This window comes from Loxodonta africana, chromosome 19 (assembly GCF_030014295.1).
Source record: "Loxodonta africana isolate mLoxAfr1 chromosome 19, mLoxAfr1.hap2, whole genome shotgun sequence".
In the NCBI taxonomy this organism is placed as follows: domain Eukaryota; kingdom Metazoa; phylum Chordata; class Mammalia; order Proboscidea; family Elephantidae; genus Loxodonta; species Loxodonta africana.
This window is the reverse complement of record NC_087360.1, coordinates 59,375,256-59,519,434: the sequence shown is the minus strand read 5'-3', so window position 1 is coordinate 59,519,434 and position 144,179 is coordinate 59,375,256. Positions and strand designations below refer to the sequence as shown.

The window sequence follows — 144,179 nt, the reverse complement described above, 5'->3', positions numbered from 1 at the left end:
GCAGGAACCAGAGAGGAAAAAAGCCAGAACATCCGCTTATATTTAGAAGCAGACCACACGCCCAAGGAAACTTCCTTTCTACTAATTGGCCACTCACAGCAGATCCTATCATGGAGGTGATCACATATAAACATTGAGGATCATGGCACAGCCAAGTTGACAGAGAATCTTAACCATCACAGGTAGCTAACAGACACACGAGTAAACACTCAAGATCATTATCCATTAGAGAAATGCAAATCAAAACTACAATGAGATACCATCTCACCCTGACATTACTGGCACAAATCAAAAAAAAAAACAGAAAATAACAAATATTGGAGGGGTTGCGGGGAGACTGGAACTTTTACGCACTGCTGGTGGGAATGTAAAATTGTACAACAACTATGGAAAATGATATAGCACCTCTTTAAAAAGTTAGAAGTAGAAATACAATCCAGCAATCCCACTAGGAATATAGCTGAGAGAAATAAGAACAATCACATGAATAGACTTATGCATACTCATGTTCACTGCAACATTATTCACAATTGCAAAAAGATTGAAATAACCTAAGTGTCCATCAACAGGTGAATGGATAAACATACATACAGTGGAATATTATGCGAAGATACATAACAACAATGAATCTTTGAAACATCTCACAACATGGATGAATCTGTAAGGCATTATGTTGAGTGAAATAATTCAATCAGAAAAGGACAAATGTTGTATGAGACCATTATTATAAAAATTCAAGAAAAGATTTACACACAGAAAAGAAGAATCTTTCATGGTTATGGGGGAGGAGAAGTGTGCAGAGGGGAAATCACTAACTAGATAGTAGACAAGTGTTTACTTTGGTGAAGGGAAAGAAAACACACAAGATAGGGGAAGTCAGCACAACTTGACCAAGAAAAAGTCATAGAAGCTTCCTTGATACATTCAAAAATCTTGAGGCACCTAGTTACTGGGGCTGAGGGTTGGGGACCATGGTCTCAGGGGACATCTAAGTCAATTAGCATAAGGTAGTTCATAAAGAAAATGTTCTACATCCTACTTTGGTGAGTAGCATCTGGGGTCCTAAAAGCTTGCAAACACCCATCTAAGAAAGATACATCTATTGGTCCCATCCCATCTGGAACAAAGTAGAATGAAAAAAACTAAAGATGCTGGAAAATACTAGTCCAAAGGACTAATGGACCACATGAACTACAGCCTCCACCAGCCTGAGCCAGAAAAGCTAGATGGTACCTGGCTACCACCACCAACCACTCTGACAGGGATCAAAATAAAGGTTCCTGGGCAGAGAGGGAGAAAAATGTAGAACAAAATTCAAATTCACACACACACACAAAAAGACCAGACTTACTGGTCTGACAGAGACCAGAGGAACCCCCAAGACTATGACCCTCGGACACTCTACTAACTCAGAACTGAAGTCACTCCCAAAGTCTACCTTTTAGCCAAAGATTAGACAGGCCTATATAACAAAGGGAAACCCTGGTGGCACAGTGGTTAAGTGCTACGGCTGCTAACCAAATGGTCAGCAGTTTGAAACTGCCAGGCACTCCTTGGAAACTCTATGGGGCAGTTCTACTCTGTCCTATAGGGTCACTATGAGTTGGAATCAACTCGACAGCACTGGGTTTGGTGGGGGTTTTTTTGTTTGTTTGTTTATATAACAAAGGGAAACCCTGGTGGCGTAGTGGTTAACCGCAATGTCTGCTAACCAAAAGGTTGTCAGTTCAAATCTACCAGGTGCTCCTTGGAAACTCTATGGAGCAGATCTACTCTGTCCTATAGGGTCGCCATGAGTCAGAATCGACTCAATGGCAATGGGTTCAGTGTTTCGGTTTTTATATAACAAACAATAAAACATGTGAGGAACATGCTTTTTAGTTCAATCAAGTGTATGATACCAAATGGACAATACCTGCCCAAAAGCAAAGACCAGAGGCAGGAAGGGACAGGAAAACCAGACAAATGGACACAGGGACCCTGGGGTGGAAAGGGGGACAGCGCTGACACATTGCAGGGATTGTAACCTATGTCACAAAAAAATTCATGTATAAATTTTTGAGTGAGAAACTAATTTGCACTGTAAACTTCCACCTAAAGCACAGTCAAATTAAAAAAAAAAAAAAAGAATATATTGTTAGGTGAAAAGGCAAAGTACAGGACAATGTGTATTATACATTGTTGTCATCTGCACAGTAAAAGAGTTGGGGAGAAAAGAGTATTGTATTCATTACTTAGTGCTGCTGTAACAAAGTACCACAAAGTGAATGGCTTCAAACAACAGAAGTTTACTGTCTTACAGTTTTGGAGGCTATTAGTCTGAATTCGGAGTGTGGGCAGAGCCTTGCTCTCTCCGGAGCCTCTAAGGGAAAGATCCTTTCTTGTCTCACCTGGCTTCAGGTAGTTCCAGGCGTTCATTGGCTTGTAGATATATCTTCACATGGCTGTCCTCCTTCTCTGACTCTCTGTGTCTTTTCGCGTCTTTTATAGGACAGCATTCTGATTGGATTAGCACCCAACCTACTCCAGTATGACCTCATAGAATATCTCTAAGGATACACAAAAAAATTAACACTGCTTGCCTCCAGGAGGAAAAATTGGATGTCTGGAGTGTAGGAACTGGATACAGACTTTTCATAGTGTACCTTTCATGCCTTTTGAATTTTGACCATCAAAAGAAATGAGACCTTTTAATCGAGTGCCCCAATTGTTGGCAGTAAGTGTTGTTTCTAATGTGCCACTGAGCCTCGCCAAATGCCTTTGGGAAGTAAGATAGCACCTAAACATTTGCCAGTTCCCCAGCTACCAACCAAGCAGTAGCAGGGACTCAGTGCCCTATAACATCCCTGTCATTTCTGAGACAGCCTTCAAGGGATGCCTCTCACATGCCTTCCAACCAGTCTGGATCCATGCAACCTCCCACTCATCCTCCCACCTGCCCATGCCACCCCCAGGAAAGCCTCTTGGAGTAGCATTGCCTCAACCCCTCCTGTTGCCTCTGCCAGGGCTGTCTCCAGATGCTCCCAGCACTTTCATTCCCAGAGGGCTAGGTTCCTGACAAGGCAAGAGAAGAGTAAAACGCAGGCTAAATGTTGTCTTCTTGCCCTGAAACCTCTGCCTAAACACAGAGTCTCATAATCTATTGCTGTCGATTCCAACTCATAGTCTCATGGCATCTCACTAATATTTCTATCAGCAATTAGTACTAACCTTCCCATCCCTGATCTGTAAAGAACAAATTGATTCCATGGAAAACAAATTCCATACATCCATACACCTTCTACTTTTTTGGAGGGGGGTGTTGGTTCACTTCCTTCTCCATAAATTCCTCTCTGGTCCCTCAGAAGCAAAGCAAATAGGGATGGTGGGGGATAGTGGGGAAGAGGTGTTATCTATAACAGTAGCAGTCAACCAACAATTACTGATAGCTGCTACAGTTATAAAAACAATTTTGGACAAGTCCTTTCTCTCAAGGATTATCATATTAAGTTCTTTCTTGTTGCTTTCCACTGCACAAACTCTATCCTTACTAACCTAAATCTCTGATAGCTACTGTCCTTCAATTGTCATCAGCCCATCCTGGTTCCAACCTGTACATTGAGGCTATATTAAACCAAAAAAAAAAAACCCAAATCCAGTGCCGTCGAGTCGATTCCGACTCATAGCGACCCTATAGGACAGATTAGCCTTCCTAAAAGACAGTTGGAATCAAACCACTTCTGTGGGGCTGCATTCAGTCCTGAGCACTACCTTATTTTACAAAGGGTCCTTAAAAGTTGGAGTCCACGCAAAGGAGGCTGGCTGGGTTGATCAGTCTAGAATATGTATTATACATTGAACACGGTGTTGTTCAAATGCCCCATGGAAGACACTGGGCTAAGCAATGTGTGGGAAGGAGAGACCTATCAGATAGTGTCCCAGCCCTCAAGGAGCCTACGTATCAGCAGAGAGTATAAAGTTGTCACCCAAAATTGTTGTCATAGAAGGCATAACACGGCGCGTGACATGAAATATGTACAGATAACGTGCTATGGAAATTCAGAGGAGGGAGAGGTTTCAACTAGCTGAAGGTCTATCAAAATTTTTCATAAAAGCAATAAGATATTAATTGGGTACTGCAAGAAAGGTAAAATTTGGATATACAGAGAAGGAAAAGCAGAGAGGTACAACAGACCATTTGACTTGACTAGAAAACAGAACCAGTGAAGAGTATGATGGGAAAAGAGCCTGGGATAAGACAGAAGGAAGCACCCAATAATAACGACTCCTACCACTTGCATGGCCCTTTATAATCTAGAAAGCTCTTTCGTGTGAATTATCATTTGACCTTCTCAGTGACCCCATGTCTCAGAATCTAGATCAAAAAACTAAGGCTCAAAGAGAGTTTGAAGTAAATTACCCACGGTTACTCAGTGGCAAAAGTTAGTTTTAAATTGAAAACTGCACAGTACTTTGCATGTGGAAGGCACTATAATACCATAAATACATTTTGATTGACCTCCAGTTGCCGGAGGCTAACCTTAAAAAATTCCTTCTCTTACATAGTTTTAACATTCCCCGTGAGTAAATGATTTTCCAATATTGCTTTGCATTGTAAGTCATTTCTTTAGGTTAAATTTCTTCAGGAAAGTTCAGACTAAACCTTAGCCTCAACTCTCTAAGAATTACTCAAATTCTGAATTACTGATAGGTTAGCAAACGCGGTTTTATTGTATATTCTTTTAATAAGCCAGGTCACTGCACCCACGTTTCCAGCCTTATAATTTTCACAGCTACTTTTTAACTTACTTTGTTAAGCCCTTAGACTAATATAGTACAGTGAGTAGGGAGATCCTCCATTCAGATTTCTGGGTTTTGTTATTGCTGTTTTGTTGTGTTTTGGCTTTAATGAGAATTAGAAGAATGAGCCCTCAACTCCTAGCTGAAAGGTTGGCAGTTTGAACCCACTCAGAGATGCCTCGGAAGACAGACCCAGCAATCTGTTTCCAAAAGGTCACAGCCTTGAAAACCCTATGAAGCACAGTTCTATTTGGCACACACAGGGTCACCGTGAGATGGAATCAATTCGACAGCAACTAACAACACCACTCACATCAAGAATGAAAGGGACCCGGATAGGCCTTTAAGACAGAAGCTAATGGATTTCTTTATCCTGGCATTTCTCCCAAATATCCACTGGCTATCACAACTGGACCAATATGCAACATCATGATAAATGGAGAAAATATTGAAGTTGTCAATGATTTCATTTTATTTGAATCCATAATCAACATCCAGGGATGCAGCAGCCAAGAAATCAAATGACTATTGCATTGGGCAAATTTGCTACAAAAGACCTCTTTGAAGTGTTAAAAAGCAAACATGTCACTCTGAGGACTAAGGTGCTCCTGACCCGAGCCATGGCATTTTCAATCACCTCATATGCATGCAAACCTGGACAATGAATCAAGAGTAAAGAAGAATTGATCCATTTGAGTTATGGAGTTGGCAAAGAATGTTGAATATACCATGGACTGCCAGAAGAACAAACAAATCTGTCTTGGAAGAAGTATACCAGAATGCTCCTTAGAAGCAAGAATGTGAGACTACATCTCACATAATTTAGATATGTTATCAGAACGGACCAATCCCTGGAGAAGGACATCATGCTTGGTAAAGTAGAAGGTCAGCAACAAAGAGGAAGACACTCAATGAGATGGATTTACACAGTAGCTGCAACAATGGGCTCAAGCATAATAATGATTGTGAAGATGGTACAGGACCGGGCAGCACTTCCTTCTGTTGTACACAGGGTCGCCATCAGTTGGAAACAACTCGAAAGCACCTAACAGCAACGCACCATCCACTTGGGTTGATATAATTGAACTGGGTCAACAGCAAGTAATCACCTTCTGTGACATGCATGTTGTTAGGCAGAGGTTTGCTTTTATTGTTTTTGTTTTCTGATTTGTAAGTTTTATTTTTTGTTTTGTTTTGTTTGTTTAGGGTTTGCTTTGCTTTGTTTGGGCCAGGGAGAGGTGCTAAGTTAAATCACTGCTGCAGAGAAAGTGTTTGCTGTCTCTCAACTCTTAAGGTAAAGCCCTGCCTCATGCTGGCATCACCTCTCCCTCCCATGCCATGGGGGTTCTGAATATGTTTGCTAAATGAGAGCAGTGATCTTCACAGACTAGAACCTAGAATTTTCTAGAGCTCCCATTCTCTAGAGCTTTCTTCCTTCTGTTACAGACAGAGAGGCACTCAAACACAGGGACACTACCCAAGTCATCTTCATTACCCTCCTGGTGCTGAGCTGAGGGCTTGCATGCAGATCTTCAATATATGCTTCTGTGGCTGGGGTAATGTCAGGGCTTGTGCACAGCCAGATCAGAGCCACGGCTAGCCTGCATGATGCTTTCTTGTTAATTTGCTCATAGTACCCTCTCTGGACAGCCTCAACCCCGCAGCACATAGCTTAAGGAACCCATGGAACAGTTAGAACCTTCAAGTGAAGAAAGGGAAACCCCTTCCTCTAGGGAAATGGGGCTTTGCATGAGGGCTTGAGGCTTGGCTGGTAAAGCAGAGACCAGATTCCTGTGCCTTCTCACCTCTCAGCTGTATGGTTTTGTGCAATGTACCAAGTTCAGAGCTGAAGGTGGTGGCCAACATTGTCTTGCAGAAGAAATTAATCTTTCAAATAGATCCTGTCAAGGAACCTCTAAGGGGTCTCTATCTCAGCATTTCCATTTTTTGACCCGTGTTTTGCTCTGGGCATTAGATTTTTTTTTTTCTTTTTTTAAGCCCCTGTATTTGTTTTTAGGAGTGCTGTAATAAAGGGTCACAAATTGGGTGGCTTAAAACAACTGAAATTTATTCTCTCACAGTTCTAGAGGCTAGAAGTTCAAAATCAAGGTGTCAGTAGGGCCATGTTCCCTCTGAAAGCCCTAGGACTAGTTTTTGCTTCTTCCTAGCTTATGAAGGACCCCAGCAAACATTGGTGTCCCATGGCTTGTAGCTGCATTGCTCCAATCTCTGCCTCTGTCTTCACCTGGTCTTCATCCCTGTGTGTGTCTCTGTGCGTCCCCTCCTCTTCTTGTTAGGACACCGTTCACTGGACTTAGGGTCCACCCTAATTCAGTATGACCTCCTCTTAATTCATTGTATCTGCAAAGACCCTATTTCCAAATAAGGTCATGCTCCAAGGTTCCAGGTGGACATAAATCTCATGAGGACAATATGCAAACCACTACAATCCTAAAAAATGAAGACTTGGGAATAAAATAATGGGGAGCTTGACAGTTACCTGATATCCTTTGGGCAGAGTTCTAGATCACACTCGAGGTCTCTACTGCTGCATTTTCCCCAGGTTTAGGGTTATTTTGTTCCCAGATCTTCTCTAGGATTAAGAGATTTGAATCACTGGTAGTAAATGGAAGGAAAGAGAGAGAAAGACAAATGGCAGCCACAAGATAAACACTAAAAATATTTCACCTTGAGAATTTATGCAAATATGTACAACCTCCTCAACAATATCTTAAAATTTACGGTGACCTAAGGGCAAATTCCAGGGGACACCAATGGTCCAGGCTTTAGAATAACAGCCAGAATAAAGCAGGAAGTTAGGCATTAAATGACCCCTTTATTTTTTTAGTCACAACAGTTCCCATGGACTCAGGAAAAGGATACTACAAAGTAGGCTTTCATCACACACTGCATGTCCACATGCAATTCCATAAGAGAGAGAGCATCAGGATCTGGGCCATGATAATGAGATAAGTCAACCTGGTTTCAGGTAGATACGTATCTACAATATATCTAACAGTACCTGAAGGGATTCTTGAACCTAAGTACCTTTGAGGACAATAAAGTAATTTTTTGAGAATGATTCACTCTGCTGCCCTGTATAAAAATAACCAAATGTAGTTTACTCTACAAGCAGAGTTGACCTTGATTATTTTTGACTGCTTAGCATTCTTTTTCACTCCTCCATTAGTCCGTGGGTTGCAGGTGTAATTAACTTCACCTCTGACTTCAGGGTGGGCACGGGAACCAGGCCTGATCAGTTTGAGCACTGAATTGTCCTGGCTGCAGTGACTGGATGAGGAAAAAGTGCCAGACACAATCAGAGCCAATGAAAGGGCTATTTTCGGGCCTTTGGGAAAAACGGCATAAGCTATGTCCTGTGGGGTTTGTATAGCTGCTGGCAGACATGTTGTCACCATGTAGTTACTTGAGAATGAAGGCAAGATGAAGAACAGCAGAGGTAAGAGAATAATTTAGACTAAGACTTGAAGACATTATTCGAACCCTGGATCTAGCTATAGCTGAAGCTGGAATAGAATAAATGAAACAATAAACTCCCTTTTTGCCTAAGCTAGCTTGGGTTGGGTTTTCTGTCACTTGTAACAAAAAGATTCTCAAATAATGCCGTATCACAGGGGAGCATTCTCCAACAAACAAGGTAAGCACTGGCTTACTTGTGCTTACTTACTAATCTGTAGTGAAAAACTCATCTATTAGTTTGTCATACTGTGGTTGCTTGCTTGTTGCTGTGATGCTACAAGCTATGTGACCGGTATTTCAAATACCAGCAGGGTTACCCATGGTGGACAGGTTTCAGCAGAGCTTCCAGGAAAAGACAGTCTAGGAAGAAGGACATGGAGGCCTACTTCTGAAAAAATTGGCCAGTGAAAACTTTATGAATAGTGACAGAACACTGTCTGATATAGTGCTGGAAGATGAGCCCCTCAGGTTGGAAGGCACTCAAAATATGTCTGGGGAAGAACTACCTCCTCTAAGTAGTGTCAACCTTAATTACATGAATGGAGTAAAGTTTTGGGGACCTTCATTTGCTGATGTGGCATAACTCAAAATGAGAAGAAACAGCTGCAAACATCCATTAATAGTCAGAACATGGAATGTATGAAGTCTGAATCTATGAAAATTGGAAGTTGTCAAAAATGAAATGGAATACATAAAGACCAATATCCTAGGCATTAGTGAGCTGAAATGGACTAGTATTGGTCATTTGAATCAGGCAATAATATACTCTACTGTGCTGGGAATGACAAACTGAAGAGGAATGGCATCACATTCATTGTCAAAAGAACATTTTGAGATCTATCCTGAAGTACAATGCTGTCAGTGATAACCAAAAAACCAAACCCAGTGCCTTCGAGTCAATTCTGACTCATAGCAACCCTATAGGACAGAGTAAAGCTGCCCCATAGAGTTTCCAAGGAGCGCCTGGTGGATTCGAACTGCTGACCCTTTGGTTAGCAGCCGTACCACTTAACCACTACACCACCAGGGTTTCCTGTCAGTGATAGGATAATAAATATATTCCTACAAGGAAGACCAGTTAATACAACTATTATTCAAATTTAGGCACCAACCACTAATGCCAAAGATGAGGAAATGGAAGATTTTTACCAACTTCTGCAGTCTGAAATTAATCAAACATGCAACCAAGATGCATTGATAATTACTGGTGATTGAAATGTGAAAGTTGGAAACAAAAAAGGATCGATACTTGGAAAATATAGCCTTGGTGAGAGAAATGATGCCAGAGATAACATGATTGACTTCTGCAAGACTAATGTCTTATTCATTGCACACAACTTTTTTCAACAACATAAGCGGCGACTATACATGTAGACCTCACCTGACGGAAAACAGAAATCAAATCGACTACATCTGTGGAAAGAAACGATGGCAAAGCTCTATCAGTCAGAACAAGGCCAGGAGCCAACTGCAGAACAGACCATCAATTGCTCATATGCAAGTTCAAGTTGAAGCTGAAGAAAATTAAAACAAGTCCTCAAGAGCCAAAATACAACTTTGAGTATATCCTACCTGAATTTGGAGACCGCCTCACGAATAGATTTGATTCATTGAACACTAATGACTGAAGACCAGACAAGTTGTGGGATGGCATCAAGGACATCATCATACATGAAGAAAGCAAGAGGTCATTAAAAAGACAGGAAAGAAAGAAAAGACCAAAATGGGCTTCAGAAGAGACTCTGAAGCTTTCTCTTGAACGCCGAGTAGCTAAAAGGAATGAAGAAATGATCATGTAAAACAGCTGAACAAAAGATTTCGAAGGGCAGCTTGAGAAGACAAAGAATTACAATGAAATGTGCAAAGATCTGGAGTTAGAAAACCAAAAAGGAAGAACACGCTTGGCATTTCTCAAGATGAATGAAATGAAGAGAAAATTCAGTAAAATTCGAAATGCAATTTTGAAGGATCATATGGACAAAATATTGAACAACACAGGGAGCATCAAAAGAATATGGAAGGAATATATACAGTCACAGTAACAAAAAGAATTGGTTGATGTTCAGCCATCTCAGGAGGTAGCAAATGATCAAGAACCAATGGTACTGAAGGAAGAGCTCCAAGCTGTACCGACAGCACTGGCAAAAAACAAGGCTCCAGGAATCGTCAGAACACCAATTAAGATGTTTTAACAAACTGATGCAGCACTGGAAGTGCTCACTCATCTATGCCAAGAGATTTGGAAGACAACTACCTGGCCAACCAACTGGAAGAGATCCATATTTGTGCCCATTTCAAAGAAAGGTGATCCAACTGAATGTGGAAATTATCGAACAATATCATTAATATCACACGCAAGTAAAATTTTGCTGAAGATAACTCAAAAATGGTTACAGCAGTACATTAACAGAGAACTGCCAGAGATTCAAGCCAGATTCAAAAGAGGATGTGGAACAAGGGATATCATTGTTGACGTCAGATGGATCTTCGCTGAAAGCAGAGAATACCAGAAAGGTGTTTACCTGTGTTTTATTGACTAAGTGAAGGCATTCGACTGTGTAGATCATAATAAATTATGGATAACATTGTGAAGAATGGAAATTTCAGAACATTTAATTGTGGTCATGTGGAACCTGTAAATAGACCAAGAGGCAGTCGTTCCAACAGAACAAAGGAATACTGCATGATTTAAAGTCAGGAAAGGTGTGTTGGGGTTGTATCCTTTCACCATACGTATTCAATCTGTATGCTAGCTGAATATTCTGAGAAGCTGGATGATGTGAAGACGAACATGGCATCAGGATTGGAGGAAGACTTATTAACAACCTATAATATGCAGATGACACAAACTTGCTTGCTGAAAGTAAAGAGGACTCGAAGCATTTGCTGATGATGATCAAAGACTACATACAGCATTCAGCATGAATTACATCTCAAGGTAAAAAAAAAAAAAAAAAGAAAAAAAAATTTTTTTTTTTAATAAAAATCCTCTCAACTGGATCAATAAGCAACATCATGATAAATGGAGAAAATACCAAAGTTGTCAAGGATTTTATTTTACTTGGATCCACAATCAACACCCATGGAAGCAGCAGTCAAGAAATCAAATGACCTGTTGTATTAGACAAACCCACTGCAAAAGACCTCTTTAAAGTGTTAAAAAGCAAAGATGTCACTTTGAGGGCTGAGGTGCACTTTACTCTAGCCATGGTATTTTCACTTGCCTCGTATGTATATGAAAGCTGGATAATAAATAAGGAAGACTGAGGAAGAATTGATGCCTTTGAATTATGGTGCTGGCGAAGAATACTGAATATATCATGAACTGCCAGAAAAACAAACAAATCCATCTCAGAAAAAGTACAGCCAGAGTGCTCCTTGGAAGCGAGGATGGCAAGACTTCGTTTCACATACTTTGGACATGTTATCAAAAGGGACCAGTCCCTGGAGAATAACATCATGCTTGGTTAGGTAAAGGGTCAGTGAAAAAGAGAAAGACCTCCAAGGAGGTAGATTAACACAGTGGCTGCAACAATGGGCTCAAACATAGCAATGATTGTGAGGATGGCACAGGACCAGGTGATATTAGTTCCCTTGTATGTAGGGTCACTATGAGTCGGAACTGACTTGAGGGTAGCTAACAACAACAACAGTGAAAATTTTCACATTTTTTTTTCCACATCAAAAATTCTACTTGTAGGTATGGCTGGCATCTCTTTCCAGACCCTGATACAGAGTCCCCACAGTGCTGTATTCTTTACCTGGCTTCCTCCCCTACAGTGTTGTATTGAAAAATCGTTTCCTTTGCTGGGCTCCCCTCCCGCTCCCCAACCCAGCTTTGCATTTGAATCCTGCTTTTGCTTGGAGGTTATATGGAAACCCCATTGCACCTACATGGTATGATTGAGAATGTTGCTGACATAACTTGTACGAACTCCCTACTTGTAAACCCCTTTAAAAGTAAGTTGCCTGCCCACCCTTGGTGAGCAGTCTTGGCGGCAGCAGCTCCAACTGATTTCATTTCCTTGTACAACGAAATAAATATGCCTTTCCTGCTCTCCCACCTAGGTCTCTCATTTATTGGCCAATACAAGTCATGCCGAGGAAGAACCTGGAGTGTCCACCATGTAACAACCCCACAGCACCTTCTTTCAGAATCAAAGCCTCTTTTCAAATTTACATGCTGATGTGGTACAGTGAAACCAATTACAGATTAGTAAGTAAGCACAAGTAAGCCAATGCTTACCTTGCTTTTTGGATACTTGACCCCGATCACAGGATACAACCAACTGTGAAGTATATGTGTGATGACTTACCCAGCAAGTCTGACATCAGGCCCCATTTCCTCCTCTCTAGAACAAAGGAGGTAACTCTGAACCTGTCTGGGTACAGTCTCTGTGATTATCCTTTCCTCTGGATTTCGGATTGCTCTTGCACTACATGGTCTGATCTTCCTTTGGGGCCTTGATTCTCGATCATCAAGAGTTGTCAGCATTTGCTTATATGTCAGGGACTCTAAATTCAACTCCAATCATAACCTAGATGTGCGAGAAAATGCAATGCTTTTATTGTGCTAATAGCTAATCTGGCCATTCTCCAGAGCCCCCACCCACTGGTTAGCAAGAAAATATTAACTAAATGCAATTTAAACTTACTCTGATCCATTTATGTAAACAGCCTTTGTAGGAAATACACAGACTGTCATTTTGATAGAAATTCTCAGAAATGAAATAGCCTTCCCCTCTTCCTGCTTCTCTCCATAACATGGTCTCTGGGCGCTTAAAAGGAACGGGGCTTGCTCATCCTTGTGTCAGGGAGAAGGGATCAGAGGCCTTGGATTCAATATTCTCAGCTTCCTCTGATGTCGTCTGGATATTATCTCTTGTCCACCAGGCGATGTTTGCTTTGCTGTCTTTCTATGCTGAAGCCTGCAGTGTGGATCTTTCCCAGGCTGGTCTCCCTTATCTTGGTCAGGATCCAGTAGCCACTTCAGATTGCCTTGGCCCTATCTCAACCACCATTAGCGGCAGACCCTGATGGTTGCTCAACCACCATCTAGTTCACTCCCCAAGAAGCCCAGCCCCAGCCTCTGTGGTAGAGTCATCTCTGCCTGCCATAGTGGACCCCATGGCAGGTTACTGGCTGCCAGCTCCATGTTTACACCACGTGGTGGCCAAAGGCAGCTTGAGAAAGCAAGCCGTAAGGGTTTCCCCGGGCCACCCTGTGCTGAGCCACAGGTTGACATTGATTTAATGGTCCCCCAGGCTGATGTGTGGCAAACTCTGCCTGCAGTGTGGCCCTCCTCTTGTCTGACACCCCCGTCCCTCACCAGCCTAAACTGTGGAAATTATGTAGAAACCACAATTCAGCAAACAAGCCCAGCTGCTCCCCAGGCCTCATTCTTTCTCTTCCTTCTTCTGCCTACATTCTTCAAGCTGGAAAGGGACCTGACTTCTGTTTTACTTTCCAACTTCATATCCTCCTTCCCCCTTACTCCAGCTAAGTCTGGCTCTCCTCTATGCTGTGGGAGAAATCTTTTAGCAGAGTCTTCCAGGCTCCATTGTTGAAATGATAAAGGAGGTAAAGAAATGTGGAAATGTGTTTCTCAAAGACAATAGTCTGACTTACAAAGCTATCCTGTCGCTGAAAGACCAGACTTTGAATGTCAAAGACTGAATGTTAAGTTGTTTTTCCTCTTTGCATTTTTAAAATAATGTTTCTCATCTCCTCTGTGGTCTTCCACCCCCAAAACCGAAGAATGTTTTGAGCAGACAACAACAGCTCCTGTCCAAAAGAACTTTCTGTGATGATGGGAAAGCTCTGTATCTCTGCTCTTCGATCCAATAACCACATGTGGCTACTGAGCACTTGAAATGTGGCTACTGGGACTGAGGAACTGACTTTTCAGTTTTACAGAATTCCAACTAAAATAGCCACATACGGGTACCAGTTGTGGTTGAGTTGATTCCGACTCATGGTGACCCATGGGTTACAGAGTAGAACGGCTCCAAAGAGTTTTCTTGGCTGTAATCTTTATGGAAGTAGGTTGCCAGGCCTTTCTTTCGTGGCACCACTAGGTGGGTTCAAACCACCAACTTTTACATAAGTAGTTGAGCGCAAACCATTTACGCAACCGAAGGACCTTTATACCTGTTGGCAGGGTCTACAATATTGGGCAGTGCAGAACCAGAGTACAGGTCTCATAATCAGCAAAGCAAAAGAAAAAGGCACAATCGTTATTTTAAAACCTGGTACCCACCCCCTTTCCACTTAAGAATGGTTGTGTAATTCTGCCGTCCTTATCCTAGCGTGAGTCCTTAGTCTGAACAGTTACTTCATACCTAATACTTTCGTATCTTTTCCCAAAGACCCAGTTGCTGATGTCTGTTTTTGTAGCATCAGACACTTCACCATCACCTAAAAGCTCTTGCAAGAGGTACATGCTGTTTCTAAGAAACAGATCCTTTACCACGGACCACTGATTTTCCATTACAGAAATGTTCTTCATTTTCCTTTGAGAGTGTTTTTCCTTAGTGTCAGGGGTGACCAACGTCTCAGGAACTTTGAGGAGGAAGGTCAGTGAACAGCTCTATAAAAGCTGTCCTCCCGGGTTCCAGGAGGTTATAGGAGAAGGGCGACCTCCAGGGTTGGCTTATTTTCTTTGGGAAGTGTCTGTCATCCAGGCCTCTTCTGAGAGTCTGCCTGGCTGAACCCCGCTGAGTGCTGGGGGCTCCTGTGCATAGTCAGGGAGGCTGTGTTTACAAGATAACCCAGAGGAGCTAGGAAGGCCTCACAAAGCAGGGGAAACCCCCGCCTTTTGCCCCCAGCTCTCAGTTATAAAACAATGAAGTCACTGTGTTGTGCCTCTAGACTTGCCCGGGGTAAAGGCAAAGGAAGGAAAAGGAAGAAAGGAGGAAGACAGGGAGAAAGGTGGATATACCACACAGGCTGGAGGCTTGCAAAAATGTCACACTGCTAATGCCACACGGGTACTGAGGAATTGTCACTAGCAATAGCAGAAACTTACATCGATAACAGCTTTCGAGCATTTTCTCATACAGTATCGCACTGAAATCCTCTAAGGGAGACGCCATTCTTAAAGTCCTCGATTGTAAGAAGAGAAAGCTGAGCTTCCAAAGGGGTTTGTGCCCTGTTTGAAGTCACATGCCAGGAAGTGATGGGGCAGCTGGGACTAGGGACAAGTACAGCCACAGAGAGGGGAGGCTTCCAGGCAAAAATATGGCAGAGGGAAGGAAGAAACTATTTACCTGGAAAAACTCTGGAGAGAATATAAAAACCAAACTCATTGCCCTCGAGTCAATTCCGACTCACAGAAGCCCTACAGGACCAAGTAGAACTGCCCATAGGGTTTCCAAGGAATAGCTGGTGGATACAAACTGCCGACCTTCCAGTTAGCAGCCGAGCTCTTAACAACTGCGCCACCAGGGCTATCCTAACCTGACACAGCACTGAACTTGACAGTGTGACAAGTCCCCTGGCCTGCACCCTGCCTGCCACCAGCTCTTTGGTGGAACACAAAGCCCATTGTGTTCATACAAGGTTTTTCAGTTTGTCAAATTAGTTATATGCATATTATCTCATTTGATCCTCATAGTGACCCTCTGAGGTAGGAACTAAAGTCAGTGATGTTATATCTACAATGGTGGTACAAATGGTTAACATGCTGGCTGCTAATCAAAGGTTGGAGGTTCGAGTCCACCTAGAGGCACCTTGGAAAAAAGGCCTGAAGGTCTTCTTCTGAAAAATCAGCCATGGAAAAACTCATGAAGCACGGGTCCACCCTGACACACATGGGGTCGTCATGAGTGGGAGTGAACTCCATGGCAAACAGGTTTTTCTGTGGGTGAGAATACGCTGCAGTTAGAAGGATTAAGGGACTTGCTTGAGATCAAACAGCTTTCAAGTGACAGAGCAAGAATTTGAACTTGTCTTTTGACTCGAGGTCTGATGCTCTTTCCACTACACTGCACGTCCTTGGCCAACCATGGTGCTGCTGCAAACCCTGCAGGGGCTGGCTTTTCGCCCTGCTTGCTCAGCACTGCTATGGCTTAGCTTTATGCGTTGCCTCCTCCTCAGCGATGGCATCAGGAAGGGGTAGGTGCCTGTATGCTCCTTTGAATACCTCCCCCACATCTGATCAGTTCTCAACAAGAAGTCCTTCTTCTGAATGAGTCCAAAGAAACCCCAGAGAGCGCCCACCTAGAACGCGCCTGCTCCACCCTTCTCCCAGGGGCTGGAGCCAGCCCCAGCTGGGAGCCTGTTGTGTCAGCAAGAAGCCCAGCCTGAGCCAGGCCCGCCCATCTGCCCAGACATGTCTCCATTAGTCATCACATTCTCTTCCCTCAGGACTGCTCTGCAGAGCTTCACACAAACAGACTGCTGGGCCAGGCAACTCTGCAGCCGACCACTTGTCCAGGAGCCTCCCCTGTCTGCAGGAAGCTCAGTGCGTGTCAATTTATCGTCCCCTGAAGATGCACACCTTCCAAGATGCACCCTCACTCCTCTGCCAAGTGCCCCCAAAGGCCTACGGGCCTGGAAAGGAGGACAGTAGCCACTTCCCTCAACCCCTTTGGGACTGCCATCAAGAGGAAAGCAAACCCAGGTGGCTGAGAACCTGCCAACCTGTTGCTTCCCCCAGGAAGGCAGCTATAGCCTGGGATGCACTCCCTGGGACTGGGATGTTCTGGGAAGAGGCTCTGAGTACCCAGAAGCTTCCTCAGTACACTGTATGTTGGCTTCTGCCACACATGTGCTTCAGCCCCACTTCGCTGGAGCTGCTCATGGGAGACACAGCACTTCCTACCCCAGGCCCATCCTTCTTGCAGGCTGCTGACAGGACGCTTGTAAGGTAGTGATGGGAGCAGGGATGGGGCCCACAGGGCTTGAAGGCAAGAAGACCTCAATCAGAGTCTTTTCAAAGTCTACTCTGTCCTAGTTGGTGGCAAGCCATTCCAGTCTGCTCCTCAAGTCACTTGCCTTCTCTGCCCCTCAATTCTTTGTACAAAGAGAATGGAAATGCTTATCTCACAGCTCTCGTTTGTCCGTCTATTCATTGAGCACCACCTGTGTTCCAGGCACTCTGTGAAAACAAAAACCCAACCAAACCCATCACGATCAAGTCGATTCCAACTCATAGAGACCCTACAGGACAGAGTAGAACTGCCCCATAGAGCTTCCAAGGAGTGCCTGGTGGATTTGAACTGCCAACATTTTGGTTAGCAGCCATAGCACTTAACCACTACATCACCAGGGTCTCCACTCTGCTAGGAGCTGGGAAAATGCTCATGAGCAAACCACCAGGGTCCCTGCTTACCTAGCGCTTACTATCTCGCTCTCAAGGAAATAACTCATTTACATGTGTCTGACACAGGGCCTGGCACACACACATTCCAGTCTGTTGATTGTTTGCTGGTTCTGCTCAGGGCTGCTGTGAGGAGCTAAGGAGATACTGCAGCATAAGCACTATGTGAACTAAAAAGGGATTATACAAATGTAGGGGATGATTTGATTGCGGCCAGGACAGATCCAATGTTCTTCCAGGCAGCTCCCAAATGGAAGGGAGAGATATGCCCCCTTGCCCATAGGGAGGACTCTGCCTGTCTGAGGGAAGGCACTCAGTGAGGATGAGCCCAGATGACGGGCCAGAATCATCACAGGCACACATCATTAAAGGTGCTCTGGGAGCCTGGGTTGCACAGTGGTTAAGAGCTATGACAGCTAACCAAAAGATCAGCAGTTAGAATCCGCCAGCTACTTCTAGGAAACTGTGTGGCAGTTCTACTCTGTCCTATAGGGTCACTGTGAGTTGGAACTCAACGGTTTGGTTTTGGGTTTTTTGGACCTTCAGACAGAGAATTTGCCTGTGGCAAGATTTCTATGGCTGACTGCAATGTCCTTGCTTACAAGGGAATTCCCTAGGCTCTGGGTGGGGGTTTGGGCCTTTCAGAAAGAAAATACACTGAACAGGCACACTGGAGACAGTTAAGGCTTTGTTGTTGTTGTTAGTTGCTGTCAAGTTGATTCTGACTCATGGTGACCAGAATTCATCTCTTATGATGAATTCCTTCCATTTCAGTGAGTCACCTGTTTGAGAACTTAAGTACTTTCCCATTGTCTCTGCCCTAGGCAAGTATTAGTGACATATTGATCAATTGACTGATTTTTGGTCAGAGTCACCTCTTTGTTCTACAGAGTCATTCCTATTCAATGATGAGCTCATCACCCTGAAAAGGCCAAGAAAAGTGAATGAGAGCTCTAAGGCTGCTTAAGAAAGTACTTTGCCAAACACACACATAGGCTACATACACACATGCACACACTTAGACCTACATGATTGTTTTTTTCCTAATTTAGCCATTTGAGAACAGCTCAGACTTGGATTTGCTATTATGATTCAGCCCTATATCCCAGGAGCCCGTTCTTCAATCATATGCCTTACTGACTGAGTGAGGCCTTTCCCTGTCCAAAGTGGCAGGACTTGGGAGCAGGGTTCACAGCTAACCCAGGTATGTATGGCCCTTAGCATCTGGACTGCACTTGGCAGAGGGTCCATGATCATCAGCTGAAATGAGTTAAATCAACTGGGATTGAGTGGACAACATTCATAAAGCAGGCTGGAGACTTACCTTGCTGCGCTAGGCACAGCCTCTAGCATTATCATCATTTCATTTGACAAATATTCATAGAGGCTGATACAGGCCTGGCACTGTGCTAGGGCTGAGCATACTAAGGATTTTCTGTCCTCAAAGAACGTAGATTCTAATGGCACCAGGTTCAAATGGTTCTTTCCCTATCAGCAGCCATCTTCCCTCAAAAGACTTGAAAAGCAGAGGTTTTCCTCACAAGCACCCTGCAAAAGTCACCAGAGTTGCCCCTTAGCTTCACCAGGTGACAAAATCATTTTGATTCTCCTGGAATCTAGGTTTCTGGGTTCATGGAATTGGGGTGGCTCACATAAGCCATCTGCCCTTAAAACACCCATTGCCATCAAGTCAATTCCAACTCATAGTGACCGTATAGGACAGAATAGAACTGCCCCATAGGGTTTCCAAAGAGTGGCTGGTGGATTTGAACTGCTGACTTTTTGGTTAGTAGCTGAGCTCTTAACTACTATGCCACAAGGGCTCCCATCTGCCTTTACCAAACCAAAGACCAAACCCATTGCCATCCAGTCGATTCTGACTCACAGTGATCCATCTGCCCTTAGGTGTCTCTTTTTGAACCTTGTAGGAACTGGTTCCCTGGAGTCACCTTCAGGTGGAACAATAGCTTAGTAAGCAGTTTAGTGGAGACGTTTGCCTTAGGCATTGAGTTCCTCTGGAAAATTATATATGTGCGGCCAACTTCAAGAAGGAGGAACTCCAGGGTCTGACCAGAGACTGTTTTAAGATGTATGGTGTGTCCTTGGTGATTTTGTTTCTGTAACCAAAGGATCCTGCTCAGCCCTGCTCCTGTTTCAGGTTATCTTCTGAGAAATTAACATAACAATGACCTATATAACCTGCTTTCACTGTCCCCTCTTCCAAAGAGCCTTCTTGACTTGTTAAGGTGATGGTGCCAGATTCGAATCGGATCTACTCATAATAAATATATTTTATTACATTAATTTTTGGTGCTTCTCTATAGGGTCACTATGAGTCGGAATTGACTCAACTGCACTGGGTTTGGTTTTTTCTGGTTTTCTAAGAAATTTAGGTTTTTCACACAGATCAACACTGCAGTCCAGGCTGCCCCTCATGGGGCATTAACTGGGCCATGGTTCTCAAATCTATTTGTCGTTCAGGATTACCTGCAGAGTTTTTAAAACATACATGTCCCACTTGAGACATTTTGATGTACTAGGTCAGGGCTGGGACCAGGTATCTGCCCTAGAATTTTTTGTTTTCAACCCCCACCACACACCAGAATCAGCCCAAGTGAGTTTGCGTATGGGGGAGGATGATAGATTTCAAATACCTTCGCAGGGCCCAACAGGTGGAATCTCCACCCCTTTCCTAGCCCTGATCAAGGTACAGTAAAACCTGTGAGAGCCAGAACTCAATGGTACCACCTTGATTTTCCAGATCTCTCAAGTTTTCTGCCTTTGTCAGGGTGTAGACTCACCACTTTTCTATCACTCCTTTTAGTGGAAAATAGTTGAGTTTTCTTTCTCCGACAGGTTTCTGCCTTACACAGGTTCCAGCTTTCAAAGATTTTACTATATAAACCTGCAGCAAGTGGAGGCGGTTTGGTGGGATGGAAGGAACACTGGGGTGGAAGTCAAGAGACCAGGCTCTCAAAGTCTAACTCTTCATTCACTATGTGACCTGAAATGTAACCCTCCACCTCTTGGGCCTTGGTTACTTCAGATGTAAGTCCAGGGGTAGATAAGGAGAGATCTTAGATCTCTTCCAACTCTGAAAGTCCAGGATTCTTCAATATAACAAACAATGACTCAGCCTTCTCCAATGGAAAGGAAAGAGAATTGCTCACAGGCCCATGATCTGATTGAAGGCCAAACCAGAAAACCAAACCCACAGCCATCAAGTTGATTTCAACTTACAGCAACCCTATAGGACAGGGTAGAACTGCCCTATAGGGTTTCCAAGGCTGTAAATCTTTACAGAAGCAGACTGCCACATCTTTCTTCTGTGGAGCAGGCTGTTGGGTTTGAACCACTAACCTATCAGTTAGCAGCCAAGTGCTTGACCACTGTACCACCAGGGCTCCTGATTGAAGACCACAAGGGGAGAAATTCAAATACCATTCTGCAGGGTAAGTAAAATGTGAGAGGCCTCCTAACTCAAAGAGGAAAGAAAAGGCTGTCCCTCGCAGGACTTCCCACACACACTAGGGGCTCAGTCACTCTCAGCCCCAGCTAGACAGTATTGTAAGGCTGTAACACCTCGGAGTGCCTTTCTTTGCTCCTGAAATCTTGGCTTCACTATAGTTTCATAGAATCCCTATTATATGCCAAAGTCACAAGAAAAATGGGATTGGCTCTGCTGACCTGTATCCCTATTGTTTTGAATACCAAATCCTTGCCAGTTTTAGAATTAGGCTTCTGATTCAGAATCGAGAACTGCTGGAATGGAAATGATATTTCTCCTCTTGCTTTGCAAGGCCTAAGTCCACCAGTTGACAGTCACCGTCCAAGATCAGTGGGGGCTGAAGAGCTCCCCCAGGCTGATAAGGAGTTGAGTGGTGGTTTTCTGAGGAAGTTACGGATCGATGGGGTTTTCCTATCAGCTTAGGAAGTCAGCCCTGCCAACCCATTGTTCAACCTGAAGAGCCATAATTGTGAGCAGATGGCTTTGCTCACTGACAGGCTGAATAGAAGCAAGACGGGCCCATTGCTCTTGTCTATCATCAATTTGCTCTTGGATTGGGAAAAGGAGCATGACAGGAAAGATTCAAAGCAGAAAGAAGTCCAAGGGTCAGTTAATTCCCAGAAGAACCCTAACCTGGCCAAGAGGGTAGGCAAGCGCTCCAAAGGCTCAAACTGGGGAGGAAGGGCCTCAAGAGCCAAGCTAACTGGTGAGAAGGCCCTGCTCCCAAAACTAGCTGAGGTCTTTGGGGCTGAGGTAGCCATGCTGCCTGCAGCTATCTCATATGACATCATCTCAAATACATGTTTTCTCTGATAAATATGGCCTAAGTGAATGTGCCTTTGGACACGGGCAACCTGGAGAGGGATAGCAGTGTGGCAGTGGCCTCTGATTAGCTGAGCTCTTTTCCTAGGATTTGTTGAGGTTGTTCCTGCCCTGGTTCCCTGCCCCTACAGTGGTCAGGAAAGGGCCTTTGCAGAACACAGGAAATAAATGCCAGGATTTACCAGCCATTCAGAAGCAGCCAGCCATTAACAATGAGAAGCAGCAGGGTGGAATTTGGACGCTCTCACCCATTGTGCATTGGTCATGCTGGAGACTGGCTATGCTTCAGGGAAGGACACCACCCACTGTCCCTGAGGATGGGGCTACCAAAGCCAGAAGGAAAGGAACTTGCCTAGGGGAAGGGCAGAGGTAGAGGTCTAAGCCAACTCTCCTTAGTTGGGCTTCCAAAGCCCTTTCTAAGCTTGGAGGTACCTAGGTGGAAAAGGTGGAGGTAGGACCCACTCTGCAGCACCATTTTAATTTCATATGCATGCCGCACTCAGAATCTTTCAGTGACTCCCCAAGAGAATATATTCCAGACTGCTCCCTCAAATCAAAGTCTCTCAAATCTGGCCCCACTTGGCCATACCGACAAGCCTTCCATTAAGCATGGTCTCAGCTAGCATGCTTCCTTATCCCCTACTCATTCCCAATCCAGGCCAATGTTCACATGCTTCCCAGCCTTCTGGCTCTCACCCCAATTCATTACACAGGAGAACTCTGCTCTCTTCATCCTCGAACTCATCCAATCCAACCCATTCTAGAAGTAGCATATGATGATCCATCTCTTCTGAAAAGTGTTCCCTAATCACTCCAGCTGACACTGATCTCTCTCTGCTCTGAGATATTCTAGTTCTTGCTGTTCTTTCTTTACTAGAAAATCTTAAGGTCCTGATATAGCCTATGATTAGCATTTTTATGACTTCTACTAGACTATAAACTTTGAAGGACAGAAATCTATAGTCCTTCTTACAGATGAAAGGGCTCCAGACTTAAATTCCAACAATCCAAGAATACTACACACCTCTGAGCATCTTTCTAATCTGGAATTGCTGTATTGGGGTAGGGTGCAGTTGGAGCTGGTCTAGAGCAGAGGTTCCTTCTTGGGAGTCCTTACCCTGACCTTTGCAGATCTTGTCTTTAGCTTTGCCCTGGTCCATTGACACAAAAGTGCCCAACTTATTTCTCAATTTATATCTAATCTTTGTCATTGTACAACTCCAGAGAGTGTCATTCACTTACAGTACAATGTGACTATTGCCCCCTAGAGTTGTCCAACACACAATCTTCACAGCCATACATGGCAGTACTATCTAATTCCCTATTGCCATAATGGTCAGAAGTCCATTTTTTGGTAGTTGTCCATCTATGGCCACCAGGAGAAAAGGAGATCACACAGAGGATGAGCTGAGCTTGGAGTTTGGTTGAACATTCAGCCTGTGGCTGGGAAAAGAGCCAGCTCTTGCTCTTTGGTATTCTGTAGCTCGTGTGCCAGGAGTCATGCTGAACCACCACCTGGCTTCTAGTCATGCTCGTCATTCCCTCGTCATGATGAAGAAACTCTGGACAATGTTTTGAGCCAAGTCAAGGGTCTAGGGGCCATCTAGGGATGAACAAGATTGCTGCTGTCTGGCATTCTGACAATTTTCACAATCCATTTGAAACTTTTGGTCAAAAGTCTTAGAAACTCCTGAATTCCAAGTGAGTTCCCAACTTCACAGTTCCTCTTCATTTTTCTCTGCCCCAGAGAGCACCCTGACCTCATGGGCTACCCACACACTTGTGGGGAACCCATTGTTGAGGGACTGAGCCTTTAGTCGTTCTATTAAGAGTTTCCAGATGGTGCGTAAGCATGAGCAATTTTGCAGCAAGCAGGAAATTATCAGTAGAAGTGGAAGTGACAGGGTGTTTTGCAAACATTAAACCAAGAAAGCTTAAAAGGTCTTTGAGCATCGTTAAATAAACATTTAGGATGACTGAGAGGGCAGAAATGGAAAGGAAAGTATAAACACTTTCCTGTGGGTGTGAGAGGGTTTCTTTTTTTTTTTCTTCCACCCTCTTCTGGTTACAAGGCTATGAGGGTACTATGAGTCTCCTGAATGAAGCTGTCTAATACTTAAAATCATCCTTTGAAAGATGGAGTCACAACCAGTAAACATTCAGAGGAAAGGAACCGGTTCTCTTTTGTTATCACAATATCCGATCACATTCTGATACTATGCCTTGATATGCTAGGCAGCATCCCAGGTATAAGATGGTCCCAAGAACACATTTGGCTCAGGACCTTACCCTCCAAGACACCCCAACTGGAAAAAGCAACAGGTAAACCATCATTGGGCCCAAAAAGCCCTTACCGAGTGCCAAAAAGCCCCCTACTACCTTATTGAAGCCTCAGAATAACCCCATGAGATAGGTTTCTTACCAGAAGGGCAAGCTGAGGCTTCGAGAGATTAAGGTCACATGGTGAGTGGAGAGTCAGAATTTAACCTCCAATCCCTGCAGTTCTAGAGCCCACTATCCCAGCACCCCTACCCTGTATTTCCATGAAGTACCTTGAAAGGCTCACTCCAAGCTTCTCCCAGTTGTACCTAAGGAAGAGTGAAGACTGGAAGAGAGAGAGGGACCATTGGGAGGCCAAGCCCAAAGTGACAGAAACAACCACTAGAGCAACAAGGACATTTATGGTAGAGATTACAGACCTCTACAGCATCACAAAACACAGCATCTGCTAGCCCCTCTTTGTCTCTCAAAAAGCTCTCAGCTGCTAATTTGCAGGGGACTAATTTTCCTTGGTACTAGCTGAAAATTTGGCAATTTGAACCCACCCAGAGGCTCCTCAAAAGACAGACCTAGCAATCTGCTTCCAAAAGGTCACAGCCTTGAAAACCTTGTGGAGCAGTTCTACTCTGCACACATGGCGTCGCCATGAGTAGGAATCAACTCGATGGCAACTAAAAACAACAATTCCTCACACGGCTCTCATCAGTTCAGGGAAAGACCAGCGGGGCGCAATCCTGAGTCAGAGGACAAGCAGCCAGCCCAGGCAGCTGCAGAGGCTGAGTTGTGGCAATGTCACCAATAACAAAATTTGGAGGCCCTTCTTCATTTTCTGTCATGGGGGCTCCCACTGACTAACAACCTTCTCAGTGCATTGTTTATTCCTAGTTTCCTACAGACACAGAACATATGGGCATAAAGTGGGTGGGCACATCTCCTTAGGGTAACTCCCCCCTAAAACACACACACTATACTATCCCTCTGCCCCAAACAACAAGGATGGCCAGACACCAGGGACTTCCACAGGCCCACCTCCCAGATAGGCCCTTCAGCTGCACCTTCTGGCTCTGGCAACCAGAGTACTTAAGAACTTAACAAGGCAAACCAAAGCAAAGCAAGACAAGTAAATAACTAATAATTAAATATATGCAAGAAAAACAACAACAGAGCCAGGCCCACAAGCCCATTGCATCTAGCAACATCCTCCCCAGAGCCTCAGTGCCAGGCTATGCCATTGTCTATGTTTATAGACTCACTCCATAACCCTGGCTCGTTTGTTGTTGTTGTTAGTTGCCAAAGTCAAGTAGATTCCAATCCATGGCAACCCCTTGAGTGCAGACTAGAACTACTCCACAAAGTTTTCAAGCAGTAACTTTTCAGAAGAAAAATTGCCAGGCCTGTCTTCCAAGGCGTCTCTGGGTAGATACGAACCACCAACCATCTGGCTAGTAGTTAAGCACTTAACTGTTTGAGCCACTCCAGGACTCCTTCCTGGATCTTTGACAGTCTCCATTCCCGAAATCATCCCAAGGCTCTTTATTAGGCCTCTATATTTTTTTTTTTTTTTAGGATAAAGTAGCTGCCCCCTCCACCTGACTTTCAAAATCTGCCAGCATCTTGCCCTCAGTCTTGTCTCCCCCTGACCTTCAGTATCCCCAGAGACAGTGTCACCTCAGGGAGTCTGTACCCCTATCTTTCTCCTCTGGCTTTCCCAGTTACTTCCGTCCTTCAAGGCCCTACTCCACCCTCCTTCTTTAGGAAGGTGTCCTTGCCATTCCACTCGACAGGGACTCCTTCCCCTGAACCCTTCTAGCATTTTCAACCCTAGAGCTTGGTTGCCTCCCTTTCTTTCCAGTAAATTAGTCCTGACTCCTTACTTAGATACTAAGATCCTTTGAATCAGAGACCATAGCTGCTATTTCTTTACCAACTGTCATATAACGAGGGCTTGTCAGTTGGCCAGGAAATGAACATCTGTCCTTTCTGTGATAAAGTCAGGCCAGCAGCAATCACTGCACTTGGCTGGCAGCTGCTGGCACTCATAGGATGGGCCCTTCCAAGACATAAGTGAACATACTCCAGAGACCCCAGGAAGTTTCATGAAACCTTGGCATCCGCTCAGATCTGTAACAGCTTCAACTTTTACCACGGAAATCAAACTTTGACCTAATCCTTGTTGTGTTGAACTAAATCCCAGTGACACAAAGAAAAGGGGAAAGAAAGAATTAAAAAATAGCCTTCACGGTTACATATTGAATCAGTTATGGACATTCACAAACAAGGCCCAATCTTCTCCAAATTCAAGTTATTTTTATACTATAGTACAATGACTCAAAAGAACATTTGTGTGACTGCAGTTGTTGGCAAGGCCTATTTGAAACCTCAGACATATGTATTTGCTAACATGAGCTGGGATTTTTAACTCTCTTTTTTGTTTTAACATAATTATACACCGTACATGTGAGGCTTTCTACACATGGATATTCTTCAAAATATTGTCAGAGTGCCCATGTTGAGAAATGAGTTCCCCCAAGGCATCAGAAAGAGGGAGGAGTGGGAGAACAACAGACTGTGTTAACATTGGAGTTTGTCATGTGCAAAGATGTGGGTGTCAGGCCCACCAGCTGTGATCTGCAGGAGTGAGCACAGGTTTTAGAATAAGATGTCGGATTAAACTACAGCTCTACCGTTCAGACCTAGGTGTGCTCAGGCAAGTTACTAACTCTCTCAGAGAGAGAGTTCGTATCTATTTTTTTAAACCCAATAGTTACCATCGAGTTGATTCCAACTCATGAGACAATCTTATGGGTGTCAGAGTAGGGCTTGTTCCATTGGGGTTTCAGTGGCTGATTTTTTGGAAAAAGATCACCAGACTTTTCTTCCAAAGAGCCTCTGGGTGGACTCGAACCTCCAACCTTTTGGTTAGCAGCCAAGCGAGTTAACCATTTGTGCCACCCAGGGAGTCCTATCTCTAAAAAGGGGATAATAATTTATGCCTTCCAGATTGTTTTTTGAGGAAAACCAGAATCATAGAGTGCACAGTGGGTGGCCCATACGTGAGCAATAATCAAGGACCCACTGAAACATGGTAAACTTGTCCTGCACAAGGACTGGGATGGTCCCCCCAGCTGGGACCCCAGGAAGTGTTGGGCAAGGGGGCAGGTTAATAGCTATAGTGTGCTTCCTGGTAGTTCCCGTGGTTTAAAGCAGATGCCCACCAGCACCTGAAGTTACAGGCAACAGGACCTAGCATCCAGGTGCAGAGTGAAGGTGTTTGGGTCCTCAGCAAAAGAGTTAGACCATAAATTGGAGAATTAAAGCAACAACGCAGCCATAGAGACTGGCCAAGCACAGCAGGATGGGAGAGAAAAAACGCACTGGCTTAAGGACAGAAAGACCACCTGCTGGAAGAGACAGGTCACCAGATGTGGCTGCCCTGGTCAGGACTGACCCTGGTATGAAGTGGCCTGTTGCTTGGGGAAAAGCCAGAAATGAAAAGGAACTTCACAGTCTCAGCCATCACAGACTCATGCCTCTCCTCAAAGTGGTGAGCTACTATTGACCCCAACCAGCTCAGGAAACTCTCTGTCTCTCCCTCTCAGTCTCACTCTGTGTCTGTCTGTCTGTCTGTCTCCCTCTTCTTCATCAAGAGTAGACTATTTAACTCCTGCCCACTATTCAAGAACCTAGCCAGTACCCACCTGCCCTAAAAACTTTCTCTTACCACTCTAATCTTCCTCACTCACCTTATATTTTAACCACATCATTTGCTCCTTAATAGTTCACTATGATTCAATAGGTTAATTCCCTCCCCAAATAGACTATGAGTTCCTGGAAGGCACAAATCATGCCTTATATTCAGTATGCCCATGGGCTCAAGTATGATACTCAGGCTGTAGTAAGTGCTAATAATTTGCTTACTAATTTCTTATTTTCATTCATCCTCGTTTCCAGGATTGCATGGATAGCAACAGATAAATACTACGTGTCCAGGAAAACAAGTGTTCCAAGATGTGTATTAACCCTTGGGACAGTTGCCGTTTTTCAGAAATTGATTCTTCTAATATTACAGCCCGGCCCAGCCCATTGCCATCGAGTCAATTCCAACTCATAGGGACCCTACGGGACAGAGTAGAACTGCCCCATAGAGTTTCTGAGTAGCGCCTGGTGGATTCGAACTGCTGACCTTTTGGTTAGCAGCTGTAGCATTTAACCACTACCCAACCAGTGTAATATTACAAAAATAAGAGTCCAATAATGAAGTGTATTGTACTATTCCATGATTAGGCTAGCAGTCTTCTATCTGATGGGTTAAAGCCTTTTATCACTCTTAACCACAAATACTTATTGAGTATTTACTATGTGCTAGACATTATGGATTGACACGATTCAGTCTTAGAGGAGGTACAACCAGAATGTTCCTGAGAAGCAAGGATGGCAAGACTATGGCCGGCTACTTTGGACACATCGTATCAGGGAAGACTAATCTTTAGAAAAGGACATCATGAGGGTCAGTGAAAACCAGGGAAACCCTCAATGAGTTGAATTGACCCAATAGCCACAACAATGGACTCAAACATACCAACAGTCATGAAGGTGGCACAGCACCAGGCAACATTATGTTCTGTTACACATGGGTCACTATGAGTTAGAGCCTACTTTGATGGCAAGTAGCAACAACAAAAGCAACTATATGAATCAGAGGAGATGTCAAGAGGAAAAGATTTCTGTCCTTAGAAAACTAGAGCATACATTTGTTTTGTTACAACATTGCCAAACTAAAGACATTGCGCATGCTGCTGACCTATTTGGCAGGATTTGGACATGAAAAAGAGCTGAGTCCATCTGCTGGAAAACAGTTTTCTGGGTTCAAAAGATGACACAAGTAATGTGTATACCTACTACATTCCTTCTCCAAGATCTAGAATTTGAAAAACATTTCATTTTAGTGTTTTATTTGGGAGATTTGTTTGGTTGTTTGGCAGGTTAGTGGTCCAAAGGAATGCCCTAGTAGAGGATAAGGGCACAAGAGAAAGAAGCCCAGAAGACTTGGCAGCTTCCCCTCTCTTCCTCCCGCACACCCAAATTGCAAGTACCTCATCAGCATTTTCATTCTAGAAAATATTTGTTTCATGGAGAAGAACCAAGTTATTCCCTGAGGATAACTGACTATAAGATCAACAGCGTGGTATGCCTCTGGGTCATCTGATTGAATGTAGACGTCACTTTGCCGTACAGAGTTCAAAAGGACCTAACGCATAAATTGAGCACCTATATATACCACCTCCTGAATTAATGTCATCGTTTGATTAAAGTGTATTTTTTTTTTTTTTTTTAATCTTCAACTAGTATTTGCATATCACTTTAACTACTTAGGCCTATTGGTCAAGTAAAATATCTTATTAGGATAGTCATCTCCTGACATTATGCTGAGTATCAAGAATAGAATAGCCGTTCTCACCTGGAGGAGTATACCAGAAATCTCCACACCACCTCACAGGCCCCAATCCGTGCCTACAAAAATGTGATAACCCCCTAGCATGTGTATTTTCAAATTGTTCCTCAGGAGACCCAACTACTTGTGGAGGGCCTCCTGGATTTCTGTCAAAGCATGATTGGTTTCCAAGCTGCTAAAGTGATAAGTAATCACCATGATTGTTTCCTGGTTTTGCAAAGGCCTGTTCGAGTTGCCAAGAAGATAATTGATAACAGCATAATGGCGCTTAGCCCTGCACAAGAAAGTTCTCTGAAGATAAAAGTGACCCTGATCCCCCTACTCAAGGCTCTCATACTTCCTTGATCTTTTGGAGATAACTTAGACAAATCAAACTTCTCTTGGCTTCAGTTTCTGTGGGAACTTAATGAGAAAATACATGTAAAACACTTTTTAAAGTTCAAAGAAATATCAGAGATTTTTGTATGGGCGCCTGGAATCAGAGGACAGAGTCCCACAAGGACCTTGTTGGGATAGGATGATATAAGGCAAACAGGCCTGCGACCATTCCAGGCACTGAACCCAGAGCTCTATCTTACACTTGGGGTGGGGTCCCACTGGTCTATACCCTGGATGTCAGCATCAGCGCAGGCGGAAGGAACATGCTTTTATGCTCAGAGACACAGCTGCAAGAGTTCTCCTTAATTTCTGTCTCTCATGGGGTCAGCATTTGAAAGAGCAGTGGAATCTTGGAAAGAGCATTTTCTCAAGCTTTGAGACTGTGGTGGGTTTGTGTGGAGTTAATGCCGCTAACATGGAATGTTGTTTCCCAAATTCCCATGCATAGGCCCAGGTTAGTACAGGACACAAGAGACATTTTGTGTCATTTTGAAAGGCAAAAGTAAAACAAAAACAGAGTGATTTTGCACTCAGAAGGTCAGGACAGTGTACCAGGTGCTGTCACAGCTCCAGCATATTATCACTTACCTGCTGGCTCACCTCATTAGCCTGGGGAAGCAACCATTCCAGATCCTGCCAGACCTCCTGGTTAGCATCTTTGACTCCTGGATCAGGTGTTATTTGGCTCTGTGATAGAGGGCACCAGTCTTTCCTACAGATCCCACCCATCACCGAAGTTTCAGGGTCAGAGATGGTGAGAAACCTACATGGGTTCCAGTCCATCCTCATGGATTCTGGTTCATTTGTGTAGGTTCTAGTTTGTCCTTGCTCCCTGTACTTCATGGTCATCTTTCGGGGCTGCTTTCCTAGCTGGTTTGAGGGTCCAGCACTAGGACCAGAAGCAACAGCCTTTCCCAGAGCTCCCACAATTGCTTAAGGCCAAATTCCCATAATAAATTCCTTAGTGGTTCTACTTCTCTGACACAGAATTTGGTACTGGAGATGGTTCCAGAAAAACAGGCTTTAAGAATGGGATCTCTGAATTGGGCCTGGCTTTTCTGGAACTGGTGTCCTCATCTGACTAGATTTAAAGGCATTAGTGACCCTGCTTGCAGTGGTAGAATGGGCACCAGTAGTCCCTGGTATTTAGTCACAAAAGAGTTACCTAAATTATCACTTATAAATGCCTGTAATCAAGAACCTATAGAAGGCAAGGCTTTGGGTGAAAAAAATTATTTGCTACCCCGGAAATGGAGCCCAGGCCCTCTTCAGGAAGGATCCCACTTCACTACAAAAAAGTTATATTGCAGAGTCATTTTCCACGGTGACTGTGCATTGAAGAAAAGGAAATTATCAAAATTTGGGAAGACTACTAGTCAGCAACTCTGAACTGACACTAGTTCTTAGACACCACAATGGTACACCAGTCAGAGTAGGAGCTTGTGGGGTCAAAAATAAGCAATGAAGTTTTGGCTCAGGTCCATTTCATAGCGGACCCAGCAGGTCCTCAAAGCCCAACCCCATGCTGTAGTTATTCTCCCAGTATGAGAATACATAATTGGAATACATATATTCAAGAGCTGGCAAAATTTCCACATTCCTCCCTGACCCATGGAGTGAGGGCTATTATTGTGGGGAAAGACAAGTAGAAGCCACCAAAACTCCCTCTATCTACTAAAATATTAAACCAAAAGCAATACTACATTTCTAGCTGTTTTTAAGAGATTAGTACCACAACTAAGACCTTGAAAGGTGCAGGGGTGGTGATCCCTACTACATCACCTTTCAGCTCACCTGTTTGACCTCGCAGAAATGGAATAAACTTAATGAGGTGGTGATTCTAATTGCAGTTGTTGTTTCTGATGCCCTGGTGGTGCAGTGGTTAATGTGATCAACTGCTAACCAAACGATCAGCAGTTCAAAACCACCAGCAACTGTACTGGAGAAAGATGTGGCAGTCTGCTTCTGTAGCGATATACAGCTTTGGAAACCCTATAGGGTCACTACAAGTTGGAACTAACTTGATGGCAATGGGTTTGGTTTTTGTTTTGTATATGCGGCTATTGACCTGATGAATGCTTTTTTCTCTATACCTTTTACTGAGGACCATCAGAAGAAGTTGGCTTTCAGTTCACAGAACCAGCAATACACCTTCACTATCTTATCTTAGGGGTATATCAACCCTTCAGCCCTATGTCACTGTCTACTCAGTAAGGGCCTTCATTAGTCTTTCCACACCACCGAATATCATGTTGACCCATTACATTGATAATATGTTAATAGTACTTGATGAGCAAGAAGTAGCAACTACACCAGCCACACTGGCAAGCTGTATGAATGTCAGAGAGTGGAAAATAAATTTCCCACAAAAATTCTAGGGCTTTCCACCTTGGTAAAACTTCTTGAGGTCCAGTGGTCAGGGGCATGTTGAAATATCCCTTCCAAACTGAAGGGCAAATTGCTACATCTGACCCTTCCTACCACTAAGAAAGGGGTCTATGCTTAGCAGGTTTCTTTAGATTTTGAAGGCAACGTAAACCTCGTTTGAGTACTCTGATACATTGACAAAGGAAACCAAAAAATCTACCAGTTTTCAGTGGGATCCAAAACCAAAGAAATCTCTGAAGAAGGTCCAAACTATAATGAAAGTTGCTCTGCCACATGGACGATATGACTCAGCAAATCTGACTGTGCTTAAACTGTCTGTGGCAGATATGCACGTAATATGGAAACTTCGGCAGGCCTGTACAGAGGAATCATGGCCCAGGCCCGTGGGATTTTGAAGCAAAGCGATGTCATCCTCTACAGTTAAATATTATCTTTTTGAAGAACATCTTCTGGGTTGCTACTTGGCTTTAGAAGAGACTGAATATTTCACCATTGGCTACCAAACAGCCTGAGCTGTCCATCATGAACTGGGTGTTGTCTAACCCCCCAAACTCCATACAGTTGAGGAGGCACAGTAGCACTCCATCATCAAATGGAAGTGGTATGTATGATATCAGGCTTGAGCATATCCTAAAGGTACCAGTGAGTTACATGAACAGTGGTGCAGGTGCCCGTGGCCCATTCTTCTGCCATATTGCCTCTTCCCTCTCAACCTGGGCCTATGGCTTTGTGGGAAGATCCCTATGACCTGTTGTCTGAGAAAGAAAAGCTTTGGGCCTGGTAGCCCAAGTGGCTCTGTACAATATGCTGACAGTACTTGAAAATGGTTGGCTGAAGCACTACAGTTTAATTCTAAATGACCATAAAGAAGGGTGGTGATGGAAAATCCCAATAGTGGACAGAATGGTGAAAAGAGCACTGGTTGTTCATTTTGCCTGAAAAAAAAAAAAAAAAAAACAGCCAGAGGTATGGACTCATATGCAATAGCTAACCATTAGGCAGCAGGGTCAGGGATTTATAAGTATCAAGATTAGAAAATTGTTAACAAAGTGATTTGGGGAAGAGGTATTGGATAAAACTCGCTGAATGAGGCAGAGTGCAAAGACACGTGTCACTTGCGAAAGCTCTTCAAAGAGCAACCTCAGAAGAGAAGAATCTTAATAATCAGATGGATAAAATGACCTGTCCTATGACTATCAGTTATCCTCTTTCCCCAACCACCTCATCCTTCCTTAATGGGCTCATGAACAAATGGGGATCGAAACATGAATGAAAGCTTTACATGGGCTCAGCATGGACTTCTACTGACCAAGGCTGATCTGACTACACCCACAGCTGAGCATCCAATCTGCCAAAAACAGAAGCAAACAGTGAGCCCCAATATGGCGCCGTTCCCCAGAGAGAGCAGCCAGACACTGCTTTAATCATGGAAAGGGCAGCGCTTTGTTTTCACTGAAATAAACACTTAATCTGGACCCAGATTTGCCTCCCCTATCCACAGTTCTTTGTTCAACACCACCATCAGTGGGCTTTGCCTTATTCACTCTCAAGTATGCCACACAGCATAGTTTTGGTTTGTTTTTACCAAGAAACTCGTTTTATATGAAGTGTGGCAATGGGCTCATGCTCATGAAATTCACTGGTTTAACCATGTTCGCATAACCCTGAAGCAGTTCGCCTAATATGATGATTGAATGACCTGTTTGGAGCTCAGTTACAGCACCACTTGGGGGGCAACACCTTGCAGAGACAGAGTAATGTCCTCCAACATGCAAGATATTCTCTAAATATACGGTGCCACTTCTCCTGTAATTAGGATTCACAGACCCAGAAACCAAGGAAGGGAGATGAGAGTGGATCCTCTGCTGTCACCCAGCCACTTTGAGCTCCTCATGCCAGTAAATCAACAGGCTAAGTAAGGGTGACTGTACTGGCTGGAGTAACCGATCTTGATTATCCAGGAGAAACTGGGTTGTTACTACATAACTGGGGTAAGAAGGATTCTAATAGAATAGAGGAAATCCCTTGGGGTGCCTCTTAGTACTCTCATACCCTATAATTGAATTAATTATAGAACCCAATACAGATAGAACTGCTAATGGCCCAGACCCTTCAGGCATAAAGGTTTGGGTCACTCCACCAGGCAAGAAATTATGACCAACCACAGTGCTTGCTAAGAGCAAAAGAAATAAGTATGGAATCAGGAGCGCAAGAAGCGAGCTATAAGTAACAGCTGCAACCATGTGAACAATTACAGAAATGAGAACTGTAATAGTATTTTTTCTTATTTTGATATAAACGTATTTGTGTATATATTAACCAAATCTTTTCCCTCTTGACCTTCTAATCTCTTATCATCTAGTATAAGTTTTATCAGTAGTAGTTAACTTTATATCTCAATATTTAAGTTAGAGGATATTGGTGGGGGAATGTAATTCAGCTAGAACTGGAATATAACTCACATCCCCCCATCACTCACAGATAGATAAAGGGACTTTATAACTTTTTTTAAGGAAAGTGGTAAGCAAGCTTTTAGTTGCATTATGTTAGGTGAAGGTATGGTTTTTCTATTGTTTTTATGAGGAATTAAGTACAGCCAGAATGCTCCTTACAAGCAAGGATGGCAAGACTACATCTCACATACTTTGGACATGTTATCAGGAAGGACCAGTCCCTAGAGAAGGACATCATGCTTGGTAAAGTAGAGGGTCAGCAAAAAAGAAGACCCTCAACGAGATGGATGGACACAGTGGCTGCAACAATGGGCTCCAGCATAACAACGATTGTGAGGATGATGCAGGACCGGGCAGTGTTTTGTTCTGTTGAGTCAGAACTGACTTGACAGCATCTAACAACAAGAAGTATGTTAAAATAGGTGTGTTTGGATAAGACGTTTAAAAGGGGTGAACCGTGGTGAATTTGTATTGTGTCAACTTAGCTAAACTGGAACTATGTTTTCCAGAAGTCCTGGGTTAGTATCGGCCATAAGAGACATCTTACATGAGATCTGGAAGGCAAAAGTCAAGCAGAAGCCATATTCTTCTAATGCTCAAAAAATTGGTGCGGGGTACCAGGCGCTGTTGCAGCTCACACACACTGTCGCTTCTTAGCTGGCTCATCCTGTTAGTGGGGGGCTGCAGCAAGTCCAGCTCCTGCTGGAGATCTCTCTGAAGCATATTCAGCTCCCAGGCCAGGTGAGCTTTAGTTCTGTGACAGAGAGCACAGCTTCTCCTGCCCATCACCGCCCATCATCAAAGATGAAGACTTGGAAGCGCTAAGAGGTCAATGCAGGTTCTAGTCCATCCTTGTGGTTCAGAATCACCTGCATAGGTTTCAGTTTGTCTTTGCATCTCCCACTTCATAACTGTCTGTTCAGACTGCCTTCCCTGCTGGCAGACAAAGAAGCAACAACCTCTCAAAAAAACCTTTTAACTAACTCCCACAACTGTGTAAGGTCAAATTCCTATAATAAATCTTTATTACATATCCTAGTGGTTCTCTGATTGAACCTTGTCCTGTATACTGCTGTCCTAGGCCCTTGACCTGCCACCTTTAATAGGCACTGACAGGCTGTCTTAGCTATTGGTCGTGCCAGAAGCTGTTAACTGTGTCAAACCTACAAGACCTTATGCCTGTCAAGTACCTAGCGATTCAGGGTTGGGAGTTGTTCACAACATTTTCACCAAGACCCATTTATTAATGTTTACCCCCCAAAAATTATTTTTTATATATCTTCTTTTAAATGTGTCATCTACCAAAAAATGATGTTAAGTACCAAATAAATTGCTTTCTCATATTATATGACTAACAGATAATCAAAGCTGCTGGTCACCCCAAGAATGCCAACATTCTGGCCCTGCACTGATATAATTCCAGCCAAAGGCAAAGAAACTCAACATGTTAATCAGTTTTCCAAAAGCCACAGGGGAAGGGAAGTTATCACATCTTTAAGTATCCCTCAGAAATGCCTATGGGAAGAAAGGAAGTAGTGGTGGCCTTTTGCAGTTGGGAGAGCCACAATGAACCTTCCTAGCGATCTCATCAGTGTGGTTACCACTCAGTCTCTGTCTTATTTATCTACTGCTGCTATAACGGAAATACCACAAGTGGATGGCTTTAACAAAGGGAAGTTTATTCTAGTCTAGGAGGCTAGAAGGTCAAATTCAGGGTGCCAGCTACAAACTAAGGTTTTCTCTGTATGTCAACTCTGAGGGAAGGTCCTTGTCAATTTTCCCCTGGTCAAGGAGTTTCTCAGGACAGGGATCCCAGGTCCAAAGGATGCACTGTGCTCCTGGTGCTCCTTTTTTGGTGGTATGAGGTCCTCCTGTGTCTCTGCTCACTTCTCTCTTTTATATCTCAAAAGAGATTGGCTTAAAACACAACCTAATCTTGTAGATTGAGTCCTGCCTCATTAACATAACTAGTGCTAATCCCATCTCATTAATATCATAGAGATACGATTTACAACACATAGGAAAATCACATCAGATGATAAAATGGTAGACAGTCACACAATACTGGGAATCATGGCCTAGCCAAGTTGACAGACATTTTTGGAGGACACAATTCAACCCATGACACTCCTCAACAGAGCTGGGGATGCAGGAAAAAGGGGAAAGAGTGGATGAAGGTGGGAAGGAGATGGAGTTGCCTCTAGAGGGACAGGGGACATTCCTGTAGCACTCTGCTTGAGTCTGTAACTGGAAAGAGGCCACCTTTTCTGAAATAGCATGAAAGTGGAGCAAGTGCACACAGTTCAACAGAAAAGAAGGCTGCCCTAGAAGGCTTTCAATCAAAGTGACATCTGGGACAGATCCTGTCAGCCCCAACTCAGCTGGTTACGTCAGGAAAGTTTGGGCAACGTTATAGAAAACCAGAAGAAGACAGTCACCCCAGCCTTGTTTTTGCCAGGGCTCTATAGTGCGAGATGGGCAAAAAAGAGTTTATTGTGTGAATGACTTCCTAATATGATAATGATAAGAATAGTGACACTTGGCATAAGTCAGAAGACCTATGTTCAAGATCTTTCTCTGTTGTTAAGTTTTTGATCCTAGGCACATGGCTTCACCATTCTTGCCTAAGTTTTTATCTTCTAAAAGAAGGAGGCTGAACTGTAGGCCCTCTTTGGCAGAGAGGCTAAATGTCCATCAAAGATCTGCACTCCCCAGCCCCTAGACTTGCTGCTGGAAAGCAGCTGCCCAGCTAGGAACTACAGTTCCCAGACCTCTTTGTGATTAGTTCTCACCAATGGAAGGATGACTGGGAGTGACTGGGTCACTTCTGGACCAAAATGGACAAGAAACAGATGGGTCTTCTCCTCATTCTCTTCTCCTATCTCCTGGATGTTGGCATGCAGAGCCACCTTGGAAGCCACATGTCCAGAGCCTCCTTGGCCTGTGTCCCTGAATGCCCACATGGAGCAGAGCTCAGTCCGCACCACTAGGACTGTGCATGAGTGAGAAAGAACCCTGTATTGTGTTCAAGCTGTGAGAATACAGGGTTTATCTCTCAAAGCAGCTAGTATAAACCGATACAGCCTCTAAGCTCTAAGTTTATACCCAACTAATAATTTGTTTATACACAACTAACAACTAATAAGAGAGATGGAAGAATTGATGCCTTTAAATTATGGTGTTGGCAAAGAATACTGAATACACCATGAACTGCCAGAAGAACAAACTTGTCTAGAAAGAAGTACAGCCAGAATGCTCATTAGAAACAAGGATGGCACGACTACATCTCACATACTTTGGACTTGTTATCAGAAGGGATCTGTCCCTGGAGAAGGACATCATGCTTGGTAGAGCAAAGGGTCAGTGAAAAAGAGGAAGACCCTCAATGAGATGGACAGACACAGTGGCTGCAACAATGGACTCAACCATAACAGCGATTGTGAGGATGGCGAGGGACCTGGCAGTGTTTCATTCTTTTGTACATAGGGTCACTATGAGTCAGAACCAACTTGACAGCACCTAACAAAAACAACAATGAACAATTTACAAATAATATTTTTTCTTTTTAAATTTAACTTGAAGAACAATAACCCTATGAGGTAAGTTAGTTAAGATAGTTTTCTATTTTACAAATGAAACCTGAGGCTCACATTACTGAGAAGTCATAGGGCCAGGACTTCAGTGCAGGAGAAGCAGGTAGTACAGAGGGGAGAGCGCTGGGTGTGGTCATGGCCCTACCTGTGATTGGCTCAGTGACTGTAAGCAAGACTTTCCCTTCCCTGAGAACCAATTTCCTCAACAATAAAAAGGAGATAATGAGTAATATCAATCTTGCAAAATTTCTGTAAAAATAAAGTGAGGTCTTTACATGCGTAAGATAGTGTCTAACTCCTAATACCTGTTGCTGTCAAGTCCATTCCAACTCATGGTGAACTTATGTGTGCCAAGAGTAGAACTGTGAGCCATAGGGTTTTCAATAGCTATGATCTTAAAGAAGTAGGTCACCAGGCCATTCTTCTGTGGTACCACTGGACGGATTTGAACTGCCAACCTCTTGGCTAATAGCCGGTCATAAACCATTTGCACCACCCAGAGGCCTAATAGACAGCTAATAATAGCGGCTCACACATATTGAACACTTAATATGTGCCAAGCACTGTTTCACCATCTTACATCTAACCCAGTGCCGTCGAGTCGGTTCATCTATTGACTCATTTATTCACCCAAAACTGGAGCCCTGGTGGCAAAGTGGTTAAGAGCTCGGCTGCTAACCCAAAGGTCGGCAGTTTGAATCCACCAGCTGCTTCTTGAAAACCCTATGGGGCAGTTCTACTCTGTCCTATAGGGTTGCTGTGAGTCAAAATCGACTTGGTATCAATGGGTTACATTATGTATTGTTATATCACCCCTATCTTAAAGATGAAGATTCAGAAAAGTTAAGTAATTTCCCCAGGATTTCATCATAGCCTGGATTCCTCAGAAAAATTGAGTCTGAAACGAGGGCCTATATTACTATTGTATGAAGAGATTTTTTTCCCCTGGAAAAAAAAGGGAAGGAAGAAAGGAGGGCCTGATCATCAGCAAGTTGGCATCACTAAATGCAACTGACTGCTTGACCCCTGGAGACTGTCCAGGAAGCTTTGTGAAGTACAACTTGTGGAATTCCACTTGGGGCAGGAGGGTGCTTATGCATGAGCATGGAGGAGCATCCCAGGAAGGGCCCAGGGCAGAAGACAGGAGGAGCCCAAGGTGAGCATGAGGTGGGCATGTCAGCTTTATCTGCATGGAGTCCATGGGAGCCCTGCAGAGCTGGTTGCCACGGTGAAGGCTGGAACAAGAGAGAGGTGAGTTGGAGAAAGCCTGAAATGGTGCATTCGAGGTGTGGATATGTTATAAACCTAGGCAATGGCAGAGGTAATGTGAGTCCACACTTTGTGTAAACCCACCACAGGTGGGGGTTGGGGACATGAACCGTGAATTAAGTAGCTATTTTCCCAGTGGGACTAGGAAGACACAGATCCATCCACATGCTCTCTTCCAGTCCATGACCAATACCTGCGTTTGAGGAATGGCTGGCCCAAAGATACAGCTGTTGGCTACACACAGGGACCCAGCCTTAACCTCACCAGCATCCCTTTCTAACCTTCTGCTCAGAACAGTCATGCATGGAGCCTCCGCATCCAGCAGCAGTGTGATGCTGCCCTGAGGGACCACATCTGGCTGGATAAGTGGAGATGTTAACAGTACCCAGGCCACATGGAGCTGCACCTGGCAAGTGACCCCTTGGGAGTGGGACACCCTGGCCCACCAGGAAGGATGAAGCTGCTGCCCACCCCACCCCACTGGCCCATCTATAGAGAAGCTCCCAGCCAGAATTGTGTCTTCAAATCAGTTTTTTTTAAATAAGATTTTATTTTGTTCATTGATTATAAAACTAATAATACTTTTTCATTAAAAAGAAATAAGTAAAAGTAATTTGTACTTACTGTAGAAATTTTGGAGATGTAAGTATCCTAAAAATTTAAAGAAAATTACTGCCATCCAGGGTCTCTTTTCCCCTCCCTCCACAACCACTGCTAACATTTTGGTGTATTCCTTTCTAGGCTTTTCTCTATGGATATATAAACACACACTGTATTTTTAAATTAAATTAAATTGCTTTGTTCTCTTACCACTTTAATATAATTGTGTCGTTGCCGTTATATAGTCTTTCAAAACCCTATATTCACAGCTGAACGATAGTTTTTGAACATGTAGGTTGTTTCTAATTTTTCACTAATATAAATAGTGCTATGATGAATATTCACGTGTAAGTGACCAAAAACCAAACCATACCCATTGCTGTCAAGTCGCTTCCAACTCATAGCAACCCTATAGGACAGAGTAGAACTGCCTCATAGCGTTTCCAAGGAGGAGCTGGTGGATTCGAACTGCTGACCTTTGGATTATCAGCCAAGCTCTTAACCACCACGCCACCAAGGCTCCTATGTGTAAATACTTACACATAAATATTTGATCATCTTTCTGATTATTTTCTTTAGGAGATTATGAAAAGTGAGGTTTTTATGACAGATAATGTAAACATTTTTAAAGAAAATTCTTATTGCCAATTTTTTTCCAGAAATGTTATACTAATTTACACTCCTTTCAGCAATGTGTTAATGCAAACACACTGCAAAAACAAGCCAGTATTTTAAGATGTTATTCAGTTTAATAGGAGGAAAGGATAGCTCATTGTTTTGATTCATATTTCTTTGATTAATGGTTCTATCGACATTTCCTAGGTTTATTCACCATTTGGATTTCTTCTTTTATAAATTGTCTGTTCATCTTCTTTGGTCATTTTTCACTTGCGGCATTAGTAGCTTTTTATTGACTTGATATAATTAAAACTGCTTATCCTTTGTCATAGTCACTGCAAATATTTTCTCCACTTTTTCTTTCACTTCTAATTTTATTCCAGAGAAGTTTATTTTTAGTATAGAAGGTTGTGTTTTGCTTGTTTGTTTCATGTGGTTAAATCTACCAGCAGTTACCTTTGTGATTTATCCCCTGGCTTTGATACTTATAAAGCTCTCCCCATCCCAAGAACGGTTAAATGGTCTCCTACATTTTCTTCTAGATGATCGAATCACAACATATCAGGATTAGAAGAGCTGTGAAAGCCCTCATTATATAAATGAGAAAATGTGGGCTTAGGAGGGAAAATAATTCAGCAACCAGCTCACAGAGATAATAAATGGCAAAGCCAAGATTTTATTTTTAATTAAGGTATGATTAAAAACCATAATCAAACCAGTTGCTGTCGATTCAATTGCTGAGTAGAACTGTATTCCATAGGGTTCTCGTGGCTGTGAACTTCGGGAAGCAGATCCCCAGGGCTTTCTTACTAGGCATTTCTGGGTGGGTTCAAACTACAGACCTTTTGATTAGTAGTCAAGCGTGTAGCCATTTGCGCCACTGTATGATTAGCACAAGGAGCCCTGGTGGCACAACGGTTAAAGCACTCTCGGATGAGAACCAAAAGGTTGGCGCTTCGAAACCACCAGCCGCTCCACAGGAAAAAAGACCTTTTTTAACCTGCTCTTTTTTTTTTTTTTTTAACCTACTCTTGTAAGGATTTCAGCCTAGGGAACCCTACGAGGCAGTTCTACTCTGTCATATAGGGTCACTGGGAGTTGGAATCGACTCATCAGCGCACAACAACATAATTAGCACACAATAAAATGGATAAATATTATGGTTCATTTTGATGAGTTTTTGCAATTGTATACACTCTTGTAATCACCACCCAAAACAAGATACAGAATATTTCCACCACTATCACCACCTGCAACCACTATCTGGTATCTTTTGTTATCGATTAGAGTTGCCAGTATTTGGATTTTATAAAAATGCAATCATAAAGTAAGTACTTTTTTGTGTCTGCCTTTTTTCACTTAACAGGATGCTTTTGAGATTTAACTGTGTTGTTGGGTCTGTAAGTAGTTATGAATTGAATTATGTCCTCAAAAAATATGTGTTGTAAATCCTGACCCTTATACCTGTAGAAATAATCCCATTCCCAAAAAAAAAAAAAAAATTTCTTTTTCTTTGGGAATAGGATTTTCTTTATTATGCTAATGAGATTTTCTTAGGCTGGGTTCTCTAGAAAAACAGTAAAGTATATAAATATACACAGAGACTTGTATCAAGGAAATGACTCATGAGGCTGTAGAAGCTAGAACACCCCAAGTCTATGGGTCAGGCTGGAGGCTTCTCCTGATCTACGCACCTGAAGGGGCTGTCGAACCCAAGAATAGCAGGTCAGACAGCAGGGCTCTAGCTCTGAGGCTGCAAAAACCAGTGAATCCCAAGATCAGCAGGCAAGGTGGTAGGTAAGCTGCTAGCTCAAGTCCCAAGAACCAGAGGTTAGGTGAACAGGAGCCAGCTGCAGGATCCAGAACAAGCAAATGCCCACCAACCTTGCCAGAATATCCACTTATATTCAATGCAGGCCATACACCCAAGGAAACTCCCCTTCAACTGACATGCTACTCACAGCAGATACCATCATGGAGGTGATTACATAATATCAAATCTCATCATGGAATCAAATCACACCAACGTACGACTATCAACACACTGAGAATCATGGCTCAGGCAAGTTGACACACAACCTTAACCATCACAACTGTAGTTATTCTTTTTTATTGCTGAGTAGTATTTCCTTATATAAATATACTACAATATGTTTATCCATTCTCCTGTCTATGGACATTTGCATGGTTCCCAGCTTGGGGCTTGTCTTAGTCATCTAGTGCTGCTATAACAGAAATACCACAACTGGATGGCTTTAACACAGAGAAGTTTATTTTCTCACAGTTAAGTTGGCTAAAAATCCAAATGCAGGGTGTCAGCTCCAGGGGAAGGCTTTCTTTCTCTATCGGCTCTGGAAGAAGGTCCTTGTCCTCAGTCTTCCCATGGTTGAGGAGATTCTCAGGCGCAGGCACCCCATGTCCAAAGGACCCGCTCTGCTCCCGGCACTGCTTTCTTGGTAGTATGAGGTCCCCAACTCTCTGCTTGCTTCCCTTTTATCTCTTGAGAGATAAAAGGTGATGTAGGCCACACCCCAGGGAAACTCACTTTACCTTGGATTAGGAAGGTGACCTGAGTAAGGGTGGTGTTACAACCCCACCCTAATCCTCTCAACATAAAATTACAATCACAAAATGGAGGACAACAACACAATACTGGGAGTCATGGCCTAACCAAGTTGATATACACATTTCTGGGGGACACAACTGACTCCATGACAGGACTATTATGAAAAAGATGGATGTGAATATTCTTGTAGAAGTATTGGTTTGAGCATAGGATTTCATTTCACTTGTAGGCGGAATTACTGGGTAATTGGGAAGGTGCATGTTTAACGTTACAAGAAAATAGAGCCAGGGTTTGATGTTTCACTCTAAAGACCATGTCTGTAACCACTGCACAAACTGTCTCTCACAGATCCAGTGTTTAGGTGGTCAGGCTCAAATCCTAGCTCTTCCATTTCCTTCCTGTGGAACGTTAACCTCTCTTGTTTCCTTATCTGTACCAAGCCTTCAGGGTTGTTGTAAAAGTAAAGTGAGTTAATACAAAGAAAGCACTTAGACTAGGACTGAGAACATGGTTAGTTACTATTATTATGTAAGAGACTGTGTCTGCATTTAGTCGGTCAGATACCAGACTCAGAGAGTGGTTCTCTTGAAAGCAGTCAGGAAAGGCACCCCTGCGAAGGTAGAATCACACTTGTAATGATTACTTATGGCAGAAGTCTGTTGTTTTTGTTAGGAGCCATCCAGTTGTTTTCGACCATAGAGTAGAACTGCCCCACAGGGTTTTCTCGGCTGTAGTCTTTATGGAAGCAGGTCACTATGTCTTTCTCCCATGGAGCTGCTGGATGGGTTTGAACTGCCAGCCTTTTGGTTAGCAGCCAAGCACTTAACCACTGTACCACTAAAACCAAACCAAACCAAACCAAACCTAGTGCCCTCGAGTCGATTCCGACTCATAGCGAACCTATAGGAAAGAGTAGAACTGCCCCATAGAGTTGCCAAGGAGCGCCTGGCAGATTTGAACTGCCAACCCTTTGGTTAAAAGCCATAGCACTTAACCAGTATGCTGCCAGGGTTTCAGTAGGGCTACTTAAAACTCCACTTAGAAAAAAAAAAAACAAACCCGTTGCTGTTAAGTCCAACTCATAGTAACTCTATAGGACAGGGTAGAACTGCCCCCATAGGGTTTCCAAGGCTGTAATCTTTATGGAAGCGGAACAGCTGGTAGGTTTAGACCATTGACCATTCAATAAGCACCTGAGAGCACTTAACCATTGTGCCGCCAGGGCTCCTTGAAAGACTCTACTAGCTATGGCTAATTAGAGATGTCCTAGCCCACAGTCAGTTTGGAGATAGGTCTTTAGAAGGAACACATTAGTGCCTGAGAGAGAGTTGTTGGAACTGAAGGCCACTTTCTAATCGTGAGTACAGGTAGTCCCCAGGCTTACGACGGGGTTCCACTCAGATGACTTCATTGCAAGTTGGCTCTGATGTAAGTCAAATACCTCATTTTTTTTTTTTTTTTTTAGTTTTCATTATTATTGCCTTTTATTATCAGTACCTTTATAAACCTAATCTTTACTTGTCTTTAGGGGCTGGCATGAGAATGATGGAAACCCTGGTGGCGTAGTGGGTAAGTGCTAGGACTGCTAACCAAGAGTTCGGCAGTTCAAATCCGCCAGGTGCTCCTTGGAAACTCTATGGGGCAGTTCTACCCTGACCTATAGAGTTGCTATGAGTCGAAATCGACTCGACAGCAGTGGGTTTGGTTTTTTGGTTTTGATGAAAATGATAACATCAGCAAACTGTGAGCTGCAACATTCTATGTAGTACATATTACTAATGATAAGAGGTTAAAAAAAAAGGCAGTCATAAGTGCAGTTGGTCATAACTAGAATATGTGTAAGTCAGGGACTATCTGTACTTCCTAATTCCTTCTGTAACACTATCTAGTTCTGCCCTTCTTCCACACCAGTCTCTCCCACCAAATGGTAATCTCCACAAGGGCAGAGTCTAAGGCTATTTAATATACCAGGGCACACCAAGTACCTGGCAGAGAACCTGGCACACAGTTATTATATATTGCTGAAATATTATGGAAACATATGTTTACATTTACATACAACTGTTCAAAGCCTCTCCTTGAGGTTCCTGCTTTCCCTCACAGTTCAACTTCTGAGCTTTTATTATAAAGATCAGAAACAGGTTGAAAAGAGCAAAAGAACCCATGGAGGCTTCTTAGATTTCTTTGGAAAATAGAAGCAAACTATTAATCCATCAACAGGAGCATTGATAAGTAAATTACGGCTATGGGTGTAACAGAGAAAAAAAAAATTTTTTTTTTTTTTGTGTAACAGAGTAGTTTAAATCATTCATATGCAGAATCTAAGGTAACATGTATCAACGTGGATAAATCACACAAAGTTCAGTTTAAAAGCTTTGCACAATGATAAACATATATATGTGATACCATTTAAATAAAATTTGAAAAATGCAAAATAATGCTATCATTGTTATGGACACATAGTCTGCAGAAATAATACAAAAACATGCATATAAAATAGTATAAGAAAGATGTCTTGTTATCTAGTGTGGCAATAACAGAAATTCAAGTGAGTGGCTTTAAGAAATAGAAATTTATTTTCTCACAATTAGGAGGCTAGAAGTACGAATTCAGGGTGTCAGCTCTAGGGGAAGGCTTTCTCTCTAAGCTAGCTCTGGAGGAAGGTCCTTGTCTCTTTTGAGCTTCTGTTCCTTGGCAGTCATGTGGTATGGCATCTATCTTCCCCCATCTCTGCTTGTTCCTTGTCATGGATTGAATTATGTCCCCCCAAAAATGTATATATCAATTTGGCTGGGCCGTAATTCCCAGTGTTGTGTGGCTGTCCTCCATTTTGTGATTTTAATTTTATGTTAAAGAGGATTAGGGTGGGTGGGATTGTTATACCCTTACTAAGGTCACATCCCTGATCCAATGTAAAGAGAGTTTTCCTGAGGTGTGGCCTGCACCACCTTTTATCTTACAAGAAATAAAAGGAAAGGGAAGCAAACAGAGAGTTGGGGACTTCATGCCACCAAGAAAGAAGCACTAGGAGCAGAGTGCATCCTTTGGACCCAGGATTCCTACATGGAGAAACTCCTAGTCCAGGGGAAGATTGACGAGAAGGACCTTCCTCCAGAGCCAACAGAGAAAGCAAGCGTTCCCCTGGAGCTGACACCCTGAATTTGGACTTCTAGCCTACTAGACTGTGAGAAAATTAATTTCTCTTTGTTAAACCCATCCACCTGTGGTATGACTGTTATAGCAGCACTAGATGACTAAAACACCCCTTTATGCCTAATCTGTTCTTTTTATATCTCGAAGGTGATTGGCATAAAACATACCCTACACTGACACTGCCTCTTAATATAACAAAGCAAACCCATTCCCAAATAGGATTATAACCACAGGTATATTGTTTTTGTTGTTAGGTGCCTTCAAGTCGGTTCCCACACATAGCTACCCTGTGTACAACAGAACAAAACACTGCCCAGTCCTGCGTCATCCTCACAATCGTTGCTATGCTTGAGTCCACTGTTGTAGCCACTGTGTCAATCCATCTGCTTGAGTCTTGCTTTTTCACTGACCCTCTACTTTACCAAGCATGATGTCCTTCTCCAGAGACTGATCCCTCCTGATAAGATGTCCAAAGTACATGAGATAAAGTCTCACCATCCTTGCTTCCAAGGAGCATTCTGGTTGTACTTCCTCCAAGACAGATTTGTTCATTCTTCTGGCAATCCATGGTATATTCAATATTCTTTGCCAACACCATAATTCAAAGGTGTCAATTCTTCTTTGGTCTCCCTTATTCATTGTCCAGCTGTCTCATGCATATGTGGCAATTGAAAATCCCATGGTATGGGTCAGGTGCACCTTAGTCCTCAAAGTGACATCTTTAGTTTTTAATACTCTAAAGAGGTCTTTTGCAGCAGATTTGCCCAACGCAATACGTCATCATTTGATTTCTTGACTGCTGTTTCCATGGGCTTTGATTGTAGATTCAAGTAAAATGAAATCTTCAACAACTTCAATGTTTTCTCCTTTTATCATGTTGTTGCTTATTGGTCCAGTTGTGAGGATTTTTGTTTTCTTTATGTTGAGATGTAATCCATACTGAAGGATGTAGTCTTTGATCTTCATCAATAAGTGCTTCAAGCCCTCTTCACTTTCAGCAAGCAAGGTTGTGTCATCTGCATATGGTAGGTTGTTAAAATGAGTCTTCCTCCAATCCTGATGCCTCATTCTTCTTCATATAGTCCAGCTTCTGGGACTATTTTCTCAGCATACAGATTAAGTAAGTATTGTGAAAGGACACAACCCTGACACACACCTTTCCTGACTTTAAGTCAGGCAGTAGCCCCTTGTTCTGTTCAAACAACTGTCTCTTGGTCTATGTACAGGTTCCGCGTGAGTACAATTCAGTGTTCTGGAATTCCCATTCTTTGCACTGTTACCCATAATTTGTAATGATTCATAGAATCAAATGCCTTTGCATAGTCAATAAAGCAAAAGTAAACATCTTTCTGGTATTCTCTGCTTTCAGCCAAGATCCCTCTGACATCAGCAATGATATCCCTCATTCCATGTCCTCTTCTGAATCTGGCTTGAATTTCTGGCAGTTTCCTGTCAATGTACTGCTGCAATCACTTTTGAATGATTTTCAGCATAATTTTACTTGCGTGTGATGTTAATGATATTGTTTGATAATTTCCTCATTCCATTGGATCACTTTTCTTTGCAACGTCTTCCAGTCATTCCACTTTTCTTGCGGATGTCTTCCAGTCAGTTGGCCAGGCAGCTGTCCTCCAAATATCTTGACATAGACAAATGAACACCTCTAGCACTGCATCCCTGTGTTGCAGCATCTCAATTGGTATTCCGTCAATTCCTGGAGCCTTGTTTTTTGCCAATGCCTTCAGCAGCTTGGACCTCTTCCTTCAGTACCATCGGTTCTTGATCATATGCTGCCTCCTGAAATGGACGTACATCAGCCAATTCTTTTTGGTACAATGACTCTGTATATTCCTTCCATCTTCTTTTTATGCTCCCAGCTTTCTTCAATATTTTCATCATAGAATCCTTCAATATTGTGACTTGAGGCTTGAAGTTTTTCTTCAGTTCTTTCAGCTTGAGAAGTGCTGAGCATGTTCTTCCCAGGTATAATCTGTTAATCTGTTGCCATTGAGTCAATTCTGACTCATAGCTACCCTATAGGACAGAGTAGGACTGCCTCACAGAGTTTCCAAGGAGCGCCTGGGGAATTTAAACTGTCAACCTTTTGGTTAGCAGCCATAGCACTTGACCAGTAAGCCACCAGGGTTTCCCTTCCCAGGTATAGGGGTTATGATTTACAACACACACTTTGGGGAACACAGTGCAATTCATAACAAATACCAAATACCAAATTCAAGGTTAAAAAAACAAAACAAAACAAAAACCAGTTACCATCAAGCTGATTCTGACTCATGGCGGCCCCATGTGTGCAGAGTAGAACTGTTCCATAGGGTATTCAAGGCTGTGACCTTTTGGAAGCAGACCACGAGGCCTTTCTTTTGAGGTTCTTCTGGGTGGATTAGAACAACCAACCTTTTGGATAATAGTGGAGAGCTCAACCATTTGCACTACCTAGGGACTCTTAAATTCAGGATAGGGGTTACCAAATTGGGGACCATATTATTTAGAAAAATACACTTTATTTGAAACCTCAAGCAGCTTGATCAGAGCTATAATTCAGGAAGATAAATCTTACAGTAGAAATGAGGTGGGGGGAGATTGATTCATTCACTATTTATTGAGTGTCCACGAAGTGTCAGGCACTGTTCAAGGCATTTGGAATTTATCAGTGAGCAAAGCAGTCAAAACACCCTGCCATCACTTGTACTCTTGCTGCATTCTAGCCTTGAGGCACAGGCGACAGTTTCACAGTCATCCAGGTGACAGCTGGTGAAAGCCTTAAGAGAGAGCACAAAGAAGAGGGACCGGAAGTTAGAGGTCACATAGAGTAACGTGTAGGCCTCGGTAGCTGGTTAAATATGCAGAGGACTAGGGGAGGAGAAGCAGGAGGAAGGTGCCAAGTATTAAAAGGAGGTTTTGCAACTGGATGATCAGAAGGACAGGGTGTCACTGACAGGATCAGGGAACACAGGACAAGAAAGAATGGGCTCCTGCTAGGTGCTCAGCCTGGTGGCAGGGCCTAGGCTCTACAAACATGGAAGGCAGGTTCCCCACCCTCAAGAGTTCACAAGTTATTTCTGGGAACCATTCATTCAGCAGTTCAACCACCTAATATTTCTGAATAAGTGTGCCCAATCCACATTTGGTAGCTTTTCATCATAGCAGCCTAGCAAGAATGAGCTCCACAGCCCAGCTGCTGCAGGGTGGGAGGGCTTGTGCAGAGAGAAGAGGCATCCTGACCTTGGACAGGAATGAACGTGGGAGAGTTACAATGCGCACTTGCATCTCACCCAGCTTAAGTATCTGCACCTCTCTTCCTTAAACACTGTTAATTCCCCAGGTCCTAGCCCCTTGCTGGCTCAGCCCCCAGACCCAGCAGGCCACAGCCATAACTTTCCCAACTCAAAACATCCACTCAGAGAAGATAAATCTCTGTGTTCCTGAAGGACTCTCTGGGAAGCAGTGTTGGGAAGAAGGGTGGAGCCACTGCGGTAGGCTCACTGCCTCCATGAAGTAGGCTCATTGGCTGTGGGTGAGGCAGAAAGAGTCCTGTCAGTGAGTCAGAGACCTGGGTTTAAATCTCAGCTCTGCCACTAAATAGCTGGTTGTCCTTGTACAGCCACTTAACCTCCCTGGGCCTCAGTTTCTTCACTGGCATAAAGATGTGCTTCGATCTCTCGGGTTCTCTATAACCCATTGCCATCTAGTCAATTCCAACTCATAGCAACCCTACAGGACAGAGTACAAATGCCCCACAGGGTTTCCAAGGAGTGGCTGGTGGATTCCAACTGCCGACCTTTTGGTTAGCAGACGTAGCTCACCGTAGCTGTTAACCACTGCACCACCAGGGCTCCAGGTTCTCAATGGTGACCACAAGTTTATCATCCAAACAGGGAATTTGAGAGTGAAAAGGGATGCTACTAACAATTATGACACAAAACAGGTGTCACCAAGACTGACCCAAGTGAAGAAGGATGTAAGTTCCTAGGGAGTACAAACAGTTAACATGCTTGGCTATTAGCCTAAAGGTCAGAGGCTCAAATCCACCCAGAGCACCTCCAGAGAAAGGCCTGGTGATCTATTTCTGAAAAATCAGTCACTGAAAACCCTACAGAGCACAGTTCTACTCTGACACACATGGGATGGCCGCAAGTTGGCATACTGTTTTATGTTCCCTTTAACGGGACTGTAAGATCCAACAGAGGCACTGACACAAGGCTGGGAGGTAAGGCTGTGGAGCTGTATCTGCCTTCCCCAGGTTACTCTGTGATCAGGGTGTAAGCCACACCCTCTCTCAACATAAGAAATGGAAGAGGGGAAAAGAAAGGGAAGGAATGAAACTGCTTGGTAAGTGCTGAGGGCAGGGTAGGGGCTGGTGTTGGGGATGTTTGCCCATGGAGATTGGTTGGAGAAAAGCCATCCCCATTTCAAATAGTAACTCTTTTTTTATTATGTGCCTTCCAGTCAATTTCAACTCATAGCATCCCTATAGAACAGAGTAGATCTGCCCCATAGGGTTTCCTAGGCTGAAAACTTTATGGGAGCAGATTGCCAGGACTTTTCTTCCCCAGACTGGCTGGTGGTTTCAAACCACTGGCCTTTTGGTTAGCAGCCAAGGGCTTAACCATTGCACCAACAGGCCTCCTTAGTACCTCTTTACTGAGACCCAAATGTGGACTCAAACTATGTAAAACCTGAAGGCGTGTGTGGAACTATGCAATGCATGTAGCACATACCCTCAAGGAGTTGTCAAGCTGTGCTGGTGACAGTGACACACAGAAATAACTAAAGGGCCATGGAGTGCTCAGTGATGAGGTACTGGCTTCTTATTGCAAGCAGAGTTCAGGAAAGAAGGGATTTGGGTCTTCTAAAATAATTGAGAGAATGCTTCATTGAGAAGTAGCCTTGAACTAAGTCTTGATGGATATATAAGATCTAGAGGAGCACAAAGGGGGTGTCACTTGGGGGTAGGGAGGGGGGAAGTCAGTGGTATTTTGGTGGTAGAAATCTCTCCTCCCATGCTAGAGACCTGGGTTTGATCCCTGGCCAAGTTCGCTGGCCAAAGTACCTCAGGCATGGCCACCCCCATCTCTCAGTGGAAGGCCTGTGTGTTGCCATGATGCTGAACAGGCTTCAGCAGAGCTTCCAGACTAAGATGGACTAGGACTAGGAAGAAAGACCGAGCAATCTACTTCCTAAAATCTGCCAATGAAAATCCTACGGATGACAGTGGACTGGGGAGCATTTAGTTCTGCTGTGTGCCGGGTTGCCATGAGTCCGGGGCAGACTGGATGGCAGCTACCAACAACAAAATGAGTGGAGAAGCATTCCTTTCTTTATTTTGTGTGAATTTGTGCAGGGTTGGTACAATGTCTTCCTTAAACGCTTGTTCAACTGTGAATTTAATTTCTTTGATTGATTTGCAGCTATCTGATTTTTTACTTCTTCTTGTGGCAGTTGATATTTCTAAGTAGATTTGTCCTTTTCACCTAGGTTGTCGAATTTACTGGCATAGAGCTTTTTATAATATTCCTTTATTGTTTTTTTGATGCCTGTGGGATCTTCAATGGTATCTCCCCTTTCATTCTTGATATTGATCATTTCTGTCTTTTTTTTTTCTTGATTAGTATATTAATTGTATTGTTCTATTCAAAGAGCTAACTTTGAAGTTCATCAATAGTTTATTTTTATCATTTCTATTCCATCAATTTCTACTTTTCTTTGTTTTCATTAATTTTATTGTGCAAATTAGTTTCTCACTCAAAAATTTATACGCAAATTGTTTTGTGACATTGGTTGCAATCCCCGCAATGTGTCATCACTCTCCCCCTTTCCACCAAGGATTCCCATGTCCATTCGTCCAGTTTTCCTGTTCCTTCCTGCCTTCTGGTCTTTGCTTTTGGGCAGGTGTCACCCTTTTGGTCTTGTGTACTTGATTGAACTAAGGAGCATTTTCCTCACATGTGTTATTGTTTGTTTTACAGGCCTGTCTAATCTTTGGCTGAAAGGTGGACTTCGGGAGTAGCTTCCGTTCTGAGTTAGAAGGGTGTCCAGGGGCCATAGTCTCAGGGGTTCCTCCAGTCCCTGTCAGACCAGTAAGCCTGGTCTGTGTGTGTGTGTGGCACTGGGTTTGGTTTTTTTTTTTTGGTCTAGGACCCTCTATTGTGATCTCTGTCAGAGTGGTCAGTGGTAGTAAATGGATGCCATCTATTTCTTCTGGGCTCAGGTGGGTGGAGGCTGTGTTCACATGGTCCATCAGTCCTTTGGATCTACTCTTTTCTTTATTGCTTTCTTCCTTCTTTTTATTTTGGGTTTAATTTGCTCTTCTTTTTCTAGATTCTTAAAGTGGACAGTTAGATCACTGGCTTTAGACCTTTCCTCATCTAAGCATTTAAAGCTATAAATTTCACTTCAAGTACTGTTTTAGCAGCATCCCACTGATTTTAATATTTTGTGATTCATTTTCATTCCATTCAAAATATTTTCTAATTTCTCTGTAACTTATTTGAAGTGCATCTCTTGTAGATAGCAAGTAGTTGGGCCTTGCTACTTTATCCAGTCTGACCATCTGTGTTTTTAATTGGAATGTTTACACTATTCACATTTAAAGTTCTTATTGATATGGTTAGGCTCGAATCTACCATCTTGTTATTTGTTTTCTATGTGTCCCATCTCTTTTTCATAGCTTTTTTAAAAATCCTTTCTCCTACCTTCTTTTTGATTAATTGGATATTTTTTGGTATTACATTTTAATTCCACCATTGGCTTCTTAGTTATCTCTCTTTGCTTAATTTTTCAGTGGTTGCTCTAAGGTTTATAATGTGTATCTTTAACTTATCACAGGCTAACTTCAAATAATATTATTGCACAACAGTATACTTTCATTTCCACCTTTCCATCCTTTCTGCTATTGTCATACATTTTCTACTGAAGTATAAATCTCACAGTACATTGTTATTAACTTTGCTTCAAACAGTGTTTTAAAGAAATTCAAAAACGAGGGAAAATACCTTTTATATGTAATCATACATTTACCATTTTTGGCAGTATTCATTCATGCTTTTTTAAGTTTCTATATGGGGTCCTTTTTATTTTTGTGTGTTCGTTTTGTTTTGTTTTTGCCTGAAAAACTTCCTCTTACATTTCTGATAGTGCATGGCTCCTGGAGATAAATTCTCTCAGCTTTTGTTCATTTGAAGCTTTTCTTTTGCCTTAATTTCATAAGATATTTTTGCTGGGTATAGAATTCTGTGTTGGCAAGCCTCCCACACCTCTCTCTACCCCAGCATTTTAAAGATACTGCTCCACTGCCTTCTGACTTGCATAGTTTCTGACAAGAAGTCAATCTTCATTTTTATATTTGCACTTCTGGATATAATGTGTCCTTTTCTTTGGCTGATCATTAGGTTTTTAAGATTTTCATTTTATCATGTTTTTGGCAATTTGATTCTGATTTGCTTTTCTTTTTGTTTTTCCTGCTTGAGCTTCTCTGAGCTTCTTGGGTTTATGCATTTTTAGTGTTCAAAAATTTGGGAAATTTTGGTCTGTTATTTCTTCAAATATTTATGTTTTCTCCTTTTTTTTTGGGACTCAAACTAATGTATGTTGACCTATCAATATTGTTCAATGTGCCATTTCTCTTTATGTTAACATCTTACACTACAGTATATTTATCAAAACTAAGAGATTAACATCGGTACCTTGCTGTTGTTGTTAGTTGACAGTGAGTCAGCTGTGATTGTTAATGACCATATACAAAATAGAACAAAACGTTGCCCAGTCCTGTACCATCTCCATGATCTTTGATATGTTTGAGCCCATTGCTAAGGTTATTATCTTATTGAGGGTTTTCCTTGTTTTCATTAACCTTCTATTTTACCAAACATTAATACCACCCTATGAACTAAACTCCAGACTTTATTAGGATTTCACTGTTTTTTCCACTAACATCCCTTTTCTATTCCATAATTCAATCCAGGATACCACATTGCATTTAGTCATCTTATCTCCTTTGTCTCCTCTGGACTGTGATAGTTCCCCAGTCTTCTTTTATTTTCCAAGATCTTAAGTTTTGAAGAGCACTGTTCAGGTATTTTATAGAATGTGTCTCAACTAGGAGTTCTCTGGCTTTTTTCTCATGTTCAGGTAGGGGTTATATTGCAGTGAAGTGCCCTTCTCATCGCATCATAATAGGAAGTAAATGAGATTAACATATCACTGGTGATGTGAACCTTGATCACTTGGTTCAGGTAGTCACTTCCAGGACTCTCCACTGCAAGTTTACTATATTCTTTTTGTTATTCCATATTCTATTCTTTGGAGGTGAGTCACTAAGATCAACCACACATAAAGGGTTGAGAGTGGGAAACATTAGAGTACTTTCTGCTAATTCCATTATCTCTGTCATATCTGGATTTATTTCTTTTAAATGATTTTTTTCTCTCTTGATTATAGATCACATTTTCCTGCTTCGTTTAGTAATTTTGTAAATTTTACAATCTTGAACACTGGGCTTTGTTGCATTTCTTTAGAGTGTTGGACTTTACTTGGGAAGGCAGTTAAGTTAGCTGCATATCAGTTTAATCTTTCTGACTTTTTTATTACCTTTTTTCAGGGAGGTCTAGAGTAGCCTTATAGGTTACTTAAGCCCAACCATTAAGGAGTGTTCCTTCTGGGTTGTCTCTGTATATAACAAGGTTTCTTCACTCTGTCTTGTGGAAACTAATGATTCCCAATACTGTGTGGGCTCTGGAAATATTGTGGCTGTCAATTCCTCAGTATTTGGGTTTTTTTGCTCAATCTCATGGATTGTCATCCTACTCGCATGCACATTGATATTCAGCCAAAGACTCAAGGGGACTGCTATGTATGTTCCTGGGGCTCTCTCTATATATAGCTCTTTCATTTCCAGTATTCCACCACACAAATTCCAGCTACCTCCACCTCCCGAAATGCTCTTAAATTCTCTTAAACACGGTCTCAGCAAGCCTGCTGGGCTCTGTTTGTGTTCCCTCTCCCTGTAACCAGGTTCAGAAATTGGCTCCAGGCAGAGAGGCAGGGTAATTGTAGGGCTTATCTCTTCTGTTTTTCTTCTCTCAGAGATCACAGTCCTGCACTGTCTGTTATCCAGCGTTTAACGATGTCCATTTCATATGTTCTGTCCAGTTTTCTGGAGCCTTGGTGGTACAGTGGTTAAGAGCTTGGCTGCTAACCAAAAGGTCCACAGTTTGAATCCACCATTCACTCCTTAGAAACCCTATGGGGCAGTTCTACTCTGTCCTATAGGGTTGCTGTGAGTTAGAATCAACTCAGTGGCAATGGGTTTTTGATTTGGTTCAGTTTTCTAGTTGTTTACAGCAGGAGGTCAATTGCAGACCTTGTTCCCATTCATAGGAAGTGCTTTTAAGTTTTCATAATTTCTACCTCCTCCTTCTATTCCCTGAGGTGTGGTAGCTGCTTGTTACAGTTACTACCTCCATAATAACTGCTGTTGTTGTCTTTTGGGTGCCATCAAGTAAACTCCAACTCATAACCATCCCATGTGACAGAGCAGAACTGCCCCATAGGGTTTTCTTGGCTGCAATCTTTCTGGGAGATAATCACCAGGTCTTTCTCTTACAGAACCACTGGGTGGGTTCAAACTGCCAATCTTTCAGTTAGCAGCTGAGTGTTTAACCATTGCATCTTGGTGGTTTGTTTTGCCTTTTCAGGAATCCAAAGTTTGGCTAACAATTAATTATATTGCATTCTCTCTGTTAAAATAGAATGTTTTCTGACTCCTGTCAGGGCCCTGACTGAAACATCAACCATCTTCCTTCAGTTTAATAAGCATGGGAAAGAGAGATAGAGGGAGAAGATTGGTGAGAATATATTTCTTAGAAGAAGATTGGTGGCTTAGTAAGTGTAGGGCATTCAGAGGTAGCCCTACCCCCTTCCCTACCTCGAGAAAAGGAGCCTTGAGACTAGAGCAGAGGGAAGCCAGTAGGAGAGTTCCTAGGGAGCATAAAGAAGGTCCCCTGGAGTCTGAAGGCCCCAGAGACTGGTGTCTGACTCTCAAAAAGATTCCTGAAGGTGAGGGTGGATAGGGTTTTTGAAAAGGCAGAGTAATAAGAGGACAACTCTGGGAAGGATCTTCCAGAGTCTGTCAGGGCCATAGTGCCAGGTGTGTCTGTGGCCAGAATGTGGGCTGGGCTGACACCATGTAAGGGCCCACACTCAGGAGAGCTCCCTCCAGGACCAAGTGACACCACCAGACAAGCGAGCAGAAACTGAAGGGGTATTGCTTGTGTCAGCTGGAAGATGGGTGATCTCCATGGGGGCGGAGGCTCCCAGCAAGCTCATAAAAGTGCCCAGTGAGAGAAAGAGCCTAGCTTTGTGCACCCACCAATTAGAGAGCACCTACACCAGCTTACTGAGACACTAGCTGAGGATGAGATTGTCATCCCTTTCTGGCTCCCCAACAACCAGGAGAAATAGTGGAGGAGGAGGCAGGACAAGGAGAGGAAAAAAACCACACACCCTGCCTTTCTCCACTCTGGGCTTCTGAGGCTGTAAGGGAGAGGGAGAGGGGGAGGAGAGGAGATTTAACTTACATAAGAATTTGAATTTTTTCTTTGGATTAGTCTAGACTTTTTGCTACAGAAAAAGGAGACAGTTCCTTAGTACCTGAAAGGGACCAGAAAGCAGGTAAGAAAAGTAAAGGTGAAAAATAGAGTATTATTTCATTATTTGACCCCAAGTCCAGCTCATTCAGGTGAAAATAGTTTATAGGAAGAGATGGGATCTCAGAGGCCCACAAGGAGAAGGTTTTGCTTGCCTGCTCTGTGGGATTCCACTTAGGTGGCCTCGGCTATAGGCCGATGACCAGACCAGCTACAGACCAGCTTCATTACCAGCAGATGCTCACATGGGGCAAGGGGACACCAATCCCTGCTCTCAGGGACAGCTTAACGAATCCACTCCTCCTTCCTCCCACCTCTCTCCCACAGCCCACCCTGTGGGGCCCTGACACAGGGTCCAGACGGGGCATGCATTCTCTGTGGTCTGACAAGAAAAAAGAATTATAAGAAAAAAAATCAAATAAAACCAAAGTATACTAACCACAAGCTCAAAATTTATATTATTAGATTTAACTAGTGTAAAATAACTCCATCGCATTGCAACTTCTGCGCTTATCTCATCGTGGATCAGTAACAGGCAGTGTTTTGAGTGGCTCTGAGCCTGGGACTGTTAGTGGCAGCCAGCCCTGGCCATTGCACTACCCAGGAGCCAGTCATTGACATTTGCAGGCCATTTGACTGACCTGCTCTGTGCCTTTCATTCCCCGCTGATGGCCTCTCCAGTCTTCTGGAAGCAGGGCTTTGAACTGGTTCATTCTGATGTAACTACCTGCTGAGAATTTGCCTTTCCACTCCAGATACACTGAATCAGAATCTACATTTTAACAAGATCCCCTTTATGTACTCATGAGAATCACCTGGGGATCTATGAGAATCACCTGAGGAATTTGTTAAACTATAGATTCTGATTCAGCATATCTGGGGTGGAAAGGCAACTTCTCAGCAGGGGGTCGAACCAGAATGAACAGGTTCAAAGCCCTGACTGGAAGCACTTCTGATTATGTCGGTCTCCTGCACCTCAGCCTTCAGTGGGTCCTCCAGGATCAGTTCCATGCCCTAAATTTCAATCTCAATGTCCGCGCTGTTCCCTCTGCCTGGAATGCCCTCTTTCTGGTGTGTCCTAGCCATTCTTTGAGGCCCAACATCAGTGCTACTTGCTCCACCTTTCGGATCCTCCTGGACAGCATCACTCCTGAGCTTCTCAAAGCAGTTCATCCACACCTCTCTTATGTGTTTCACTTCCTACCCAGCCCTGTGGATATTCACACCCATGTCTTACCTTCCATTTGAGGTTGCAAGATACATAGGGGCAGGATTCGTTTCTGCTTTCTCTTTGCATCCTTCATGATAGCCAGCATAGTGGTTACTCAACAGAGTTGGCTGTTATCATTGACTGGAAACAACAGAAGCTTCTCCCTCCAGATAGAGCAGGCAGTGCAGAGATAAATAGCAGTTTGTCTGTTCTTCCTATCCTCAAGTGCCAACAAGGTCCAGCCCCTCATGGACTCCAGCCAAGGAAATCCCAAGAGTGCTCGGGAAAGTGGTTGGTTGCTAAGTGGACACTTTCCAAGGGCTCTGTGCCTCTCTAAGCCCTTCAGAAAACGAGGACACCAGCTGTCGCCTGTCTCAGTCAAGCAGGAAGTTTCCTTTCATGTCACTTGGCCTTCTTGCTACCTAGCAGGGTGTCAGAGCCCAAATGCCAGTTGTCCCAAGATGGGGAAGTCAACTTGACAGATGGAAGATAGGTTTGTGTTGTGTGAAAGGAAACCACTTTTGTTTAGACCCCCAGTGTGCGTGGCAAACATGAGGCTTGATTACAGGGTGATGAACTGTGGAAGGAATGTGCCGCCTGGCTGGAAAACAACGGTGGTTTGTTTCTGTTCCTGTATGTGAGGATGGACCAGGATGAGTGGCCGTGTACAGGCACAAAATGCCACATTTCATACCTGCAGGATCCAAACCCACATCCATCCTGCCTCTTGGAATGGCAACTCTTCCTGCAATTCAGCTGTGATGCCTCTGCCATAAAGCAGACTTGGTCACCCCGCGTCAAAGGCAGCCTTAAGAGGTGACTGAGAGATGGAAGGAGGGAGAGCCTGGGAAATGGGTTTCCCCTTCTCAAGGAGGCTACCTGACCTTCTGAAGTGGGATCAGATGCTCTGCCAGCAACCCAGTCTGAAAGGGGGTCCCTGAGCTAGGCTCTCACTGCTTTACGCCTCAGAAGGAAAGTCCCTGAGCCAAGTACAGCATCTTCAGCTTCCATCAGGAGCCTGAAGGGGAGCCAAGAAAGAGAGAAGTATAAGTAAGGAGCAAAGAAAACAGAAAGATAGAGGGTAGGGGGTGGGAGGGGCCTGAAAAAGAGAGAGATGAGCGAAGATGATTAAAAAGTAATCATAATAATGAAAAAGACAAAGAAAATCAGTAGAAAAAAAGGGAAAATGAGGACATTTTAAAAGGGAGGAGAAAAGATGGTGAATAATAGTATTAACAGTAATAGCTTTGAGAGCTTCATTCATTGATAGAAAAGGTTTCTTAGATACATTTCCCTTCCAGGATGGTGGCCCTTGGTCCAAGCTCCCTCTTCTCACACCAGCAAGGAGCAGGGCCATACAAGTAAAGCTGTGAGGGTCTTGGTGAAATCTAAGTCCCCTCCTCTTCCTCCTAGGCAGCCGAAGTCCCAGGGAGGCAAGTCCAGTGCTCTATTGTAGCTGGGCCAGGAGGCTATCTGATGGCAACATCTCTACTGAGAGATGGCAGAAAGTGTGTGTGTGTGTGCACGCGTGCATTTGGAAAATCTTGCCACTGTGAGAGGTCTGGTCACTTTGATGTTGGTGTAGCTGTTTTCCTCTTGTAATCCCCAGTGTGGTAAGCAGAGGGAGGTTGAAAAACACTTCATGAAGTTTTTTGTTTTTGTTTCCCCCCATTAGGAGGCCAGTCAACTGTGTAAGTCATTCAGAAACAAGGGTCTGCTATGTACAACTTCCAACTCACATATTCCTGGGCTTTGGAGACATTTTCTTGACCCAGGAATGCCCAGGAGAGAAGGAAGGGTATTTTAAGCCAACTCCAATGCTATGGCTCTTCCTGAGACACCATGAAGTGAGAGAAAGAACAGAGATGAAACACCAACCTGATGAATGCAAGGTATGTCCAATATGTTTCCGACAAGCCCCACAAAGCAGGGGTTTACCAGGTTAGGAGCTAAACCTCTGTTCTTTTACCTTCCAGGTCAGAGTTAGCACATAAGGTTATCAGAATTTCTTTCTTGGCAGACTTATACTAAATTCATGCAAAAATTTTGGATTTTGGGGGGAGGGGAGTAGTTGTTGTTGTTGTTGTCTGATTGGGTTTTGTGTGATGCTGGTGATGCTTCTTCCCTGCCTTCTGAGTATGCTTTTCAAGTCCTTTAACAAGGAATCACGAAGAATTAATTTCACATAGAAGATCCCAAATGAACCACTTATTTAGAAGGAAAAGTCGCAGGTTTCCTGGCCAGTTCTTGACTACAGGCATTCCCTGGGATACAAACGAGAGCCATTCCTAAGTGTGTCTTTAAGTCGAATTTGTAGGTAAGTCAGAACAGGTCCATTCGGTTCTTATCTAGCCTTACTTTAGTGCAAGAAAAGGCTCGAAGGCTTTTCAGTGATTTCAAAGCTGCAGTGCAGCAAGTAAAGGTGATTTTGATGAAAAATTTGGTGCAAGTAGGGGTTAGTTCAATCATTTCAAAGTGAGTGCAAATTTACATAACATTAAAAGGCAATTACGAGTTGTCCATAAGTCTGACGTTCATAACCGGGGGTCTGCCTGTACTTGCACTACAAAGAATCATCCTAAATAGTCAATAAATGGTCCCAAGGGGAACGAGCCAAATGTGGACATTTAATGGTTCTGAAAGATAAGGAGTTGAAAGCACCTTATAAGAAAGCACTCAGCATCTAGGGGTCTGGCGGTATGCTTTATGAGCCATAATTCTGAGCTAGTGTCAGCTGCTGGGTCCTCTGCCAAAGAAATACTGGAAAACAAGCTTTTCTTTAATTTCACTGGTACGTCAGCAGCTGATGGACACCGTCTGTGAAGCCAGACCAGCCTTTAATACATTCAAGTACAGTCATAATGGAAAAAGAGCTAGGTTAATTGAAGATGGCATCAACATAATAGTACCAATAGGAGGTAGGGAAAGGGCTACAAAGCAAGGCAAGCAAAACGATGGGAATGCTGCCCAACTTCATCCTTTAGATGGGATGAAGAGGTCCCACATGCAGCCATGATTCACAAGACTCTAAGGTCCATTTGTTTCTTCCCATTCCTCTTCTTTCTTAACCATCCAGTACAAGCTACATGAACTAATCCATGTGCAAGGCACTGTGCTTAGAGCGATGGTAGTGAAGTGGGCCAGTACAGGAGTCGTATTATACGTCGTTATGGTCCTCATGGTACCTACAAACTGGTTGAAGTGATTAAAAGACATTCAAGAAACAAGAGTGATCAACACAGGACAGACTTGGTGCCACACAATTTAACATTCCATTGTACACCAAGGGAGGTACGTGCTTGCAGGAGACAGGCCCGTGAGGAGTAGGAGATTGTAGCAGCCTTGGATTGAAGCCACATTACACACACAGACAACAACACAGACACAAGCACATACATGCCAGTGCAACCCATACATTGTTAACATTGATATACACTGATACCCCCACATATATACACAGATACTCAACCACACACATGCCCTGAAAAGAAATGTACTCTTCTCACACCAGTTCAGGGATAAGAAAGAAAAGGAGAGAGATGAAGGGAGGGAGAGAGGGTAGAAGAGAGGGAGGGAGGGTAGAAGAGAGGGAGGGAAGGTAGAAGAGAGGGAGGGAGGGTAGAAGAGGGAGGGAGGGAGAAAGGAAGGAAGGGAGGGAGAGAGGGAGGAGGGAGGGAGCGAGGGAGGGAGGGAGGGAGGGAAGGAAGGAAGGAAGGAAGGAAGGAAGGAAGGAAGGAAGGAAGGAAGGAAGGAAGGAAGGAAGGAAGGAAGGAAGGAAGGAAGGAAGGAGGCATTTTCTTTCTTAAAAGAAATGAAAAATGGACAAAAGCTCAGGCTTCCTAAAGAAGTTTGGTGGTCCAAGAAGATACTCATGGCTGAACTTATAGTCATCCTTTTGCCCCATTCCAAACAGACTTTATGTGTATCCTGTAAGAAAATTCACCCTAGGCTCTTGGAATGGTTGGGTTTTTTTTTTTTTTTTAAAGGGGTAAATGAGTGTTCATCTGAGGTGGTCATTAGAAATTTTAGGTGCAAAAGAGAAGAGCCAAGTATGGACTATTTGTCCCAGGTTGCTGAGTGCTCTCTGTAGACATACATTTATTCCTATAAATGGACACTGGTCTTCCTTTTAATGTACCCTGGCTCTTTTTCAGCATGGGTCAAGTTCAAATGCAATGCCTGGACAGTGACTAGGCTTTCAGAAAGTCCAGGTGGTTCTGATTATGGTTTAGAAGCACATGACTCACCCAAGGGAGAACCCAATCAATTCCAAAGGTCTACATTCCTGCCCGAGAGTCCAAGTTTTATTCCTGATGGAATGTGGCTTCCTGGTTCAAAGACAAAATCTTTGATCCCTTCTTCCCACCTACCCTCCCCACAAAAGTCACCAAGAAAAAAAGTTGGCTTGGAATAGAGGTCCCAGGGGTTTGTTTGGACATCACAAGGCCTTTGTAAATCAACATTTTAATGAGTTAAGTGAACATGAATCAGAAACTCAAGGGTCACATTTCCTCTGCAATACTTGGAGTGGGGGTGCAAAATGCACTTTGCGTTTGGCCTCACCCAAAATCAGGAGGCAGGCCAGGGCCTTGTCAAGTCTCTCTTGTCCTGATGTTTGGCTCAGGGACCAGGAACTGCTGCCCCCACTGTTCCTCACTCATAGCCTTGAATTCCTGTGGCCAGCACATGACAGCTGCCTGCCTGCCTGCCTGCCTGCCTGCCTGCCTGCCTGCCTGCCTGCCTGCCTGCCTGCCTCCCTCCCTCCCTCCCTCCCTGCCTCCCTCCCTCCCTCCCTCCCTGCCTCCCTCCCTCCCTCCCTCCCTGCCTGCCTCCCTCCCTCCCTCCCTCCCTGCCTGCCTCCCTCCCTCCCTGCCTGCCTGCCTGCCCGCCTGCCCTCCTGCCTGCCTGCCTATGGAAAGCACCGAGACTTCCATAATCAATACCAACAGGCTGCTATTGCCCTTCCTGGTCAGGTAGAATATTGGGCAAGCAATAATGAGAACAATGAAAGGGTTTGACACGGAAATTTCAGTAGGGAACAAGCAATTACCCAAGCACAAACATTCCCAATGCTGCTCAGAATCCTCTGAACACTTAGCGGTGATTATAAAAATGATAGCAACAAATTAAGACGTGGAGCAGCTTGCACTTGGAAAAAAATACTCCTTCTGGGGCGGAGCTGTGACCGTCTCCCACTACACTGTATGTGATTCCGTGCACTTTAGTGTATGTGTGTGTGTGCAAGCGTGCACGTGCACAGTCACGCCATTTTATAGGGGTTCCAGGTGAGTTCCTTTTCCTCGAACCAGTTACTTGGAAATGCAAGTCTCTTGGTCCTAGTGTAAATCTAAATGGTCCCGACTTATGTCAGGGATGCCTCCATCACCAGCTCCAGCCTCCATATTGTAAATGCTGCCAGTCTTGGCACTGCAAGGAAGCAAGGCAGCCACCTGAGAGCATTATGAGAAGACATGGAGAGTGGACGCGTGGCATTGGTTGGCAAGGCAGGGCAGAGCGGGGAAGGCTACGTGCTGACATGAATTGCAGTTTCCAGGCTGGCGCTTATTTTTCCCTCTGGCTGACTACCGGCTCTTCCTCGTTCTCCTCTGCAGGGGCCTCGGGGGCGCCTCAAAGCCTGGCCCAGGTCAAGGCTGCCTTTGCCATGCCAGAGGGATGCACTGCTGCTAGGAGTCACTGAGTAACCTGGCAAGACCAGCAGCCGAGTTTAGATACCCCGTGGTGTCTCTGCCAGCCTTGGAAGGGAGCGCTGAACCCAGAGGAATCCAGCTAATTCTGTGGAACCCACCATGGCTGTCCCTGGGCCATGTTGTGAAATAGGCAGTTGGGTTTTGGCATTCGAATACTTTATTCTTTCCTATGACGGGCTTGGAAACCCTGGTGGCGCAGTGGTTAAGTGCTACCGCTGCTAACCAAGAGGTCAGCAGTTCGAATCCGCCAGGTGCTCCTTGGAAATCCTATCGGGCAGTTCTACTCTGTCCTATAGGGTCGCTATGAGTCGGAATCAACTCGATGGCAGTGGGTTTGGTTTGGTTTTTTTGGATGATGATGGGCTTAATCTTCTGGACAAAGAGGCCAAATTACCCAGATCTGCATAAGCTCTCTGGATAACTAGGCAACAAAAATGGAAACTGAAGCCCTCAAAACACCGCCCCTAATTTTTTTTTTTTTTTTTAATCCATTCCCCATAGTGACAGCGGGTGCTGGTGTGAATCGTTAAAAAGTACCACTAAGGAGGAGTCATGTATGAAGCATTTCAGCAGCGTCTCCTCTTTTCTTCCTAATTCCTTTCTTGGACAGAAAATCTAACGTGCAGTTCTGGGTTTTGATTGTTTTATTTAAATCCCGACACCCAAGGAATCGGAGAGAAGCCCTGGCACAGGACCATACCTAAGAGAAGCCCTGGCCCGGGACCCCACCTGGCCAGATAACGGGCAAGCTTCCTGAGGGTACACAGCCCTAGGGCCCTGGGCTCAGCCACTCCAAAGAGAGGGGAAGAGAAGAACTTTTCCTTGGAAGTTGCTGCCATCCACAGCAGACCTTAGCTGAAACCCCAAGGACGAGATCATGAGAATTCTGAATCCTTCACCCCCTAATCCGCCACTCCTGGTACTCAGGTGATGGGAAGGTCATCTTAATTAAAACCACTTGGTGGGGCTTCAGCTGTGGAAAATGGCTGGCTCCTTTCTCCTTCCTGCCACCTCCTCTTAGTCTGCTTAAACACACACATGCAAACTTCCCTCCCTTTATTTAAGCAAACAACTCTCTCTGTGATTAAGTCCAGCCCTTTCTTATCTAAATAGTCCACAGATGTATAAGGATACAGGAGCTTTCGGCTCCTATTTGGGGCTTGCTCTGGTACCCATCTTCTCCAAACCTACAAAAGGCAGCCTTCCCCAGCCTTTGCTGACAGGAATTCCGAGCCCCTGCTCCCCCAGTAAATCAGCCGACTGGGCAGGCTGGCCTCCGTTTATCAAAGAGGTGGGATTTTCCCTCCAATTATTTCAGTTTCCCCTTTTGCTTGGCTCCTCCCACAGCCTGAGTTTGAAACTGCCCAGACATGGTGAACAAATGAAACATGAAAAGTCCCGTTCTGTTGTCAAATCCCAATATTACTTTAGCTGTCGAGGTAAAAACATCTAAGGAAACTATAACTGCCTTTACCACTGGCTGGTAAGCGCCAGTCACCCCTGTTGGGTCCAGGGCTGGGGGCAGGGGAAGTTTGGTAAAAGCCACAGCCTAGATTGCTAATAGATGGCTGAGGAAGAAAAAAGGAAAAGGGTCTCTGAGTTTCCTGAATAAGTGGAGAATGGGAAAAAAGAGTCAGACCTCAAGGTCTGGGACAAACATGAAATCTAATGAGTAGGTTGAAAGGATGAGCCTCCAGCTTTGGGATTTTTACAGGGCTTCTTAGAAATCCCCAGGTGATTCTTGTATATACCTATGACTCACCAGAGGATCTTGTTAAAATGTCAGTTACGATTTAGTATATCTGGAGCGGGAAGGCAAATTCTCAACACAGGGTTCAACCAGAGTGAACCGATTCGAGGCCCCGGTTTATTACAGTGATTCTCCATGGTTTAACTTTCTTTACGTCCCAAAGTCCCCAGGAGATGGGATCTATGCGCAGATCCCAGAGATGGTGGCATTATAGCGGGGAGCAGGGGCACTACTGAGCCATGGCAGCCCTCTCACCCGGCTTTAGAGACTCACTACTCAGCGTGCTCTCCGGACCGACAGCTCAGCATCACCCAGGAGTCTGTTAGGAATGCAGAACGCAGACCACACTGTCCCAGGTGAAGCACATGCACACTACAGTTCAGCAGCACTCTTTGGAGAGCCAGGAGTACCCAGCTATGAAGGAACGAGTTAGGGTTCACTCACTTGGGTATTTAACTTACCTCTACCAACTAAAACCCAGTAAGAACAACTCTTGGGATTTCATAAAAGTTGTAGCAATATGAAGTGTGGGTAGTGGAAAAGGAAATGCCGAAGTAATCTCCTGTCTCCCGTCCCCAAATGACACGTGTCCTATTAGTGTTTTGCAAACTAAGATCCAGTGGACTGCTGGCTTCAGAGAAACCTAGCGCACTGGCTCAAAGATCAGCATCCAGGGCCCCATGGCAAACCTTCTTAATCAGAATTTCTGGGGGTGAAAGCCAGGAAACTGTGTGTTCGCAAGCTCTCCAGGGTGCTAAAATTTAAGACTGATTTTCCCTATTACGTTTGTTTACAGTTGAGTGAGTGGTACAGATTTCTCTTCCTCATGAGCAAAAGTGAATTGCTGGCAGCTCTGGGTCCAATCTGAGAGGTGTCCATAGATGATCTATTTAACTTGGATAACACTGTGACCCTTCTTCTTGGATTGCTCCTGGGTAGGACAGTGCCAGGGAGCCCTGGTGGCCCAATGGTTAAGCACATGGCTGCTAACCAACAGGTGGGCTGTTCAAACTCATTAGGTTCGAGAGAGAAAAGCCCTGGTGATCAGCTCCCATAAAGATTACAGCCTAGAAAACCCAGGGGGCAGTTACGGAGTTGCTATGAGTCAGCTCCACAAAATTCAAGGGGAGTGCCTGTATAATTCACTGAAGAGGTATAGGTGTTGTAATGGCTCAAGGGCAAGCTGACCATCTTGTAGTATCTCTCAAGCACAAGACTCAAGCCGCCCAGATCCTTGGGCACCCCAAACTTCATGGTGACTACAGCAGCTGGAGCCAAGATGCCTTTGTACACACTTCACCATCCTTCTTCTGTTTAAACAACAACAAAAAAAAAAGGCCACTGTTTTCATTGGCTGAGCTAGACTATCACTATTTTACCAGTCAGGTACCCACGTGTGTGAAAATCATTCTATACTGGAGCATGGCTTTAATGACATTTTTACAAGACCTCACAGCTGGCCTAAGAAGTGGTGTCTCTGGGCTTGGGTGTGGCTTTGGGTGATTTGGGAGTTATTCTTTCACTTCTGGGTAAGAATGCTGGTTGTCTGAGGTGTGGAGGTGCCTTGTTAATCAGGGAACTCCATTGACTGAAGTTATCGCTGTAATTGCTAACAGAATTAACTGTCACACTGAAGAATTCACTGGGCAAGAAGCATATATTCTAATGCGGAACAGCTTGGGCTTGGCAAACTGCAAGACTCTGGGTTCAACGGGGAAGTTCAGCAGGTGATTCAGACATTGTGTCTATACAATTGGGATTCAGGAGCCCTGGGTTCTAGTTCCAGCAATGCCTGTGACCTGGGGGCCCAGGTCTCCATCTGCTTCTCCATCTGCAACTTAAAGGGTGGGTGTGGCATTCTCTAAGGTCTCACTCAGGCCTGAGACTCCAGATACAAAAATACCAAACCCAGTGTAGAGTCGATGCCGACTCATAGCGACCCTATAGGACAGAGTAGAACCGCCCCACAGAGTTTCCAAGGAGCGCCTGACGGATTTGAAATGCCATCCCTTTGGTTAGCAGCCGTAGCACTTAACCACTACGCCACCAGGGTTTCCAAAGTGTTTTAAAATGTTAGTTGGCCATTTTAACATTGAATTAGGCTGGAGGTCAGAGAACATTTGAAAGCAGAAACGGGGCAAAGAAACTCAGGCAGGACTGCAAAATACATTCTTGCAGAGCAAGTATTTAACCTTCTCTCCGATCTGAAACACACACAGCCAGGAGAAACACTTCTGGAAGTTATTCATAGGAGCAGATGGTAAATGTAGGCTTTGGGTCGGGGCAGCTTGTGGGCCTCCCAGGTGCTCCTTCAGCCCACCCACGCCCAGCTCCCATTTGAAAGCTATTGAACTGGGACCAAAAAAACATTATTTAAAAAATTCAAGATGAGGGTTACATGTGGAGTGTATGAGGGTAAGGGGTGGATGATGGAAAAAAAAAAAAGTCACAACTCACAGTATTGATTAATTGAGTGATTTTAGTCAAGTGAATACTGATACATGACAGGAAAAGCATGAAAATAAAATGAACACAGATGGGAATTACTATTAACATAAGCGATAACATCAAAACATCTGGTAAAATGCAGTCTAAAAAAAACACCACAAATGAAATGGAATGTAAAACATTTTCACAGTATTCAAAGCTTTTGGAAAAGGCTTAGACACTAAGAGGGGCGCTACGTGAAGAAACTAGAGGGAAAAGGGGTATTGTCTGTGTCCTATGTGACTGCTGGTGACAGGTTAGAACAGACAGTGCATTATGCTTCGGGAGTTGACTAAGATCTGCTTCTAAGACAGGTCATCTGAGACCACCGCATCTAGGGACTTACAACAGAACAACTAGCTACTCAGAGAACACGGTGCTAAGCCACAGACACCAAGAACCAAGGGTTACACAGAATATGTTACAGATCAAAGGCTCTGGCCACTCTCCCCTCACATTCTGCCTTCTAAGGTAACAACTAATACTCTTCCGAGATGTAGCTGAGTTCTGCCAACCACCTGGCAGGTCTCGACCCAGCGTGATTATTTTCGACTTTGAGAAATGTGACCTTTGCACTCGCACTAATGACCAAGTTGTATACTGACCTCCTCTTTTGGAAAAACAAATGACCAAGCCAATGAGTCTGCACATTGGTTTTGTTACATCTTTTGTTGAGAAAAAACAAAGGCTTATATGATAAAAATGCAGCTACTGGCCCCGAGCCTCCCTTTTCATCTTGAAATTGCTGATGGGATGTAGAAAAAGCTCATGGATGTCTAACGCCATCATAAAGTTCACGGTGGAACTCACAAGTCCAAGGCCGCTGAGGGTGGGGGTCAAACCTGCAGCTGCAAATCGTACTTCCAATTTATGTTGAACTTTCTTCAAATGCCGTCTCTGCCTATCTGAGAATTCCCATTTACAGAGTTGCAGAGTATGGCCACCTATTCTTTCATAAATTTCTTGCTGCCGTAACTGCTAAGAGCCCAGATACACCCATCTAATACAGCCCTGCCTTGGAAAGAGGGCGCTGTTGCGTGATGCACTTGGTCAAAAAGACAAAGTGCACTGAACTCTTGAGTTAATCGATCAAAACGAAGACCCAGAGTCACGCGCTCGTGGATCGCTCTGAATTTCAGTTTGACAAGAGGAAAAGAGAATAGTTCTAATTAACTAATACACACTTTTTAAAAAAAAAAAAAATCATCCCAAGTTACAGGCAAATCACGGAAGTTCTCCCAACGCTATGATTAAAGGTCAGAGATAAATATTAGAAAAGTGTTAAAATGGTGAGATCGCTAATTGTGAAAGCTTAATTATGGTGGGATAACTCTCATGTAGGTAACTAAACTGGCAGGCTGATTTACACACTGGCGTCTTCAGAAGTTAACAATCTTCCACTTTCTTGTGTGTGCAGACCAGGGTCACAGAGTGACACTTCCCAGCCTCGATGCAGCATTCAGGTTGGGTTATAAACATTCACCTACAGGGACAATCACTTAAGTCCTGGAGGCGTCACAGAGAATTACGAATCAGGCTTTTGGGAAGAAATTAGCATTGGTTTTTCAGAATTACTTCCTATAAACTGACCAAGAGAAATGAAGTTGTTCTAAGTGGAAAAGTTTATGTATATCACTTTATAAACACAAGAGTCCCGGGGTGGTGCCAACCATTAATGTGTTAACTGAAAGACTGGCAGTTTGAGTCCACCCAAAGGCACCTAAGTCCTGGTGATCTACTTCTAAAAACTCAGCCACTGAAAACCCTAGGGAACACAGTTCTACTCTGACACACATGGGGTCGCCGTGAGTTGCAATCAACTTGACGGCAACTGGTTTTTATTAAACGCAGGGGCTTTGAGAAATATCTTAGGGCACTTGGGAGACGCTGCAGGGACGTTGTACTATCTCCTGGGATGGGGACGTATTAGCGGTTCAACTTTCCCTCTGCAGAAATTAAAAAAAAAAAATTTTTTTTAAAGTGCAAGGGGACAGACAAGTTGTTTTTATTTTCTTTGATCTATGGGCAATCATGTTTAAAGTAATCAGCTTCTGCTGAAAAGACTGGTAGGCACTGTTTTGATGAGCTTTGTGTTGGGGTGAGAGCCATGGAGAGGGCAAACCAATCAATCTCCTTACAAAGAAAAGAACCACATGGCTATGCTACCGGGTGAGTCTACCTCCCACTAAAATGCCTAGCAAGACTTATAGAAAGCGGTCTCAGATGGATCAAGAGACCTTGGTCTTAGCATACCTTTCAAATGCTCAATACAGACTTTTAAAAAGAAAAAAAAACCTTGACAAGTAAGTGGATTTCTTTTTCTTTTTGGTGGTGGCTCTTTAAAAAAATGTGAGGTGAAGTAACAGATGAAATTAGAACACTAAGCTCTTCACCCAATCACCCCGACCAGCAATTTGCTGGGCTGTTCTAAAACATCTTCTTCTCTTTTTCTTCTTTAAAGATGTGTTTTGAAAACCACTAACCATTGCCTTCTCAGTCTGAAACTCGTCGTCTCTCTCATGCTGTGGGTTTGGTACCCACTGTGTGTTCTTTTTCTTTTCACAAAGGCAGGCACGTGCCTCCCCTCCACAAGTCTAGAGGTAAAAGCCTGCATTAAGGCTGATGTTAACTGCCACTTACATGGCATCTGAGAATGGCTGATTCATATCATTTGGAAAGACTGACGGGAGAGCAGGCAGTGACCTACCTCCTAGTTCCTTTGTTTTCACTATTATACGCTCTGCTTGAGTTTCTCTTCTGTGTCCTTATTACTTTCCGGAACTGATCTTAAATTGTAAATGTGGTGTGTCTGTTTCTGGCTAAAATAGGCAGGAAGAGACATACTCTAACTGAAAGCAACGTGGTTTACCGAGAGAATCTGCTAGTCCCGAAGCTATTGTTAACCGACAGATCCACAAGCAATCTGAAACACAGGGCAAGTTGCAGAACTTGGTGTTTGTGGATGTCTGTTACTTCTTTGCCCAGCCCCTTCTTCCTACCAGCAAACATTTTCTTTTTTTAGTGGCTGTGTCTCTGGCTGAAATGGGTTTGCGCCTCCTTTTCCACAGTGGCATACTGTTTCGCACTGTAGCTCTTAAAAAATGGCTCCCTAATCTAAATGGTCCTTTCTTTACCTTAACGTACAGCTTTAAATATTGGCTATACAGGGGTCTGGAGCATGCTATGGAGGAAGGGGATGGGGATGCTGCAAGAACAAGCCAACTGGATTACAATGTCCACTACCAAGGGAAGGAGCAATGTGTGTGAACCACCATGGATCCAGGGTTGTCCCGCTCTTCCCCCACCCCTCACCCCAACCCACCAGCTCCCTCCCCAGCCCACCCCCAGGAGGATCACTTAAAGACCGACTGAAAAGTCGGACATTCATGATTTTTCATTTTCTTCATGAAGTTTTTGAATTCCTTGTTTTTCTTGTCCCACTTGTGGATGGCTGTCAACAAGTACTGGCTCCTCACTTTCCGCCCCATGATGAGAAAATGGTGGCTGAGGTTGTCCAGCTGGTGGCAGGGGCAGTCGGCCCCATTCTTCAGGTACAAGACAAGCTTCTTCAGTTCCTTCTTCTTGATGGGCCCCAGCTTTAGGGGCTTCTTCTTTTTGGGGATGATCTTTTTGTCACCATTTTCTTTTTTTACTTCTTTTATTTTCATTCTCAGTGCTAGAAATGGTGGGGCAGGGAAGACAGAAGAGAAGAGGAAAAGAACATTTTAGAGCAGTTTTTCATCTAAAACAATAACCCAAGCTTATGGCTGAAGACGAGGGTAAAAATGCAAGACAAACCGCAAGTAAAAGGAGGAGGCAGCTTTATAAATAAAAATCCAGGCCTCAGTTACTCTTTATGCTATTGAGTCTGCCCCCCGGTTTGTGCGTCTAATGGTAGCTCGAAAATTCCATGGGGCGTCAAAATCCTCAGAAAAATTTGCAAAATCAAATCATTTCTTTTTTTTAAACTTCAGTGACTTAGAATATCATAATGCTTTAAGAAGGGAATCATATGACCCAACATAAGTCATATAATCTAATGCTTCAGATCTCAGAATTCAAAGAAAAATATTATCTGGATCTTTTTTTTTTAAAGAAAAAGTTATTTGCTTAGTTTTTTAAGAACCTAAAATTCCCTGAAGGTTGGGCCCTGTAAATAAGACACGCAGAATCTATTTCTGTGCCCTTGGGAATAGGAAGTTAAAGAGTATTGCTAATTGTCACATCTGGGGTGCATCTAACCCAACTTCAGCGTCAAAGCAATCAGGGTCCATCAGATTGCATCTCTAAGGCAGCTGTTTTAACAGCAGGGACCGTTAATATTCTGTCAGCCCAGCGAGTACACCCTCATAGAGTCAGACTCTATTTTGACTTTCTGGCAGGTAAGAGCAAGCCTTGGTCAAGTCCTCCTGGTTAAGTCATGGTGTTAATCTCTGCTACCAATCTAATACGGCCCCCAAGCCTCTTTTGTTATTCAGCACAACTCCCGCAAAAACAGAAAACCAGCCCGTCCACCAGCTCTGAGTTCTTTCCATTGTCTCTACAGACCCTGAATTAACGTTATTTTTAACCTGTGACCAAATACTTTAGTGATGGGCATACAGAATCTATTGATGAAGGTAAATTAGGGAGACGGCACAGTGTCAGCTGGAAAAGCACTGAATACGTGATGTCACTGATAATACCTCTGGGGAGGAGGCCCTTTAAGACAATTCCCCTTGAAGACTGGCCAGCTCAATACTTCCAAGGGAGCTGAGAGATGTATTTCTTAGATGACAGACACCATAAAAACCTGTTGCTGACTCATAGCGACCCTACAGGACAGAATAGAGAACTGCCCCATAGGGTTTCCAAGGAGCGCGTAGAGGATTCGAACTGGCTGGTGGATTCAAAGTGCCGACCTTTAGGTTAGCAGCTGCAGCACTTAACCACTACGCCACCAGGGTTTCCATATATCCTCTGGACTCTCTTGAATTCAAAATTACCAAGCCCTCTGTCTTAACAACTCAAAGCTTCCACCTACACTCCATGAGGAAAGTGCTGAACCCGAAGTAAACAGCAACAGCTAACAATTATAAGGAGTCCCTGGGTGGTGCAAATGGTTAAAGATCTCAGCTGCTAGTAGAAAGGCTGTCGGTTCAAGGCCACCCAACAGTGCCTCTGAAGAAAGGCCTGGCGATCTACGTACAAAAAATCAGCCACTGAAAATCCTGTGGAGCACAGTTCTACTCTGACACAATTATAAAGCACACGATGTGTCAGAACGTAAGCTAAGCTTTTTACATGCATTTTCTCATTTAATCTGAACTCCATGAGGAAGATCTAATTATTTTCCACATCTAACAGATGAGAGCGCTGGGGCTTAAGAAGTTACGTTTACTTGCCCAAAGTCACCAATCCTGAACTTAGACCATATCTCGAAGTGCGCTTTTAACCACCATTCTGTCCATACTGACTCTGTGGTCCCCAAATTCTTTATAATGAATTCCAAACTTAAAGTACTGATTCAAGGGACCAGAAAACTAGGGGGAGGCGTTTAGACCTACTTCCCAATTTCACCTCCATTTCAAAATGACTTGACTTGAAATGGTACAAGACTGGTTGAAAGAGACTATTCTGGCAAAGGAAAACTGCATTCGTGGAGACTTTATTACTTAATGTTTAGTTGATGAGAAAAATATACCTTTGGCTAATCCAAGAATAAAGAGGAGGGAAAAATCTTTGGAACAAACCTTTAATGAATGTGTCAAAGCCGGTAAATTAAACACTCTCCCACTGCTTTTTCTTATGAAAAGAGCTTCAGATTCTTATGCCTGCTTAACTCACCAATTGCCGTTGACGCCAACTCATGGTGACCCACATGTATGTCAGAGTAGAACTGTGCTCCACAGGGTTTTCAAAGGCTCATTTTTCAGAATCAGGTAGCCAGGCCTTTCTTCTAAGGCACCTCTGGGTGGAATAGAACCTCTAGCTTTTTGGTTAGGAGCCAAGTGCATTAAGCATTTATACCACCCAGGGACTCCTACTTAACTCAAAATGCACGTAATACCCCAGGCCTGGTACCCCCCCTGAGAAACGCCTTACCCCTGAGGCTGGGAGAAGTTTCAGGAACAGGGTACTAATGAGCAGAATGGACTAGCTGAAGAGTAACATCATCCTCTCAGGATGCCCCAGGCTTCCTGGCACATGCAAGTGAGTCAAGTCTAGCTCCCAGTAAGTTCCTTTCTTCTGGGCATTTTCCCAGTGAGTTTCCTCCAGGGCAAAACGAAACCTAGTGACTTCTCGACTTTAGAGTGAGATTCAACAGTACCTCCCAGACAGGCAGCCAGGAGCCAGTGCTGTGTCCTTCCAAGAGAGGGTTCTTCCCCACTCCAAACCAGTTCTTCCCAGTGATTCTGATTACGCTTGACTCCCACCCCTACTGTGGACAGAGCTCAGCGGAGGTCAGCAGGCTGGAGCGCAGCGAGTAGAAAGTGCAGATACGGCCCCCTCAAAGCCTCACCCAGACGACCCGAAACAGGCCCACAACTGGTTCAGCTTTTCCTGTTGGCTTACCGACCCCGTACTTGGTGGTTCGCTTAGTTAGGAGATGTCACGTTGTCTAGCCTGTGGTTCACAGAATGAGAAAACTTCTCAGTGGGGTTGAGTGAGGGACCATCAAGAGGAGATTCACTACCCAGGCCTAGGCAAAGTCAAGTCTCCATCACCCTCTGCAGAAACAGGGCCAAAGGGGCTGGGAGAAACCACTTTTCAAAGCAAGGCTGCAAGGAGCACTGCAGGGAGGCAAGGGAGGAAGGAAAAGTCTGCTCCCTTCACAAGCTCCTCCAAGAAGTGGCCCCATGGGATTAGATAAGTTCCAAGCTACTTCCCAAAGCCTAAGGGTACACCAAAAACCAAACCCAGTGCTGCCAAGTCGATTCCAGTTCATAGCGACACTGTAGGATGGAGTAGAACTGCCCCATAGGTTTCCAAGGCTGCAAATCTTCCCAGAAGCAAATGGCCACATCTTTCTCCCACAGAGCTGCTGGTGGGTTTGAACCTCGACCTTTCAGTTAGCAGCCAAATGCTTTAACCACTGCACCACCAGGGCTGCTCAGCATTGCCAGGAGTGACAAATTACACCCAGCCTTCAGATAAAGTGAGCCATCATTTACCGAGGGCCCACCACATGCCAGGCTCTGAGAGAGGGGCTCTATATACCTTGTAGAGGAGTCCAAGTGGCGTAACGGTTAAATGCTTGGCTGCTAACCAAGACTTTGGTAGTTTGAACCCACCAGCCACTCAGCAGTAGAAAAGACCTGGCAGTCTGCTTCTGTAAAAACGACAGCTTAGGAAACCATATGGGGCAGTTCTACCCTGTCATACAGGGTTGCTATGAGTAGGAGTCAAGTCGAGGGCACACAACAACAACATACGGCTCCTTATTTAATACTCACAGCAACCGTACTAAAAAAGCATCCTTGTTATTTTGTTACAGTTGAGAAGGACTGAAGGTTAAGAACTGTCAGGACAAGGCCACAGTTTCTAAGAGACAGAATCAGGATTAGAATACACATCTAGCCCCCAAGGCCACACCATTTCCTCCCATACCATGACTCAGTTTAAAATATTGCTTCAGTGGAAACTATTCCACTCTTTTGATTGTGTTGCTTTTAATCATAACCCAAATAAAAAACTAATGTTCCTCAGCCATGACCGTGTAGAAGAATCTCGTTTACATGGGTGAGGGGAGCAGGGAGGGGAAATCAAATGACGGCAACGTGTTAGGCATTAGACTCTGTATTCCTTGCCATTTGGCTCACTTTCTTTTTTGAGGCAGGGAAGAGTAGGAAGGGAGAAGGCACATATGGCCAGAAATTACTACCATCTTTCTATCTTTCAAGGGTTTATTTTAAGGATGCAGATTACCAACAATGTTTGGATAGGTGATTAACTGTTCGAGGTTGATTTCCTTGTGAATATGTGTGCGACCCCCCACCAAGCCACATCCAGAGGCTGCTGGGGCGGGGGTGGTGGTAGCCTGGGAGCAGCCGTCCTCCCCACCCTGCTGGCAGTGCCCGGACCCAAGGGATCTCACCCATAGGTCGTGCTCACAGTTTGCAAGACAAATGATGGTGGTGGGCATGGAGCAGCCACTTCCAGAAGCAGCAGCTGGGGAGACAGCTGGTATGCTGGACGGAGCCCTGTGTCCTAGGTTCTAACTGTGTGACCGCAAAATCTGGTTTGGAGCCCCCCAAGTCTCTGTTTTTCATCTGTCAAGTGCAGGCTACAGTGTGACTGCCAGCCTGGCAGGTTACCACACAGAGGGCTGGTGCCGGCCAACGCTGGGCAACGCTGGGCAGCCAGCAACGTTCATCTTCAGTGCGTGTCCTCTGCCTGAGCTGTTCTTCCCTTACCACGTGCCCTTCTCACCCTGAGGGGTAACGTTTCCATTACGATCTAAGGCCCTTGATCTCAGCTACCTGTAAGAGCTGGACTGTGAACTAAAAATAAGATTAGTTTTTTTAATTGTCATTTTTTTAACAACAACTTGATATCCTCTAAGAGTAGGACACTACTCACACCTGTGGGTCACCGCCAGCAAGAATCCTCTCTCCAGTTGCCATCAAACTGATTCCAATACATAGTGACCACATGTGTTTCAGAGTAGAGCTGTGCTTCATAACAGTTTTCAATGGCTGTGATTTTTTCAAAGTACATCACTAAGACTTTCTTTCGAGGTGCCTCGGGGTAGATTCAAACTGCCAACCTTTTGGTGAGTGGTCATCTGCTTAACCATCTGCACCACCCAGGGAACTAACAAGAATCCAGAGACCCGGCAACCTTGAAAACTCAAAACTTGAAGCTGCAGGTAGGGGCTGCCTGGGTGTGTCTTAGTACTTTTTTTTTCCCTTAATTGTGCTTTAGGTGAAAGCTTACAGCTCAAGTTAATTTCTCACACAAAAATTTAAACACATATTGTTATGTGACATCAGCTGCAGTCTCTATAAGTGACAGCACACACCCCCCGCCCCCCCCATCCACCTCAGGTTTCTTGTGTCCATTCGACCAGTTCCTGTCCCTTCCTGCCTTCTCATCCTGCCTCTGGACAGGAGCTGCCCACTGGTCTCGTGTATCTGCTTGAACTAAGACACACACTCTTCACGAGTATTATTTTATGTGCTATAGTCCGATCTAATCTCTGTCTGAAGAGTGGGCTTCAGGAATGGTTTTTAGTTCTGGGTTAACAGAGTGTCTGCAGGGCCATGGCTTCGGGGGTTCCTCCAGTCTCAGTCAGACCATTAAGTCTGGTCTTTTTTTACGTCAATTTGAGTTCTGCTCCACACTCTTCTCCCACACCGTCAGGGACTCTCCGTTGTGTTCCTTGTCAGGGCGGTCACTGGTGATAGCCGGGCACCATCTAGTACTTCTGGTCTCAGGCTGATGGAGCCTCTGGGTTTATGTGGACCCTTTTGTCTCTTGGGCTAATATTTTCCTTATGTCTTTGGTGTTCTTCATTCTCCTTTGCTCCAAGTGGATTGAGACCAACTGATGGCAATCTTTAATAATCCCTTATATTCAAGTAAACCTTTAAAGTCTCAGTCCACTTTCAGTTACCCAAACCCGATTTTTTGCTCACGAAGTACACTTTTTTTGTAGTCTCCCCACGAGACTTGGTCATATTTCTGAGGCTGAAATGAGAGTAGGACTCTCATTACACACATTCCAAACTCACACTTTCTTCAAAACTCTCTCTCCCGCCTGACTCCCCTGCTTCTACTAATGGTGTCCCTGTTCTTCCAATTACCTAGACATCATGCTTGGATGTAAGGCAACCCTCTGCCAAGTGCCAATCAGTGACGTGGAATTACTGCATGGATCCAGGAGGATCTGGTGGGAAAGTGGGAATGGGGCTGAGTGAGAAATGAGATTATGAGTCATCTGATTACAGGCAATAGTTAAAATGCAGGGCGTGGTGAGATAAAGTATAGAGAAAAGAAGAAAGAGGGCTTCCCCTGGAGCGTCTTCACTGGAGTGAGAAGAAGAAGAGGAGTTAGTATAAAGATCATCAAAAAGGACAAATATTCTATGATCCCACTTATATGAAATAGGCAAATGTATACAGAAGGAAAGGAGCCCTGGTGGCACAGTGGTTAAACACTCAGCTGCTAAGCAACAGGTTGTTGGTTTGAACCCACCAGCTGCTCAAAGGAGAAAGATGTGGCCATCTGCTTTCCTAAAGATGTATAGCCTTGGAAACCCTACTCTGTCCTAAAGGGTCAGAACTGACTCCATGGCAACAAGTTTGGTTTTGGGGTTTTTAGTGGAGTCTTAAGGAGCACTGGTGGTACAATTGTTACATGCTCGGTGGCTAATCGAAAGATCAGCAGTTCGAACTCACACAAGTGGCTTCACAGGAGAGAAGACATGGCAATCTGCCCCCATAAAGATTTCATCCTGGGAACCCTATGGGGCAGTTCTATTCTGTCCTATAGTGTTGCCATGAGTCAGAATTGAACTGATAGCACACAACAACAACAGTGGAGTCTTAAAAAGCCCTGGCAGCACAACAGTTAAGAGCATGGCTGCTAACCGAAAGGTTGGTGGTTCGAACCCACAAGCAGCTCTGCTGTAGAAAGACTGAGCAATCTGCTCCCGTAAAGATTATGGCCTAGAAAACCCTAAGGAGCAGTTCTACTCTGTCCTATAGGGTCGTTACGCATTAGAATCAACTTCATGGCACACAAGAACAACACAGAGACCACAGCTGATCAGTGGTTACCAGGCATGGAATGGTGGGGCAATTGTTGCTTATGGGGGCACCAAGGTTCTGTCAATGGTGATGGGCTACTTTGAAAAGGACAGTGATGACTGTCGTACAACACTGATGAACATAACAGATGTCACATGTAAACACTGTTGAACTGACAAATGTTTTGTTATATACAAATTTTCATCACAATAAAAATAATCACAAGTCATCAGAGGTACAGACGGAAAACCAGGTAGACCAGTGTCACAAAAACCACGGGAGGAAAGCATTTCAACTGGAGGATGCATTCGTCCATGCCAAATGCTACAGAGTTGGAGAAGAATGAAGTCTGAGAGGTAGGTCACCAGATCTGGTGATCAGGCGTCACGGGTGACCTCTGGGAGGCCGGAATATGAAGGAGCAACAGTGAATTCCAGAGACCTAAAAAGCAGAGCCAGTGGGAGCTGAAAAAACAACGTGTACTGTAGAGTTGACCACCGCGTTCTGGAAAGTCTGTGAAGAGATGCCACTGGCCACTTCTAGCCAAACAGATTGAGCGCACACAATCATTTCCAGTCCTTCCTGAAATCAGATTAAAATTATAGTTAAAAAGAAAAAAAAGTTATAAACACATGGAAGAAGGGAAACAACAACAACATCAACGACATTTTGCATAATAGAAAGCAAATGGATGACAGGATCTGGCTTGGCAAACCCGTAAAAAAGCCTGTTGCCGTCGAGTCGATTCTGAGTCATACTGACCCTAGAACTGCCCCATGAGTTTCCAAGGAGCGCCTGGTGGAACTGATATGCCAACCTTTTGATTAGCAGCTGTAGCTCTTAACCACTATGCCACCAGGGTTTAGGGAGACAGAAAAGCCTAAACCTGGGTGCTTCCAGATGGGGATGCCAGTAAGAAGCAGCAAGCTGATCCACAACGCAGAACCCAGAAATGCTCATGAATTGGAGCCACTGGGTGCGTCTGAACTCCATTACAGAGGCTGTATTAAATACAGGAATTGGTATAAAGTCTGTATGAGGACACTCAGATTCCCTCCCCTAGGCCATGAAGCCAGGTGACTGGCCTGTCCAAACCCTAGAAAGTTTGAACCAGACAGACTGTAGGCTCAGATACATCAGACCCATAGGAGGGCAGGGGTGAGCTGCTACGCTGATAAAAAAAAAAAAAAAAAAAACGCTGATACCAGGAGGTTAATACAGTCTGCAGAGTGAGACCGTCAGCTCTGAGAACACTGGTAGCTAAATTTACATCGCCCAGCCAGAGGACTGAAGGGTTTCTCTCTAAATAAACTAGCAGCCTAAAAGAAAACACCTACGAGTCCTTCCAATAAAACTAAAATGAGGTGCAAAAAATTCACAGCCCCTGTGGAAGCGCAAAGGACTCCTACGTGGCTTTTTAGAGCCCCATGGTTAAGCACTGGGCTGCTAACCGAAAGGTTGGCTGTTCAAACTCACTACACGTACTGCGGGAGAAAGATGTGGCAGTCTGCTTCTGTAAAGATCACAGCCTTGGAAACCCTATGGGGGCAGTTCTACTCTGTCCTATAGGGTCTCTATGAGTCAGAATTGACTCGACGGCAATGGGCTTTTTTACGGGTTTACCAAGCCATGTTCCGCCATCCATTTGCTTTCTATTATACAAAATGTCGTTGACGTGTTCTTGTTTCCTTTCTTGCAAGTGTTTATAATTTTGGATTTAAGAGTCCAAAACCAAACAGCAATGGGTTTGGTTTTGGACTCTTAAGTCCAAATGGAGAGCCAAGGATGGCAGGCATTTAAGGGAGGTCTCTAAATGTGAACAAGAGACAAAAACCTACAAAACAAACAGGAAAAAGAACTCAGAGATAGCGGAGACAATGCAGGAAACAATAAGAAAACTTTAAAAAATGATAATAATCTCAGAGAACATATTGTATTTACAAACAAGAATAAAACCAAACCAAAGTCATTGTCCTTGAGTTGATTCCAATTCATAGTGACCCTGCAGGACAGAGTAGAACTGCCCCATAGGGTTTCCAAGGAGTGGCTGGTGGATTCAAACCGCTGACCTTTTGGTTAGCAGCCATAGCTCTTGACCACTGTGCCACCAGGGCTCCTGAACAAGAATAAACCAAACCCGTTGCCACTGAAGTCAATTCCGACTCATATATTAAAAGGACTGTTTAGAGAACGTGAAAGAGTACTTGCAAATTTAGAATATAAGACCAAGAAACAAGGAATTCAAGACAAGTACTTTAAGACAAAGTTGAAGAAATTTTCTGGAAAGCTGAATAAAATGAAAAGAGGTGGAAAATAGAAGGAAAAAAAATAAAATAAAGGATAAATCCAGGAGTTTCAACATCTGAATTAAAGGCATTATAGAAGGAGAAAACCAAACAAACAAATGGGAGAAAATAACAAAGAAATAATACAGAAAACTTTCCAGAAACAAGGAACATCAGTTCTCAGATTAAATACTGCCCAACTCACTAAATCATGACATTTAGGGGGATAAAGAGAACTTTTTAAATCTTCCAGAAAAGACAGAGAAAGAATATATTCAGTACAAAGAATCAGGCATCAGCATGGCACTGAATTTATGAACAGCAACATTAGATGCTGGAAGATAATGGAGCAATTCTTTTAAGACCCCCAAATTTGATATCCAGCCAAACTATCCATCAGTGTGCGAGAGGAGAAAAAAGACAACTTCGGACATTCAAAAGTATATACACACACACACACACACACACACACACACACATCCTATATATCTTTTCTTAGGAAACTAGGCAATGATATGCTCCACAAAAACACAGAAGTAAAGAAGAAAGAAGATTCAGGAAACCAAAGAGCCAACATAAGACAAAGGCAAGGACAGTCCTAGAACAGTGGTTCCAGAACAGCTGTATATCAGGCCTAGTGATCAGCCAGTCCAGATTGGAACAGGAAGACAGGGCTCAACTCAGTCAGGTTACCTGATGAATATGACCGTATTAGGTGTCCCATCAGAAAGATTAGTGCTGAATTCATAACCGAAACAAACTGGGCAAATAAACTAAGGCAATTACTATTTCAAGGGAAAAACAAAAAGATGACAAAGAAAGGAAATACAAAGGCAGTATACTACATGGCTCAGTTGCAAAGAAGATTTACATAATTATGAACATTAATTATTAATTTAACCAAAAGTGTGACAAAACAATATTAGAAAGAATGGGGAAAGGACACGGAGAGAGAGCATAAACTAAATCTTTATCTTCCATAACAGAAAATCAATAGATAACGTCTAAAAACAAAAATCAAGAAATCAAAACACGAGCATGTTATGTATTTACTCCGTATTGCTGACTATCACAAGAAACAGCTAAAATAATTGAGAATGGTTACCCTGAGGTATGGGAATTAGGGTTGGGAAGGCAGGGGCTGCGGCCTTTTTTAAAAGTCTATTTGAGTTTTTAAACTACATACGTATGTTTTTTGACAAGCCTTCCACTCTCCTGTTCAACCAGGCAAGGCTAGTTAGAGCCTTAGTTAAGGCTTCTTAAGGATTTGTTGGGCAAATCTGCTGCAAAAGACCTCTTTAAAGTGTTAAAAAGCAAAGACGTCACTTTAAGGATTGAGGTGTGCCTGAGCCAAACCATGATGTTTTCAGTCACCTCACACACATACGAAAGCTTGACAATGAATAAGGAAGAGCAAAGAAGAATTGATGCCTTTGGATTACGGCGTTGGCAAAGAATACTTAATATACCACGGACTGCCAAAAGAGCAAACGAATCTGTCTTGGAAAAAGAACAGCCAGAATGCTCCTTAGAAGCAAGGATGCAGAGACTTTGTCTCACGTACTTTGGACATGTTGTCAGAAAGGATCAGTCCCTGGAGAAGGACATCATGCTTGGTAAAGTAGAGAGTCAGCAAAAAAGAGGAAGACCCTCAATGAGATGGACTGACACAGTGGCTGCAACAATGGGCTCAAACATAGCAACGACTGTGAGGATGGCACCAGACGAGCAGTCTCTTGTTCCATTGTACACAGGGTCGTTATGAGTCAGAACTGACTCAACGGCTCCTAACAACAACAACAAGGGTTTGTTTGAATAAGAATTTCACTGCTTTTCCTGCTGTCCCCCCCTTTTTGGGGGAGGGTAGAACTACTACAGATCTAGTCAATGCCCATCTTTTTTTTTTTTTTTAATAACATTTTATTGTGTTTTTGGTGAAGGTTTACACAGCAGTTTAGGTTCCCATTCAGCAATTTCTACACAAACTGTTCAGTGGCACTGGTTACATTCTTCATAGTGCATGAACATTCTCATTGGTTCCCTTTCCATTCATCTACTTTCCTAGCCCCCCTACATTCTCATTTTTGTGTTTGTTTGTTTTGTTTCATGTTTAATTTTTTATTATGCACTAAGTGAAAGCTTACATAGCAAATTCGTTTCCATTCTACAGTCTGTACACAAAGTGTTCTATGACACTGGTTCTATTCCCCATAGTGTGCCTGCCCTCCCCCCATTTCCATCCTAAGTTTCTCATGTCCTTTCATCCTGAATTGCTACTCCTTCCTGCCTTCTTTGCTTTTGGGCAAATGTTCCCTTTTGATCTAGTATAATAGACTGTTCTAAGGAATACGTTCCTCTTGGGTGTTATTGTTTATTTTATGGACCTGTCTATGGTTTGGTCTCTGGTAACGGCTTCAGTTCCAGATCGGAAGGGTGTCTTAGGAACACGATCTTGGGGGTTCCTCCAGCTTCTATCAGACCAGTAAGTCTGGTCTTTTTGTGAATTTGATTTTTTGCTCTGCAATTTTTCTCCCGCTTTGTCTGGGACCCTCTGCTGTCATCCATCAGAGCAGTCAGTAGTGGTAGCTGGGCACCATCTAGTTCTTCTGGTCTCTGGGTTGTGTAGGCTGTGGTTCATTAGTGCTTTGAACTGATTGCTCCTTTGGGTCTTTGGTTTTCTTGATTCTCTTTTGCTCCTAATGGTAAGATACCGATAGTTGTATCTTAGATGGCCACTCACAAGCTTTTAAGACCCCGGACATTACTCACCAAATAGAATGCAGAGCTTTGTCTTTATCATTTTTCAGATAAAAAATTAATTTGTTTAGAATCCGGATTATTTACTTTAAGCTGGAAGAGATACTAAGTTTAGTTCAAATGATGCTCTGAATGGTTAAGTGACTTGCCCAAGGTCACAGAGCTGGAGAGGCTCATAGCTACGACTAGAATCTGTTCCCTTGCTTGGCCACCCAGAGCTTTTTATTTTATTCCATAGTTCTTCTGAGCAGGAGAACAAAAGTGGACAAGTGAGGTGCCAGCAGATTCTAGGGACAATTGGGCAAGCACTCTGGATACATTTTCTCCAAAAGGCACTGATGAAAAATCGTCTTGGGGCAGATATCTGACCGCAAACCTTGATTCCTAAGTTACTTTCTTTTTTTTTAATTACTTTCTGTTTCAGAGAGGGCTGTTGTTACTGTGTGCCATGGAGTCAATTTTGACTCATAACAACCCCTGTGACAGAACAGAAGTGCCCCATAGGGTTTTCTAGGCTGTAATCTTTACAGTTGCAGATCACCAGCTTTTTCCTCCCTCAGAGCCACTAGGTGGGCTCAAACTGCCAACCTTTCAGAGAGGGCTAACATTCCCCAATAGACAATTTGAGGAGCAGGGGGTAAGCTAGTCACAGAGATGAGGGTAGCATGCCCTTTCACGAAATGGCCTGTTACCAGCTGGCTGTGACCAGCCGGGTCAATCAGAGGTGGTCCACAGACCAATGCCCGGATTTGGGGCATCAGCCCTTGGGGCTGAGCATACACACCCTCCTATACACACAGTGCCACCAGTTGCAAAAGTCTGTTACGATAATAGCCAAACCTGTCGAAATCAAGTCGATTCATACTCATGGCGACCCTGTGTGTTACAGAACAGAACTGCTCCATAGGGTTTTCTCGGCTGTAATCTTTACGGAAGCCAAGCTTTTCTTCTGCAGCACCTCTGGGTGGGTTCGGCTAATAAGGCCTAACTAAGCCATACTGAGAGAGAGGGTCAGATTTCATTTCCCAACTCCAGTGTCATACATCTCTTGGGTGGGCGACCCTGAGGGGGAAGCACCAGTCCCCAAATCCAACTGTGTACATGAGATTTGGTAACAGCACTGGGTAAGCACCCTTGGCTATGAGAACTGCAGGCTCCTTCCAATGCTCAGCAGAGGGTCTAGGCACTGTGGAGGGCTGCCTTTGAGGCATTAGGGCCCAAATGAGCCCGACTGACAAAGGCCCTGCAACGGCAGCTTACCAGGCTCCTCTGTTCCCAGCAGGAGTCAGTGCTTGGAATCATTAATTCATTTAGCAAAGAAAGGGGCTTGCACTTTGTCACAGTAACTCAGACTCTCTCTCCTGACCACAAACCACACGCTGCATACTTACATGCCTTTACTGACTACGAGGACATACACTGCCAAAAAACAAAAAGATTGAAAGCAGCTTTTTCTCCCATCTGCAAAAAACCAGCAGATGCAGACAACGCTCCTGAGTGACTCATTGGGGGCAAATTACTTAATTGAAGCTGTTCCTGTCTTCTGGATCTCAGACACCTTGAGGAGGTGGGGAGTGTGTCAGGCAGGGGAGTAGAGTTTATAACTTTACTGCCCGTCCTCAGACAGACACACAGACACACAGACACACACACGCACAAGCCAGCATCGACGTCAGCCATCCAAAATCCAGCTGCCTAATTGTTTGATTTCATGGATTGTGTTAAAACCTCACTGAATTAACCTAATGGTGCAAAATGAAAACCCCACTCAGCAAAGAGCTGCCTGGTTGGGTTTTATTTGAGAAGTCATGTGCATTGGTGGCCTGGCAGCAGGGGCATGGCCATCAGAGTGGGACAAAGGATAGCCCTGGTCCTGCTCCTTTCCAGTAAACACCTGAATCACTCCCACCCCTGCCCACAAAGCAAGAGGCAGAGGAGAATAGGAGAATCGCTTAAATAAAGTCAATCATTAGGATTGACTGAATCTTGGCTCCAAGTCCAGGCAAACCTGCCAAAGCAAACAGCTTTTCCTGCTGCAGGGTCACTGGTTTTCCATTCCTCTCCACTTCACCCCCTAGTGTTCGCCCAAATGGCAAGGTAGAGAGGGTGGGATGGTATCCTGGAAGGAAAAAGATGTAGCCAGAGGAGTGGTTTTCAGAACCAATGAAATGGAAAAGCCACGAGCTATTCCAGGCTCTGAGAGATACTTAAGACAGGGATTCTCAGACTTCCACATCATCGGTGTCACGTGGAGGACCCCTTAAAGGCACGAGTTGCTGAGCCCCAACTCCAAAGCCTCTGGCCCAGCAGCAACAGGATGAGGCCCAAGAATCTGCACTTCTCACAGGGTCCCAAGTGATGATGATGCTGCTGTTCTGGGGACCACACTTGAGAGCCATGGATTTAGGGGTCTGAAGTGGGGACAGGGTGGGCTGTTCCATTTGCTACCTTGGCTTTTCACAGTCCCACATTTTGAGGAATCTTTCTTGGGAGATGCTTTAAACATTCTGGAGGCCCTAAGCAGCACTCCAAACTCACCGAGGATCAGGCTAAAGGCCGTAAGATCAGCACAAGCATGTCCAAGACGCAGCTGACATGGAGCAAGCTGGGTCTGGCATCATTTCCAGAAGCCCTGACGTCTACGGTGTCTGTGTTCTACAGCTGTGGCTGATTGCAACATCAGATAAACAAAGCCTGTGATAGCGAGAGGCAGCACATTTCAGAGGGAAGGACCCTGAGCCCAGAGTCAGCAGACCCCAGCTTCTGGTCCAGAGTCTACCACTAACTTTCTGGGCTTCAGTGTGGCCATCTGCAAGATGAAAGCTCTGGACAAGTTCATCTCAATTTCCATGCCAGCACTGGCAAGCTTCCTAAATCTTCATTATTTCCTTTCTCTGTCTTCAAAATCTAATATAGATGCCCTGATCATTCGTAACTGCCGACCCCAACTGCTCACATTGCCCAGGAACCTTGCTTACATCTACCATGCCCGACAGTGAAGATGAGGGCGGTGGTGGCTCAGAGGGAGACCTGGATTCAAATCCCAGCCAATGTACCTCATGCTCAGACAGCACCCGTCTGTCAGTGGATGCTTACATGCTGCTATGATGTTGAACAGGTTTCAGCAGAGCTTCCAAACTAAGACTAGGAAGAAAGGCCTGCACAAACCTCTCTTTTAGCCTTAATAACAGTAATAGTAACAGCAATAATAGCAATGGCTAATAGTTTTCTAAGCACTTGCTACAGGCCAGGGACTGGACTTGATACTTGTCCATATTCATGAATCCTCCAATGACCCTGTCTTAGGCTGGGTTCTCTAGAGAAGCAAAACCAGTGAAGTGTATAAATAAATAGAGAGGGAAATTTACTTCAAGGAAATGGCTCACATGGTTGTAGAGGCTGGAAAGCTCCAAGTCCCTGGGTCAGGCTGCAAGCTTCTCCTGACTCACATAGCTGCAGGGGCTAGTGAACCCAAGATCACCAGGCAAGATGGCAGGTAAGCTAGCTAACTCAAGTCCCAAGAACCAGAGATCAAATGAACAGGAGCCAGTGCAAGCAAAAGCCCACAAGCTTTGCCAGAAAAGTCCACCTATATTGTATGCAGGCCACACCCCAAGGAAATGCCCTTTCAACTGACTGGTTACTCACAGCAGATCCCATCATGGAGGTGATCACATTATACAAGATCTCATCATGGAGGTGATAGCTGCCAAAGCACTGAGAATCATGACCCAGCCAAGTTGACACACACCTTAACGATCACAGACCCTATGAGATAGACACTATAATTATAACCAGTGTCCAGAAGACGAAACTGAAGCACACTAGAGTTCAAGTAATCGGTCCAAGGTGCCACAGATAGTCAACGGCAGAGCTGGGATGTGGTCCCCAAGAGTTTGGCTTACAAAATGCGAATACTATCAGAGGGGAAACTAACTCTGCGAAGAGCGTCTAGGCAAGGTTGTCTTCCTTCAACCCCTCAGACACACAGGTGGTACTCATGAAGGTCCAAGCCAACAAGGATGCCTCACTTGAGGCCTACAGGTTACCACCGTGCTGTGTTCTAGTATTTCTTCTCTTTAAAATGCAGAGAATGTTCTCCAAAAACTTCATTCCAAATATCATCCCTAAGAAGTACTAACAGAGAAGTGCCTTTTAAAGCTTTGCATGGTGCCATATTTACAACTAAGGTGGTATTCACTTGATAGGGTGACGACAGTAAATAAAATTGTCTGCTTTTCTGAATGCTTTGAAGGTCAGCGTAGCAGGTGCGGAGATTTGGGGACCATGGTTTCAGGGGACATCTAGGTCAACTGGCATAATAAAATCTATTAAGAAAACTTTCTGCATCCCACTTTGGAGTGTTGCATCTGGGGTCTTAAATGCTAGCAAGCAGCCACCTAAGATGCATCAACTGGTCTCAACCTACCTGGACCAAACGAAAATGAGGAACACCAGAGACACAAGGTAATTATGAACCCAAGATACAGAAAGGGCCATATAAATCAGAGACTACATCAGCCTGAGACCAGAAGAACTAGATGGTGCCTGGCTACAACCAACGACTGCCCTGACAGGGAACACAACAGAGAACCCATGAGGGAGCAGGAGAGCAGTGGGATAAAAAAAAAAAAAAAAAAAAATCAGCCTGAGACCAGAAGAACTAGATGGTGCCCAGCTACAACCAACGACTGCCCTGACAGGGAACACAACAGAGAACCCAGGAGGGAGCAGGAGAGCAGTGGAATGCAGACCTCAAATTCTCGTAAAAAGACCAGACTTAATGGTCTGACTGAGACTAGAAGGACCCTGGAAGTAATGGTCCCTAGACCTTCTGTTAGCCCAAGATAGGAACCATTCCCAAAGCCAACTCTTCAGACAGGGATTGGACTGGACCATAGGATAGAAAATACTGGTGAGGAGTGAGTTTCCTGGATCAAGTAGACACATGAGACTATGTGGGCAGCTCCTGTCTGGAGGGGAGATGAGAAGGCAGAGGGGGACAGAAGCTGGCAGAATGGACATGGAAATAGAAGGTGGAGAGAAGGAGTGTGCTGTCTCGGAGTGTGCTGTCTCATTAGGTGGAGAGCAGCTAGGAGTATACAGCAAGGTATATATAAATTTTTGTATGAGACTAACTTGATTTGTAAACTTTCACTTAAAGCACAATAAAAATTACCAAAAAAAAAAAAGGTAAAAGCCGATTCACATAAAGTTAAGTCTTCCGAACAAACCTGAGTCAGCATTTCCCTCAGTCCTTCATAATTAAAAAAAAAAAAAAATGTCTGGTTTTCAAAGGGCTAGGATGAAGAAAACTATAAAGTAACTTTAGGGAAGGAAAATGCTTACAATATAATGTTAAGTGGAAAGGGAATCAGTAAGCAATGGGGGTATCAGTGATGCAGAGAAGGGGAGAAATACATAAAGTCTGAATGGTAGCTGTCTCTGGGTGTTATGTATATGGCTGGTTTCCAATCTCTTAATTACACCTCTCACAATCTTCCAAGTTTTATACAGTAAGTAGGTATTTTATTCACCACCCTCCTATCAGTCTGTCCTACTGTGCTGGATTGCTCATTGTTGTGATGCTGGAAGCTATGCCAGTGGCATTTCAAATACCAGCAGGGTCACCCATGATAAACAGATTTCAGTAGAGCATCCAGACTAAGACAGACTAGGAAGAAAGGCCTGTTGATCTACTTCCAAAACTTAGCCAATGAACACCCTAGGATCATGACAGGGTATGTCCAATACAGTGCTGGTAGATGAGTCCCCTAGGGTGGAAGGCACTACACCATAGCTGCAACAATGGCCTCAAACACACCTACAACCACGAAGGTGGCACAGGACCAGGCAATATTTCATTTCTTTCATGCTGACTTGACAGCAACTAATAACAACTATGTGTTTCCTAATCAGAAAAACAAAGAAAGTTCACCAAAAAAAGAGGTCAGTTATTTGAGGAAAAGATTTGGACAAATGAGATATTTAAAACCTACAGTTCAACAACTATCAGTCTGTACTCATCTGGAACAAAAGAGAAAGAAGGAAACCAAAGACTCAGACAGGAAACTAGTCTACAGGACTAACAGTCTACACAAACCATGGCCTCATCTACCCTGAGACCAGAAGAACTAGATGGTGCCCAGCTACCAGTACTGACCATTCTAATCAGGGCCACAATACATGGATACGATAGAATGGGAGAAAAATGTGGAACAGAACTCAAATTGTTAAAAACTCCAGACTTACTGGACCAGTTGAGAGTAGACACTCCCCAAGACTACTGCCCTGAGATATTCTTTAAACCTTGAACCAAAGCTATCCCAAGGTCACCTTTTAGCTAAATAATGGATTGGCTCATAAAATAAGGAATATCGCCTGCGAGTACTGCATGCCTTTAAAAAACCATCTAGGAGGCCAAATGGTCCACAGTTACTCTAAAGCAAAAAGGGAAGAGTAAGTGGACAGGAAAACTAGTTACTGGAAACAAAGCAACCAGAGCAGAATTAATAAGAATGTTCACACGTTGTGAAAAATGTAACCAATGTCACTGAATAATTTATGTAGTGTTAAATGGGAGCCCGATATGATGTGTAAACTTTCACCAAAAAAAATACAATATTATTTTTTTTTTAAATCTCTTCCCACTCATCAACAGGTTTTGAGGGGACTAATTTCTGTTCCCTTTTAAGAGAATCTGCTGCCTCAGGAGGGGAAGCAGATCTTCATAGAAATCCCAGAAGACACCAAATTAAACATCATTAATCCTGTGTGTGTGTGACCAGGATTTCCCATCCAAACAATTTAAATCCCTTATACCCCGTGCAGTTTCTTGGGGCAGTCACCACAGAGCAGCACTGGTAATGGCGGTGGAGGAGGCGGGTGAGAGGAAGCACAAGCTGACCACATAATTTATCTTCAAAAGCAGAACACTTTCGAGAATGAATGAGGGCAATTAATTATTATGCCAGGACCATGGGAACAAACTGGGACTGACCAGGGCAAACAAGGGTATTCAGCCACCCTAACAAGAAACTGGCCCCTGTGCACAAGTAAGCATATGTTTTAAAGATACATAGCTGGAGTAGAGGTGATGATGGGGCAGGACGGGGACCAGCCTAGAGAAGAGGAGGGTCAGAACACTCCTCTCCTCCTCCTGGGCTCCTAAAGACCCCAGAAAGTCCACAGGTAAGAGTAATGTACAGTTTCTCCAACCCTTTTAGGGCGGTTAAACAAAGACAGCGTTGGCTTTTAGAGAATCAGAGTCTGGTGAGCATAGAACCAGAGTTGGAAGGAACCTTAGAGATAAGTCACTACAAGGTTCTCAGCCCAGTTTCCTCAGCTTCCATTGCCATGGAGTCGATTCCGACTCATAGCGACCTTATAGGACAGAGCAGGGCTGCCCCATAGGGTTTCCAAGGCTGTAATCTGTAAAGGAGCAGACTGCCACATCTTCCTCCCGTGGAATGACTGATGGGTTCCAACTGCTGACCTTTCGGTGAGCAGCCAAGTGCTTTATCAATGCACCACCAGGGTCCCTTTCCTTAGCTTACAGGTGAAGAAACCAAAGACCTTGGATGTTACCAATTTGTCCGAGGTCATGGAGCTATTTGGGACATAACCAAAACAGGAGCCTGTGACCTGTGTCCTGGGGTGTCCTCCTTCTACTGGGTAAGCTGCTTTTCAGGTCTGGGGTCAGGGAAGGCTCTCACTAAGGACTCACTGCTACCCTCTTCCCTACCGAGGGCATTCTACATATAATTCAGAGAGGGAAGCGCCCCTCAGATTCATCGGACTTCAAAATACAAAACTAAGAAAGCTAAAACAATCTTTTTTTAAAAGAAAAACGCATATTTCCAAAATCCTTCATTCAAACATCACAGATTGCCCCTGGAACAGAAGCAGAAGCCTCGGCTCTAGACTGGAGCCTACGCCGTCCCTACAGTCACACATTAAGTTACTTCCTACTCGTTCACGTTTCTAACCCGAAATTTCTATCCAACTGTCTGCATTTTCTTTTTTTCTCTTTTCAACCTTTCTAGACTTTGTCTAAACAACCAGAAGGCTCCAAAGGCCCGTGTTGCCCTGGCAGCCTGCCCCAACTCTGCCCCTTGGCAGGCACCGAGGTCCAGTGCCCGCCTGGGCCTACCATGCACACCTTTCCCTGCCCTCAGATGGGGGCCAAGCCCAGGCTCCACTGGGCAGAGCCCTTAAGTCGGGGGGACACAGCACATATGGCTCTCCTATCACCCAGCCAGCAAAGCGCCACTTGAGATATACAACTATCTGGTTGGATTACAATTTACACAAAACAGGATGGAGACGAAGGCTTGTCTTCCAAAGGTGAAATTTGTCTTTGCCTGAGATAAGTTTGGTTGAAGCCAAGAGTCTAAAAAGTTAATGGACTCGGCACCCGGCCCTATCTCAAAGCTGGCCCTTCTGTTTCCTAGGCTCCCGTTCCCTGCTGGGCTCAGAGGGCAGGCAGTCAAGAGGGTGGGATGAGGGGGTCCTCAGTCTTGAGCCAGGTGGCTTGACTCCTCTGCTCGGTCCTCTGACCTTCACTGGGGTTCCTGTCTTTCTTTTAAGTTACGTGGAGCCTCACAGACAGGTAGCAGGACAAAGGTTCTGAGAGCCTGAAGGACTAGGTGGTGCAAGAAAAATAAAAGGCAATGAAAACTCACATGCCCCAAATTCCATGCTCCTTTTCTGCCTCAAGAAAGCCACTTATTTAAAAAATAAAGGAAAAACAAAAATGAAAAATCCCCTGCTTACAAGCAGCTGAGATACAACTACTGGTGTCTTCCCTATCTGGAGCAAAGGCGAGTGAAGGAGACCAAAGACACAAGGGAGCGATTGGTCCAAAGGACTAATCGACCACATTAACCACAGCCTACATGACCCCAAGACCAGAAGAACAAGATGGTGCCCGGCTACTACTACTGACCACTCTGCCTGGGATCACAATAGAGGGTCTTGGAAAGAGCAGGAGAAAACTGTGGAACAAAAAAATCAAATTCACAAAAAAGACCAGGCTTGCTGGTCTGACAGAGACTGGAGGAAACTCAATCTATGGCCCTAAGACATCATTCTGACCTGGAAATGAAGTCATTCCTGGAAACCACCTCCCAGTCAAACAATAGACAAGCACATAAGATAAACAATAACACCAGAGAGGAATGTACTCCTTAGAACAATCAATTATAACATGAGAAGGCAGGAAGGGTTAGATAATCACCACAAAATAGGGAAAACGGCAAAAATGGGGAGAGTGCTGACACATTGTGGGGAATGAAACCAAGGTCATGAAACACTTTCTGTACAAACTATTGAATGGGAAACTAATTTATACTGTAAACTTCCACCTAAAGCACAATTAAAAGAAAAAAGGCCCCACAAAATACAGAACAACTGCCTCACAGCTGTGGAGGCTGCTGACCAATGGGGCTGAGTCAGCCCAGAGGAAGAATAAAGAGTCGCAGCCCCAGAGGAGACCCACATGAACTCCAGAAGATGGGCAAAGACTCTGGGGTACAGCTGAGACAGAGCTTAGCAAGAAACAGGTATTCAGGGCACCATCTCCAACTCTAAAATCCACTCCTACCACTCATAAGGTAGAGTCCTTGGGTGCTGCAAACAGTTAACGTGCTCACTGCTAACCAAAAGGTTGGCAGATAGAATCCACTCAGAGGCACCTCAGGAGAAGACCTGGGAATCTACTTTCAAACAATTAGCCCCTGAAAACCTTATGAAGCATGGTTCTATTCTGACACACATGGAGTCACCATGAATTGGAGTCAACTCGATGGCAACTGGTTTACTGGTTTATTCATAAGGCAAACGCTTTCTGTTTACCAATTTCCTACCTCCAGAATGGACAGATTTTCTTTTAAGGCACTACAGTATGCTCCACGTATAGCGCTTCTCTTCCTACCAAAGACAGTTGAAATCCCAAGGGTTAGGGACAGTGGTTCTGGCTGAGAGCCCTGTGGGGAGTTCTACAAGCTCCCAGCTCCCCCCGGTCAGTGCTAATTTATACAGCTGACCCTCAAAGCCAACACACTCACTCTCTCTGACTTCCTTTCACAGGTTCTCATGCTGCCTGCCAAGTGCCCCCCACACCTTGTTCATGGGCTGCTGTCCCACCCAGGGAGCAAGGAACAGTCCTTTCTCCTCCAACTCGTCTCCAAGGCCACCAGAGCTCCACCAGAGGACTCTGATCACAGCTCCTCCCCGTAAGTCTCATCAGCAGGGTATGCCCTGTTACAAACCTGGGGGAGTCACCAAGAGTGGGCAGGTCCTTACCATCGATTCGCTAGAGAAATAAACTCACAGCATCCCTCAGCCTCTCAGCATAGAAGGACGAACGCAACATCCATACAGTGGGAAGATGGAAGATGAATGTCACCTTGTGTACAATCACAGCTAGAGCACCAGCTGAGTCACTTCAGAACTCAAAATATTTGTGCTCATGGCGGCCATTAGAATATTTCAGATAATTTGGCAAGTGGGAAGATATCTTGTCATCTGTCAGGTAATGCACAAACACAAGTACCTGTTTATATCTTTGTGCAGACAGATGTATATATAACCCAACACCCAGTGCTGTCGAGTCGATTCCGACTCATAGCGACCCTATATATACAGAGACACTATAAAAATAACAGTCCACAATGCCAGTTTGTCACAAATAGAGGGTTTGCTGTGAAAGGATCCTTAATATGGTATGCACGCCATGGCTAGTCCTGCACACCAGCCGGGGGGCTGTGCAATGTTCAGAGTAAACCTGCACACCTTATGGTATGAAGAATTTCAAATGCATGGCCAATCGGGAAAGACAGTCTCCGGATCTGGGATTCTTTCACAGCTTTACTGACTGCTCGCTGGCGCTCTCATCTACTCCGAGCATGATTCCTCCAAAGGACTTCTGGTGAATACCTACGTTGTGGCTGACATTCAACAAACAAACTGAGGCTTTAAAGGATCCTTATTTCCCTGAAGGAGTCCCTAGGTGGCACAAACGGTTAAGCATCTGTCTACTAACCGAAAGGTTGGAGGTTTAAGTCCTTCAGAGGCAACTTGGAAAAGGACCTGGTGATCTACGTCTAAAAATCAGCCACTGAAAACCCTATGGAGCAATTCTACTCCGTAACACATGAGGCGGTTGCCTTAGTCATCTAGTGCTGCTGTAACAGAAATACCACAAGGGGATGGCTTTAACAAAGAGAAGTTTATTCTCTCACAGTCCAGTAGGCTAGAAGTCTGAATTCAGGGCACCGTCTCCAGGGGAAGGCTTTCTCCCTCTGTCGGCTCTGGAAGAAGGTCATTGTGATGCATCAGTCTTCCCTTGGTCTGGGGGCATCTCAGCGCAGGAACCTCAAGTCCAAAGGACGCACTCTGCTCCTGGCACTGCTTTCTTGGTGGTACGAGGTTCCCAACTCTCTGCTTGCTTCCCTCTCCTTTTATCTCTTGTAAGATAAAAGGTAGTACAGGCCACACCCCAGGGAAACTCCCTTCACACTGGATCAGAGATGTGACCTTAGTAAGGTGTTACAATCCCATCCTAATCCTCTTTAACATAAAATTACAATCACAAAATGGAGGACAACCACACAATACTGGGAATCATGGCTCAGCCAAACTGATACACGCATTTTTGGGGGGACATAATTCAATCCATGACGGTCACCGTGAGTAGGAATTGATTCAATGGCAACTGGTACTAGTATTTCTCCGAGAGCCTAAAATGAGCTCTGGGGCAATTTGTTCGAGTGCTAGAGGCCTTTTCAGAACGCTCGGTACCAAAGGCACACTCCTCAGTCCTTCTCCTCACCCTTTCGAACCCAGTTTCTAAAGTGCCTGTTGGGTAGCTGACTGGTTTCCCTCTACCAGGGGAACATCTAACTTTCTCTGGTTTGGCCACAAGGCAGATGGATATCCTCTAACCTCAGGTGTTCTAGGCACAGGCACGTCTGAATTTTTCTTTGACTCTGTTCACAAAGCACAGCGGTAATGCTATAAATTAGGTCTGTAACACCCTTCCCTCCAAGCAGAGAGACATCAGAGCCATTGCATATATGCCTCCCAGTGGCTGCCAGGATACAGGCCTTGACTTGTTATATAGCACCCCTTGGGTGCCCATCCCATGTCTAGAATTTCCTCTGCTAAACCAGCTGCTCTAGACCAACAATGCTTTCTTCACTGGAGTGCCTTCCTAGATTCACACACCAGTACCCACTGCATCAAGCTGGCCTTTCTCTGTGTGGCAGAGATCACCATCCCTCTAAAAATCACCTTCCTCTACCATCACCTACCAAGTCTGTCTCGAGATTCCGGGTATTGACTGTCAAGAGCTGGGCACTGGCCTAAGTGCCTTCTACGTAATCCTCACAATAACTTAATGAAGTGGGTACTATTATCTTCCACTTTTTAGGACAAGGCGCTTTGGCACAGGATTTTCCAAAAGACACCAACTAGTGAGCAACAGAGCCAGAATTCAATCTAAGGCAACTTGGTCCTACAGCCCAAACTCTTAACCCCACAGCATTTTAGGTCTCAACAGACACAGGCTGCTAAGAGACACATGGAAGGGAGTCCTCCCATCATGGTACCTGCATCCTGACACCCTGCCTTGTGTTCCACTCAGCTCTGCTGTGTGACCCTGGGCAAGTCACTTGAACTCTCTGGACTTCGTTTTCCTCAACTGAAAAAGAGGGATAACAACATTTTCCGTATCACACCAGGTCACTGTATACTCAAAATAAAAGTAAGATTAAATATGGGAAAGTATTTTGAAAATGGCAAACTGTTTCTCTTTTAACCCTGTACTGTTTTGTACATTTTTTAAAATTTTATACCATGCAAATATACTGTCTTTTAAAAAATAAATTACATATTCAAAAATAAATTAGATATATATGTATAGATGTATCTCACTATTTCTATTTTATTCATTCATCCATTTTATTCTCCTGATCTTCTCCCCCAATTTTTAAACACCCCTCTGCTTTCAGGGGAAACAGAGAAGTATAAAAAAATAATTTCTACTCTGGTTAAGCCAAAAGAACCCTAGCTTTAAATTTTTTTTTTTTTTTAATTTTCCCTGGGGTCTTTCAAAAAGTTCTCTGTGCCATCTATAATCTCGTTCTTTTTCATCCCATTCCCAAAAGAGTGAAGATCCCGGACTATTTTACAGGTAAGTACACTGATAAATTTAGACTCTTGCTTTTTAAGTATGTGTCTGCTGACACCAAATCTTCCCCACCCTGTTTCTCCCTCTCCTTCTGGCACTTAGATTTCAGCATCTTTATTTCTTGTGCTTCAGGAGACAGTCACATCTTGGCTTCTTCTTCCCTCCACTACAACAAAAAGCACTCTGCTGTACAAGTGTTAGAATCAGAGAGACTACCAGGTAGCCATCATATGCAACTCCTCCTTTTTGCCCCTCTTAAACATATTTGGATTCTCCCTTTTAAATGACATTGGAATGATCTTTATGCCTTTTCCTGGGAGTTAGGGCAAGTCTTCCATATCAAATAGACCTGGTGGCTGGATAGGAAACTCAGCAAAACAGTCCTTAGAAAGATAAGGTGTAGGCACCGGATTGTTTTTTCCAGCCATTCTCAAGGTTTATTTAAAGACAATCCAATGGAGGGAATGGAGGTCAGACCAAAATCAGCAGGTGAGCTTGTCAAAATCTCTCAGATCAACACTATATTTTCTAGAAAAAAAATACCATTCCTGCGATTTTCCTGTGTCTATTGATTCAAAAAATAGATCAAGTTGATTGGAGCCCATTTCTTTTCTCAGATTGACTGCTCCATCTAGCCTATGGCTGGGTACAAAGTGCCCAAGCTGGGCCAGAGCACAGATGGTCTGAGCAACTGGACAACATTGTCCCCCACAACCCTCCCCTACCCCCATCATTACCTGTTTGCAACTGACCAGTTACCTGAGTGGTGAAGAACTTTCTGGGGAAAATAAAACCCCAGGTTGTCAAGTGAGTAGGATCCAAACATATGCAGGTGCAACTGGAGGAGCTGAGAGGAGCCAAATCACTGAGAGGGAATGTGAAGGCCCTGGAGAAATCCAAGAGGAACAGAAAGTCTGGTTCATTAGCCCAGACTCAAAAGCAGGACCTGAAGGGAGGAGCGATTTGTGGCTCCGGGTAGAGCACGGTGGCTGTTATGTAGGCCATTCAGTCTATGGATGTGTAAATAGATGAAAGGAGCTGTTTCACTAGAGGCTGGAACACATCACAACCTAAGCAACCTGGTTGTAGGGCCCTGTCTAATACAGACTCGCACTTAGAGGCCGGGTATAATACTCGCGTGGCTCCATAAGCGCTAGGAGCAGCAGCAGGGATCTGCAACCTGGCAGTGGAGCTGGGGCCCTGCAAAGCTGAGCTGGAAGCATCAAGCGATCTCCAGCTCGGCGAGCAGCAACAGGGACACAGGCTCAGGCAGCTGCCAACGAGGCAACCTCAGCAAATCTCAGCCATAGCCTGCAGAGACTGTAGTAAGTAGCCGCTCATTCAGCAAACCCAGCAAGGACGGCACAGGGAATAAGACTCTCCCCTGGGGCACTGCCATGAATCATTTGGTTAATGCCTGGAGAATTCCAGCAAAGGCAGGCTAGCAGGCTAACATGGTTTGAATGGAAATGTAATCATTTGTACCCAGAGGCCTGGACATTTGACAAAAGCCCCAATGTTCCAGACCAGGAAGACAGAACAGGGTGAGTGTCTCATTGAGGTATCTCAGCTTTTCTTCACTGAGGTCAGACTCACTTCCACAGGACCCTTTACATCCTACAAGAGTGAGAGTCACCCTACAGACGTGCCCCAGGAGTAAATGGTGGCCAAGCAGGCCAGCTCCAGGTTCCCTCCTGTTCCAACCTCGTGGCCCACGTTGACAGATTTCTATAATGGAGTTCAGGGTAATATTTCCTTTGAAGAGAGGCTTTTGCTTCATGGCATGCGTGTGTGTTTAAAGAACACTGAGGGCATAAATGCAAAGAGGCTTAGAGCTGAATGGGACTTCAGAGGCCATCTAGCCCAAGTCTCGTTTTACAGATCAGAAAACTAAGGCCTAAAGAGGAACTGAGGGCCAGTCACTCAGCCAGCAGCTGCTGACCAGGCACTGGAGCCAGAACTCCCAGCTCCCCGTGGCCCCCGCTGTCCCCCCAGCACTTTTTCCTCTCATTTTTCACTCTTGACACACACTCTGTCTTGGAAGGGTGCCCCTGCCTCCTCACCACAGCCCCTCAGGTCCCAGCACCCTGTGATCAAACAGCCTCAGAATTCTTTCCTCCCGCCCTCCTTCTCCAAAGGCAAGCAGTCCTCTTCCTATCTTGATGCCAGAACAAAACGTTAAAAAAAAAAAAGAAAACTAAGCCCCACTTCGGCTAAAGAGGAACGACTGCAGCTCACAATCAGATAAGTTATTTCCTGCAAGAAAGTGGCTGCAGTAAAAGAGGAAAGCGAGGACCCTGAGGCCTCCTGCCAGCCCGCCCCTCCCCCTTCAGGGGGGCCTGAGGAGAACTGCCCGGACCCCCTTCTCGTTCCCAGAACCCCAGACCCACTCCCTCATTCCCAGGACCCCATATCAGATAAAACAGCAGCACTGCAGCTCAGCACTCAATCCCTTCCATTCCAGGAGACACTGACTGAGCTCTCCTGGGACTTGTCCAGGTGTGTTCCTGGCCCGCCTTCCTTGGACGAGTGTGCTGGGCTGAGGCAGGGACCTGGGACCACCATACTGGGTGCAGTTTATCTCAAGTATTAGAGAAACCCTGGACCTCAGCTCATGGCCTCACACAAGGTGGTCACGATAGGCCTGGGGATGCCAATAATCCCTCTCTTTTGCCTCAGAAGTAGATGTCTATGTGCGGTCCTGTGCCAGTTTCTTGGGGTTTGGGTCTCCCAGGAACTGCCAAGCAGAGAGCTCCATGGGAGGAACAGGTTGCTCTTCAACTCCAAACAGGTTCTCATTCTTAGGAACCTGGAGGGTGAGGCCCGGCCCAGACCAGACTCCTCCCACTGACCTAGCCTCAAAAAACATCAGAAAGGGGGGACAGGGATGGGGATGAGGAGGAAAAGGAAAGCTCCTAGCTCTTTCTTAGGCTTGCCCATTCACTGCTTTGAATAACCACTCAAAACAAGGAAATATGCCAGAAGACACATTAAGTCTGTAAGAGAAGAAGGCTCCAGGCACAGAGCTGTCAGTCACAGAGGAAAATAAACAGAATATATTGATTTTACTCCTTTTCCAGGGGAGGAACGGCTTCATGGTCAACTTTCTCACCACTCCTCCTCCCTCCCCCCATCCCAACACACATACATACACACAGAGTTATACAACTGTGAAGGCAAAAAGCGAGTTTTTTTTAAAAACCACGAGGAAAACTGATACCAAGGGAGGTTCAGGGAGTGGGGGGTGGGATCAGACAGTCCTGCTTGTATATAGGAAAAGGCAGGAGGTACAGAGGAGAAGAGGAAAGCCCAGCCCAGGGCCTGGGCCTCATTTCATGTCCATTGATAACTAGAGGACCATTCCATACAAGTCATGACCACCAGGCTGCTCCAAGCCATCTGGTCTCCATCTCAAAGACACGCAATTCAGAAAAACTGTGTGATTCTGGCTTTGCACACCAAGGAGCCCTCCCTCTGCTCACTGAAGAGAGGCTTCATATGCGAGATGGGGGACTGAATAGAAACGCATTTCAAAGGTGCGATTCCGAACTAGTTGAATGACCTAAGGAGCTGGGGATACCCCAGTTTAGTTCTCCATATTCCTCAGGAAAATCCTCTTATTCTCTCAAGAAAAGGAATGGTCATCTACCAATAAAGCCACCTCCAGGGTTGAAGCCACCAGTGGGAAGGCAGACAGCAGTTGCTCCAAGAATCCCTGAATCATGAATCTGCAGGGTTGAAAAGGCTCATAGGCTCATGTCTTCTGACTTCCTGCCAAATGCCAGCCTCCAGGCATCACAGGCAGCCTGTGGCTAGCTCCTGTGCTAGAATTCCCACTATCTGGCAAGGTAGCCCATCTCTCTGTTGAACAAGGTATTATTTCCTCATTAAGCCAGGTTCTGTTAGAGCTACCCAGAACAAGTCCTCCCTTTGTTGGCCTAAGGTCTCAGCTCTCTCAATTATTTTCATCATGATACCTGTATCCTTAGGAGGGACACTCTGAAACACATAAGCTTTCCTGTTGGAAGAGAGGACACGGAAAAGAGGATTGGCAGGCCCTTTGGAAAGTGGAGAACAACCAACCTGCCACCTCAGTGTCCTGGGACAATGACTTGGCAGCTCACTTTCTCCCACCTCACAACTCCCACCTATACATAAGATCTGCCACCAGCCATGACGGGCCTAAGGAATGCTGAACAGTCATCCTACACGCTGGCATCAGCACAAAGGTACAGTGTAGAGAGAGTCAATAAAAGCACCAGAGCACTCATCACTCTTCTAGAAAAAGAAGATTCTGGTTTTTTGGCTAGGTCACATGCACTAGAGATGGGTCAAGTATGGAGGAAGGCTGGAGGCCCCAGATGTAAGGTCTGCACTGGGCCTACATGAGGCCCCTGCACCTAGGCCATCTCCCCTTTTTGGGAATGAGGCCCTCACAAAGTCTCAAGCCATTTTCCCAGTGGCCTCTCCTACCCACTGCTTTGGTCCTCAGAGTCTTCAGTTGTTATCTGCTCCCCCTGACAACCCACAGAGATGTTTTGGGGTTAGATCAGCCTGGATTTTGATAACCTCTAAAATTCTTTTTAAACCCCTCCGAGAAAAACATTAATATTACTATCCTGGTTCAGACCTGGCATATCTGTAAAATGAATGCACCCTTTATATTTTTGTATTTAAGAAAAGCCAAGTGTGTGGCTTTTAAGTATTAAATAGCCATGCTGCAAGCTTTTCCTAGAGACACCAAGCAGAGCTATAAGGGAGCACCCTGTCACCGTCGCCACTCTGATACAATCCCATGGGGTCTACACAGGAGCTCTGTGAAGTATGCATGGTTTGCACCTATTTGGCAGGTAAGAAAACCGTGGCTCAGAGAAATGGATGTGGCCGAGGTCACATAGCTAGTAAACTGTGGATCAGGAATTAAAGCCCAGTTCTGAATCCCTAGAAAGTTACTTGTTCCAAACTTCCAAACAGCTTCCCTCCCAGACCCTATCCCAGGCAAGCGGTTCCCACACATTCCATGCCTGGGTTTCTGAGTAAACATAGGGGAGAACACAAACCTCAAGGACGTATTCAGAAGAGGGACCCTAAATGTGGGTTTCAGCTCAAGGAGAAGGGGCTCCAGCCAGGACATCCAGTGGACACTCCAGCCCTGGTGGAGAATGCTGACCCATACTGCATACAGTCCACGGCCCTTGGCAGAGGTCCGACAACCCCACCCCCCACCTCTGCCCAGCTCAACTCAGCTCTTCAACTAGTATATCCAAGTCACTCTTCACCTCTTCCACTCCCTGACTTACAAGCTTCTTTTCCACATGTGCCTAAGATGAGGCCCAACAATTCCCAGTGGAAAGATCTGCAGGGCACGAGGTACCTACACAGACACTGTATCAAGAAACCAAGTCACAGAGTTTGCCCAAAAAACCAGACAATTTCAGAGCTGGAAGAAGCCTTAGAAGTGACCTATGGTGAGCCCTTCATTTTACTTATAGAAACTGGGGCTCGGAGACTTTCACCAAATAGCCCAAAGTCACAAAGCTAAGACAGAATTAGATCCCCAGACTCCAGAACTGGTGTTATTTTCCATCACATCATATTTTATCTCCCAGCCCAGAAGTTTTCTATTTTCATTTTTTAACATGTGGGTAAACTGAGCTACAGAGATGTTAAGAGACTTGTCTGAGCTGACATAGTAGGTGATAGAACCAGACCTTAAACTCAGGTGTGTCTGACACTCCTAAGGCTATGCATATTCTGTCCAACATACTTTTAAAATCCTGGGGATTATACCACACCCATTATGACAATCCCTGCCAGCAGCTAAAATCTGCCCAGGAAGCGATTCCTGCCCAAAGAACCAACAGTTCTAAGGGAACCTGCCGCCAACACTAAAACCAAAACAAACCGGGCCTATTTGGTATTTGGAGTAAGAAGCAAAACGCCAAGACTCTAGCAATGTTCCCCAGTTTACAAAGATGGCCTTTGGCTTGCACAACGACATTGTTTTAAAGAAACCCCTTATGGGCTTCTGTAAAGCCATTCCTGAGTAAGGGAAAGTTGGCACTCTGTTCCTGAAGGCTTCACTCTGAAGCACTGCACCTGGTGAGCCCAGAGCGGAGGTAAGAGACAGGCTCCATTAGCTATGCAAGCTCTGCAGGCAAATATGCTGTGCACCCATAACACAAACACAACCATGCATATGTGCACGTGCACATGGCCCACGGTGCCCCACAGCCATGCACGTGCATCTACACATGCACCTCAGAGACACACACACACACACAGACACAACACACACCCCATCATCTGTATCTCTCTCCCTTTATCCGTTAATGCAGCTACAGCTCCTCTCACCTCCCTCCTCCCAAGAAGTCTAAGACACCTACCCGACCCAGCCCCTCAGGCCCTGACTAATGCCATGACCAGTCCAACAATTATGGGGCTGGCTCCAAAAATGCCATATTTGCTGCCTACCTGGGCCACTAACAAGGTCTGGAGAGAAAAGTCAGGGCAATTTATGACAGCTCCTAATTATGACTGCTCTTGGTAATGACCAGCTCTGTGGTGACCCAAGTATGAGTTGATTACAGGCTCTGGCTCCTGCTCCACACACTCAGAACAAAGTTCCTGGGGGCACTGATGGCAGTAAGATGGCCCTTCCCTGGCTGCTAGGGCAGCCTTGGCTGACCTCATCGCTCCAGACTCTTGAGGGCTCCATCAAGTAGGTGGCCCAGAGCTGGCCCAGACCCAGCCAGTGCACTGCCCTGAGCCTTCTTCAGGGATATGACTAAAGGGTTTCCTCTCTCCTTCCCTCACTCTCACCTACAAGATTGTCCAGTCCAAAAACATCTCACCTAGTGGTACCTGGTGTTCTGCCATTAGAATTGCATTACTTTAGATTAACAAGTACCTTCTCTTTGAAAGTTGTCTCCCCCACCCGCAGGTCTTCTTTTAAGACGTGAGTGAAATGGGCTCCTGATGTCTCTCCATGATCAGCAAAACAAATTCTCCATTCCTTAGCATGGCATTCAAGGCCCTTCCTGAGCTAGCCTCTGCCTGCTTTGTTGATCTCATTTCTAGACACTCACCACCATACACCCTCTGTGTTAACTACGGAGACTCACTGCTCTCCAAATCCAGCAGACAATGTCATGCTGCCATGTCTTTATCTCTGCTGGGCCCTCCGCTTGGAACATTCTTCCTACGCCCGCTTTTTCTGCCTCGCGAACTTCTATCAGTTCCTTAGAAGACAGCACAAAGGTTATCTCCTCTCTGTAGTTTTTCTTAACCCGTTCCTAGAAGAACTGTTCCCTCATCTACGCTCTTGGCATCCACTGCTTATCTATTACAGAAGGGTGAGCATTTGTCATACAGTATTATATGTATCTGTTTTCTTCCTCTAGACGATAAGCCCTTTGAGGGCAGGAACCACAACCCCATCATCCTTTTATGTGCAGGAATCAGTGCTGAGCCAGGCATGTGATGCATCCTCAATTCAACCCAACTGCCGTTTATTAGGAAACCCTGGTGGCGTAGTGGTTAAGTGCCACAGCTGCTAATCAAATGGTCAGCAGTTCGAATCCACCAGGCACTCCTTGGAAACTCTATGGGGCAGTTCTACTCTGTCCTATAGGGTCGCTATGAGTCGGAATCGACTCGACGGCACTGGGTTTGGTTTGGTTGGTTTGGCATTTATTAAGTCTCTAACACCACATGGGGTTGAGTTCATTGGGTCACTTTCCTCCCAAGGGCAGGAAATACCATAAGGAGTAGCACAAGTGCTAGGTGCCTGGGCCTGAGAGGCAGAACAAAGGCACCTTTGCTTCAGGCTGGCCCCAGGAATGGGTGTGGTGAGGTGCCCTCATCCTATCATTAAAAAAAAGACATCCTACCATTAGCTCACCCATAAACATCCCCTCTCCTCTGCTCTCTAAAACTCACCAGCTCTGGGTCAGTCAGACCAAGGTGTGATAAAGTGAGGTGCACTCTCCTCATCCAAGCAGCTGTGTTCGGGGCTTCTCACTCAGAATACAACTAAATACAACTACAACATGCAACCAGATAAAGCTGGACCTACTAGAAACCTCCCTTGCCTGTATGCATGCACACAGGTAAGAGCTATCTTCTGGCGAACTATGGTCTCACTTTCCTTGCCAAATGTTTAATTCAAGGTTCAGAGCACCTGAAGGGAGCAGGTCTGACTCTATGGTTGCCCTCTTTGGCTTTGACTATGGAGACCTTCCTCTTGCCAGGCCCTGGGAAGAAATGATATGAATACGTTTGTCTGCACAACTAAAACCTCTTCAGATGACGATTTTATAGTAAATGCGGTATAAGGTCTAGGCAGAGCCATGGACTCAAAAGGAACCCTACAACCGTCTGCTGAAATAAATCTGTGCAAGAGTGCTTGCCATCTGTGGATGGTTAGATTTGCCAAAGGGGAAAAAAAAATTCACACACACCTGTTTTAAAATGAATACGTGTTAAGGGTAAAATAGCTGTAACCTGAGAGGCTGGGTGGTGGCTGGCGTTTGTCTCCTTGCAGGCATCTGAGCTCTACCCACTGCCTCTTTGCACCTCTGCATCTCAGAACAAACGCCCAGATTTTTCCAGCCAGCCCTGCTTCTCTAGGTGGAAGTCGCTGCGGGTTATGTGGGAGGTTAGAGGCTACCCGCCCTCAGCTCAGTCTTGCCCTTCCACTTCTCAGCCCCTTGCCCAGGGCAGACAACTAGTGCTTACTTGACTGAGCCCTTCCTTCCAGTTAGAGTACCTGGGTAGTACTCTAACTCAGGCCCGTGGCTACAGCGGAGTGGGCTGCCACTGCAGAACCACTGCTGCTCCATAAGAAGCAGAGGTACCTTCCTGGATCCCCAACATCCTTCAAGTTGGGTAACCAAGAGAAATGAATCAGAAGGGCCAACTCCTTGGTCACACCCCACTTCAGCCTTCGAGTCCCCAAGATTTTGGTCAGCGCCAGCCCTGACACAGAAGTCTGAGTTAGTTGCTAGAACTGAGACATGATCATTCTGTATCTGTATTTATTTACTTGAATGTGGTTTTCTAACTTTAAGTATTATCATTTGTTTTGAGTCTTCACTCCCCTTCCTGTCTCTAATCTCCCAACACCAGAGAATGCCCTTCTTCAGCGTCTCCATTAATCTGACAGTGAGAACGCTCATCTCCAGGAAACGTCCCTGAATTTCTTCAGCCTCAGCTAAAGACCCCCTCCCTCCTTCAGGCCCAAAACTTGGAACTATGCACTAAAGCACCTGAAGTTACTAGAAAAGAGTGAAACAAGCATGGCCAAGGCTTGTCATGCCCATCAGATTCTTGAGGGCAGGAACAAGGTCATTAGCATGGAGCTGAGGCCAAGCGACATATGGAAGAAACACGGGCACTCTCTGTTGAGTCCCTTGCTGCAGACACAAGTGCGTGTGTCCAGGAGCTCCACTCAGCCAGCTGGCGACACTGCACCCATGTGCAGGGCTGCAGGAGGGAACTTGCTCTTCAGCTACCAGCTGTGTTTAAGGGGTTTAAAGTGCTTCTTCCGGGCCCATCTCTAGCCCTGGTGCCACAGACACAGAGTTAGGGATTTCCTTCAGCCATAAAGCCATGTCCAAAAGCCAAGTGGATCTGTTATGGAATACACAACAGTGTGAGCTAATTTTCAAAAGGCTCACAAAGAGAAGAGAACGCGTCTGAGGTGGTCCCAAAAGGAAATGTCCTGGGGAGGTGGCTTATGGCAGGGCTAGAGAAAACAACAGACATACAATCCCTCTGATAATCCTGCCTGAATGAGAGAGAACAGAGTGTGGGGAAGCTGTTTCCTAATTTTTCCCCACTGCCAAAGTATTATTTTGGCATCTCTTCACAACTCCCAGACACCCTTTCAGAATTTGTAAATGATTCCCCTTAATTCATGCCCTAAAGAAAATACTCCTTTATTCCCCTAAATATCTGCAAGCCAATAACCACCTATTACACTCATACTAAAAAACCATCAATCCCCAACAGCTGTCCAAGCAGCTCAGCCTCACGTACCCCCACGCTTCTCTAAACCCCCAATACCTTTTCCTCTTGAGGCTCGAGTATGAACCTGGGTTCTCTACAGCCGAGCCCAGACCCCAAACCAAAAAAGCCCTCATCGAACAGGCTCAGCTTTCACCTCCTCTCCAGGTCCCTTCCTTACCCTCCCAGCAACTGGCCTGGCCCACCAAGGAAGTCAGATGAGAGGGTCCCAGGGTGGGGTTTAAGTTGCAGGAGGAACCCATGAGCACCTTTAAACTCAGACCTGCATTAGGACCCCAAAGCCAGCATGATACTGAAGCTCCGGCATCTGGGACTGCCTGAGAACCAGCAATTCATAACTCACTGATCCTTCCCTGAAAAACCACTATAAACAATCACCACAGGCTCGCCCTTTTAAAGGTTTAGTTCACCATCACCAGTATTTTGTTTACTCATTCACTTCAACACACAGGGGGGCGCTTAAGACTCAGCACTCACCAAGCTAGATCTGCCATCTTTATCCCCAACTGGATCACTCACAACCACCACTGAGCAAAGCCAGAGACCCTTGGGAAGCACCTGCAGTGGTTTCTGCCAACAGAGTTGATTCTCGTTACTCGCGGTAGTGATGCTCTATAAAGTTGCTGTGAACACTGAGTTAGCAAATATTGAATATGTTGCTCCGAAGGAAGAAACAGGGTAGGTTCCTGCCAGCCTTCATCACATTTTCACCAACCCAAACCAACCCAAACTCATTGCCATCAAGTCTGTTCCAACTCATTGCGACCCTATAGGACAGCATAGAACAGCCCCACAGGGTTTCCAAGGAGCACCTGGTAGATTCTAACTGCCAACATTTTGGTTAGCAGCTGAACGCTTAACCACTCCGCCAACCAATCCATAACCTTGCTTTTATGTGTGCTTTTGTTTGAAGACATCTTGTTTAATATATATTGTTGATTCATTAACATTGAATTCACAGCCAGCAGCACTATAATCCATGTCTGAACGAAGCTATCTAACCAAAAACCAAACCCAGCACCATCGAGTCGATTCCAACTCATAGAGACACTACAGGACAGAGAACTGCCCCATAGAGTTTCCAAGGAGCGCCTGGCAGATTCAAACTGCCGACCCTTTGGTTAGCAGCTATAGCACTTAACCACTACGCAACCAGGGTTTCCAAAGTTATCTAGCACATGTATTTTCTCCATAAGGCACATCACAGCCTTCTTGAGTTTAGGAACACTAGCCAGCAATTCAGCACTAAGGACCGTTTTAAAGAGGGAAATCACTTTGAAATGTGGCGTCTGGGGTCTTAAATGCTAACAAGCGGCCATCTAAGATGCAGCAATTGGTCTCAACCCACCTGGAGCAAAGGAAAATGAAGAACACCAAGGTCACATGACAACTAAGAGCCCAAGAGACAGAAAGGGCCACATGAACCAGAGACCTACATCATCCTGAGACCAGAAGAACTAGTTGGTGCCCGGCCACAATCGATGACTGCCCTGACAGGGAGCACAACAGAGAACTCCTGAGGGAACAGGAGATCAGTGGGATGCAGACCCCAAATTCTCATAAAAAGACCATACTTAATGGTCTGACTGAGACTAGAGGAATCCCGGCGGCCATGCTCCCCAGACCTTCTGTTGGCACAGGACAGGAACCATCCCCGAAGACAACTCATCAGACATGAAAGGGACTGGTCAGCGGGTGGGAGAGAGATGCTGATGAAGAGTGAGCTAATTATATCAGGTGGACACTTGAGAGTGTGTTGGCAACTCTTGTCTGGAGGGGGGATGGGAGGATAGAGAGAGAGGGAAGCTGGCAAAATTGTCACGAAAGGAGAGACTGAAAGGGCTGACTCAATAGGGGAGAGCAAGTGGGAGTACAGAGTAAGATGTATGTAAACTTACATGTGACAGACTGATTGGATTTGTAAACGTTCACTTGAAGCTTAATAAAAGCTAATATAAAAAAAAAAAGAGGGAAATCACCAAAAAGCACAAAAATGCGAAAAACATGGCACTAAATAGACAGCAGAAAGGATACCTGTACACAGTATCAGAGCTCAAACAAGAAGGCAGAACATCACCTTGTTCAACCCCAGCTGGGAACATGCAGGTTGGGTGACTCAAATTTTCTGCTGCTCTGCACATGTCTGCAAATGACTGCAAAAGTGTCACAAGTACTGCTTGAGCAAGTAGGAAATTTGCAAATACGGAATCCGTGAATAATGAGGATCAACTGTATCACTTAAGCACAGCAGAACACAGAAGGTGGTTTCACCCCCCACCACCATCCCTTGGCCCCAGCTCCTATACCCCATGGCCCCAATTCATTCAACACACCCTAGCCCCATGCCCATTCGGTCCAACGAACCTCTATTTTTTAGGAAGCCTGGTTCGCTTCCCCCATAACTCATCACAAGGCTGTTTGTGTGATGCTGAGGGAAGCCGTCCTGAGCCTCCCAGTCTCTGAACCAGGAAGTCACCGGTGCCAGCACTAAGTGCCACTCAGACCCTGAGAGGCCTACACAGCAGGGACAGCCCCTGCAGACACCAGCACTGCCAGGTTTGTCTCCCGGTCACCAAGCCAGCCAGGCTGCCATGCCAGGTCTTCCGAGCCACAGCGGGAGTGACAGCACAGTGACAGGCTGGGCCTCTTACACAGCAAAGCTGTAGTTCAAATATTTATTGTATGTGTCTGGCTTTCACGCGGAATTTGCAACCTGCCAGTTACCAGTGTTTACCTTGGTAGAAATTCACGGGAAATCTTAGTCTGAACAGACCCAGAGTTTATTTTACTGCCAGATAAACAACTTTCTTTGATAAATCATCCGTGTGACAGTGTCCTTGAAAGACTAAACAAAGATTTCAAGTGCAATCTATAGGTCTTTGAGAAGCTTTCCAAAACTAATGCATGTTTAATTGGCTGCTCTAAGCAGGTTGGGGCAGGGCAAGGGCCTAGCATTTCTTTGGCCATTTATTCTCTTTTTGGGGAAAAAAAAATACAGATTGGAGCTTCTGGCTCATTTCTGCAAAACTGGAAGAATTTTACCAATATTTAAGTGCTCATTTGTTTCTGAATAGTCTTTTTCTTTAGCAAAAGACAGTAAGTGTTACAAGTCAACTACTGGAAGATAAAGAAAATTGCCTTAAAGATATCGCTTGAGAAAGAGGAGAGAAAACAACACAAAAAGAATCTAAAAATCACTCTTAAACCCCAAAAATTATGAACAGGAGAGCTTATATTAGAAATAAGATTTTTTAAAAACAGAAAACAAAAATCTTCTGTGTCCTACAACCGGTATAAATTCAGTCCAAGTTCCACATGTTCTGAAGTCGTAATTGTCTGATGATGTCTAATGTTACAATGACGTAGGGTGTCATCTAGCTAAAGCCCAGATTTCCTAACTTCTAAAAAAAAAAAAAAAAGTATAAGGTCTAGAAGGAGCTCTGGTGATACAATGGTTAACTGCTCAGCTGCTAACTGAAACGTTGGTGGTTCAAACCCACTAGCTACTCTGTTGGGAGAAAAGACCTTGGCGATCTGCTCCTAGAAAGATTGAACCCTATGGAGCAGTTCTACTCTGTCATACAGGGTCGCTGTGAGTCACAATGAACTCGACGACACACCACCACCACAACAGTACAGGGTGTTTTTTTCTTTTTTACTATAACATGAAACTGCATAAAGCTTTTAAAGTTTTCCCCAAACAGGTGTTTTAAAGGGCTTCTTTCATTTAACCCTCAATTAGCCAGGATAGTCCATTCCACTTACTACATTTTCTCTGCTAAACAAACCGATTTCATGATTGCTAGATTGAATCCTCCTTTCCAGACTAATTTCCATCCTGAAACAAAGTCTCTCCAAGAAGAGCAGATACCAATGATTACGGATTGGGCAGTTGCCATATTTCAGGACTTTACACACTTGATTAATTCAATTCTCTCCACAATACAGCAAAGTAGGAATTACTATCCGTATTTTGCAAATGAGGGAACAAACTTAGGAAGATGTCTACTCATGGTCACTCAGCTTGCAAACCAAAAAACCCAAACCCACTGCCGTTGAGTCGATTCCGACTCATAGCGACCCTATAGGACATAGTAGAACTGCCCCATAGAGTTTGCAAGGAACGCCTGGTGGATTCAAACTGCCAACCTGTTGGTTAGCAGCCATAGCACTTAACCAATACACCACCAGGGTTTCCCTCAGCTTGCAAGGTTAGGATTTAATCCAAGTCTTTCTGACCCAAAGCCTAGGCTCCTTCTCCTCGACCACACAGCCTGCCTCCCCACAAGGAAGGGAACCAACAACTACCACGCTCCTTCTATGTGTTAAGCACATGCGTAGTCCATTTAATGTCCACAAACCCTGAAAGTAGCAAAGAAACACCCTATGCCCTCTTCCCAAGGAGGTTCCGGGACCACTCCTAGCAGAATGACAATGATGGGCCTGAGAGAACACCAGGGCTTTGAACCCGTTCATTCCAGTTCAAACCCGTGCTGAGAATTCGCATTTCCATCCCCAGATATACTGAATCAGAATCTACATTTTAACAAAATCCCCAAGCGATTCGATTCTTACTTATAACTTCCTCGGAACTTGTTATAAATGCAAATTCTCAGCAGGGATTCAAACAGGAGGGCCCTGGAGGACACAAGGAAGCAAGGGTGAGGAAGCATGGGTATGGAATCTGGTCTGGTTACCCAAGGAAGTGCTGATGGAAATGAAAGTTGTGGGAGATGCCAGGTGGTGAGGCCTTGGACAATCAAATGACTAACTCCTTAGTCTTATCCGAGTCTTATTTTCCTCAGTCTATAAATGAGGGCACTGACTGGTTGATCTTTGAAGTTTCACCCAGCTCAGCATATCTTTACGGTGACAAAGTGGCACAGATGAGCAACCCAACACCCAAAGAAAGGGACAGCTTGTGTGGGCTGTGAATAGCTTCCCTCTCTCTCTCTTTCTCCTCCTCAGAAAAGCTACAGAGGACAGAAGCGAATTTGAGGGTAAATCCTTCCCCCGTTCCTACACTCCATGATATTTTATACATACGTCAAAAGATAAGAGGGCTAGGAAGTGGGGCTTGGTTGTTCACAATCACAGAATCTGAGAATTGCATGCTAGAAAGGACTTCAAAGGACATCTAAACCATACTTTTTGGCAACTGACCATCCCAAGGAATAAGCTAGTCAGAACTGGAGGAAACCATGTCTTAACCACAAAGAGGAAGAAGCCACATGTCAGCCGATTCTGAACCAACTGTACCCACACCTAAACCTGTCTAAAACCAGTTGCCATCAAGTGCATTCTAATTCATGGTGCCCCCATGTGAGCTAGACAGAGTAGAAATGTGCTCCATAGAGTTTTCACTGGCTGATTTTTCAGAAACTGAATGCCAAACCTTTCTTCCAAGGTGCTTCCAGGTAGACTCAAACCTCCAACCTTTCTGTTAGCAGCCAAGTGCATTAACTGTTTGCACCAAAAGAAAATCAATCATTCCATCAAGTTGCAAGGAGGGAGGAAGGGCTGGAAATGGGATTAGGTTCAGGAAAGATCCAAATAAATATGCTGAGAGCAGAAGATCAGAAGAACTTCTGCAATGCACCCCTCGCTTCTTTGGGGAAAGCCATGGAGGGAGGTCTCATCTACCTGAGACAAATGGCTGGTTTACTTCCTGAAAAGAATACTCAAATGAACATTTACTGCCTTCATTTACGCGTGCTAGGCCCAGGCTAGGTTCTTTACAGACACTATTTCACCTGTTCCTCACCAAAACCCTATGAACTGGGTATCAGTTGTCATTTCAAAGAGGGAAACTGAGGCCTGCAGAGGTTAAGAAGTTTGTCCAGTGTCGTGGGGCTTATATACAATGGCAGAGGGAGCATCGGAACTCTGTTCCAGAGGACGCTATGACCCATCCATTGATTATGGACGTCTGCATCCTTTCTCATCCTTCAATATACTTTCATTGGTTCAAAGATGCTAAAGTGTTCCTTACTGAGACTAAAGGACCACCTGAACCAGAGACTCCACCAGCCTGAGACCAAAAGAACTAGATGGTGCCCACCTACCACCAACAACTGCCCTGGCAGGCATCACAAGAGAGAGCTCCAGATAGAGCAGGAAGAAAATGTAGAACAGAATTCAAATTCATGTAAAAAGATCAGACTTAGCCAGAGAAACCCCCTAAACTATGCCCCGGGATGTTCTGCTAAACCAGAACTGAAATCATTCCCAAAGCCCACTCTTCAGACAAAGATTAGATAGGAATATAAAACAAAAAATAATACACATGAGGAATGTGCGTCTTAGTTTAATCAGATATACGAGACCAAATGGGCAGCTCCTATCCAAAAGCAGGACAAGAAGGCAGAAAGGGACAGGAACTGGACAAATGGACACAGGGAGCCAGGGTGGAAAGGGTGAGCGTGCTGTCACACTGTGGGGATTGCAACCAATGTCACAAAACAGTATGTGTGTAAGTTTTGGAATGAGAAATTAACTTCAACTGTAAACTTTCACCTAAAGCACAGTAAGAACAAAAAAAGTCAAAAATAAAGTGTTTCTTAACTGAAATTTGCCTTATTTAAGTATCTCCCTGACGCTCTTACAGCCAAGAGAGAATCAGAGATGAAGACAGGGTGTCCCACGCTCCCCACAGGAGAAATCTGACTCTTTATCCAGCCTTTCCTCCTGGCTCCTCAATGTGGTATCAGAGTGCAAGTGGTTCCCAGTGTTCTCAGCCTCAATTTCCCAGAGCCTGATTCCGCCGGCCAGGCCCCCAGGCTCCAGAACCTACTCAGGAACTCTGGAATCTGAGACCATGCGTGAAGAGGTGATTAATATCACAAACTCTCCCCCACAGCTCAAAGGCTTCAAATGCTTCTAGCTCGGTGTATCCTCTGCACAGTATAACCCATTTAGAATGGGTTAAAATGGAAGACCATTTAGGCTAGGACCCAGGCCCTGAGCTGTGGGTTACACTTCCAGTACACTTAACGAAGGGCCTGACTGTTTTCCTGCACATGAAACGCCGTAAGAACTTGTTCCAAGAATTTACATGTCTGTGAATGGGGTATATATTTTAGAGATCTTCAATGACAATACAAAACAGTTGTTTTCAGCCTGCCAACTCCACCCCAGGGTAACAGTTCCTTCTCCCATGTCTATTTAATTTTACTTCTATGGAACTAGATTTCTGGAGGTTAGGGTTTTTTTTTTAAACATATTCATATATATACAACACTCAATCATCCAAAACAAAGGCGTGTAGTTTTCCTCGAATTTAATAAACAAGTTGCAGATCCCAAGAAGGAGCTTTATCCTTTTATAAAGAAGGAAATCCAATTTCCATGTCCCTGCCACCCCCTATCGAAACCCTGGTGGCGTAGTGATTAAGTGCTATGTCTGCTAACCAAAAGGTTGGCAGTTCAGATCCACCAGGCGCTCCTTGGAAACTCTTCAGGGCAGTTCTACTCTGTCCTATAGGGTCGCTATGAGTTGGAATCGACTCAGTGGCAATGGGTTTTTTTGGTTTCACCATCCCCTATCATTCATATGCTCATTTGACAAAGTTTTTTCTTTATGCCTACCACCTATACAACACTGTCAGTGACTGAGTACAGAAAAAAGCGTGATTTTGATCATTCTAAAATACATATTTTCTGCCCACTTTAACATGAAGTATGTTTTGTCAGTGCTATAAAAATAATAGTGCATCTGACAATGAGTGCCTTAGATTCAGTAAAATACTGCATCAGATACAGAGCCTGCCCTGAACCCACCTACAGATGCTGCTTATAATCACTGTGCTGGCAGCCAAAGGTTTTCCCCATTTGGGGGAGAAAGCCTCAAGGATTAGTTTGGAAAGGCTTACTTAGCCTACTTTTTGCAAAAGATCAAACTGTCCTTCAGAGTAACGCACTATGCCTCCCACCAGCAGCGCAGCCAAAATACCTTGAAAGAAGAGAGCGGCAGAGTGTGAACATACCAGAGAAGAGGCAGGAACCTCAGAAAACATTGTTTTAGGAAATACTCCCAAATGCTCACGGTGGGAGCTGATTTTTCTTTTCGTTCCTCTTCGACTAATTTTAGTGTTGCAAGGTACGATTTTACTCTTTATGAGAAAACATATAAATACAAATGGAAAAAAATTCCTTCCAGAAAGCAGGGAAAATTTCAGGGGGGCAAAGAAATCTTTTTCCATGGCAAGCTAACAGCGGGCTCAAGAAGTTGCCACCTGAACTTTCTCAAAGCTCAAAAAACCGGAGTGGTTAGAAGTTCTGAACTGGTGGTAAAAAAAAAAAATCCCAGTGCAGTCGAGTCGATTCCGACTCTTAGCGACCCTATAGGACAGAGTTTCCAAGGAGCGCCTCGCAGATTCGAACTGCGAACCCTTTGGTTAGCAGCACGTAACCACTACGCCACCAGGTCCGAGGTTCCAGTCCACCCAGAGGCACCTCAGAAGGAAAGCCTGGCAATCTACTTCAGAAAAATCAGCCACTGAAAACACTATGGAGCGTAGTTCTACTCTGACACACATGGGTTTGCTATGAGTTGGAGTCAACTCACCAGCCAACTGGTAACTGATATCCTAACAAAAGTATGTCATCGTGGCAATTTCCGCCAGAAAAGCTTGAGGGTGTCCACAGATACTGGAGAAAAAGCTAAAGAGAATGAATGGCTGAAGGCTGCTAACACCATAAAAAAGCAATTATAAATCATATCCTCACATCCCTGGAATAAACTAACCTGAAGGAAAGATGGCTTGTGGGTACGGAGCTGTTAACAGCAAGATTATTAGTGAGCGGCTCGCAAATACTAAATTGGCCTGTTTAAGAGGCAAGAGCAGCACTCCGTTATTATACAGCAGGGTAAGAATTTCCCACTTGAAAAGCAGAAAGAGAATGAACAGCAACAAAGCCAGACCAGAGCATCCTAATTTAAGTCCGGCAGGCAGGCAGGCTGCCATGTTGAATTCAGAGACTTTGCACCAAGTAACTTTTGGCTTCCCACATCTGGTACTTGATCCAGGCTGATCCAGCTGCATTCCTGAGCACCAGCACACAGGTGTTTCTACTGATGTGCTCTGAACTGAGGGGGTATAGTGCAGGGGTGGGAAACGAGTCACCAAGCAGATCTGTCAGCGTTAAAAACGGCCTGCCAGGGAGGTGGGTAAGGGGGCTCCAAGGAGGCTACGGGAGCCCGAGGGCTTGTAGGCAGGAGGGTAGCTGTGCGTGTTCCCCCAGACAGAATGCACACCTCATTCCTGGGGCTCAGAGAACCTTCCAGCAATCTGTCTTCCCCCGGGGTACGTCAGTGCCACTTAATGCTAAGTTTGATCCCTGGAGTAGGGAGTAAAACATTATTTTCTTCTCTCTTCTGTGCCAGTTTGGACTGTAGAATTTCTTTGTTTCCTAACTATCCCATCAGCGGGGCTGCCGGCCTCACTTACACGAACTGGATTGAGTTAGGAAACAAGTTTCCCAACAGGGCTGCATTCTCCAGGGTGCTGAGAAGGGCAGAGCTAAGTCCCCACAGAGATTAAAAAAAAAAAAAAATCGTATTTTTTGTTCTTTAAGAACATCACAAACAATAAACCAAACGTCTCTACTGCATCCAGATCCAGGAAGTTTGTCACAGGCCAACACCATGCCCGTGCTGAGGACATAAATGCCTCCTGCTCCTACTGGAAGCTCTACGGAAACAAGATTTTATATACTAGCTCCCAGTGGGCATTTGGCTTCACTTAAGTGAGGAAGGCAGCCTGGTACAGAGCAAAAGAGCTCCAGGTGGGAAAGTCAGTTTTCTTATTTACCAAATAAGCGTACTTAAGAAGATGACCTCCAAGGTCCAGGAAGAACTCAAACATTCTAAGAACCCAAGTAGAATACAATCTCAGGGATAAAGGAACACAGTCCCAAGCAGTTAATTACTCTGATTCCCCAAGACCAGACTGGTTATTAAAGTAAGACATACCTCTCCTTCCTGTAGGTCATTGGGTGGCATAAATGACTACTGTACTCAGCTACTAACCAAAAGGTTGGCTGTTCAAATCCACCTAGCAGCGCCATGGAAGAAGGGCCTGGTGATCTACTTCCATAAGGTTACGGTCACTGAAACAACCCAACCGAGTACAGTTCTACTCTGACATACACGGCATTGTCATGAGTTGGGAGTCAATTCGATGGCAATGGGTTTGGGTTGGTTTTCTTTTTTCCCTCCTTCCTGGAAGCAGTAAAGAGGTAGCTTTGTGACTGAGTAGGTACCACTTCAGTGGGGAAAAGATGACCAACTCCAGGTGAGTTTCCCAAGTAACTTCCAGGTCCCTGCCCTACATCAAACTGCCAACCTTGCCACATTCAAATGCCTTCCCAAGGCTTGGCTCTTCAGCCCATTACTAAGGAATGCCTCTAGTTTAACTACTTGCCACAAGGTCCTAGAACGTTAGTGGACAACTGGGGAGTAGACAGGAGACTTGACGGCAACTTTAGATTGATGAGTCCCAAAGATTCTGAACATAAATGCATCACAGCTCCTTAATATTCACTTTGATCCGAGTGCCCACAGCCCCCTCTGAAACCTGTGAGCTATAAAAGCGACTCTACAGTTCCCTAGGGAATCACTGATCGGTGTTTGGTCAGGATTGATGTTGTTGTTAGCTGCCATCCAGTCAGTTCTGACTCATAGTGACCCTACAGAACAGAGGAGAACTACCCCACAGGGCTTCCAAGGAGTGGCTGGTGGATTCAAACTGCCAACCTTTACGTTAGCAGCTGTAGCTCTTGCTCAGGATTAGAAAAACTAAGTTTATTCCACATAAGTACTCTGGATTACAGTACCTAACACAGTGCTCTGTACTCAGTAATACTTGTTGACTGAATACATGAATGAAGAAATGATCAGATACATTGAATTTTGAGTACCCCAACAGCAAGCATCACCTGCCAGAGTTTATTCAAATAAACTACCCTTCAGAGTTCATTCAAATATGACTTCAGGACTTTCAAAATGTCTAGGGGCCAACTTCTCAAAGTGAGTCTTTCAATTTACAATATCTGAAGAGCTGCCCCTCTATCCCTCATAAGACTCCTTAGGAATAGCAGCCTTATCTGAGAAGATTGTTCGTGCCCCAGCCATGTAGCCAAAGCTTCCTGTCACGATGTCTCAGAGGTTGTGTTTATGCCCTTGTTTTCTCTATGTCGAAACGCATCTTTGGGAAGGAATCTCAACCCCCTTCGCAGATTAAAACCTCACTGCTAAGGAAGTGTGTTGCAGGAAAAGATACCATGTTTGGTAAAGTAGGTCAGCAAAAATGAGGAAAACCCTCAATGAGACTGACACAAATGGCCACAACAATAGACTGAAACATACCAACAATAATGAAGATGGCATAGGACCAGGCAACGTTTTGTTCTGTTAGACATAAAGTCACCATGAGTCAGAACTAACTTGATGGCAACCAACAACAACAACAAGGTAGTGAGGGGCTGTGTGTCCACAGATTTTACAGCAGGAGACCCACCAGGCTCAATTTTTGGCACCCGGGTGAAGCAAGAGTCAACATCAAGAAGCAAACGTTAACTACAGCGATATGAAAGGATAATCAGAGTTTATAAACACCACCTCAGGTAGCCTCTGCAATTTTATCTGAGTTCGTTTTAAATGGAAACAAGATAAAAGGGTGTGACTCAAACACAAGCAGAGAGAAGTATAGAGTAGTTTGACTTTTTCCTAGAGGTCCTGTTGGCCTCCACCAAGAATAAAAGAGTAGGGATGCCTAATACAGGGATAAAGCAAGTAGAATGTATCCATTTTCAAGAAGCTTGCTTGTGGCAAAGGGTCTGAATTCTCCAGCCTCCATCTTTATTCACAGTTACAAACGCCCTAAGAACGCATCTGTCATGAAGTAAAAATTTCCTTCGACTTGCGTGTGCGTGCGCATACATGTGTGCATGGCACTTTACCAGCACAAGGCCCTTGCGTATATTTTAACATGTTTGAATAATGACAACATGGAGGAGGCAGCTCTGATGGACACGAAGACTCACATTACCTACCTTTATGCTTTTCCTGGTGGGAATTTTGTAAGAAATCCAACCTCTGAAACTCAATGCAGGAATTACAGGAAACACATTGTCCAGCTTTAGGCTGAACCTGTCCTTCCGCAAGTGACCCTGACCTGAGCCACTTCTCTACACCCGTGTAAAACAGAGGCAGGGCAGAAAGGGGCTGGCCCTTCAACAGGACGCAGTTTCCCAGAGGAGAGATTCCCAGACATTTGGAATCGGGGTGTTCCCCGAAAGGACCCTCGGGATCTGCTCCCCAGGCCACACGCAGCCCTTCTCTTTGGGACCAAGTGCAGATTCTGGATTCACTTTTAACCCGAGCGATTTGAGAAGAAGGGAGCGACATAATGCTAGCGTGGGGATGCCGCTTCTCTCCGCCTGGAAGAGCGTGATGGGGGACCCTCATCTGAACCCCCTAAGTGTTGAAATCTCCCACTCCCTGGAAGGTACCCCAGGGTCAGGCTTTTTTTGGGCCATTTCAGATCCTGTGTGGAGTAGTGCTGACACCTAGGGGTGGATGTCAAAAAGAGCTAGTCTGGAAAGAAAGCGCCAAAACTGCCTGCTGGAGCAGGTAAGAGGTGGCTGTACCTCCTCGCAGCTCCCACGTTTGCACAGGACTTGGTGTTTTCCCCTAGCTCCTGTCAACCTGTCCCCAGGGCTGCCTCCCTCCACTCCTAGAGAAAGCCCCCCAAGATGTGTCAAGAAGGAAAGTCTGACGTTTATAAAAACTGGCACGTTCCCCGCCCTATCTAAGTTTTCTATCTGCCCAAGAAACGCAGCCATTTGGGGAGACGGCTGTAAGGAATATCAAGCACCACAAACAGGCTCTCTGTGTACAGCAGGGGCACTGACACTCAGGGACAGGGAATTCCAAACCTTGCAGAGGAGGCCAGGAACACTTTCTTACCAAACTCGCTGGCACAGAGATGTTCAATTATGGCTTCAGATTTCAACTCGTTGTCACATGGAGGACACACAGTTGTGCCTGAGAAGGGAAAAGGGGAGAAACAGAGCTGTAAGTAATGAAGCTGAGGGGAAGGGAGAGGAAGCACCCCTGGGAAACAGCTCATCAGGACCAGGCTGAAGGTAGGTAAAGGTCTCCTGGGATTTCTGACGGGCAACCTTAGAACTGAAAAAGAATATTCCTTGAGCCCAGCATCTAAAGTTATAAACAGGCATACAGTACATTCTTTAAAAAATGTGAGGCTCAAGCTGTTGGATATGGCAGAACTATTTAAACCCACACTGCCTGGTGCTGGATAGAGGCAGGTTCTGTGAACTGGGACTTGATGGAGTATTGTGGGCCCTGGGAAAAAGCTGGCTTAGAAACCAAAAAGATTTCCAGGTTTATCTGTCCCCGATCGTTTCTCCCTTCTCCTTTAAATAGCCCTCTCTGAATTCTCGCCCCTTTCTCTTTTCCAAATTCCCAACAAGAGAGGCAATCAATTCGACCAGCTCTCTCAGAGACTGCTCAGAAAGAAGCTCGGACAGATTCCCACACTCCAACCCAAGGGCTATTTAGTAAGAGTTCCTTTGGGAGCAGGAAGCAAGAGCAGCTGGGGTGGGGGTTGGTGAGGCACTAGCAAGAGCTGCCAAATGGGAAGACAGAGCTTGATGGGAAGAGACCCTTTGGAGGGGCTTTAGTGAGTGACTGTAAAGTGCTTTGAAGAAGAAGTGTGAGTGAGTGAGTGTGTGTGTGTGTGTGTACAAGCAGGCCAATAGGTGGCCTCTCTGTCCTTCCTTTCTTCCTCCTCCTCCCATTTCCCTCTCCAGAGTGGCTTCTGTGACATTATCTCTGTCCCCACTGTGCACCCCAATGGCTCACACAGAGAAATGGGCAAAGCCTGCCAAGGTGCCGGAGGGCACAGTGCTACTCATCCCTCCAAGGTAAATGGTGGCCCCAGGGCCCAGCTGCGCACCTGCACCTAGTCAGCAGTGGGGAGGTCACACAGGGCACAGAGGACACACGAGACACATGGTGCCTACTTCTCCCCACGTCCAAGCAGGGTCCCTGTGTGGCCCAGCAGAGAGCACGCCCCTTAGTCTTCACTGACAGAGCCCTCCCGTCTTTGCTCTGTGTTCAGATTCTCAGGGCAGCAAGAAACACACTCCAAGCAGCAGACTGCATGACTGTCTTTCGGTCCCGATGCTGGGAATTTGCTTCTCACACAGAACTTGAGATTGCGTTCTGGAGGTGGTGTTCCTGACACAGGCTAAAACTTACCTAGAATTTTGTATTATGAGTCTTGCTTCCACGGAAAGAAAAACAGAGAAACGAAATCTTGCAATACGGAAATGACCATGTTGCCTATACCAAAAGACTGACCTGTGCTTCTGAATTTTCCTTTCACAGGTTATTTAAAAAAGAAAAGAAAAAAAAGGGGAAGTCATCACATTGCAACATTCTACAAAATACAGTCTTGACCAAACCAGTAGCTATCAGGTCGGGACTATCAAAATCTCCAGTCAACGCCCCATCCCCTCTGCACCCTCTCTGGACACCCTGGGTTCCCTTATCCGACTGACAGCCCAGGGCCCTGTGCCCCACTGGGGCCTTTTCCTCAGGCCTATCAATTATGCTGGACGGCTATGCCTCCCATTGTAGTAGCAGTTTGTTGCAGGTGAGCTCAGGGTGTTTTTAATCGTCTCAACTTTTCTTATAGGTGGCTCTGGAGCAGCTTGAGAAAAAGAGGAGGAATGTGCAATGCAGTATTAATCTGCGCCTCATCTGGTGTGTCCTTGGGCCCCAGCAGGCTGCCTCAGCAGGAGCAATCCACCTGGTCATCCATCTGAGTAGCAGAGCTAAGCGGCTGTTTTAAGGTGTATTTAAAATAATGTCTAGAGCAAAGGACTAAAAGGGCCTGTGTTTTATTAACATTTAAGGGGGAGCAGAAGAAAAAGCCCAACACTGGAACCAGTACTACGTGAACTAAAAAAAAAAAACACACACACATAAACATATATGTACACACACGCAACACACGTACGCCCATATGCACATGCACACACACGCTTGCGCACACACACATGCTTGCGCACATACACACAGCAGGTCTTTCCTGGCCAACTCCTGGAAGCACAGAGAAAAGGCTTTAAGGAAGGCCGTGTAGGGAAATGATGGCACCCTGGCCTCTGCAATCTGTGAATAAACCAGTCAGGGTGATTTAATGCACAACGTGCCTAAACAATAACGAACAGTATGTGGTCATTCGTACAACTTGAATCCAGAAAACCTGGTAGAGATGGGAAGCAACAACCTATAAATCGTTGCTGTCAAGTCGATTCCAACTCATAGCGACCCTACAGGACAGAGAAGAACTGCCCCCACAGTTTTCAAGAAGCGCCTGGTGGATTTGAATTGCTGACCTTTTGGTTAGCAGCCATAGCACTTAACCACTACGCCACCAGGGTTTCCACAACCTATAGGCCTGGAAAAAGAATGACCACCTCTTCCATACCAGATGATGTGCCTTGGACATCAGCCTTTTGGGGGGGAAAGATATCTTTTGATTTATTTATCATTATCAGGTTTATCCTGAATAAACATATGGCCACAAAGGCCTGTCCAATGTCCCAAAACTATACATGCCCATGTATGTGAACAGAAACCAGCCCACAAGTATGTAGAGATATGAGATTACTTTGTAAATTCAGTTTTAAATTTTAGTGCACGTATACTTATTCTTATCCAAAGCCACCAGTTCTTATTCCAGCGCCACCAGCCATAAAGTTTTCTTCACGGATGAGGACCAATAGTTTGCTCTATTTCAACCTGTCCCCTGTACACACACACCTCAGTTGTCAGTCAGTAGCTTCCTCAGAGGAAATCGAAGGGGGCCCCTCACACCAAGGGGCTGCAGACCCAGGAAGGAACATGTGCCCTCTCAGGTGCAAGGCCTCTCCACCAGAAATGCTGAGAGGAGAACCAGCACCCAAATCCCACTCCTGGTCCTCTCACAGCTTCTCTCTCTGTTGAGCAGCTGCTCTCTCAGGCAAGGTGACTACCTGAGCACTGCTGGGGCGGAGGGATCCACAGAGAAGCGTGGTGCAAATTTTCAGGCTCGTGCTACTGATGGGGTAGCGGGGCCAGCTGAACAGCAGCCACGGGCAAAAGGCATCAAGAAAACATCAATTATTTGTTTTTCCCCCATTCCACCCTAGCCTTTGGGGAGTTGGGTTGCAGGGAAATTCTCCCCTCATAAGTAGACACTCCATCTAGTTCACCAATTCCCCCTTGGACTTCCAGCCATCTTCCCTGAAGGTGTTCCCCCATAGGTTTCCACTTCATGTCCAGAAAGAGAAAATTAATGGCCATTGGGGGTGGACTTCAGTTCAGCCCAAGTAGAGCTGGCCACTGCCTTTCAGGGTAGGGCTGGGCTAATCCCCCACTTAGGTGAGAAAGAGGAGAAGGAAAATCCTGTGGGCTGCAGGGGACGGTTCTACACGGACAGAACACAAAGTGCTTTGTTTGCTCTAGGTAACTGCTCAGCTCTCGCTCTCAAAGGGCTGCATTTCCCCGAAGGTTAGCCCTGTGCACTCAAACACCCAGGACGCGGCAAGCAGAGATGCCCAGACCCTGCCACTGCAGGCAGGCTGCTGCCTTTCCCACCAGCCCCGGGGCCCATGCCGCCCAACAGCGGTCACGTTGGACCCATCTCCTCCCTCCCTAGAATAAGTAAGAGCATTCTGAATTCAGGGTACCCCTTTCCCCATACCTGTCTCCATTGTGGGGAAGCCAGGTGGCTGTACAGGCCCTTGGTGGGCATTTCTTCTTTTGGCATCAGTAATAGAAAAGGTTAAAGTCATTAAACACTTCAGGGTGATTGGCTAAGCAAGTGAGCAGCCCTTACCCCCAGCCTATAGACCCTCTCCAAAAAGCCCTCATGGCCCAGTCCTCTGTGCTAACTGCACCTGGGATATATGGCTCCCCAGCCCAGTGTTCACATCTTTGAGTCTAAACCCCGCTTCCAAAGAAATGAGAGTTGAATTCACTCCTACAACGGTAAGGTCAACATGCTGTGATTCTGCCCTTTAAATGGGAAGAGGGGAGAGGGCCAGAGGGGGCAGAGAGGCCCTTCCTAGAGACTGTCAGGGATGCCTCCAATTTGCAGGACCTCTGCCCCACTCCCCAAGGAGAAGAGGAACAAGGAGCTAATTACACTTCTTATCTTTCTAATTACCTGAGGATTTGTGTAAATGAGGGAAGCAGGGGGTAGGCAGGAATGAGAGAGGTCTTCCATCCTCCCACCCCTCCCCCCGCGGAGTTCCGAATTAGGAGCCTGAAAAAGGTGGAGAAACCCAAATCCCCCCAGTGTCTGAACTTCTTTATTCCCAAGTCCTGGGGCTACGGGGCTGCAGGACTAGCTAAAGGAAAGTTTAAAAATAAAAAAATCCTCATCGAAGCAATGAAAATAAAGCTGCGCCTAGCATTTTTGTGTGTCTAGCATTCTCTGGGCCTTCCTCCACTTTGGGTTTTGAGTTTTTCCTACTGGGGCATTCCATCTCGCGAGTTAAAAACTTCCACGGGGACCAGATTCTCCCCCCCCCCCACCCCACCTCCCCGAGGAAAGGCGAGCTCTCCTTTTACTTAAGGAGTTAGGCTTTGTTTCAGAACTGAAAAAGCGAGAGTGGAAACCAAGAAGAGCTGCTGTAGGGGCAGGACCGAGTCAGACTCTATGGGGCCGAGGCGCAGCCGCCCTCCCGGGCAAGCGCCGCCGTGCACCTGGGTCTCCAGAGGCGCCAAGCGACACCTCGGACAGACTAGCAGCTTTTAAAAATCAGCTGCACAGCTTGAGAGCAACCTCTAGGTCGCACCTCCGAACCCCGGGGAGGAGCGGCGGGGTGCGGGTGCGGGTGGCAGAGGCTGTCCCGCAGTCTCCGCCGCGGCCCGTCACTGGCCGCTCCCGGGGCTCGCGGGCGCCGGGGTTGTGGGGGGCGGCCTTACCTTGGGGCTTGGAGGCTTCGGTGGCATTGGGCGGAGTCATGGCGATACAGACGTCCCCCTCGGGGAACTTGTCACACTTGAGCATCTCGGGCCAGTAGAAGCCGAAGAACTGCATGACCGGCTCGCACGAGTCGCGCACGGCCTCGCAGAGCCAGCGGCACGGGTAGATGGGCCGGTCGAGGCAGACGGGCGCGAAGAGCGAGCAGAGGAAGACCTGGGTGCCGATGTGGCAGTTCTTGTTGAGCAGGGGCACCCAGCTGCTGGCCTGCTGCTTCACCTCGGCCATGGTCTCGTGCTCCAGCAGGTTGGGCAGCACCATCTGCTTGTAGCCCACGTTGTGGCACAGCCGCAGGTCCACCGGGATGTCCACGCACTGCGGCGGCTTGGTGTAGAAGCGCCCGCTCTGGTACGAGCCGATGTCCGACTGGAAGCTCACGTAGTCGTACTCGCTGGCCGAGCCCGTGGCCAGGAGTCCGGCGGCCAGCGCCAGCAGCAAGCCCGAGGCGGCCCAGCGGCGGTCCCCCACGCCGCGCCCGCTGCCCATGCTGGCTCCGCGCACTCGCACCCGCGACGTCGGGGCTGCCCTCGCTGCCTCCACGCGCGCGTCCCGCCGCAAACTTCTGGGGCTCCTTCTAGGAATCTCCAGGGACAAAAGGCGCCGTCCCCACCCTGCCAGGCTCGGCGGCCGCACGCTCCTGCCCAGCCTCCGGCCGGTGGCGGACCTTGGCCTGGCGCGGGCGCGCTGCGTGAGCTCGCGCGAGCAGAGAGGGCAGCGCAACGCCGCGGACTGAGTCGCGCCCCGGCTCCGGACGCGCAGCAGGCGGGCGGGTGGGCGGCGCGCAGCACCTACTCCCGAGGCTGCAGGACTCGAGTGCCCCGTGCTCCTGTTGCAAAGCCCTCGGAGTCTCCCGACGCAGCCAATCAGCTCCCGGCTGCTGCGAGCCGCACTCATTTACCACGTCAGTCACCGGCTCAATTAACCAATCGCTTCACGTGCAAGAGGGTTCGGTTTACTAGAACTAAACACAGGTCAACACCCCTTAAGAAACAAAACCAAAAAAAGAAAAGGAGAGAGAGAAAAAAAGTAAAGAACTAAAGGGAAGAAAGGGGAGGATAGAAGTGAGGGGTAAGTAAAAAGAATGTTTAACGCTGTAATTAACTTGAGTCAACTTGCAGAAAAGCAAGGAACCTTAACAGCAGTTGCAAAACCACGAGATAATTAAGCCCTTTTTTAAATTTTCTTTTTTAACACTTTTCTTTCCTGAATTTCAAGCGGCAGTCCACCAGACTAGCAGCTCACCTCCTCCTCCGTTTTGTTCTCTGTAGCTGCAGTACAAAGACAGGCCGCTTCAGGACTTTGGGGGCTCAGGAAGGCTGTATTGAGGGAAATCTGCTTTTAAATCATCAGCCCTGTTGAGCTTGGCTCCCGCGAAGACAGGGGGAAGGATTGCCTGGGGTCGTTTGCTGTTTTGGAAGTGCAGCGCCTTTCCTGGTGGGACAACTGGAAGGTGGCCCTCAAACAACACGGGAGGTACTGGATGCAGGTTGCTCAGTGCGGCAGGAAATCTTGCTCACAAAGGTGTCAGCTTTGGAGGACAGTAAAAAACTCATTACTCAAGTCCCAGCCGGACTGTGTGCACGCATATACACATTGACATGTTTGTGGTGTAGAAAGCCAAAACATTAAAAACACATGTGCACTTATCAGCGTGGCTTGTGTAAATATCAAGTCCATCACTCAGGCACACATGCTGCATTCAGGCCAGGTCCGGGAACTTCAACTCAACGGCGTTAAGGCAAGAGGAAGAAATTAAGCAAAAACATAGCTTGGCTATCTCCTTTAACCCTCGCAGGAGCAGAAGTTTCCCTTCTACCCTCCACCTCAGGAGTTCCTGGAAATTCTTTGTGTATTTGAAACGTTTCTCTGACAGAGACTGGAGCTCCAGAGAGCTGGGAGTGTAACCAAGACTCAATCCCAGAGGTAAGAGACAACACAAGCAATTCATGAAGTTTGCTGGGTCTCCACATTGCTTTTGTCCTGAATAGCAGGTCCAAAAACCAAAGGGAGGGAAAGGATGCTGAAAACCTTATCTGAGCAGTGTGGTCCCACCCCATGTGGCAAATGGACCACAGATCTTAGAGCTTTTTGCAGACGCCCTAGGAGGCTGTGCCTTGCCGGGCTGGCTTGTTTGTAAAGCTCCAGGGAAGCTTGCTTTGGACTCAGGAGACCTGATTTCTTGATGGACAGATTCCAAGTAAAACTACTAGAGTTTGTGAGGGTGTGGGCCATTTTCTTAAAGCAATCATGACCATAAGGAAATTGTAATTTCGTTACATACACAGGAAGCATCTGCGCATGGTCAGCTTTTTAGTCATTTCTTAGCCAATGAGAGGTGTCCCAAAGCAAGAGGGGACGGAATAGGAATAGAGAGAGAGCAAAACTTTGGCTAGCAAACGGTTAATCCTGAACCAACTGGTAATGCTCTGTCCGGGAGAAGCTGGGGAAGACATTCCTCACACAGAATGGACCGCAGGAGACCCAGCAACTGTGTCTCAATTTAAGGGGCATTTAGAGAAAACCGATGTTTGGTAGGAGGTTGTTTTCTCTCCTGTGGCCAGGCTCTCAGCCCCAAGCCAAATGTGTGTGTTTACTCACTCATTGGAAAGAGCTGTGTTTGTAGATAACATTCTCTCACCTCTGAATCCAGGCTTAGCTGACCTCTCACTCGTGATTGTACAGTTCCTCCAAATGTTGGGAGGACTTGGGCCTGTCTACCATTAAAATTCTGGGTATCAGTCCAGGTCTCTGTACCTCCACTAGCCCTGGTAGACCAGCCTCTCAAGTCAAGGAGTGAATAAATCTCACAAGCCCATTCACAGGAGGAACTAGCCTATGTCTGGTTATTCCTCATTGGCTTTGATCATCCCCAGCCCCCAATTCTCCGCCCCACCCCCAAATGGCCTTATTGCTTTCTAGATAGGCCTCCTGGGCTGTGGCAGGGTCACAACTGTCTCAAGGACAAAAAGGGAGTGTCCCTATACGTAAGACTCCAGAATCCTAATCCCAGTACATTCCTGGCTCCTCCCAAGACCCTGTTGGAAAGGAAGGACTCTGCCTCCTGGTCCTTCTCTCTAGGGGCTGCCTCTCTGCTGAGTCCCAGATTCCACCAGGAGAGTTTAACTCACACCTGAGATCTTGCAGTATGACTACCCACTGCCAGTCAGTTCACGCACGCACTGTACAACAGTGCCAGGCAGAAGGGCCTGAAACCTTCACCGTTCAGTTGCATACACTATTTTTTGTCTTTTTTCATATTGTCGGAACTTTGTACTTTAAAGTCTAGAGAGTGTGCGTGTGTGCATGTGTGCGTGTGCATGTGTGTGTGTGGCTTAGAGAAGAAAGTTCTAGAACAAGGGATCTTTAAACCTGCTATTGACATGCCAGAGCTTCCAGAAACCGGGGTTCCTGAGTATGACAGCTGTGGGCCCAGAGGCACATTTTTCCTCCTTCTTGAATGGTTTAAATGCACAGAGGCAAAATACAACTTTCCATTTGTGTTTCTCACGTCCAAAAAGTTGATTTTCCCAGAGTGCCAGGTGGCCATACCTGCAAACTGGCAGAGCATTCCCTGGTGCTTCCTAACACACCAGCATTCTTCATTCTCTTGTTGCCCGAAGCTGACGGTTGGGCCAAGCAGAGTCACTGAGGCCTTTAGTTGCCTACCTGGTGGCCTCATTCCACACATCTGGAACTCCTTCCTCACATCTCCCAGGGACTCAGAGAGGGGGAAGCCTTCCCAGCCTGTCCCTCCTATTCTTTTCCCTTTTTCCTATTGTCAGGGATTGTTAATACACTGTGCAAAGATAAGCTCAGGATCTTCTCTAGCAGCCAGGAAGAGAGAAACATGGTTCGTGTGGGGTCCGGTGCAACACGGAGAAAACCGTTCTAGCTCAGTCAGGAGACACTGACCGTGGCCTTGGTTCTGCTCCTCATAGGCTGGGTAACTCTCAGGAAACACTCTCCCTGGCCTGAAGAGTCTTCAGCTGTAAAATATGATGCCCTGCTACATCATGAGATCAAAGATGTGAATTCTTAGCATCTAGTATAATGTGGGAGCTCCCGTGTGGCATAAACAGTTAAGCACTCAACTAAAAAACCAAAACCAAGCTCGTTGCCATCAAGTCGATTCCAACTCATAGGGATCCTATAAACCAAAAAACCAAACCAAACCCAGTGCCATCGAGTTGATTCCGACTTATAGCAACCCTATAGGACAGGGTAGAACTGCCCCATAAAGTTTCCAAAGAGCACCTGGTAGATTCGAACTGCCAACCCTTTGGTTAGCAGCTGTAGCACTTAACCACTACACCACCAGGGTTTCCAGGGATCCTATAGGACGAGTAAAACTTCCCCATAGCATTTCCAATCTTTATGGAAGCAGATGGTCACATCTTTCTCCCACGGAGCAGCTGGTGGGTTTGAACCACCAGTCTTTCAGCTAGCAGCAGAGTGCTTTAACCGTTGTGCCAGCAGGGCTTTCTAGAAGCGCTCAGCTACTAACCAAAGAGTTGGTGGTACGAACCCACCCAGAGGAGACTTGGAAGAAAGGCCTAATGATCTGCTTCTGAAAGGTCACAGCCATGAAATCCCTACGGAGCATAGTTCTTTGCAACATGACTCAGAATCGATTCAAGGCCAATGGGGAGAAGGGGGGAAGTAAGACGTGAGGCACATAATTAAGCTTTAAATAAAGTCTGAAAGTGTAAAGTAGTACGATGCATGACATCATTAAACAGTCACATTCTTCCTTGGACATGCCTCCTTTCCATTCCGCCTCTGTTGAGGTGCAAGCATCATGCCCGCCACTGGTACTGTTTTCTCTGCTGATTGTGAACCCCTCTGACTCTAAAGAACTACCCTGATCTACTGCCTGAAGTCTGTGAACATCTGGGAAGAATCATAAAATTTTGGAGTTGAAAGCAAATTCCAGCCCCACCTCCTCCCCCTACAAGCATCCCTCCACCACCATTCTTGACCGGTGCTGGCTGGCCATCCCAGCCACCTTCACAGCCCTTTCAATTCTTCGGGACAACTCAACTAGAATGTTCTTTCTTTCCTGAAGGAAAACTCTGCTCCCCCATAATGTCTACCCTCTAGATCACTCTAAGGAGCCCCGATGGTCCAGCGATTAAGCATGTGGTTGCTAAAGGAAAAGTCAGGGGTTTGAACCCACCAGCTGATCTGCGGGAGGAAGACGTGGCAGTCTGCTTCTATAAAGATTTACAGCCTTGGAAACCTTTCGGGGCAGTTCTGCTCTCTCCTGTAGGATTGCTAGGAACCAGAATTGATTTGACAATGGTGGTATAGACCACTGTAGCCTTAATGTTCACACTAATCAACCGGCTGTGGACTTGAACTGCCCAGACAGATCCACCACTCACTCTCCAGATGAAAAATTTTTACTCCTTTTTGTTCGTTTGTTTTATGAATACATTAATTTATTTGTAAGTATATAAATTGTATATGCCAGCTATTTCCAGAAAGTATCCCAGGGAAGTAGAAATAATAGGCATTGTTTTCAATAGTCTTGAAGAACTGCTTGAACTTCCCCACTGCAACAGCTTCTGGCTTCTCACCTTTTGCACATGCGGTTCGCACACACTGTTTTCTCTGTGATGCCCTCAGTCATCTTTGCACCCCTGGAAAATCCCTACTCATTGGGTTCCCAGATTTAGCAAATAAAAATACAAGACACCCAGTTAAATCTGAACTTCAGATAAACTATATATATATATATATATATATTTTTTTTTTAGTATAAGTATGTCCCCAAAGTTGCACTGGACATACTTATACTAAAAATTATTTCTCTGGGTGGTGGTATTTTATCTGAAATTCAAATTTAACTGGGCATCCTGCATTTGGTCTTACAACCCCACCTACCTATCCTTTTAGCACTGTCTCTGCCTGCAGCCTTACCTGACCTCCTTTCAGCCTATCAGCTCGCTCCTCTCTCCTGGCATGAGCTAGACCCTGTCTCCTGCCTCTGTTTGGAGCCGCTAGTGCACATGTCGTTACAGCAGTCCCATCTATGTATTATTACTGTTAGCTTTTCTATCTTTCAAGCCAACAGTAATAATACTGTGATCTCTTCGAGGGCCAAGACGTTGGCTTATTTTTTCTTACCTCTCCCTGCATCCCCAGCATCTAGTACAGTGCCAGACACACACAGTACGTGCTCAATAAGCCCTGCTCCAATAAATGTATAAGTACGTGGTAAAGGGTGGCAGATATGGGAGATATCCAGGCTGATAGACAAATGGGCATTAATTTTGCACTGAGTTTCCTAAGAGCCAAGAGAATACAAACAACCAAACCCTTGTCATTGAGTCGATTCCGACTCACAGCGACCCTACAAGACAGAGTAGAACTGCCCCATAGGTTTCCAAGGAGCGGGTGGTGGATTCAAACTGCCAACCTTTTGGTTAGCAGCTGAGCTCTTCACCACTGCACCACCAGGGCTCTGGGCCCTGTAATAACTAAGCACAAATAACTCACAAGCAAGGAAAATCTTTTCTAGATCTGAATTCTAAAAGGAATTTATCACCGAGAGCTCCTTATACAAAGACTGTAAACAGAGTGTGGGACATTTGCATTTTCCTCTCCCATTCTAGAGCGAATGCCACTTCTGATTCACTTTTCTCCCCCCAGAGCCGAGCACACTGAATAGGTTGCTCAATAGAGGACAGGAAGGTGGGAGGGCTGGTCAATGCAGTGGCCAAGTCTGGGACAAGAGCAGGACTTCTATAAATCCTACTTGAACACTGTGCTCCAGGTGCAATCCTGTGTATAAAAAAAGGGGCTGGTGCCTAAAGAAGTCCCCAGGTATTGCAAGCAGTTAACATACTCAGCTGCTAACTGAAAGGTTCATCCAGAGGAGCCTTGGAAGAAAGGCCTGGCAATCTACATCCAAAAATCAGCCGTTGAAAACCCTAGAGAGCACGGTTCTATTCTGATATACTTGGGGTTGCCATGAGTCAGAACAGAGTCAACCGCAAGTGATTTGGATTTTGGTTTACTCTAGGGCTCGAGGCTCCGCTCCAGCTCCACAGAGCAGGAGAAATGGGTCTTTAGGAAACCTCTTTCCCTCTAGTAATCCCAGGGAAGTGAAAGTGAAGTGACACATGCTTCAGTGACTGGAGGCCCATAAATCTGCCAGAGTGCTGTGGGGAGGGCAGCGCCCATCGGCGGGACACATTTCCTAAGGAGCCATGGGCTTGTTTACCTAACCCTTTGTGGCAGGCACTCCAGACGGCTCCACGGCCTTGCTCAAGGGTTTGAGCTCAGGACAACTCGGATATAAATGAAGTGCTGGGGGGAGGTGTGAGGGAGTAGCCTTCATCGCACTTCTCCTCCCTTTCAGGACAGCCTTTCCCCTCCTCTGTAGGTCTGTGGCCTCATCCGCGGCTGTGAAAGTGCTCACCTCCATGGCTCCATCTGGGGAGTGCTGGGAGCCCACCATGCTCCCTCTGCTGGAAACAACTCATCTACCGTCAGGCAGTCATTACTCTTCCGGGGCAAGGCAGTTGTTGTTGTTGTTGTTAGGTGCCATCAAGTCAATTCTAACTCAGAGCAACTGCTTGTGACAGAGTAGAACTGTCCCACAGGGTTTTTTAGGCTGTAAATCTTTATGTAGGAGCAGATTGCCAGGTCTTTCTCCCTCAGAGCTGCTGAGTGGGTTCAAACCACCAACCTTTCAGTTAGCAGCTGTGCACTTAACCTTTATGCCATCAACCTGCTTTGATGCAGTCTTTCCCTGTTTGCAGTCTACACACATTATCATGTTTGTGCCTCACTAAAAGCAGAGAAGTTCATTATTCTCATTTTACAGAGGAAGATACTGAGGCTCAGAGTGGTGAGGTCTTCACCAGCAACAAAGTGCTCCAGTGGGTGACAGAATCAGGTCAGGAACACAGACCTTTGGATTTCAAATCCTGTTGGCTTTCCACTAGGCCTAGCTGCCTTCAGTAAATGCCAGTCCCTGGAGAGAGAAACCTGGAGAGCCTTTGGCAGTCATTAACATCTTATTGTGATTCATTTATCAGGCTCCTCCAAAAGGCCAGCTGGAAGATGGCTTTGAAAGTGGAGAAAGGAAGAGATAGGTCTGTAGGCCTGAGCAAGCCCCTGAGATGTCATACATACCGTGTCGGACCTGGGATGGAGGAAGAGAAGGATGGACTAGCAGGTATCCATCAGGAGTCAGTAGGGGGCATGTGGGACTGCTGCAAGGAGAGGTGCCAGGGCCTGCCTGGGTCCCAGAGGTGACTGCAGTGCTCTGTACAGGCAGCTGCCAATGAGCTGTGTACAGCTGGACTTCCATTATGTGGCTACTCAGAAGTTGGCTCAAGAGGAGAAAAGACTGAGCCATAGGAAGAGGCAGCACAATACATACCCACGAAAGAGTGAGAAAGGGCAGCTGTGCACAAGCTGATTCAGTGTAAGGCAGGAAGTCAATGGTACAGGCACTGACTGATCCAAATGTGTGCCAGACACAGACCACCTGTGCAGCCCTACAGGTGTGAACCGGCTGGATATTAGGTGTGAAATGGGATGTGCAGCTCCCAGAATGCACCATGACGCCTGGGCTCACACTGCCCTCTCGGGCTGGGCTGTTCTCCCAGCCCATATCCACTGACCCATTCTCTAAGATTCAGCCAACCATCTTCTCTTTCCTGACCACTCTCTGGAGTAACCCAGGTAGAAGTGGCTGGGTGGCCCTTTGTGCACGTCTATACACCATGGATGTCAGAGCACCTCTCCTTGCTCTTGGGTTTGTTCACATGTCTGGAGTTTCTCTGGAAGATTCTTGAGGGCAGAAACTCTATCTCTTTCATCATTGTATCTCCAGTACTTAGCCTAGTGCCTGCCAAGTAGTAAGTCCACCGTTGCCATGTGAGCATGGAAGAAGCCACTTTCTCGAGATTGGTCTTTTGACCCAGCTCAGGCCACTGAGATGTAATCAGAAACTGGCAAGTGGGACACCCTGGAAAACATTTTAAAACAGACAGCTTGAGTCTTCCTTCTTCCTCCTACCTGGAATTCAGATGTAATAATACCACAAGGTGCAACAACTATCTTGCAGCCATGAGACCACAAGCATGAGGATAAATACCAACACTCTAGTGGATGAAACAGAAAGCTGGGAAGAGCCTGGGTCTTATGGTACCACTGGGCCAGCCCTGAACCATCTACTCCAGGACTTCTCATTAGGTGGCACCTACAATCCCTTTCTCTCACTTGTTCAAATCCAGTATTTGGGTTTTCTGCTTCTTACAGCTAAAAACAAACCTCGTTGATACAGTCTGTAGTTTAGGGACTCTCACAGCAAACAGAAAACCCAAAGCCTGAAAGTTCTAGTTCTTACTATCTCCTAGGGTGTTGCCAGTGTGGTCCCCAGCCCAGCAGCATCACCATCCCCTGGGAACTTGCTAGAAGAGCGATCTCAGGCCCCACCCCAGACCTACTGAGTCAGAGTTTGCATCTTAACAAGATCCCCAGCTAAGTCCTATGCACTTTGAAGAACGAGAAGCATCATCCTAAGAGACTCTTTTACGTGCCTAGAAGTTTTTACATCTTTCTCTGGCTTCAACCCTTACTGCTGCAAAACAGCCTATTTCCAAATGTGACTGGATTGCATCACATACATGTACCCACACTGCTCTGGACCCTTCTTTTAGCATCCCTCTGGGAGGGTCCTATGGAACCCTCCCTCTACTTTTCAGAAGAGGAAACTAAGTCACAGAGAGTTTCATCAGCCAACCCCAAGCACGCAGCATCCAGACAATCTTTTCAAAATGAAATCAAATTCTCAGGCAGAAAGGGTGGATAAGCAACCAACTTTTCTTAAGGAAGCAGGCGCTGTTTTGGGGTGTCACGACGCAGCAGGATCAGCAGCAAATAATAGTGTCCTTGGCCTCTCTGAGGCTGACTGCAGCAGCCAGGAGCCAAACAGACCTCTCTTTCTTCCCTGCACTTGGTAACATAAGCAGCTGTATATCTGGAGGCTTCTGTAATCTTCCAGCAGTTTCATATCCTATCATATTTAATATCTGTCACTATATAAACGTTGCCTTTTATCAAATCCTTCTAACACTGTAAAGAAAGCCATACCTGCCCCCCAGAAAAGCATAATTTGTCCATCAAACCCTTTCGTTCTTTCTTTCTTTTTAACAGTAGTCTAGACCACCAAATTGCTTCATAAGCAGTATAAAGCGCCATAAATAACAACTTCCCAAGTACAGCCACTCAGCCTTGGAGCACTTTCCAAGTTCTGCATTAACTCCTCGGGTGCGAAGGGGTTTCCAGCCATTTAGGTCCATAAATATAGAACCGGCTGTTTCCTAAATTGCCATATAACCCTTACCACCATCACTTAGGTTTTCTTTCATTGCGATTATCATTGGAATCTTGACAGGAGAATAAAATATTCTTCTCAGAGGATGAGATGCTGTATATCCTGCGTGGTCTTAACTCACCTGATTTCCCAGATATTTGGTTTTAGTTCCAGCCCCACCCCAAGGAAATGGCCTCCTCACTATTAACAGGGATTTTAGATCAGGTTTTAATTCCAGCCTCTTTTTTCACCTAATATAACTTTTGCCTATGGCTGGCATTCTCTGAGTCACGTTCCCCTTCTTCTAGGAGCCAATGGGTCAATAAGCATGTGTTGATCACCTACTGTGTGCCCAGGGAGACATTGGCTGTTCAGTGGTGTAATTCTCACCTTTCTTGAGGGATACGTGGTTCACTTCATGTGCAGCTATGATGCTGAATAGCCGAGCCTCCAGACTAAGACAGACTAGGAAGAAAGGCCTGGCACTCTACTTCCAAAAAGCAGCCAGTGAAAATCCTATGGATCACAACGGTTCAAACAGCAACAGTTGTGGGGATTGCACAGGAGCGGGCAGCATTTTGTTCCATCATGCGTGGGGTCTCCACAGGTTGGGGGCTGACTTGACGGCAGCTAACCACAACCGTGTGCCTGGCCCTGTGCAGGGTCATGTGAGAAAAAGAAGACAGGTAAAATGTATTTCCCAACTCTAAGAAGCATATAGGGAAGAAAGTTACACATTCAAAGATACCATAGAGTTTCCAAGGAGCACCTGGTGGATTCGAACTGCCAACCTTTTGGTTAGAAGCCGTAGCTCTTAACCAATACACCACCAGGGTTTCCATGCAGAATAAAGGGTTAGGAATAGTGCAGGTGGGGAAGAGTTTGGAACTGAGATGTCTCTGTCAGCCAAGACAACTTGCTTCATTCTGGAGGATTCATCAGCCCACCCGCTGTCCAGCAACTAGCAAAAGCAGGGACAGATTGCCCAATAAGCAAAGTACACATGGGCTTACTTACTAATCTGTGGTGCACACTTTCACCTGGTTTTCACCAGGAACCCCATGTGAAATTGCGCGTTACAGACAAACACACGTAAGCTGGTGTGTATCTTGCTTACTAGTTAATCCTGCCCCGAGAGAAAACAACAGGGCAACAGCCCACCCCCACTGTGGCCCAGGCACTCGGAGACCCCCATTCTCCTCAAGTCTGGGGAGTCTGACAGAATCAGGGATCTCTCTCTCTCTCTCTGTCATTTCTGTCTGGCCCAAACAAGTAGGTTCTGAACCTTCTAATTTCTCTCCAAGGTTGGATAGTTGTTGTCAATGAGAATAAGTACACTTGTAACAGATTAAAGGACTTGAGGAGCCCACAGGGCAGGATAGGAGAAATGGAGCCAGCCAGTGCTAATGTCCAAAAAAGGAGAGAGCACTCTGAGGAATGAGCTCACCCAGCCCTTGGAGTCAGGGAAGTAACACTCCCAAACCTCTGTCTTGTTAGGAGAGACACCTAAACCAGGCGCCCTCACCCGGCCTCTACTCCTTCCTCCCCTGGCTGAGCTCCCCTCCAGCCTCTCCAAGGTGAAGGGAGGTCCTAGCTTTGCAAAACACAGGAACCATAGGTAGTGACCCAGAGACTCTCAGCAACCCCCTGCTTTGTACTTAGAAGGGCGTGTATGATAAATGTGTACGTGCAGGCTCTGAGTCTCCAAAGCCCTCTCTCCCTTGTCTTTCACACGTCATATTTCTCTTGGTTTAGGCAGAGTTGACCCTGAGACAAGAGAGCAACAGGCTGCTCAAAACAACTCCCGTGACCCCACCTTGTCCTCTGAAGGAGGAGTGTTCCCGATGGGGAGTGGGTTGCAGTGGAGAAAGGGGCTGAGACACATGTGACGGGTTTGACGAATGTGCCCTGTGGAGCCAAGGCCCAGGGAGCAAGCAGGGGGAGATATGCCCAGGCAGGACGAAGGGCCCCGCCGGCTGCTGTTCCTCCCAGACACCCAGGCTACAATTCATCCTCATCATCCCGACGCTCCACTTCCATTCCTGGAACACCGTTTCTAACCACCCCAGGTGCTCCACGTGGGGTGCCTTTGCCACAGGTGATTTTCAGGGGCACCTACTGTGAGGTGAGACACCAACAGGTCTGTTGGTGGAGTAGCTTCTCTGTGGTACTCGGGGCCTGCAGGGCTGGAGCGCAGAGAGTGCTGGGTGAGGGAGGGTCTGTGGAATGCAGCCCTCTCCCTAACACCCAGAGGCCAGCCTCCAGGGGCATAATAGAATACATTAGTCCCCACAGCCCATTCAGCTCTGCCTCTTTAAGAACAATGGCGGCAACTGAGCTGATTTTTGCCAAATGACTGGCTTTGATCCATCCAGAGCAGAGTGGAACTCGGTAGACAAAGTCCATATTCAGGGCCTTAGAAGGGTAGGCTAATGGGCACTGGGGACCATTATCAGGCTATGTCCTTGGGTCTGCGGCTGCACCCAAAGTATTCCGATGCCCAGGGAAGAGCCTTGAGACTACACCAGCCATCCAGGCCCACCTAGGCAGCCCTTCTCCCAAACACCCTTCAACGTCCTCACCAGTCCTGAGAGAAGAGAAGCTGCTACTCTGAAAACAGGCAAGAAAAATTCTGTTTTAAATTTGAGGAACTCACACCTGGTACCCGTGGTTGACTCCAGAACAGTCTTTATTATTCGGAGCTTAACTTTGGAACCAACCTGGCTGACATAAGAGAATAATGTCAACATATGTGAGAGGTACCTTTCACATACATCAGCCATGGAAAACCACTGGGCTAGCTTTGCCAGTCTGAGGTAACAGCGACATTTCACAATCTCTTCAGCCTCTGAGTCTCAGGTCTTTGTTATATGAGGGAATTAGTCTAGATAGGCTCTAAAAAAAAAAAAAAAGGTTTCATTGAGTCAATTCTAACTCATGGTGATCCCATGTGTGTGCTCCATAGGGTTTTCAATGGCTGATTTGTCCAAAACAGATAGCCAGGCCTTTCTTCTGAGGTGCCTCTGGGTGGACTCACACTTTCAACTTTCAGTTAGCAGCCCAGCCTATTAACCATTTATACCACCAAGGGACTCTAGATAGTCTCATGACCCTTCCAAACTTTGAAATTTCCTGGGAAATGAAAACTCTGTCCATGTTTCCTTTATTTTACCCTCCCATACTACATTAAACCAAAAAAAAAAAAACCAAACCCAACTCATAGCGACCCTATCAGAGAGAGTAGAACTGCCCCATAGAGTTTCCAAGGAGCACCTAGTGGATTTGAACTCCCAACCTTTTGGTTGGCAGCCATAACTCTTAACCACTACACCACCAGGGATTCCCATACTGCATTAGGAAAACTGAAAACTTCAATGCAAATGTTAGCGATGATTATAACCTTTGGCAAAGATCAGCGTGAACAAAGTAAACACCAAGAACAAAGCTATTCTGATGTGCTTTCTTCTTTACTCCTATGACGCATATGTCAACGTAGGGAGATGAGAATGTCACCACAACATTGCCAGAGCTGTGAGGAGCTGGGTATCTGCAATGTCACCTCATGGAGGGTTTACTGTCCCCAGATGCCTTCTCTTTACTGCTGTGGACATACTTGGATCACCCTGAACAGAAAACCCAGGACTCAGTCATAAGCTTTTAGCACTTTTCTGTGCATTTTTCTTCTTGGCTATTGCATTATTGATATTGCTGATACAAGGATTTTGTCTAGATATATTTTTATGCACCTGAGAAAGTGATTCCAAGCACTCAACAATTTGATATTGAAAATAAAGGATCTTAAGAGACAACCTTGCTCGGCCAATCCAGACTCAAAGAGCGCCTTCTCAGTGAGGACTCTGCTAGTTAAAATTGCATGGTTTTTTTTCTCTCCATTACTCCCTATCTTGCTTTCGTGCTTCATTTTCATGCCTAGTTATGATGATCTTCTAACATACCACATGTTTTGCTCATGTATTTTATTGTATGACTTCCCCCATTAGAATGTGTGAACTTCACAAAGACAGAGATTTTTATCAGCTTGGTTCGTAGCTATATCCCCATAGAAGGGCGCCCTGGCACCTGGTACCAAAAAACCAAACCCACTGCCGTCAAGTTGATTCCGAACTGCTGAACTCTTTGTTAGCAGCCATAGCTCTTAACCACTACACCACCAGGGTTTCCGGCACCTGGTAAGCACTCAATAAATATACACTTGCTGAATGAATGAATGAATGAATGAATGAGTGGGTGAATGTTGTATGAAGAATATAAGATAAAAACATATACACTATGTCATGGATTGAATTGTGTTCCCCAAAAATATGTGTCTACTAGGTTAGGCTGTGATTCCCACTATTGTGTGGTTATCATCCATTTTGTGATTGTAATTTTATGTTAAAGACGATTAGGGTGGGATTGTAACACCCTTAATAAGGTCACATCCCTGATCCAATGTAAAGGCAGTTTCCCTAGGGTATGGCCTGCACCACCTTTTATCTTACAAGAGATGAACAGGAAGTGAGCAGAGAGTGGGGGACCTCATACCACCAAGAAAGCAGCACCAGGAGCAGAGTGTGTCCTTTGGACCCGGGGTCCCTGGAGCTGAGAAGCTCCTAGACCAGGGGAAGATTGATGTCAAGGATCCTCCTCCAGAGTCAGCAGAAAGACAAAGCCTTCCCCTGGAGCTGATGCCCTGAATTGGGACTTGTAGCCTACTAGACTGTGAGAGAATCAATTTCTCTTTGTTAAAGCCATCCACTGGTGGTGTTTCTGTTACAGCAGCACTACATGACCAAGACAGAATTATGATTCTAATTTTGCAGAAAGAAGGGAAGAAAGGGAAAGAGCAGAGGAAGGCAGAGAAGAAGGAAAAAACTAGCTTAAAAAAAAACCTGGAAATAGGGACAATGAAATGTTGACTATCTCTGGTTATTGGGACTGTAGGCAGTTTAAACTGTCTTCATCTTCCTTTTCTTCAGTATCGAAAATTTCTACACTGACCATATAATCGCTTTTGAAAATAAGAACAAAGTTCCAATATTAATTTTAAAGAAAAGAAGATGGGGAAATAGAACAGCATAAATTTCATTCTCTTGGGCAGAAGGGATGACGTGACTCTCCGGTATTAGAATCGATTACAGAGGATTTTAAACATTCTGCTTCATTTAAAATGTCAGGTGGTTATTGCAAAAGACTTGGCGGGTGGGGGAAGCAGCGAGCAATGGCTCACATTTTCTGGATAATTGCCCCCATTGTCCAGTTCACGATGCATGTGTAGTCATATTCTATGTCTTTCTTCCAGACCACACAGAAGTGAACTACAGAGTGAGAACTCTGATGCCCACGATCAATCACCAAATACTTAATGAGCCCCCACTATGTGTAAAGCTCTGTCTTTGATGGGTGTCCTCTCTTGCTTGCTCTCACTCTCGTTCTCTCACTCCTGCCCTCCCTCGCTCTCACCTCCTCCGTCTGCTTTTCTTGGGCCCCTGCCTCCTCCCTGGCCATCACAGGCCCAGTCTGGGGTCTATCCCTTGAACCATGCACCCCTTTAAGAGATTCTGAGCTTCTTCCGCCTGTTCTTGCTCTGGGGCTAGGGGCCAGCGAAGCCTGAGAGGGGTGGAAACAGGCTTAGAGAAGTTGAACAGCCTACTCAAGGTCACACAGTTGGTGGATACAGGATTCCTTCTCAGCCTGCTCACCTCAGGCCCCTCCACCCTTCGGGCTACACTCTGACTAGAACAAGCACAGCCTAAGGGGATCCACCGCATCAGGCAGCCGTGCCAAGAAGGGAGACTTGGAAGGTCATGTACCTGTCATAGCAGGAAAGCATCTGGCAGATGCTCTTTCTGGCTGCAGGAATGCATCCTGTAATAACTTGCCACACAAAACACACCTTTCCCGTTTGGACTGGACCCTGTCCCGGGGTGGGAAGGATGGTGAATGGCTCCCCAGGGCGAGAACACTGCCTTGGGTGCCACAGAGAGTGCCTGCATTTCCTGCAGAGGCTGAGAGGTATTTGTTCTGAGAAAATGCTGGACTCTTCTTCGTGTCTCACCCAGTAAGGCAGGAGAGGCAGAGAGCTGGGGTGCTCGACATTGGAGAGTGTGTCTGGACACACGGCCTGACCACAAGAGTCTCCCGGAGGCTTGCAAGGATCCTGGCAGAAGTGGTGTACTCACTGACAGGAATCCTTGCTCTATGGGACTCCAGCTCAGCATCTCCGGAAGGATGAACATGTGAGGGCTGAGGCTGGTTCTTTGAAGAAACTTCTTTGCCCCCTTCTGGCCTAGGACCCATGATAGGGCAAGAGCCTGGGACCTCTCTATAGTGTGTCACTAGCCTCACCAACAAGGAGCCCTGGTGGTACAAAAGTTTGACGGTTTGAACATGCCCAGCCCCACCATGCAAGAAAAGTCCTAATGATCTGCTTCCTTAAAGATCACAGCCAAGAAAACCCTATAGAGCAGTTCTACTCTGTAATACATGGGATCCCCATAAGTCGGGGCTGACTTGACAGCAGCTGACAACAGCCTCACCAACAGCTCCTCCTCCCTCCCTCCACTTTCCTCCCACGTCAAAATGTTTTCCACATTCCCACTAGCACAATTCCCAGGAATCTTCAGCCTAAGCAGAGATGACCAGAAGCCAGCTTCTTGCCATCTTCGAGGCCCATCTATGTGCTGTAGGCCTGCAGTCCCGCCTCCGTGTGGGCCACCTTCCAGGGTCCTGATTAGACCACATAGGGGGCTTCTCTTCCGCCTTTCCCCACATCTATTTGCAGGTGGGGAACATCAACTGGAAGTGGAATAGCGCTGCAATGCTCCCAGCTAGACTTGCAGCATGGGGGACCACCGACTGCAGGGAAGGAAAGCCAGAGCTGGTGGGGCCTCTGAGCTTGGCAGGACATCCTCCAGATGGAAGGAAAATTCTCCACCTTTCAGGGAGTGGCCAACACTTAGATGTGCCTTGTCTTTATAATTGCATCCTTTGAGGCATTCATTCAGCTATTATGTGCTGGGCCCTGTAATAACCCAAAAAAAAAAAAAAAGAAACCTGTTTTCATTGAGTCGATTCTGACTCATAGTGACCCTATAGGACAGAGCAGAACTGCCCCATAGAGTTTCCAAGGAGTGGCTGGTGGATTCGAACTGCTGACCTTTTGGTTAGCAGTGAGCTCTTAACCACTGCACTACCAGGGCTCTGGCCCCTGTAATAAGTCCTGGAAGATCAAAGTAAATACAAGACAGTTCTACCTTAAGATATTTCCAGCCTCCTGGAGAAGACCTCATTCACTTGTCCACGATCTGAAGTAAGATTCAAATTCTGATTCAGTTAGAATATGCTGATTGACTAATTCACACCAGATACCTTAGTAATTATATACATATAGTGCTATAGTTATCAACACCCATGGAAGCAGCTCTCAAGAAATCAAATGACATATTACACTGGGCAAATCTGCTGCAAGAGATCTCTTTAAAGTGTTGAAAAGCAAAGGTGTCACTTTGAGGACTAAGGTGCACCTGACCCAAGCCATGGTATTTTTAGTTGCCCCATATGCACACAAAATCTGGAAAATGAATAAGGAAGACCGAAGAAGAACTGATGCCTTTGAATTATGGTGCTGGCAAAGAACATTGGGCATACCATGGACTGCCAAAAGAACAACCAAATCTGTCCTGAAGAAGTACAGACAGAATGCTCCTTAGAACCAAGGACGGCGAGACTTTGTCTCACGTACTTTGGACATGTTATCAGGAGGGACCAGTCCCTGGAGAAAGACATCATGCTTGGTAAGTAGAGCGTCAGTGAAAAAGAGGAAGACCCTCAATAAGATGGATTGACACAGTAGCCGCAACACAGCTGAAACACAGCTGAAACACAGCAACAATTGTAAGGATGGCACAGGGCTGGGCAGTGTTTTGGTCTGTTGTACACAGAGTCTCTATGAGTTGGAACCAACTCAATAGCACCTAACAACAATATAGTTATAGTTACAGTTATAGGTAGTTATGGATTGAATTGTGTGCCTTGAAAAGGTAAGCTGAAATTCACGTACCAATGAATGTGATCTTGTTTGAAAAACAGGGTCTTTGGCAAAGTGGTCAGTTAGGTTAATGAGGCCACACAGGAGTAGGGTAGGTTCTAATCTCTTCTGAGTGATATTTTATAAAAGGGGAGAATAAACATAGACACAGGGTCACACAGGAGGAGATGCTATGTGAAGATGTATCCAAAAACCACACCAAGAAAACCCAAGGCTACCAGAAGCTGGTAGACAGAAGGAAGGATCTTCCCCTAGAG

The 144,179-nt window shown here is 45.3% G+C and overlaps 1 protein-coding gene across 1 annotated transcript; it reads right to left on the bottom strand.

Moving 5' to 3' along the window:
- Positions 1 to 68,451: 68,451 nt before the first annotated feature.
- On the bottom strand, positions 68,452 to 126,284 carry SFRP1 (secreted frizzled related protein 1). The gene is made up of 3 exons (XM_010592548.3): positions 125,479 to 126,284; positions 120,442 to 120,519; positions 68,452 to 72,153 (listed from the first exon to the last, which is right to left on the bottom strand). Exons 1-3 carry the CDS (start codon positions 126,020 to 126,022, stop codon positions 71,831 to 71,833), a joined length of 945 nt encoding a protein of 314 aa, XP_010590850.2. The 5' UTR covers positions 126,023 to 126,284; the 3' UTR covers positions 68,452 to 71,830.
- Positions 126,285 to 144,179: the final 17,895 nt, after the last annotated feature.

Excerpts from the sequence above, each read along its gene's own strand:
- SFRP1 (XM_010592548.3), bottom strand. The coding sequence starts at position 126,022 with ATGGGCAGCGGGCGCGGCGTGGGGGACCGCCGCTGGGCCGCCTCGGGC. Across the intron at positions 120,520-125,478 it reads CGAAGCCTCCAAGCCCCAAG|GCACAACTGTGTGTCCTCCA; the intron begins GTAAGGCCGCCC and ends TTCCCTTCTCAG. Across the intron at positions 72,154-120,441 it reads TCTCTGTGCCAGCGAGTTTG|CACTGAGAATGAAAATAAAA; the intron begins GTAAGAAAGTGT and ends CACCATTTCTAG.